Source organism: Phocoena phocoena, chromosome 3 (genome assembly GCF_963924675.1).
Source record: "Phocoena phocoena chromosome 3, mPhoPho1.1, whole genome shotgun sequence".
Lineage (NCBI taxonomy): Eukaryota > Metazoa > Chordata > Mammalia > Artiodactyla > Phocoenidae > Phocoena > Phocoena phocoena.
Window position 1 is genome coordinate 158,502,402 of NC_089221.1, and position 144,179 is coordinate 158,646,580.

Genomic DNA, 144,179 nt, shown 5'->3' on the forward strand with positions numbered 1-144,179 from the left:
TCTGCTCCAGGCCCCCCAGCTTCGGGTGGCCCCGCACAAGCATCTTCTGGGGTTCATCATCCACAAATTCCAAGTTGGGCAACCTTGCCAGCACACAGCTGGGTTTTGGGAGCACAGCTGCTGTCCTAGATGTGAGCTGCATGTTTGCAGCCCTCAGCATTACAGAAGGAACGAGGGGACCCCCGAGCACCACAGACAGCAATGGCTGCAGCGTGGGACTGAACTCCTGGGGCCCTCCTCACCAGAGCCACCCCGTGGTGACCACGGGACCCAACACTACGAAGAAGCCTGGGTTTTGAGGCACTACTGCCCCCATCTTAAGTCACATCCCTGGGGACCCTGATTGGCAGCAGCGAGGAACCACCGCCTGTGGCAGCTCTCCCCAGCATAGGAAACGGAAAGCTCCAGCCTTTGCCTCTGCTCCAGGCACCCCAGCTTCGGGCGGCCCCGCACAAGCGTCTTCTGGCGGTTCATCATCCACAAATTCCACCGTGGGCATCCATGCCAGCACACAGCTGGGTTTTGGGAGCAGAGCGGCTGCCCTAGATCTGAGCTGCATGTTTGCAGCTCTCAGCATTACAGCAAGAACGAGGGGGGCCCCGAGCCCCACACACAGCAATGGGGGCAGCGTGGGCCAGAACTCCTGGGGCCCTCCTCACCAGAGCCACTCCATGGTGACCACGGGACCCAGCACTAAGAAGAAGCCTGGGTTTGGAGGCACTACTGCCTCCATCTTAGGTCACATCCCCGTGGGCGCACCCAGGCAGGGCCCCCCTACTTCCAGCGGAGGGCGCAGCCCATGCCCAGCCAAGGCTGACTTTAGGGGTGTGTCGGTTCCGGTCTCTACTCCTATCAGCCTCAGCTCCGCAGTGGGCACAGCAAGGTACAGCCTTGCTCTTAGGGCCCCCTCATCACCTGCCCAGGGCTTGGCTGGACAAAAGACCACTGGGCCATCGACCAAGTCATTCTCCTCCAGGTCGCGATTCATTACCTTGGGGTTTAAGAGGAGGAAGTTGGCCTGAGCCAATAATTTTGGGGTGAGGCCATCAGTGTCCACCTCCTCCCACGCTGGGCCTCGTGTGGACCCTGTTTCCATGTGAAACTTATAATAAAGCTTTGTTCTTGTTCTTTTGCATAATCCTCACGTGTCTGTGATCTGTAGATCAAGTGTGGAAAAGCACTGGCTTGTATGAGTGGTAACATGGAAAGCCAGACCCGTTTACAGTTTCCTGTGACCCTGCTCATGGGTTGTGAAGAGTAGCACAACAAGATGGCTACAAGGTTCCTGTATTAAAAGTGTGTTTTGAGTTTAAAAGATGCAGCCCGGAATTAAATGGGCCCAGAGGGAGGGGTAAACAGGGAGGGTCATCCTTGTCTGTTGTAATTGCTGCTTCCCACCCACCTCTCTGGCCTGGAGGGGGCTGGGTCATCCCGAGCACACACCAGCCGCCCATACTCTACACGTTTAGTATTTTCTAATGTAGCAGTTTCTTTGACTTTTTTTGTTTTGCTTTAATAAGTCTTAGGCAAATCATATACATGCACATCTCACTCAGAGTATATGTCCATACAACCTAAATCAGTCTACAGATCCAGTGCAATCCCTATCAAAATTCCAATGACATTTTTTACATAAATAGGAAAAACAATCCTAAAATTCGTATGGAACTGCAATAGACTTCAAAAGCCACAGCAATCCTGAGAAAGAAGAACAAAGCTGGAGGCAACACTTTTCCTGATTTCAAATTATACTACAAGGCTAGAGTAATCAAAATAGTATGGTACTGGCATGAAAACAGACACATACACCAATGCAACAGAATGAAGAGCTGAGAAATAAATCCACACACATACAGGCAACTAATTGACAGAGATCCAAGAATACTCAACAGGGAAAAGATAGTCTCTTCAGTAAATGGTGTTGGGAAAACTGGATACCCACATGCAAAACAAAGAAAGTGGACCTCTATCTTACACCATTTGTAAAAATTAACTTGAAATGGATTAAAGACTTAAATGTAAGACCTGAAACTGTAAAACTCCTAGAAGAGAACATAAAGAGAAAGCTCCTTAACATTGGTCTTGGTGATGATTTTTTGGGTATGACAACAAAACCACAAGCAACAAAAACAAAAAGCAACCAATGGGACTACATCAAACTAAAAAGCTCCTGCAGAGCAAAAGAAACAATCAACAAAATGAAAAGGCAGCCTAGGAATGGGAAAAAGTATTTGCAAACCACATGTATGATAAGAGGTTAATATCCAAAATCTATAAGGAATTCAAACAACTCCATAGCAAAAAACAAACAAACAAAAACAAATAATCTGATTCTAAAATAGGCAAAGCAGGGGACTTCCCTGGTGGTCCAGTGGTTAAGACTCCACACTTCCACTGCAGGGGGCATGGGTTTGATCCCTGGTCAGGGAATTAAGGACCGCATGTCATGCAGTGTGTGTAAAAAAATAAAATAAATAAGGCAAAGCAAGACTAGGAAACAACTAAGTGTCCAACAGGTGAATGGATAAAGAAAATGTGACATATAGATATATATAGACAGATAGATAGACTTTTTGAATGCCATGTGTACGTGGGAAGGTTAGTTACTTAGCCCTTCTGTTTCTCAGTTCCCTGGCCAGGGATATGGAAATATTAGTAGGATCTGCTTATTCGTATTATGTTCTGAGGCTAAAAATTAGTAAATACAAAGCCTGAAGAAAAATGATGGGTACTTCATAAGTGCTACCTTCATAAATGTTCAAGTATTAAATGCCTGGAAGAATAAGTAGATTGTCTCCAGAAAGGCCACCTAGGAGGCTACAAATAGGAGGATAGAGCCTACTTTTTCACATTGATGACATGAGTAAGAAGTTTTAGAGCTCATGGAAAGAATATTATTTCTTGTGGTGCACTGTGGTGTGGGCAGAGTAGGGGCTGTGACCCATATTTTATGGTTCAGGGCACTGAAATTTAGACAGATTGAGTAACTTGTCCAGAATCACAACACTGATGAGTGATGGGTCTGAGGCAGGGGAGGGATAGAGATTCCTGAACACATGGACATGAGATCATGCCCTGGATACACAAACCAAGAGCTCTCCTCACTCCCTTTCCCACATCCGCCTGCCCCAAGGATGCTGCAGGGAGACAGCTGGTACTCGGAGGAGGTGCCTGCCCCAAGAGAATGGCTCAAATCTGGACCCACCTCCTGGCTCTACGTTTCAATCCCTGACCCCAAATACAATGTCTTTCCCCCAAATGCAGACCACCCGATGGACCGGGGTATCCAAATATGTGTGCACCTCCCCTCCCTTCCCCCTCAGCACTTGATTCTAGCAGCTGATTTGCAGTGAGACTTCCTGGTGGTCAGGTGACCACCCTGAATGGCCAGTAGTCTACTTGACTCCCTAACTGACTCAGAACCCAGGACATTCCAAACCAACTGCCCACACGACAGCTGCACAGAGAATTAGCATCATCTTCAGCTGATCAAACCCGGATGATGAGCAGTTAATATTCATTAGCTGGGAACAGGCTCTACTGGGCTGGTGTTTTGGTGGCTTAACAGATGAAGGTTACAGGCCCCCAGGGTCTCACAGACTAGAGACTGACCAATCGTCTGAGCAGCTTGGACTAAGGCCTGGCTAAGAGCGGGCAGTGGCTGCACGGGCTCTGAGTGGGCACCTTCCCTGCCCAATCCTCCCTCAGCCAGATCCAGGCTCTGCTGTACAAACTACAGCCATTGCTCCTGAATCTACTTGCTGGTATTATTTCCACAGTACCTTCAATGGAGTGGTTAGTGGCGGTGCTATTTGGGTCCCCACCCTGTTGTTTGGCCAGATGCTGATTGTGAGGTGCCTGAACCACCACTGCGGATGGCCAGCAGATTATCTTGATCGCAGATGATATTCTTGTGCATCCTGTGTTTGATTCCTTTATAATCTTCCTTTTCTTCTTGGTACCCGAGTCATGATCCTGGAAAACACAACAAAAACTGAGAGAACTATTGATATGTTGCTGGGAGAAGACCATGCAGAGGTGTCAATTCATTCCCAGGTCACACGTCTGTTCTCTTTGTTCACCAGCCTCCTAGGGGAGTCTAGGGGAGTCAAGTGAATCGAAGCTGGGCTGAGAAGAGGGTGCTGCAATATGGTGTGCACTTAAAATAGCCAGCAGGCTGACTGCACGGGGACATGACTTTATTTAGTGAGATAATATAGAAAGGGAGCACAGCACAGTGACCAACAGAGTGGGGGCTGGTGCCTGATGGTCTGGATTCAAATCATACCAGAAGCCACATGAGCCTGGGAAGGTTATGCAGACCCTCTGTCCTCAGTTCCTTGTTCTGTGATAGTGGAAATGTTAATAGGGCCCACTTATTAGTATTACATGATGAAGCTTAATACAGCAAATCAGGTAGACCCTGATGAAAAATGATGGTTACTTCGTAAGTGCTACCTAAGTGTTCAAACATTAAATGTCTGGAAGAATAAGCAAGAAATGTGGTAGTGCTGCCTCCAGAGAGGGGACCTGGATGCCACAGGGCAGGGGAGTGGGGAAGGTTATAGGTGTGATGCTTTAGAGCTTGTAAAGAATATCTGTCATCATCTCCTGTGATCCCCACATCAGCCCCGTGGGGAACTCATGGCAGGTGCTGTGAACCATATTTTATGGTACATGGCACTAAAATGTTGAGATTTTAAGTGACTTTCCCGGAATTGCAGAGCTGATGACAGATGGATGTGGGACAGGAATATAGTTGGTTCCCTGGGACAGAAATCCCTGAACCCCTGAATCCTCTAGATGGTGCTCTGGACTCCTGAGCCCAGGGCTCCCCTCCCTCCATCCCCCCAAGCCTCCTGCCTGCCCCATGGTTGCTCCAAGGACAGGAGGGGTCTGAGCCAACAGGAGGGCCCATGCCTGACCTGCTGCCTCCCTTACATGTTGATCCCTGACCCCACAGCTCTTAAATATCCCTGAAAGAAGGTCCCTTGAAGGATCAGGGGGTCCCATCTACGTCCCTCCTCCCTCAGCGTCTTCACACACTGGGTGAGCCTCCTGGTGGTCTGACCAGTGGTCGGCTTGTCTCCACGTGGCTCAGAGCCCTGGTCTCTCCAAGCCAGTTGCCCACACGGCACGTCTCTAACAAATTAGCTTGGTCTTCAACAACCAGCCCTGGATGCACAGTTAGTGCTGATTAATGAGGACAGTGGCCTGCTGGGCTGTGCTTGGTGGTTTAGTGGGTGAAGCTGGCGTGCCCCACGGGCGCCTGACTATTGATGTGAGCAACTGTCTGAGTAGCCTGGGCTACGGCCTGGCTGGGGAGGGGCCGTGGCTACACTGGCTCTGAGGGCGCACCTTCCCTGCTCATCCTTACTCATCAAAATCCAGCCCCTACAAACTCCTCATCCATCCCTAGACCCTGCAGTGGCACAGGAGAGAGGCCCATGCCCTTCTAGAGGGACCCCTCCATAGCCACAGCCTCGAGACCCCATCCCAGGACTGTCTCTGAGGATGACCCAGGCCCTCCTAATCTCTGTCACCAAATGTTCATTCCACTAACCCGATGGCATTGTCCCTTCTCTCCACGTTCCCAGGCAGCGCCCAAACACCCAGTGATCCTGTCCACATCAACCACTGGAAATACCGCCACGAAATCCGTTTCCTTCCTTTCTGAAACCTCTACATTTAGACTGCTAATATTTGCTTTTGGATTTTGACATCGACATTCAGAAGTGTTTAGCCTGTCATTTCTCCTGTCCTGTAATATCTGCTGCGGGTACCACATCAGTATTCTCCTGGTCCGATGAAAGCAGTGTGGGTGTGTTCCCTCTGTATCTGTTCTCTGGAAGAGTGTGTAGGAGACGGGCATCGTTTCTGTCTTAAATGTTTGGTAGAAATCAGAGGAAGCCACCTGGCCCTGAAGTTTGTTTTGTGGGGAAAATTTTTTGGCATCTCTTTCTAATTGAAGTTTACTTGGCGTATTGCACAGGGCACAGATCTTAAGCGTAGAGCTTTATGGTTTCTTGTAAATATAAACACATCTGTTACCAACACCCAGTTCAATATACAGGACGTCCCCAGCACCCTGGCCGCCCCCTGTAGAAGGGGAGAAGAATAAGTGCTAACTTATTCGGTTATAAGAATGAAATCAGTTACTCCACGTATATTCCAAGTGCAGTGATTTACACACAAATGACTCAAAATGAGTGTGGCAGCACAATCAGAAAGTAGTGGAGGGTGCTGGAGGGCTGGGAGAATCCAGTCCCTTTGGGATTTCCGCTGTGGAGGTCGGGCCAGAGTAAGGAAGCTGAGAGGAGCTTCTCAGAAGCATCTGGGCTTTCACAGAGGGAAAAACTACTGCTCCCCAGAGTGGAGCGCCCATTGTAATTCACTGAGCCCTCCCTTTGCGGAGGGTGCTTTTCTATACTTGTGTGTTATTTTACATAGAAGTGTTTAAAAAAAAACCAAGGAAGAGATTAATTTTGCTTGATGTAACAGCCTTTCAGTGTTAAAAGTAAGACATGTATCTAAAATTTATGCTAAATCTGTACAGCTCCGACAGGAAGTAACCAGCACTCACTAGCTGACTCAGGAGCTGAGGGGGAGCAGAGAGGCGGCCCTCCTTCCTTGGCCTCGTGTCTCATTTAAGCTGCCAGACGCTGCACAAGCTCCATCCCCTCTGAGTCTCAGGCTGAGGCCTCCAGGTCACAGTCTTCACAGGTGTCAGACCAAAACCTGCCACACAGAGGCAGAGACTGGAGTCAGTGGGGAGGTGGGCTCCCTGGGGTCAGTGTGTGGGACCCAGGGGGCTACTCAGACCCTGCAAGTGACTTTTGGGCCCTGACATCCCCAGGGCTCACATCTCCAGGGCACTGGGGCCTGTTGGCTGCTCTTTGCCAAGTGTGTTCTGGTAGCAGAGAGACCTGTCCTACAGGGGCGATTTAACCTGGGCATTTGGCCGGGCGGCGTTCAAGTGACTGGTTCCCTGAACAGTGAAAGTGATGCAGAGGAAAGGGGAGGCTCTGGGGCTCCAGGGTGAAAAGTGTGGGTCCCTCCCACCTGGGCACTGTGAGGACTGGGAAGTCTGACGACACAGGTGGGAGTAGTGACCCTGTCCCTCCAGCCCACACGCAACACGGCCCATCATGAGACCAGCACAGTGGAAGTGGGCAGAGAACCGCAATGTTCCCTTTTCCCCTAATAATCATTTTTCTTTCTTTAACACCCCGGCCAAACTTGCCTGTGCTTTTGAATTTAAAAATATCCTGATGCTGTGGTAATAGAATCATAAATTCTATAGCTTTGCTGTATCCCAACATGAAAAGTTTGTAGAAGACACTGCTTTTCAGCGTGTAATAAAACCAGATGTATTTGTTATCTAATTTTAAGGTCATAATTAATTTGGAATCCTGGCCCTTTAAGTCATCCTAAATTAGCATTGCTTTGAATTGCCTTCATTTTGTGTGTGTGTTGTATTCAATTTTTACACATCTATGAAAAATCTATAGGACCTCAGGTTGAGAAATGGTGCCATGAGGTGACCCAGGCCCTTCAGTGGGGCTCCACAGAGGCTGAGGGGTCCCCAGGGCTTCGGCAAATCCCAGCCAGGTGTGGATCCTGCATTGTCCCCTACTGGATGCCAGGGCTACCGCGTGCCCACAGGGATGCAGCAGCGCTGGGCCAGGTGAGCTGTCTGCTTGCCTGAGAAGAAGCCCCGGTGCCTCTGTCCTCCTCATCCTTTCCCCAGGACGCCTGAACTGGGGGGGTACCAGGGCCACTCCAGATATCTCACCACACCAGGTGATTTACTGGGTATGTTGCCTGCTGACCTTGGCAGGTTGGGAGGGCAAGGCTGGGTCCTGCAGAGGGAGATGTTGAACCTCACCAGGGACACTCTTTACAAAGAACACAATGTGAACAACACCTCCAGGAGTGATGTTTGTGGTGACCCCACAGACGCATTCGGCCCCCCATCTAAACATAAGAGCCTGGCATCTTCAGGGCTTCTATGGAACGGGGACCGTTCCCTGGCGAGATGCACTCAGGTCATCCTCCAGTTCCCTGCGCAGATTACCACCATTCTCTTCTCTCCACCTTTTTCTTCACATGCAGTGGTGACCACCTCCGTGCTCTTCTCTGGCTTTTGGGTTTTCCTGAAGCGCCAAAAAAAAAAAAAAAGTCAGGGATGGCAAGGGAAGCACATACACTTATTTGCCTTCTGCTCTTCCTCCTACCCTCTCCACACTCACATTTCCTCTTCTTGTTCTTCCTCATCCTTTTACTTCATCCCTTCTCTTGAATCCAGGACAAGAGAACCTCTTTTTTTTTTTTTAATTGGATGAGTCAGTATTCTTTTATTATTTATTTATTTTTAACGTCCTTATTGGAGTACAATTGCTTTACAGTGGCGTGTTAGTTTCTGCTTTATAACAAAGTGAATCACCTATACATATACATACATCCCCGTAACACCTCCCTCTTTCGTCTCCCTCCCACCCTCCCTATCCCACCCATCCAGGTGGTCACAAAGCACCGAGCTGATCTCCCTGTGCTAAGCGGCTGCTTCCCACTAACTATCTATTTTACGTTTGGTAGTGTATATATGACCATGCCACTCTCTCACTTTGTCACAGCTTAACCTTCTCCCTCCCCATATCCTCAACCCCATACCGTTTTTATGCTAAGTTATATGCTACTTGTAGCTAGAAAAATGTTAAAAAATTTTTTAAAGTACTGCACATCTATTTTTGAAGCTGATTTGGCTGTTCAAGGCTTGCTAGCACTTTATCCCTCTCAGTACTATTTCACTTAGTAAACAAATGCAGGTGCCGTAATTGCTGCTTATGTGTTTGTTTTCCCTTCTAGGTTATATGTTTTTGAAGTTAGAAACTATATTTATATCACAGCCCCTATGTATAGAACAATATCCATTGCTAATTCAGATTGTGCTTTAAGATATGAGACAAAATTTAAGACTTTTATTTTAGTCATAAACATCTAGCAAACCAACCAGAAAATAAAAACTAATTTTCAATTGGTTGGCCGAGAACAAAAAAGAGGAATAACTAGTGCAAAATCATATCTCTAATAACTACTGTTGGATTTAGAGCACACACATGCTAAACTTATTTTAAAATATCTTCTCATCAAAGATTTGAGGTTGGACCTGAAAAAATTATATCAGAAGTGAAAATAATTATGTGGTCTGACCAGCGTGGATCACACAAAGTAAGTGTATACGATGTATAAAGTAGATAAACTACGAGGTCCTTCTGTGTAGCACAGGCAACTATATTCAATACCTTGTAATAATCTATAAAGGAAACAGATCTGAAAAAGAAATATATATATCTGAATCTCTTGGCTGTACACCTGAAACACAACATTGTCAATCAACTATACTTCAAGTAAAACAAAACAAAACAAAACAAAGTAACTGTAAAGGGAAGTATAGTTTTATAAATCCACCTCTGATATCCAATGGACCAACTGAAAGACAACAAAGTACAACTTTCTAGGAGACAGGACATGGCCAGCAAACAAGGCCATTACCCTCGGTAACGGCCATACCTGCCAAAAAATATACAGACTAGCCTGCATTCATGAATACACAGGGATTCTTCATTTATCTGGCATTGTTAGGCAATGAGGTATTTATTGTATGTTAGGAGAAGTTTTTTTTAATGACAAATTGAAGAGGAGTTATTTTAACCTTCACTCGGTAATTTTTTCCTAAAATTAAGAAATGTATCCACTGGTGTATCTAATGTTTCCATGATAACTCGGGGTCATCAGTTCAATCAACGTTGGCATGAATAATGCAAATGGAAACAAGACAGGCATGCTTACTGAAACTGAAAATGACATGGCACTGGCTGGAATAACTGATGAGAGAGCAAGAAAAAAACACAAATGAAAACAAACCGTGATCAAGAAACAATCAGTCAAGTTCTGACTTTCTGTACTTAGTTTCAAAACGAGATACCACAAATCCCAGCGAGAGACTCCAGCATCACTAGCTGTCTTTCTCCTTTGTTTCCACCTTCCTTTCCTTTTCCTTCTACCCTAGATTGTTCTAGGAAGTGTTTATAGCTCCTTGCAAAACAAATTCTAATACTTGCTTTCTCTCACACAAACTTCACAGTATGTCCATGTGATATAGTGTGGAGGTAAAAGACAATTCATCACAGGCACATCTCCTATGAAAATAGAATTAGAAACTAGCTTAACATGCAGACAGAAGGGCATAGTGTCAGGCACTAATTCCCTTGGGAATTCCTCTTCATTTCTAATAGACGTTCTTCTTTACCAAGATCCCTTTTTATTGGTGTCCTATTCCAGACTGCTCCACTCCGCCCATCCTCATCCTATAAAATACATTCACACTCTTTTGTGACCCTACTTATTTGCCCATTAAATAATCAATCACAGAACTGTCGGAATTAAATACAGAGTGAAATTAAAATACTGGAGTCACTTGGAGGGTTTAAGCAGCTCCACCAGAAAATACTGGGCATGGATTTAAAAGAGGCTGCGTGGGACTTGCTCTTGTCCAAGTTCTTTCTCAAGAAGTATCTGAAATAAGCCTAAATTCAGAGTTAATCAGACTGGCCTGCTTTCTCAGGTGGACTGGAATTCATTGATCTTTACCCTCAACTCCCTGATGTCAGTGGCACTTTCCGGAGAGGAGGTGGACTTCTCTGCCAACTGCAGAAGCTCAGTTCCCCCCGGGCCCACTCCCTGTCTGAATCCCACACTTGAGGCCAGATGCCAGCCTTCCCAGAACATTCGTGGTCTCATTTCAGTTTTTGACCTGCTCAGATTGAGTCCCTGTAGACTCTTTCTCAGCTTGAAACCTGATCTTCAACCCCTTTCCCTGACTTCGATGGTTACCTGCCTACTTTAGGCGTCAGGTGCTTTAGCTATAAAATGATATATTTGTCCTTAATTCTAAAGTCTTCTTTCTAAGGCTCTACAATGTGGTGGCTCCTTGAAATGTTTCTCTTTGCTGGTTTTAATTTTGTAGAGAATTAAAACCCCTGCTACTCTAAAAGACAGTAAGCTGCATTGGATAAGGAAAGTGTCCTTTTGTAGTTACATTAACAGGGATGGAAGACGACTTAGTATGTTTTAAGATACTCATGATCCGTTCTTGTGAGAGTCGGGGGAAGAAGGGGAAGAGAGTTAATAAAATTCCAAACGTTTGTGACAAATTAAGTTCACCAAGATGTAGCTGATTAGTTACTACTTGAATAAGCCACAAATCCAATTCAAGTTTTCCTTTATTTTTCTAAGAAGGGATCCCAGTGAACTAAGTCCCATGTTCAGTAACTCCACGTTCAATGGCTTAGTCTTTAAAAACTGTTACGTTGCTGGAGGAACAAATATTGCCCACCAGTCCTAACTGATGTTTAGCTATCACGCACATTTGACATAAATTTATTACTTTGCCTGATCTCAGTGCAATACATTGCAAAGGGGCAAAGAGCACACGAAAAGTTATGGAGTCTCCATCTTCTACACTGAAGTGTGCGATAAATTACATATTACTTGGCCGTGAAATTCACAAGGCATAGAAACCACACCATTAGCAATGTGTACAGTGGTAAACAGCAGGTAATGAGAATGTTATAAAACCAAACAGACCGTGTATGTTGGCACTGCGGCCAATAAAGCAATCATTAAATGCATTCATATGCATCTACGCTAGGTAAGCTCTTTAGGGCAATTGCTATGAGTTCTACATACCTGTCAGGATACTATATATAGCCCAGTTTCTATGGCCTTTATTCAAAGACGCTGAGAAAGGGTTACTCTGGGTAAATTCAGACCTTTTCCCAATATAGAATTTGGTCAACATGCATTCTGAACAGCAAAATTTCACAGTGCTTTCAATTTTCCTACACTAATTGCCACCTCAACAAATGCAGGATTAAGTATAATGGATTATAAGAAGTTAGGAAAGATGGAAGAAAAGAAGGAACGTAGAAAAAAGGTGGGTATGGAGTACTTCAACATTTATGTAAAGAGTGGACCTAAAACTAACCTGAGGTTACCCTGAATTATTAGCATATGCTATAGAAACTTAAATGAAAAAATAAAAAAACCTAGCAAGGGAAACTCAAAGAGTCTTTGTTTTTTCACTTTACTGCATATACACGTCCATCTTAAACAATCTATACGCTTATATCCAATAAGAGCACTGTTTTGCAAGGCTATTTGGGTTCTATCAGCATGTAAAGGTCGGACAACTCAACTTTAGCAGAGTCAGCCTTCAGGTGAATAATTGCTTCTCTCAGGCTGTGAGCATTTGAATTCTCCCGAAATGTTTCCCAAAAAATGAAAACTCAAAGAGTCCTAGGACAGCATCCTTTAGAAGTTTTATAGTATCAAGGTTTTTGGAGGAAGAGTATCCTTGTCGATTATCAACACAATGATTCCAAGCAGGTCAATTTATGCTGAGAATATTATATAACAGAACCCACTTCACCTCCATTATACTGACAATGATCTTCCTTACTTCAACCTTGTGCTTCTTAGTAAAGATGAAAATACGAAGCCAATAACAGACAGTGACAATGCCAGAGACTCAGATGTACCTATAGGTGCCTTCAGACAACATCAGCCACCCAGGCTAAAGTCCTGGTTTAAAACATCCCAACATGAATGAATCTCAAAAACCATATGCTGAGCAAGTGAAGCCAGATCAAAAGGGCATCTACTGTATTATTCAACTTACATGAAATTGTAAACTCGGCAAAAGTCATCTCTAAAGATAAAAAAACAGATCCGTGGTTGCCTTGGGGTGGGAGATGGGGATACTTTTGCAAAAGCCTAGGAGGAGGGTTTTAGAATTGTTATCTATCTTTATGGGGGTGGTAGTTAAACAAATGTATACATTAATTAAAAGTCACTGAACCGCTGATTAAAAATGTCTGCATTTTATTGTATGTAAATGATACCTTAATAAGGTTGATTACAAAATGAACCAAAATCAAAACAAAGCAGAAGAGAAACCTCTCAAGACCTCAAAGGAAATAAATACACTGTTTTCTTCGAGGGTACCAGATTGGAAATGAGGCATTGGTCTGTTCTACCCTCAGCTTATCCCTAGGGTTATCTAGTCTATTTTAAAGCACTAGAGTCCCCTATCAAGAAAACTCACCCCATGTTTAATTACTTTGATTTCTTCTCTGCCTCTTCTCCCAACACATTGAAGTCATTCACGGAAGAAAAACCAGCTTTTTGCAACTTTGCATCATGACACATTCTTTCCAAAGCTATTATTTATACAATAAAATTTGGGTACACTTTGTAAAAATCTAGCTTTTTGAGCCTTACAAATCTTAAGAGTTAACCTATTGCCTCCACTGCAATTTGGAAAAAAATTATTTTTAAAATGAATAGCTGAGACTTGACATTTTTTTGTGTGTGATTTTCTCTTCCCGTAACAGAAAAGTGAGTAGGAATGAGAAACACATAAAGAAAAAAAATTATCTTGCTGCCTTTGCATGGTTATAATTTATAGGAGGCCCTTTTCAACAATAATCTATTATCAGAATCAATAAAATATCATCTCCATGAAGGCCAGGCCAGGATATTTGTCTCTTTTTCCGCAGATTGCAATATAAACCACATTCATGGATATGCTTCTTGATGATCTTTGTAATACTGTAACAGTTGCCCATTTCCTCATGCCTCTTCACCTTAGCTTCAACCTGGTTTTTTACTAATGACTTCACATTTCCTTCTCTAACACTTGGTTGTGGGCCTCTTTTCCAACTCCAACTCCAACTAGCATTTCACTCTGGAACCAAAGGAAGACTCACACGTTCCTGCTACAGTTGCAGATTATATAGACTAGAAAAAGGAAGGTTGCCAGATGGTGGTTTACATTATCTACAGACTGTCTCGGCTCAAGGTTAACTTCCCTGGGAGGAAACCCATAAGCCCAGAAGCATCAAAAATAACCTGCATGTGCAGAGGGGAGACAGCTTTGCTTGTCTCATTTTACATTCTTTCTGATTTCTGGGCCCTGGTGATTTATCTCCCATGGAATGGAACAAGGAGGGGAACAAGTAGGGACAGTCACTTCGAGCAGCATGCCTGGCATGTCCATAGCCTGCTCTCAAGGCTGACTGCTTCCCACACATATGTTGCCTTGTTTAAGCCTCAAGCCCTCGATCCTTTGTTGAAATACAATAATTTCATTCCTATGCTTTTCAATACCAAAAACTCAACCTCCAGGAGGGCTAAAGTCTAATTTGTACTCCAAACCAAGTAGCAGTGCACTTCGCTACTACTGAGGCTGAATCCATAAAGACTTCAAGACCACGTCCAGAAGACAAGTTATTATATATAATACCCTGGAAGGTGTGAAACATAATTATCATATACATAGCTGGTCCTTCAGAGCTTTTTACCTATAACATGTTTTTTGATGAAAGTTATTTAATGTACTGGAGATAACTGTGACTTACTGATCAAGTATTTGAATACTTATACTTACCTGGGATTTCATTTCTGCTGAAAGAAAAAGGAAGAACAGGACTCAAAAAAAAAGTTTAGAAATGAAAGTAAAAATCTTATCAAACACTATACTTTTGGAAGCAGCATAGAGGGGCAGTCAACGGTAAAACACTGGTGAAATAGGCCAAAAGTCTAGGCCAAAAACCCATTATTATCATCAGTGACAGTACCACAACTGTGCCCTTCAGAATTAATAATCACTCCTAAGAATCTTCATTTGGCACCAGATGATGCGTTTAAGAGAAACACTCTGGGAGGTTTCGAATGAGACTTGGTTTTTTCTTAGCAAAGTTACAGGAGAATTTTTAAAGTGGGGGGAAGGGAAGAAGGAAGCGGACCAGGAAAAGAATTTAAGCCATCATCTATAAACCAACAAAGCACTGATAGTTCCAAACATTATGTCAGAAACTAAAATGACTGATATAGGCTCAAGTGGTTTATAAAACCTATAAAAAGACTACACCAGCAAAGTCCCCATTTATCTGTAGAGTTCAGAAACTAAAACAAGGAATATTTTAGCTTAAACTCTTATCTCAAGAGAATCATATACACTTCACATGAATAAAAATACCTGAAACCAAACATTTTTAAAAGCTCCAATACCCAAAATATAAAGAAAAATATTAATCCAGAAGACTCAATCAATCCATGATAATCACAAAACGGCTGGGCAATCTCTATCTCTCTTCCACACTAACCATCCATCCCATGGAAGACCAAGGGAGATCAGACCTTCCAGACTTACCTTCCAGACACCTGGCTGCTGCAAAATTCTGTGGAGACTCCTTGTGGAACATCAGTTTCCCACCTCTTGTGTCTCTCCCTAATGTGATCATGTTCATGCAAGAAGCAAGTCTGGCTGTGCTATTTCTTATCATTGTCTGTCACCCATCTGTAACATGGTATTGTACAGATAAGGAGAAAGTAGTTCCTTTTCCCCCAGAAGGTTGAGGCTCAGGTACAGGGTAATTCTCCTGTGCACACAGTCATTATTTAGGCCGACTCAGTGACTTCAACAGGCTTAATCATGTGATCAGGTTTGTTGCCAGCTGCGTAATGCTCCCACATCTGTAGATAGAGCCGCTCTAGGTCCATTGTGTATTGTTTGGTGTTGAACAGAGGGCTAGATGTTCTCTGCTTCCAGACTTTGCCACGAATTTTCTTCAGGTATTCTAGATCAGTTCCCAGTTTCACAGCTATGTCTTCATATTCTTGTCTGTTTTTAGCAATAAGCTCAAGACAGCCTAAACAAGTGAGCTGGGAAGCTGCAACTCGGGAAGCAAGAGTCTCTCCTGGCATAGTCACCATGGGTGTCCCTGACCAAAGGACATCCATCCCTGTGGTGTGTCCATTACAGAGTGGAGTGTCCAAGCAGACATCAGCCAGCTGGCCTCTCCGAACATGTTCCTCTTTAGGAGCAACAGGTGAAAAAATGATACGGTTCTGGGGAAGGCCCATATTTTGTGCATACTGTTGAATATTAGGTTCTCCTACTGCTGGAAAACGCAACAGCCACAGTACACTATTGGGAACACGCTTCAGAATATTTGCCCACATCTGCAAAGTAGATGGGTCAATTTTATATAACTGATTGAAGTTACAGTACACGATGGCATCTTCCGGTAACCCGTACTGAGAACGTGTGGTTACAATAATGGTACGGGGAACCTCCTCTCCAGTGGCAGCCTTAATGTTGATCTGGGTAGTTGCCAGTCCATTGCTAAGACTGAATCCATTAATTGTTATCTGAATTTGTCCTCTGTTAATCATTTCAATAACTGCCTCTGCAATAGTATTCATAGGAATGACAGGCATATTAAGAGCTGTATTGCTGCTGTCTGCGGAGTCTCCTCCCTCAGGACATTTCATCTTGACAATCTGCACATCTGGGAGACTATCAAGAAATGCTTTGAGGTCGATGCCATTCAGCACAATCCGATTGTCATAAATGTGCCCATTGGACTTCAAATCGATGACTGCTTTCTTCTTCAGGTGAGGGAACATATTAGCATGATCACCAATAAAGAAAGTATGGGGCATATAAGCCAGTTTCTCAGAATACTGCTCAGCAACTTCAGCAGGTGACGTTTCCTGATCAGTGATGATATAATCCATGAAAAGCACGCCACTGGTCCCAGGGTAGCCCAGCCACATTGCCTGAATAGGAGCTGGCCTGAGAGCAAAGAGTTCATTTCGAGCACCCCTGGTATAACCATTCAGATTTACAAGGATGTGTATACCATCTTGATGGATGCGATCAGCTGCTTTCCCATTGCATGGAATCTGAGAAAGATCAATGAAATGATGGGCTTCTGCCATCACCTTCGCTCGGAAGTTTGTGCCGTCATCTGGGCTCAGGGCATAACAGAAGACCTCAAATTTATCAGGATTGTGCATGCCTGGAATAGACTGCATAAGATGAGAAGTAGGATGATTCCCAAAGTCAGAACTCACGTATCCTACACGCAGTCGACCATCACTGAGCTTCAAGTCTTTTGGATGTTCGTACAGTGGTTTATGAAGGACACTGATCTCGTCCAAGCAGAGGTTCCCATGGCTCTCAGCAATAGCCTTCCTGAAGCCATGAGAAAGAGGATAGAGCATACTATGATGAGGCTGCACAGAAGGCAACCTATTCTTCTCCAGCTGGTCGGCCACAATGCTGACCAACTTCTTCATTCGCTCATCATAGTCTGTCCAATCACAGACAATCTGCAGGCAATGAGCCAAATCACAATAAGCGTCAGGAGAGTCAGGTTCAAGCTTCAGAGCAGTGCGATAAGAAGCAATTGCTTCTGGAATATTCCCTGAATCCTTGTGAATGGAAGCCAGATTGCTGTGGGCATCCGCAAGTGCAGGGTTAATCTGAATGGCACGAGTATAACACTGCAAGGCTCCCTGAACATCCTGCATCTCCTTTAGAGTGTTTCCCATGTTACAGTAGGCGTCAGCAGAGGTAGGACTGATTCGAACAGCTTCCTTATAATGCATCAGAGCTTCCTGCAGTTTTCCCTGCTGCTGCAATACACTTGCTAAATTTGAATGGGCAACAGCAAACTCTGGGAAGACTTCTAATGCTTTATGATACAAGCGAACTGCCTCTTCAACGTTTCCCTGGTCTCCTTTGATATTGGCTAGGTTATTCAGAGAGTCTGCATGGGTGGAGCACAGCCGCAGAGCTGTGTTATAACAATCTTCTGCTTCGGCAACACGGCCCTTCTCTTCCAGAGCGTTGGCTAGGTTGCTGTAAGCATCAGGGAAATGTGGTTGCAATTCAATAGCTCGCCTGTAGGTGTCTATTGCCAGATCCATCAGGCCTTGCTCATAGTATACACCAGCCAGGTTGGCACACACCACGGCATGATTTGGGCTCAAGCTTAGGGCGCAAAGGTAAGCTGCCACAGCTCTGTCAAAAATCCGTGCCTCTTTCAAGACATTTCCTAAATTGATATAAGCATCCAGAAAATTGGGGTCAAGGGTGACAGCCTTTTCAAAGTGATGAATTGCAAGCCAAATCTCCCCTTGTGCGTTGAAAACACAGCCAAGATTACTCCAAGCTACTGCAAAGTTCGGTTGCGTCTCCACTGCTTTCAAATAACATGCCTTGGCTCCTTCCAAGCGACCCAGGGCTTTGAGCAGGTTCCCCAGGTCACTGCGAACACAGTACAAATCAGGATTGCACTGAAGAGCAGAGACGTAAGCTTGTACTGCCCCTTGCATGTCGCCTGCTGCTACCAAAGCGGCTGCCAGGTTAATATGACCATCGATGAAATCTGGTTTGAGATGCAATGCATGCCGGTAATGCTCCATTGCTTCCTGCAACTGCCCTCTTTCCTTGTACACATTCCCCAAATTCGAATAGGCTTCTGCCAGAAGAGGGTTCTGTTTAATTGCCAGAGTACTAAAGTGGGCAGATCTGTCCAGCCTTCGACACTGGAAGTGTAGAGATGAAAGTAATAAAAGTACTCCAGTATTGTCTGGCTCTTGTCTCCACAGCTGCATGCAGTGTCTCTCAGCTGCCTCAAAATCTCCTGCCTGATATTCTCGATGTGCCAACTCAGCTAACCCTTGGAAGGAAAGCATACGTTTCGTTGGTTCTGTGCTGTCGGCCACGTTGCCCACAGAAGACGCCTTCTGGAGCTTCTGGAGAGAGCGAGAAAAGGGGGTAATTGAGTCCCGCTGCCGCCACTACTGGCAAGAATGTTTCTAGAGGTAGCAAATACGAGGGCAGCAGCCGTACCACTGCTTTGGCAGGCTTAAGCGGCGGCAACAGTTACAGGCACCGAACCTTAGGAACTCTGGTTGGCCACCTACCTCTCACGCTCTTGAAATCTTAATTCTTAACCCTGCCCTCTTCCACCATTTTTCTCCTAATCAGGGAATAAAAATTACCTATACACTTGCCTTAGAAGAAATCAAAAGTCAGCAGTCCAAACACTTTTTAAATTTTTGTTTTCTGTCCAGTTGGAAAGGAAATACATGATTGACTTTACTTCATCATTCGTATAGTCAATGTGGAAAACATTAGGGCCGTGAATTTCAATACAGTAAGATCAGAAAATTTTAAATTGGCCTTCCCAAACCACTAATAAGTAACCAATGTTGTATATAATGCTAAAATCTTGGAGACTGAGTTTGATATTTTAAAAGTTCTGAAAGGATTAGCTAATTTCTCCTCATCATATTTCTCATGCCTCAAACCTGAGTATTACTTTTTAAAAAATAAATCTATTTATCTTTATTTATTTTTATTTTGGCTGCGTTGGGTCTTCAATGCTGCGTGCAGACTTTCTCTAGTTGCAGCGAGCGGGGGCTACTCTTTGTTGCGGTGCCCGGGCTTCTCATCACAGCAGCTTCTATTGTTGTTCCACAACTCTATGGGTTCCTTTTTGGGTCCTATGAAGAACCCTAGAAATTAGTTCATGGAATTATAAGTTTATGCAAAATTGTCGAAAGTGAGATATTTTAACTTCCTTCAGGTAAGACCAGCGTCTCTTTCTTTGCCAATTTTCCTTCTATCGTATTCCGCTATGTTGGATCATATTGGAATGGCCACAGGCTTTTTTGAAATCTGGCTAAGGAGATTTTCTTTTTTCTGTGGTACGCGGGCCTCTCACTGTTGTGGCCTCTCCCGTTGTCGAGCACAGGCTCTGGACGCACAGGCTAGGCGGACATGGCTCACGGGCCTAGCCGCTCCGTGGCATGTGGGATCATCCCGGATTGGGACACGAACCCGTGTCCCCTGCGTCGGCAGGTGGACTCTCAACCACTGAGCCACCAGGGAAGCCCTAAGGAGATGTTTTACGTCAGGCTATTATGTGATTTTCAGACACCGCCGTATGTGATTGACTATATACTATCCCATTACAGGAATAACTTCCAGTACTCATACTGACTCTCTACTGACTTAAACTAGCACAAGACACAGAAGCATAAGGACAAAAACCACCTTACAATATAGCCATGTCTTGCACTTCACAGCTCTCAAAGCATGTGCGTTTGAAGAAGAAAAAAAGAACTGAAAAGTACAAAACCAGAAGCTATTCTGTGGAAAATTATTTCAATCATCAGGCATGTGGAAGATAAGTCAAAGATTCAGTTCTCATCAATGCTTAGTCAAAACGGAAATTTTCTTCTGTCAAGAATATACTCCAGGGGCTTCCCTGATGGCGCAGTGGTTAAGAAGCCACCTGCCAATGCAGGGGACAAGGGTTCGAGCCTTGGTCCGGGAAGATCCCACATGCCACGCAGCAACTAAGCCAGTGCGCCACAACTACAGAACCTGCGCTCTAGAGCCCGTGAGCCACGACTATTGAGCCTGCGAGCCACAACTACTGAAGCCTCCGTGCCTAGCGCCCGTGCTCTGCAACAAGAGAAGCCACCGCAATGAGAAGCCTGTGCACCACAACGAAGAGTGGCCCCCAGTCCCTGCAAGTAGAGAAAGCCTGCGCACAGCAACGAAGACCCAACACAGCCAAAAATAAAGAAAGAAAGAAAGAAAGAAAGAAAGAAAGAAATGAATATACTCCATCAACAATGTGTGTAACGGAATGGTGTGAATGAGTATTTTATCAGAATCCCTGTAATGCACAAACCTATAGCAGTACTGAAATCAGTAATGCATTTATAATAGTAAATACTTATGAGGAGGTAATCCATAGAGGTTTTCTCAAAGTTAACAATAAAAATTAATATGACATTATCAATAATAAATTGTGAAGCTGAAATAAACTTTTCTAAACTATTAATAACTAGAAGCAAATTCTAATCAACCATGTTACAAGAAATCTATGTCTAAAAACTACAACGTTTATTTCTTAAAATTTTATTTCGAAAATACATCAACTGTCGTATGAGGAGGCAGTTAAAGAATATATAGCTAGAAGAGTGGGGGAAAAGTTTTATAGAGACACATCTGGCAGCAGTTAATTTTTAAATGTCATTTTTCTAGATTTTGTGACACCTATAGTATTGATATTTGAAAGCATTTAAAAAATTGTAATTTGAAGATTTGCTACTTCCACGTAGAATAAAATATTTTGAAGCAAAACAATGTTTCCACTGAGAAAAACAAAAAAAGCCAAATAAAATAGCCAGCATTCAATCAAAAAGTTCTAGACAAACCAAGAGATAGAATCATATGGCTAAATTCTAAGAAAACAACAGATAATACAAAAATATTTATATAAGATATTGTGTATCTTTATCAGGAAAAGTCTTTATCAAGAAAAGACTTGAAAATCATCAGAATTCATATTATATTTTATTTATTTGTATATTATATTTATACATAGATATTTATATATTTATATAAAGAACTTCAAGATAAAGCCCTAGTTAAGGCAGTGACAATAGCAGTAGCAGTGGGAGTGAAAAGAAATGGTTATATTCAAGCATATTTTGTCAGGAAAAGTCCAAGATCAAATGTCTGACTGCATACATGGGATGGATAGACGGAGTGGGAAAAATCAAAGTTAACTACAGAGGTTCTAGTGAAGATGGGGTTGCCATCACCCAACCCAAGGGGCTGCGATCATCCCCAACGTCTAGGAGACTCAAAGGGAAGGTCATGGTCAGAGGCAAAGTTAATTGGTGGGAAAATGAGACTCCCAGTCTCTCCATCTCCTTACACCAGTTTTTTTTTTAACATCTTTATTGGAGTATAATTGCTTTACAACGGTGTGTTAGTTTCTGCTTTATAACAAAGTAAATCAGTTATACATATGTCCCCATAGCTCCTCCCTCTTGCATCTCCCTCCCTCCCACCCTCCCTATCCCACCCCTCTAAGTGGTCACAAAGCACCGAGCGCATCTCCCTGTGCTATGCGGCTGCTTCCCACTAGCTATCTATTCCTTATACCAGTTTTCTTTTTCTGCTCATATACATAGCAGCATTTCATTCAAGGGGAAAGTCATTGATCTGACTGGTCAAATTAAACAACATAGTTCAAGGCACATTTACAGTGGTTAGTTCCTCCACAATTTAGAAAGTCACATTCACAATTTCCCTCTTCCTACGCCGCGGAACACATCGGCCATTCCTCCAAAGTTTCCACTCCACAGAGTGGACCAGAGATGACGTTAGTCCAGAACTGAGAGCTTGGCATGAGATGGTGTCAGCCCCACGTAGAGCTCTGGCATAAGTTATAACCCAACCCAGGTCTACAGAGAGCTCTGCATGGAATCCTGGGAGTAAACTCAGCCATAATAATGTGATTCTGTTTTTCATTTGCTTTTCTTCCTTGCTTAACTTTCCCTGGCCACTCTGACAAACAAACTTTCAGGCATTCCTGGGCCACTCACTAACTTTATTCCATTTAATGGCATCCAGATTCCCAAGAAAATTACTAACTATAAGGAGGGAAATTTGGAACATGGTGAGTTTTAGATGCCTGAAATATACAGGTCATCGAATCCAGTTAAGTAGCAAATTATCTGGATCTCAAACATGCCAGTAGAATAGCAGACTAAGCTCAATTTAATGTACTCTTACTGGAGACACATGTAAATTCTGGGTCAATTTTGAAAAAGTTAAAAGCACATAGCTGAGATTAAAAGAAAGAAAGGAACACCTGCATGTTTCAGAAAGTAACAGAGAAATTAAATCCAGAGAAAGAAGAGCGGACCGATGTCTGTGGGTTCCGTTCCTTAGTATAGGTCTTATGTAAATAGGGGCTGGAGCTAGAAATCTAACATTACCTTGAGGCCAGGAATTTAGACTCAGGATGGAACAATATTGAGAAGTTGGTACAGATATCCTACAGAAATTTCATGAGGAATTGCTTAGTCCACTAAGAGGGCCAAGGGAGTGGTGAGGAAGATTGATATCTCTTGAAAACCTTCAGGTACAGAAAACATCAACACCTCTGAAAAGTAGGCCTGTCCTTCCCAGCGTTGTGATGGCCAGGTTGTCACTAACGTGTAAGGCCCTGTATGAATCACAAACTGCAAGGAGAGTAATTCAAAGAAAAACAGATGCAGGATGGGTGTGGCAATAAATCCTAGGACCCTATCAGAAACAAAATTAAAACCACTCTAAAGGGAAATTTTAACAAACCAGAGCAGATAGTATCCTAACCAGAATAGAATAATAATTCTGAGGAAGTTACTTTAGTTATTTAAGTAATATTCAATGCATTTCCATGGCCAGGCCCTTCTGAAGAATTCTAAAACATATACAAACAATTCATTTACATCTTATATATCCCACCATCCAGAGCAAAATTCACTTAAGTACTGTACTGGTGGAAATTGGGCAGCACTATGGAGACAATAAAAAGGTGTTTACCATCAAAAAACGTCAAGGTAAGAAAGAGAATGTCTAATTTTTAATTATCCTGTGGTTTATTGAAATCTTTTGGAAACCCAAAATAGAGAAAACCTAGGAGGCAATGAAGACTTAAATCTTTAGAGATTTATCAACTCATCTATAAAAGCTTTATTAATCTCTTCTTTTAATATCATTCCTGAGAGGTATAAATGTGTCCAGTGATAGGGTTGAAGAAGCCTGAGAGAATTTCAATTGTTTACTATTCTTGGTCAGCTATTAGGACCTTTCAGGAGCATCTTGATTTTCATGGCATCATCCAACAGAAAGCAGGATATTTTACAGAAAGTCCTGGTCCACTTTTTGGCTTGCTTTTGTGTTTATGTTTTTGGTTTTCTCACATTGGGCGGTACATTAGGCTACCTATTGCACACTCCCTCATTCATGCATGCATTCATTCAAACAATATTTACTGAGTTGAGATATTTAATTAACACCCAATAAATGATGTTTAGATGAATGAATGTGCTTTTTATCAAAGTAAGTGTAAGTACTGAGAAAAAGTACAGAATGTATGATCCCAGCCCCACAAAAGCGTATAATTGTGTTGAGGATATAACATATGCTGGTGAAATAACTAATATATCATATTGGACAGTTTCTAAGTTCAAAAATGAGTTTTTATAAATAATCAGAGCCTAAGGAGGACAAAGAAGGGACAGTGCATTATGGGTTGAATCTATCAATAAATGTACATTTCAGATGAGATTTGAGATTGACCTTAAAGAAAGAAGAGGACTTAGATATATGAACAGAGAACAAAAAAGCCATGGTGATAGCATGTGCATAGATAGTGTGGCCAATATTTATGTTCTTCATTAAAGACAGTCAGAGATAACCCAAATGTAACGGTTTCCATGGGTCCATTCTCAGTATCCAAACAAAACGGCAAATCCTATCTTAGTTAAAACTAATGAAAAACACAGTCTTTAACAAAGACATTGTGAAGGAAAGGGGGAGAGAAAGGCTTGCATCCCACACCACACAACAAAACTTATTTAATTATTTGTTTCATTTTCTCCCTCTGAAAATTTCCTCTCCCTCTCTCTGTACGTCTCTCTTCTCCCACATCTGGCCACACTCTACCAGCCACCTTTCCAGATCTTTCCAGAACTCTCCATCCTACTTTCATTATGCCACAAGTTGAACATCTCACAGGTCTCCAGGATGCATCCTCATCACTTACTCCACAAAGACAAACAAAGGACACTTCTCAGGAACACGTTACTTGGAAGGAAGAGGTCACCAGGAGTGATTATAAATAATATAAGGTGGAGAGCAGTGACTTAAAATGCCATTTTTTCCTCTTAGAATGTGAATACAGGGAACTTTGGGAAACTAGAAAATCTAGAAAGGATTCATTGATAATTATTTATTTTCAATGAATAAAATAAAATGTAATAATACGGCTAAACTCTGACAGATTAACTTTTTCAAAAGTTGCTTTCACACACCTTCACTATTGGGATGTTTGATAAACACATCTTTCTTCTTTCTTTGCAGATACTGGCACCAAACTTTCAAACAATAAGAACCTTCCCGTAAGTCCCTTGCCAGGCAAGATTAACGTATAACAATCCAAACAGATTTTTGAAGAAGATAACTGGTTGAAACCACAGGAAAAGAGCTGGGTTTCTCTTTTTCAACAGTCACATAATGAGTAATGTGGGAATTGGTTTACAAAGTCTCTCTCCATGAGGGGCTAAGGTTAAGATTAGAACTTCTGAGGTCAGAAGAGCAAAATAGCTACAACAACCAACATATTTTCAAGAGCCACCCTTTGGATGTGAGGGATTGATTTTTCCCACGCTTTTTTCAGCAACCCAACTGGTGTCTTTTGTAAATGACATAAGAGAATACAGTGTGGCCAAGAAGGCTTAGATTTCCTTAGCCCCAAGTCAGATATTCTCAAGTGACTGTCCACTCAAATTAAAAAGAGAGATTTACAAGAGGAAACTGGATACCACTGAGCGTACTTTTATTTCAACCCTTTACCTGAATGTTTTGTTTTGTTTTCAGTTCTCCACTGAAGTTGCCTACATTAATATATTTTTAAGAACATTTCCTTAAGTTGAAGTATTCATTCAGTATATTCATTTACTCTAATTGACAAAAGCCAAATGACTTAGGCAAATTCATTTCTATATTGCCACAGCAGTGTATTATGAACTAAATGACACCTGGCAGTTCTTTACTCAGATACTAACTCAATTAGAAGGCAGAACAAGGATATCTACCCATTCAGGGAAGGAAAGGTCACTTAGCCTCTGTAGCTGTCTTAGGTCTCTTATCATCACAGTAACAAACTGAAGACTAAAAACCATACGATCACCTCAATAGATGCAGAAAAAGCTTTTGAAAACATTCAATATCCATTCATGGTAAAAACTCTCCAGAAAGTGGGCATAGAGGGAACATACCTCAACATAATAAAGGCCATATATGACGAGCCCATAGCTAACATACTCAATGGTGAAAAGCTGAAAGCATTTCCCCTAAGATCAGGAACAAGACAAGGATGCCCACTCTCACCACTTTTATTGAACAGAGTTTTGGAAGTCCTAGCCACAGCAATCAGACAAGAAAAAATAAATAAGTAAAAGGACACCAAAATGGAAAGGAAAAAGTAAAACTGTCACTGTTTGCAGATGGCATGATACATAGAAAATCTGAAGGACACCATCAAAAACCTATTCGAGCTCAAACATGAACTTGGTAAATTTGTAGGATACAATAGATTTCTATATATAAATTTTGTATTTCTATACACTCACAGTGAACTATCAGAAAGAGAAATTAAGGAAACAATCCCATTTACAATCGCACAAAAATGAATAAAATACATAAGAATAAACCTGCCTAAGGAGGTAAAAGACCTGTACCCAGGAAACTATATGACACTCATAAAAGAAATGAAAGATGACACAAACAGCTGGAAAGATATACCATGGTCATGGATTGGAAGAATTAATATTGTTAAAATGACCATCATACCCAAGGAAATCTACGGATTCAATGCAGTCTGTATCAACATATCAAGGGCATTTTCCACAGACCTAGGACAAATAATTTTAAAGTTTGTATGGAAACACAAAAGATCCTGAATAGCTAAAACAGTCTTGAGAAAGAAGAACACAACTGGAGGAATCATGCTCCCTGGCTTCAGACTGTGCTACAAACCTACAGTAATCAAAACAGTATGGTACCGGCACAAAAACATCCCTCACTGGAACAGAATAGAGAGCCCAGAAAGAAACCCATGCACTTATGGTCAATGAATCTATGACAAAGGAGGCAAGAATATGCAATGGAGAAAAGTCTGGGCTTCCTTAGGGACGGTTTCATCAATGAATTTGTTTTCTTAAATGGACCATACTTTTCCATGTCTTTGTATACCTTGTGAGTTTTTTGGTTGAACATTTGGCTTTCAAATGTTATAATGTGGTGTCTATGGAAATCAGATTCTCCCACTTTCCCAGGGTTTTCTGGGCTTTTGATTGTTGAAGGCTGTAGTAGTCTGTTTGTTTAGGGACCTTTCCAAACTAGCCTTGCAATGACTGTAATGACTTTGACTTTCCAAACTAGCTTTGCAATGACTCCTTATCGTATGTAGGCACTGAAGTCTCTGTTCCTTTAGTTCATGTTTAGCTAATGTTTTGACAGAGATGTCCTTGAATTCCTGCACCTAAGACAAACAAAAACAAATATACACAAGCACATCTACATGCACACTCAAAACCACACACCTCTCCCCATTGTGCAGATTGCTGGATCACTCCTTCAAAATTTAGCTGACCTGCACTGAGTTCAGGGCTCAGCCCATGGTAAAAGCTTAGAGACTCCTCTGGTGTTTTCAGAACATGCATCTTATCTTGAGTATGCATGTGGCTTTCTTAATTTCTCTGGACACATGTGTACTTTTTGTATGTTCTAAGTTCCCAAAGAATCTCCCCCAACTTTTGCTCCTGCATCTTATGTGGTCTATTGTATTTCAATGCACAGTCTTCTGCCCCAGCCATCTGTGCTTTGTTAGTTCACCTTGCACTTTTTTTGAGCAATGACCGCTGCTTTTCCAGACTGTGTTCCAGGTTAGCTAAGACAGAGATAAGCATCTTGTGTCAGTCCTTCAGATAGCTCCCAGACAGGTTAGAACAGATACACATAATAATCTGAGCGTACGGTCTCTTCTGCTCCCTCCTGAAGCCGGATTGAGGGTCCCATACTACGAATGGTCTGCTGCTACTTTAAGACTATCACTGCATTAAGACTCCACCATTTTAAGACCATCTCTACACTAACAGTGGATGGGGCAAGGGCAAGTAAAAATGCCACAAAGCTTTCCTGCCATTTTCAAATTGCCTCTTCCCTGGTTCAGTATGTGTGTGGTTGCTGTAAATCTTTGGCTGATTTCAGGACTAAGAGAAACTCAAGGAACCCCACAACAAGAAACAGTATAATCAAACTCTCAGATGCCAAAAGACAGAGAAAGAATCTTTTCTCCCAAAGGAGAAAGAAAAAACAAATTTGTCACAAAGCAGGGATCCTCAAAAAGATTCATAGCTAATTTTCTATCTGAAACCACGGAAGCAAGAGGCCAGACATATTTAAAGTGCTGAAGGAAAGAAACTGTCCACCAAGAATTCTATATTTGGCCAAAATGGTTTGAAAACTTAGGGAGAAATTAACACATTCCCAGATGAACAAAGGCTGAGGGCGTTTGTTTTACAACTTCCTAACACTGCCCTATGACAAATGCTAAATTGAACCTTCAGGTTGAAATGAAAGGACACTAGACAGCAACTCGAAGCTGTATAAAGAAATAGAAATCTCCAGTAAAGATAAATACATGGGCAGATACTAAAGCCAGTATTGTGCTACTGGCTTGTAACCCTACTTTTTATTTCTTACATGATTGAAAAAATAAATGCATAAAATAATTATAAGTCCATGTTATTGGGCTCACAAAGTATAAAGGTGTAATTTGTGACAACAATAATGTAAAGAGGAGGAATGGAACTGTAGAGGAACAGAGTTTCTGTGTGCTATTGAAGTTGGTTTCAATTCAAATGATATTGGTTGAACTTTAGAAGGGTAAATGTAATCTTCTTGATAACCACAAAGAAAATATCAATAGACTATATGCAAAAATAAGTGAAAAAGGGATCAAGAGTTCACTACAAGAAAATCGGCGAACCATAGAAGAAGTCAGTAATGGAGTAAATAAGCGGCAAAAAATGCATAAGACATACAGAAAACAACCAGGAAACAGACAGAATTAAGTTCTTCCTCATCAGTAATTTTTGAAAAAGTAAGTGGATTAAGCTCTCCAATAAAAAGATAAATATTGGCAGAATGGACTTTAAAAACATCCATAATCCAAGTATATGCTGTCCGCAAAAAACTCACTTGATTTCAAGAGACACAAGTTGGTTGAAAGTTAAAGCACAGAATAAAATATCCCATGCAAATAGTAACAAAAAGAAAGAAAGAGAGAGAGAGAAAAAGAAAGGAAGGAAGGAAGGAAGGAAGGAAGGAGGGAAGATACATCTGGGATGGCTACGTTAATATCACACAAAATCAACTTTAAATCAAAAACTATCACAAGAGGAAAAGGAGGCCACTATATGCTGATAACAAGTTCAATCTATCAAGAAGATAGAACAACATATATGTACCAAACATCCCCCAAATATGTGAAGCAGACATTGACAGAATTGAAGGAAGAAACAGATAGTTCTAAAATAATAGTTGGAGATCAATACCTTGCTTTCAATAATGGATAACACATCTAGACAGAAGATCAGTACAGAGATAGGGGGACTGAATAACACATTTAACCAACTAAACCTAACAGCCATATATAGATCACTCCACTCAACAACAGCAGAATACACATTTTTCTCAAGTACACATGGAACATTCTCCAGGAGAGACCATATGTTACGCCACAATACAAGTACCAATACATTTTCAAGAAACTGAAATCATACAAAGTATCTTCTTTAGCCACAGTGAAATAAAGGTAGAAATCAATAACAGAACCCTTGGTAGCCATTTCCCATCATGCCTGCCACACATGATATAAAGCAATGAAGGGAAAAACAGAATTGACCATTTAGAAAAGTGGGAAAGAGGACATATCATTGACACAGAGTGTGTGCTGTTTCCCGTTGTCAGGGATAGAAATAAATTAGCATCGTTTATTCATTAGTGTGTTAATTTCTTGGTCAATCATTGGGCAGCCAGTGTTTCTGCCTGATGGGAAGATTTCCTATACTCAGTGTTGAGTGGAGACAACCTTGAAAGGGACATTTAAAAGGATTATACTGTGATGGGCTTAGCAGTACCCTTCCTCCTATGCCAGTATTTAGGCTGGGGTATTTCCATGCAGTGTGTACAATCGTAGGCCCCAGGTCACCAGAATTTAGTTGGATTCGTTTTGTTAATACATTCCCTCAGTACTTTGTCTTTTATTTGACTGTTGCATTTACTTCATTCTTTATTATCACTGCGAAACAACTTTGTTTCCTGTTCAGATGCCAAAAAGTGGATATCAATACCTCCTGAGTTTTACACATCACAGATCTGTTTTACATATCAGAGACAGAGACAGCAACTATTTCCAGTGACTTTGAGACATACTTTGAACATGTGATTAACATGTTGAGTGTTGAAATGTGTGTCGAGCTCATTATACTTGCTCTAAAAGGTTTCAAACTGCAAAGATTTAAACATCTTTATGTTTGAATAGTTTTCCTGTGCTGTCCCTTTGTGTCAGACTGTTAATGTGCAGTCTGGCACCTTCAAATAATGTGGCTTTGTAACCAATTATTTACATGTTGTTTTATCCACAGAGAATCTTTTTTTTAAAAATAAATTTATTTATTATTTATTTTTGGCTGTGTTGGGTCTTTGTTGCTGCGCATGGGCTTTCTCCAGTTGGGGCGAGTGGGGGCTACTCTACATTGTGGTATGCGGGCTCCTCATTGCTGTGGCTTCTCTCGTTGCAGAGCACGGGCTCTAGGCGCTGGGCTTTCAGTAGTTGTGGCACGTGGGCTTCAGTAATTGTGGCTCATTGGCCCTAGAGCACAGGCTCAGTAGTTGTGACGCACGGGCTTAGTTGCTCCGCGGCATGTGGGATCTTCCCAGACCAGGGCTCGAACCCATGTCCCCTGCACTGGCAGGAGGATTCCCAACCACTGTGCCACCGGGGAAGTCCCCACACAGAGAATCTTAAGGTCAAAACATACAACTCGATTAACTACACGTCCTCCTGTTCACATTTCCTTAATCTTTTCTTCATCTTCTGTCTGTGTTTCCTTGGCCCTGTTTATATTAAGTGCTTTTGCCGTTATATTTGATTTTCTGTATTCCGCTGAGATACCACAATGCTTTATGAGACACGGTAGGATATAAATGCATTTAAGTTATATATATATATATATATATATATATGTAGTTTGCTTGAGAGCAGTGTTTTTTGTTTTCTGTACTGAATTCATTAGCATGGGTTGGTATAAAATTCAGCATAGGTCAATATGTAATTTGTAAACTAATAAGGTCTTAAAAGTGAGGAATTAAGTCTTTTAAATTTAATTATTTATTGTAAAGAGCAGAATAGCATACATAAACAGGTACCTAAGGAAAACTTGTATTCTAATATGGAACGCTCATGAACACCGTTTTTTTTTTCTTCTAATGGTATGATAGTAGGCCATTTGATTATTTCTATTTTTATGGCTTTAACTTTAGAACAATGAAATATTCGTAAATTTTAAAAAGTATTTTTCTTTATTTGATGCAGGTGGGATACTGAAGAAATGAAAGGTCAAACACCTATTGAGGAATCCATGCTTGTCTATATATTGTGTACTTTTATTTCAATAACTGATTTAAAATTCCTAAAAGGATGCTATAATAAGTTATTATGCCATTTTACAGACTGAATTAAGTGAATTTCAGGAAGGTATGAAACTTGCCTAAGGCTATCCAGCTGCCAAGTGGTAGAAGTGAGAATTAAATCCAGGTATACCTATCGCCGAAGTTTCTGCTCATCTCTTTACATCATCCACTTTTAATAGCCAATGCTTTCCTGCTTACAAATATGACTGAGGTTTCCAGACAGTCAACAGTCCTTTTTAATCAGATAGAAAAATTACTGTTGATCCTCTAAAGACATATTCCTTTTCCATTAAGTGACTTTAGTTGTTCAAATAATACTTCCAGACAGTAGTAATCATACAGTTGGAGACTAAGAACAGAACTCAGGGATGTGTCTAGCAGTCAGTAAAGACCAACTGGGCTCACTGATGATATTTGCGGTCATTTCTTCTAGACTAACATAATCTTATTAATAAGACCCTAATAATTCAGAGTACTGCCCTTGCCTGATTGTTTGTTCTTCTCCCTCTATCACTCTCTCTTTCCCCATATTATTATTAGTTTTGGCAATTTTTGGTGAATTAAATTCAGGGATTAGTATTCAGGAGTACTCGTCACAAAAGCAGAGAATCTTAGCTCACACCAAAGGAAAAAAATAGAGAAAAAGTATAAATTATATGAATACACACACATACACACATGTGCCAACTATATGTTGCACTTCTCCAAAATCTATTCAGTATCTGCACATTTACTGTATATTAGCAGTAAGACCAGAAATGAGCGTAACGCTCTGTTTACAAGGCACAGAAAACAGACCCAAATATGGAAATTACTAGCAATGAGAATGGGGAAGAAAGACTACAACAAGGAATGTAGATGATATGTTTGTTTCCTAGCTATGATGCCAAATATTGAACTTTCAACTTGAGACAAGGAGGCCATAAAAAGTTGTATTACTTTCCTAGAGCTGCCATGACAAAGTACCAGGGACTGAGGAGGTTAAACAACAGAAATTTACTCACTCACAGGTCTAGAGGCTAGAAATCTGAGATAAGGTGTCAGCAGGATTGATTTCTTCTCAAGTATCTCTTCTTGGTTTGTAGATGCCATGTTTTCCTTTTGTCTTCACATGGTCTTCTCTCTGTGCATGTCTGTGTCCTAATATTTTCTTTTTATAAGGACACCAGTCATATTGGATTAGAGCCCACCCATTTGACCTCATTTGACCTCAATTACCTATGTAAGGGCCTTATCTCCAAATACAGTCATATTACGAGGTATTGGGGGTTAAGACTTCCACATATTAACTTGAGCAGGACACAATTCAGCTGATAATAGAAGATAAGAGTAATTTAAGCAAGTAAGTAACTGTTGTTTACAGTGAGTTGCTTAAGGATATGAATTTACTCAAGAAAAACAAGAAGAAATTATATAACACTGTATGTTATACAAAGGTATTAAATTAATCATCATAACATCCTGTGAGATGGGCATTAAATTAGACTAAGCAAGATGAAGCAACTTATCCAGAATTGTAGAGTTGGTACTTTCCAGAATTTAAACCAGGTATTTTCCCAGTTCCATTCTACATTATATATTCATTTCATTATTTGAAATGAATTTTGAGTCTTCATTTTGCTTAGTTTCTGAAGTTACATGGGGATAGAACGGAGTTGGATCTTTTCAGTGACATTCACACATGGGGAAGGAAATTGAGTCCAGAAGCTTCAGCAATGTTTCCATGGAGAGCACTAACAACAGAACCAGAAACACCGTTATCCTTTGGGTTCAGTGATCTTTCCTGAAGCGCTACAAGAATCAATTTTAAGAAGCCCAGTGTTTTCCAAACTTTCACCAATGGGCTCTGTAGGGCCCTCTAACAGTATCTAACTAGTTTCTCATCCCAAGCCACTTAAGACAAGGAGTTCTGATTGTTCTCTGTGAGGAAATCAAGTGACAATCATAGCCGGTGATTCAGGATAATTTCTTCAGGGCCCAGACAAAACCTAATACACAGTAATAATCATTGTTAACTGCATCTTTGACAAGGATTAATCAGGTATCAAAGAGGTCTATAAATTGGGAGAAATTATGATCAAAGAGAAACATAGACCACAGATATTTAATTAATGCTCAATTATTTATGAGTTTAACTTTGGTTAACCTAATTTTCCTTCTTCTAGACAATTTCCAATTCGTCTCCACAAAGAGACCAGAATAAGCACCTTCCAATACAAGATTTATTGTGTTGCTTTAATTTAAAGCATACAGTGACTTCGACATTCACTCCACCAAGTTTTGCCAGGAGAGAAAAGGAGACGTTATATTTTGTCTTGAATTAGATATGCCACCATACTTGACTTAGCTCATCCCACTGGAAGCACTTTGAGGGCAGATTCTACAGTCTTGTCTTACATCCTCTACGGAATCAAGCCAAGGGAATCACACACAGTTACAGCTGGAAAAACATTTGTTCTGGGTTAATACTTTTAGCCTTTACCACCAAGACTTTATCACCAAGACCTATCTTTACAGTCTCTAAACAGGAGACCTTCTTGCCTTCCCTTTTCATATTGACTAGGAAGGTAAAGGGAAGAACTGAGAAGTACCCAAAGTCAGCTAGCAGCCAGCACAGATAAATCATCTGTGGAGATATTGTTTCTTTCAAAAGATATAAACGTAAGAGGAAGTCCTGGTGTTTGAAACAACCGTGCAGAATAAAATTCCATGAAAACCTAGAAATCCAGATGCAGATCAGTAACATATTGGTTAAATAAGCTGTTATGTTCATGCAATGGACAAGTGTACATACATTAAGAAGAACGAGATACTCTTTTCTATGAGATTCTCTTTTCACTGAACTCATCAGTGCTGCCAAAACAATGTTACATAATACTTTTTCTTTAACATTATATCAGGCATCCTCATCTTGTCCTGCATTTATTGCCAGTGTTACTAAAGTCTACCACTTACCTCTTTCTCTTTTAGACATATAATTTCTTCTTATTTTGGAAGCATTCATCAATCCCTATTTTACTCTTTCTTTTCAATTACAAATGAATACTGAATTTTATAAAATATCTTTTGGGGGATATTTCAAGTGATTGTATAGTTTTGCTCTCCTTTGACCTTGTTATATGGTAAATTATATTTTGTTATTTTATATTATTTATTATATATTGTATTCTGTTTACTAATGACATTTATTATATTATAATTACATTATTTTTAAGGTAGCATTTTGTTTTAGATAGACAAAACAACCAGTGGAATAGGAAGCATCTTAAAATTAGATGCAAGAGCATAAGGGAATTGAGATTAAAATAAAATTCACGTTTTGGATCAGCAAAAATTATTCAACAGAAGTGGGAAAATATAGCTATCACAGAATTACTAAATTCTAGATAGAGCAACGAGTTAAAAGTTAAAAAATAATGAAAGTGTAAAAGTATCAGAAACCTGGGAGACTTGAAATAAATTATTCATGAGGAATACCTTTCTAAGATACAAAGAAAAAAGGATACATTTAATTATATAAGAATTAAAATTTTCCTCATGGCAAAATGCACTACAAAGGTCAGAAAACAAGCAAAACAAATTGGGAAATATATTTAGAAATGGATATGCCTTCTTTACAACTTTTGAGAGAAGCACATGTTTCTTTTTCCTTTGACCTGTTATGTGGGTATTAATCTATAATGTAAGTGCATGGTTCCTTTCCTTTCACCTGTAATGTGAGATTTAATCTATATGGTAAGTGCATGGTTCCTTTCCTTTCATCTGTAATGTGAGTGTCAACATGGGGCACTGTTTCCAAGCACAGACTTTGGATGTTCCTGTACTGGTCCCGTCACTGACCATCCACAAAAACTTACAAATGTTGCTTTACTTTCCTGGGGGTTAGAGTCTTAGCTAAGAAATGGAAGCAAAATAGAACTTTCCCCCAGGGATGATAGAAGGTTTAAAGGAGTAAATATGTAAGTGACTTGGCACAGTGCCTACTACAAGAGAGATCAGTATAAGTACTTACCAATTTTTTAAAGAGACAGATGAAAGAAATAAAATGTGGTGATTTCAATCTATTGATATATATTCTTGACATTAAACTACCTTTTCATTCATTGGATGACCTAACTTGCTCATGCTTTTTCTTACTCTAGTGAACTTGGGTAGCTAATATCATAGTTTAAAATTTTTCCTTTTATAGTTACAAGTAAATTGGACCTGTAAATTTCTTTTTCCTTACAGTCCTAATCTGTTTTCAGTATTAGGATTATATAGACTTCATAAGATGAATAAAGGAGCATTCTTCCTTTGCTACTCTCTAGAAGTTTGTCTTTGTTAATATTGATGTCATCTGTTTAACAGAAGTTTGATAGAATTCACCTCCCAAATGATCTGGCCGGGTCTGGTATTTTCTTGGTGAAAGATTGTAAACTATTGACTTAATTCCTTTACTGGTGCAAGAACTCCAGCTACAAATTTCCTCTTGTTTCAGTTTTGGTAAACTTTAGGAGCTAGGAAATTGTCCACTTTACAGAAATGTTCAAATTTACTGGCATTTCATATATTCTCTGTTTGTACTCTCTGCTATAACATTGTCCTGATTCTTTCTGTATATTATTTACTTACGTTTTTGTTTTGCTTAATCAAAGTTTGTTTTTTTTAATCTTTTCAAAGAATATTCTTTTGACTTACTAAATCACCTCAATTTTATACTTTTTTCTGTTTTACTAAGTTCTGCTCATATCTTTATTGTCTATTTTTCTATGTTCTCAGGGTTTATTGTTTTACTCTTCTGATGTCAATTAAAACACTTGGTTATTCATTTTAATAAATCTTTTTACTTATAAATAGTTGAACTTTTCGAAGGTTCCAGCTTAGTTGTACGTATCTAAGGGTCAGCTCCTCCTCATAGTTGCTGGCCTAAGGCTTAGTTCACCCTATAGCAATGTATATATTGACATTTTTTCCCCTCGACTTTCTGTGTTTTGCTACTTCTCACTTCTCTTTGCAGAGAAGCCCTTTGAAATACCCTTAACTTATTTTACAGCCAATAAGTCTTTAAAATACTGTGTATTTTTTAAGATAAATCAACTTATATAATTAGGCAGGAAATCTGATCTGCCATATTTTTAAAAACAGCATAATTTCACTCTTCTCCACGATTAATCTGCTGTATTACACGACCTTCGAGTTTTTAGCTTTATCAATGACATGTACTTTAAAAATGTTTGAAAGATCCTACCCAGTCTTTTAAAACATCCTTGCTCCTTGTTTCAGTTCTAGTTTTATGTATATTTTCTGCCTGGCACCTGATTATTCCAACATCTGATGGCTGGCCTTGGGAATTTAATTCTGGTATTGATTGCTTTTGCTGATTCTCTCCACTTGTAGCTCATTTCTTCATTATTGTGTAAATTTAGATCATGAGCTCACGTTTAGCTAAACTTTATCTGTGGGAACGCTATAGGCCTGTGTTGAGGGTCTACCTCTCCAGAAAGGGTTTAGTTTTGTGTTTGGAATACCACCGATTTGGGAGCACTTTAAGTTAATTTCTTGGCTTCTGTTTGCAAGACCGCAAATAAATTTGCAACCCAAACACTGTGAACACAGATCGGCGCTTCAGAATTCTCAAGATTTCCTACCTGTTTCCTACCCAGAGCAGAGGCCAAGAGAATTTGGTCTTAGTCTCCCTTTGCCAGCAGATACTCTTTTCTCCTGGCACACCCTTTCATTAAAGGTGAAGCTAGGCATAGATAGGTTTAGTTCTAACTTCCCATCTAGTAGGGATGGAGTCTTACCTCCTGCCTCCCACGTGGTCATGGCCATTTAAAAACAAGTCTCTATACCAGGTGTGTCATTCAACTACGGCCTGTATTCCAAATCCAGACAGCTGCCTATTTTTTATGGCCTATGAGCTATGAATAATTTTCACGTTTTAACTGGTAACATCTTAAATGGTTACCTAAGTACCTAAATAATATCCTCAATTTTGCCTCTTTGGTCTACAAAGACTAAAAGATTTGCCATTTGGCTCCATACAAACAGGATTTCCAGCTTCTGTTCTAAGCTGTCAAGATCCTCAATCCACTCTTCATAGAGCTATAACTCTCACACATGCACCACCCTTCCTTCATGGGTCCTGGAAATTTCGACTGCACACTTCCAAAGTCAACCACGCACTTAAAAATAAGCTGTGTACATTTAACCTAGCATACCTAACCCATTTCTTTTAGGAGAGGTTTTCAAGTAATCTTGCCCACCGTATTCTTCAGAACTTCATTAATAATGGCCAAAAACTGGGCTTACCTGGTGGTGCAGTGGTTGAGAGTCTGCCTGCCGATGCAGGGGACACGGGTTCCTGCCCCGGTCCGGGAAGATCCCACATGCCGCGGAGCGGCTGGGCCCGTGAGCCATGGCCGCTGAGCCTGTGCGTCTGGAGCCTGTGCTCCGCAACGGGAGAGGCCGCAACAGTGAGAGGCCCACGTACCAAAAAAGAAACAAACAAAAAACAAAAAAAGGCAAAAAATTAAAACAACTTAACATTCAACAAAAATGGGAAATGTTCATAACAATTATAGAAGCACATACAGTAGAAAACTATAAACTGTTATTGAAACAGTGAAACATAACTTTTTATTCTTAGAGAACTATGTTTATTTAGGTCCCTTTTGTTTAAATAAGTATATTTCTGTGTATGTATGTATACAGTCATGTATTTATATACACATACATTATTTGTATGATATATTTATATAAACATATGAAATACATACCTATACACATACCTTTGATTTATATTTGTATACATACACAGGAATATAATTATATATTTATATACATTGAACTGAAAACTGGTAGTATACATATATATCGTGTATAAATGTGTGTCTACGTGCATGTGTAGAAAAGCCGGTTGAGAGATACTGAAGCATGAGTTAGACAGGGTTCAAGATTTTAAAAGTAGTTACGTGTAGGTGGTGAGGTTAAGGCCCATTTGATTGAAAATATTGCATATTTTTACATCAATTGTTATGATGACCAGATTCCTATGTAAATAAAATTATAAATAGCTATGCAGACTCGTATGTGTAATGTATAACTAAAAGATATATAGTTTTATATATGTATTATATTTATACTATATAATACAATTATACTAATACATTCTATATTGTTATATAGAATATATTAACTATAGTGTATTATATCAGATAATAATATATATTTATATATTATGATATAATTGTTTTATAATCAATATTACAGGATATATCATATTAATATTATGAACATATTAACCATAGAAATACACTTCATTACTCATATATTTTGTATATAATATATGCTAGGCAAAAAATATATATTAATATAATACATAATTGTTATACACTAATATAAATATTAGTATATTACATTTATACACCAATATAATATTTAATATTGGTATATTTATATTATTTTTAATATATACATAGCTAATGCTCTTTAAAGCCATCTGCTACAAGTAGAATAAGACCAGGAGTATGGCCAAAGCAAATTGTAAAAATATTAGATTACTTATATTCATTTATATGTCATTTTCCTGGAATCTGCATCCGGCTACTAGAGAGGACACACAGCAAAATCAACAAAAAGTGCCCAGGACATAGGATCCTTTATTCATTGGAACCTCAAAGGAAACACAGTGCTATTCAGTCCCCCTTCAAAGAGCCAAGAGCAAACCTTGAAGCACCCAGTAAAAGCCAATTCAAACAAAAAAGCTTTTCCACTTAAACTGGAAAAAGTTAAATCCCCAAGAGACCCCCTACATCAACCACTGAAGCTCATTTGGCAGTAAAAACAATAATGTTCACCGAACAACAAGAAACGCAACACAATAGGTGTTTTACCAAAAACACAAAAAAGCAGCTAATTAGTGTCTTTCCTGTTTGAAAGAAGGGCGTGGGAAGTGGGCAGAAGACCTGATAGGAAAGATAAAAAGAAAAGGAAAAGGAAAATAACAGTTTCCAGTTTGACACTCAAGCTGTCTTCTGCATCCATTTCGTCAAGACCACCAAGTCAATGTGGAGGCTTTTTCCTCCTTCCCTTTTCTTTTCATGAGACCGATCACAACCAGCACTGCAGATTCCACCCAATTAAGGAATGCTGTTGCCTACATGTGTGAATGAGCTGTGAGTAAAGTACTGAAGTAGAGGACACCTAAAGTGAAACGTCTTCATGATTGTCCACGTGGCTGAGCAGCAAGTTAACCTTTCACAGATGTGCTAAAGAAGAAGAGTTGGGTTTTATTTTATTTACTTTTCCCTGGACTGTGTTGAATGCCTATCATCGACAAGTTCAGGCTACTTTTTGCTGAGGATTAATGCACTGGGAGAGCTGAGAGAACACCGAACAGTAGAGCTGTCTTTTTCTTGACCAGTTCACCTTAGTTTCCCAAACTCTAAGTCTTTCCCTACTTCTTTCTCCTTTTTATTGTAGTCAAATGAACATAACACAACATTCACCATTTTGATCATTTTACAATTCACTGTTCCATTCCGTGGAATTTACTACTGTCGCAATGTTGTGCAACTATCACCACTGTCCAACTACAAAACATTTTCATCACCCCAAGAGGAAACATACACCCATTTTGAGGAGTCATTCCCTATTTCCCTCTCTTCCAAACCCCTGGAAACCACTCATGTATAATATTTTCCATGTGTATGGATTTGCCACTGCTGGACATTTCATAAATATGGAACCATACAATATAGAGCCTTTCGTGCCTGACTTCTTTCACTTAGTTGCATCCATGATGTAGCATGTATCAGTAATCCATTCACTTTTATGGCTGAATTCCCTGATCCTGTTTTCTTCATACTGTTTGAATACAAAATTTAAAATAAGTTGAGAGTGAAGCTCTGTTTTAAGGGCACATCTACGAGGCCAATTCTTTTCAAAAGGGTGAAAATGGAGATATTGTTGTGAAATGATAATCGTTGAGAAGCCTCAGCCAATTTGATAATGAAAAGTTTGGGAAATGTTGCAAAAAATTATCTGCTTTATATTAAAAGCCTTTTAAGCAAGGATTCAGGAGATTGTCTTTTTCTTGCAGGTAACTTAAATGAGTCAGAAGGAAATAACTGCCCTTTAAAACAGATTTTGAAAGGATTCTATTTATTCTTAATAGACCAATGGGAGTACAGGGAGTTCACATCCAATATGGACTCCCTGTCCAAACACTGTTTATCGTTTTAGCCACCACTATCGAATTATATTTCTTGACAGTAAGGCAGCTCAATTCCTGCATATTACTTTTTTTTTTCCTGCATATTACTTTTTAAAATTCATCTATCAAATTATCAAATTCATCAATCCATTAATACAGTATAAACAAGAGATGTTCATGTTTCAGTGCAGTTCAAATAACAGGTATAAAGAACCACCAGCAAGAAAAAGAATCCTATATCTCTTGCCAGAATGTGGTCAGCTCTGGGGTGCTTTGCTAGCTGAAACACACTTTCATTGTTAAGAGGATAGAGGCTGTTTAAGAGGGATGAGAGCCAAAAAATGTTAACTACGTGTATGTGTTAAGAACAGTGCTAGGTTATCTCATATTCTGTATCAGCCAAGGCTCACCATTTTACATATGTGAAAAGCGAAGTTAAAAGTGTTTTAGTAGGGCTTCCCAAGTGGCGCAGTGGTTAAGAATCTGCCCGCCAGTGCAGGGGACGCGGGTTTAAGCCCTGGTCCGGGAAGCTCCCACATGCCACGGAGCAACTAAGAGCATGTGCCACAACTACTGAGCCTGCGATCTAGAGCCCGTGAACCACAACTACTGAAGCCCACACACCTAGACCCCGCGCTCAGCAACAAAGAGAAGCCACCACAATGAGAAGCCCGCACACCGTAACAAAGAGTAGCCCCCGCTCACCGCAACTAGAGAAAGCCCGCGCATAGCAAGGAAGAGCCAACGCAGCCAAAAATAAATCTATTTAAAAAAAAAAAAAGTGTTTTAGTAACTTACTAAAAGGCACGCAATCAGTAAATTTGAGCAAGAATTCAATCCCAAATCTGTCACACTGAAGTTTAAGCTAATACATGAGATTAATAAAAACAGCACTAAATTAAAAGTTCAGAGATATTTTTAATTTCATACTCTTTCACTAACGCTCTTTGGAGAGAAATCATTTCTTTTATATGGGCCTTAGTTTTCACGACTATAATAGTTGGAAGCTTGACTAGATGATCTGTATGTAGTCTTCCAATTCTAAAATGTTCCACTCATTTCGATTCCTACAATAATTGCCCTTGCAATACATGCATGCTGCCACCAAGTAGCCGTACAGACTATTAGTTCCTTTTATATCCCTAGTGGGGAGTGCATTTTGACATCAGACTTACCGGTCAATAGTACAACCTGTTACTATAACTATAAAACAACAAAATAATCTGGTATTATTTCCTGTGAAGCAGAAGCTTTACATTGTCTGTGAATCATAGCAGAATCACCTGTAGGTTTGTTTTGTTGTGTTTTAACATATTTATTGGAGTATAATTGCTTTACAATGGTGTGTTAGTTTCTGCTTTATAACACCTGTAGGTTTTTAAACATAGAGGAAATCCATAACCCACTGAATGAGAATCTTCAGAGACAGGACATGGGCATCTGGATTTCTGGGCTCCCATCATCCGTATATTTTATTTTATTTTTTGCCTATGTACAATACTTGTCACATCCTCTTGAATCTTTAAATGTTTCTTTTTGTTTTAAAATTTTAGAATATTCCATAATCTTCACCTACTTTTCATAAGGTGTTATCTGTTGTGTTTATTCGATCTTGTGCTTCTCCTGGTTAAGTCTTCTTTTTTTCCTTTTTTTTTGGGGGGGGGGGGCCCTGCCTCATGGCTTGCAGGATCTTAGTTCCCTGACCGGGAATTGGACCCCAGGGCCCCAGCAGTGAAAGCACCAAGTTCTAACCACTGGACCACCAGGGAAGTCCCAAGACTTCTGTTTTAAATGACTTTTTTTCCCACTCTAATTCATTCCTGGGATCAGTTTCATGTTTGAACATTAAACCAGCCTTGCATTACTAGAATAAAGCTACTTTGATTGTGATATATGATTGTTTTACATACCATGGATACAGTTTGTGCTTCTGTTTACACATTTTGCATGCATGTTCAAAAGAGAAATTGGCCTGTGATTCTATTCTTGTAATATTCTTTTTAGTTTTGATCTGAAGCTTATGTTGGCCTTATAAATATTTTGAGCAATATATACTTTTCTGTTTCCTGGAAGATTTTTATGTAAGATTACCAATATTTCTTCCCTAAATATTTGGAAGAATTTACTTGGAAAGCCATTTATCCCTGGAAATCATTTTCTGTAAAGGTACTTAATTATACAAGCAACTTTTGCAGTAGATATAGGGTTTTTAGATATTTTTTCTTTCTTGGGTTAGTCTTGTTAGCTTGCATTTCTAATGAATTTGTCATTTTCGATGAATTTTCAAATTTATAAATATAAAATTGTCATAATTTTAACAGCTTTATTGGGATGTAATTTACATACCATAATTTCAACACTTTAATGTATACAATTCAGTGGTTCTCAGTGTAACCACTAAAAGACTTGTGTAAGCATCACAACAATCCAAGTTTAGATTTCTGTCCCCCCACAAAAAACCCATTACACATTAACAAGCTTTCTTCAGTCTCATCAACCCTCTCAGCCCTAGGCAACCACTCACCTACTTCCTGTCTCTACAGATTTGCTATTCTGGGCATTTCATATAAATGGGACCGTACAATACGTGATCTTTTGTGAGTGGCTGCTTTTACTTTACATAATGCTTTCATGGTTCATCCATGTTGTAACATGGATCAATAGATCATTCCTTTCTATAGCTGAATGCTATTCTATTGTATGGATATTCCACATTTTGTTTATTCATTTATCCGGTTGTCATTCGAATTATTTCCACCTTTTGTTTTTAGAAATATGCTTCTATGAACATTCACGTAGAAGCTTTTGTGCAGACATACGTTTTTATTTCTCTTAGGTATATATTTAGTAGTGGAACTGCTGGGTCACAGGGTAACTCTATGTTTAACACTTGCAGGAACTCTCAAGCTGTTTTGTAAAATGGCCGCACCATTTTACATTCCCACCAGCAATGTATGTGGGTTTCAATCTCTTCTCTTACAGCCTAGCATGTCATCTATGCTGGAAAACGTTTCACATGTAGTTGAGCAGGATGAGTATTTTATTGTTTGGTTGAGTGTTCTGTAAACATTTATTAGGTCTTGTTAATTCATAGTCTCGTCCAAGTCTTCTATATCGTTGTTGATCTTCTGCCTAACTGTTCTATCCATTATTGACTGTGGAGTACCGAAGCCTCTACCTAATGTTGTGCAATTATCTATTTCTTCCTTCAATTCTTCATGGATTTTGGTATTTTCTTCTTCATGGATTTTGGTTTTACCTTATTCAGGGCAAATATGTTAAAGATTTTTGTATCTTCCCTTTCTTTATCATAAAATGTCCCTTTTCATAGCTAGTAACTTTTTTGTTTGTTTTAAAGTCTATTTTTTCTGGTATTAGTATAGCCACTTCAGCAATGCTTACGGTTGCTACTTGCATGATGTATATTTTTTCATCCTTTTACTTTGGACACATTAGACTTTTGAATCCAAGCAGTGTCTCCTATAGAAAACATTTTTTAATACCCAGTTTGACAATGTCTGCCTTTTGCTTGTATTGTTTAATTCATTTACATTTAGTTTTTATTATGGATATGGTAGGATTGATTTATGTCTGTCATTTTACCTTTGGTTTTCTACATGTCTCATGTTTTTGTTTTTTTGTTATTGTTGTTGTTCCTCCATTTTCCTTTTATAGTAAGTAGATATTTTCTACTGTAACATGTAATTCCTTTAATGATTTTGAACCACATTGTTTGAGTAATGGTTGCACTAGGGCTTATGTAATACATCTCAGAATCTCTTCAGATTTTTACTAGGTTCATTCCAGATAGAAACAGAAACTGTACTTTTATAGAGCTGTATCCCTTCCCCTCTTTTTTGTTTTCATTACATTTATGTATGTTACATACTTAACATATTCTAATAATTACTTCTCACAAGCTTATTTTTTCAAAGAGCTTAGAGAAGAAAGTTGAGCAAATAAATATTTTTGAGTTTGTCGGGTTCATCTATTTACCATTTCTGGTTCTCTTCCTTTCTTCCTGCGGATTCAGCTTATGATCTACTGTCATTTTTATTCTAACACAGCTTTGTTCTCACTGCCTTCGTTGTGCCATATCATCAAATATATGATATTTTTTTATGTTATATAGAGAACAATCCAAATATAGTCATATTGTTTAGGCACTTACTTTTTAAATTAGTTAAGAGAAGAAAGGAGAAGAAATTTGAAATTACAGTATCTTTTATAATTCCCTACACAACTGCTCTAGTCAGCATTCTTTGTTTTGTTTTTATGGCTTGAGTTACTGTCTGCTATCATTTGAAGAACTTCCACTAGTATTGTTTGTGAAGCCCGTCTGCTAACAATGAACTCACTCAGTTTCTTTTTCTGTTTCTGAGTTATGGTGAAGTATTGATGATAAGTTGTGGAGTGGTAGGAAAAACTAAAATGCGATGTGCTGTATGATGTACGTTTCACTGAAGTGTCTTGGTCAGATTCTAATGATTTATGATAGAAATCACATAAAGCAAGCATCACAATTCTCCAGGAATGTTCTGTAGAATGCTAATGTTAATGATGAATATGTGATCCCAAATCGTTCACTTGTATTGACCTTATCTCATTCATTCTTCTCCCAACAATGCCATAACTAGAGTTGAGTTCTAAAGTGTACCTTCCTCTTTTCCAATAGAAATGGTCCCACAATTTCAGAAAGTTCTCAAAGGTGAAAAAGTGCACACGGCGTTTATCATGTTTGCAAATGCCAATGAAAACGCTAAGGTAACACTGTCCAAAATGCAATATTCTTCTGTGAGGGTACCCAACTTTAAACAAATACACATATTCTAAATACAGCTTAGATCTCTGACGTGTTTTGGCCAATGAAGTGTGATGGCCTTCAATGAGCAGCAGAGGCCTTAAATGGGCTTGTGCAGTTGGGCTCACCTCCTATGTTTCAGTGAACTTTGTGAGAAGACAGGGCCTGGGAGCTGTGGCCTCACAGTTGGGCTCTAGAGGAAGATGTGTGTTACAGACCTCAAACTGACCCAAAACACGGAGCAAAACCAGCCATCTAGAGGTCTAAAAGAGAGCCACTGCAGCTAGCCAATAGGTTCAAGAAAAATAAATTCTTGTTTATGGAACTGAGTTTTGGGTCGATTTGTGCCAAAGCATTATCACAGCAAGAGCTGACTAACACAACATCCTCCAAATCATTGTTATGTAAATGGCTGCCACCAGGCCTACAAGTAAGGCAATTGTGTCCTCAAATTGTGAGAGTTCTTGAACTCTTGGTGCTTCTCCAACACAATGTACATGGCTAAATTTCCACAAATAAGTTCACTAATATACCACAAAGATCTCCCTAAGCTTTTATTAAATGTAATGCAAAGTTCTTTCTTTTCATTTCCTGCTTCTACATAGTTAAAATACTTTTTATCAATGTAAAATGGCTCTTACCTTTTGGCTTCTGTCGTGAGAGTCTTTTGAACTCTGAAACACTGTAGGATATCACCTATATATGGAATCTAAAACATACAACAATTGAATGGATATAACAAAAAAGAAGGAGAGTCACCGATAGAGAGAACAAACTAATGGCTGCCAGTGCGGAGGGGGAGGAGGGGGCAATACAGGGGTGGGGAAGTGAGAGATGTAAACTACTGGGTGTATTGTACAACACAGGGAATATAGCCAATATTTTGTAATAACTGTAAAGTAACCTTTAAAAAGTATATAAAATTTTTTTTAAAAGAAATCATACTTAAAATTCGAAACAATTTAAATGTCCATCAACAGGAAAATGCACATATAAATTATTGTATTTCCCTACATGGGAATCCTACGTAGCGAGGAAAGTACATGAACTAGACAGATCTTTACATGTCAGCATGGATGAACCTAGCAAAGATAACACTAAATAAAGCAAGTAACAAGAGAAAACAAAATAGAATACGATATGCAGTTTAAGAATACTTAAAAATGTAGCCTACATAGAAAGACATCCATGCCAGTGATGGAGACCAAGTTCAGAGGAGTGGTTACCCAGGGTCAGCTGGGGAGTGGCTGTGTTTGGGAAAGTGGTCACACCAGAGACTCTTCAACAGGAATGGTAATGTTTCACTTCACACGCTGGCTGGAGGACGGAGGAGTGTCTGCGATGTTATAATGTGAGCACGCTGCATGTAAAAGCCATTGCTGACCACATCTAGGGGAACTGATGCGTGGGAGCTGGTAGTGGGTGGAGGCATCCAGAAGGTGGTGGTAGAAGAGGAACGTTGTACACGTAACGCCTAAGGCCTGACCAGAGGACGACCACTGCTCTAGAAACTGGACACAAATCCAACTTCTACGGCCAATCTTAGAAGACAAACTGAGGCACATTTAAAATTTTAACACTTTATGTGCGCAAAAATAGATTCATTTCACGCACCACAAAGCGGAAGAGGTGAGGAGCACTCCAGCCACAGGAGCTGCAGAGATGTTTATTTCAAAAGGGCAGAAGCAAAGCAAGGAAACGAGTGATTTGCTATGGCTTTAACGCCTAGTTGGTGGTTTGTGACTGGGTGTCCTCAGCGCTGTTCGTCACCCTGAGGCGTTGACAGGCTTAGATTTTGGTTGGTTTAACTAGGCGGCCGCATCGCTAGAGCCACCGCAGCTTAACGGCCTCCTTGCAGGCTTAATTTACTAACACCAATTGTCTGAGTCCTTCCTCTTACTCAGTCACTTCACTTCCTACGCCTCAGTTTCTCTTCTGTAAAGTGGATATTCAGTAGTAAATTCTCTGTGGAGGTGTCAGTACAAAACAAAGTGATTATTAGTAACCACGATCATGTCCTGAATGCACGGAACACGTCACCGTTTGCCAACCACCGTGTCAAGTCAGCAGAAACGGCAGAAATTAAGAGCTCTCCGCAGAAATTCACACACCCGTGCACCAGGTAAGGGACCACAGGCAGACGTCCACTCAGCCTTTCCTGCGTCCCTCACGGAGCTCACACTCTCTCCTGGGCGGGGCGAGCACAGACACTTTGCGGGAGTTTAACTACTTTTAAAATGCGCTGATACAACCATGTCTCACTTTCGTTTGGATCAGTCAGCAAACGCTGTTTGGAAACCCCAAATTCTCCACACCTCCTACCTTTCGCGCTGCCTTAGTCTCGAAGCTGCCGACACCGCTACTCAGGCCGCGTCGTCACGGGAGGCGGGTCTGCGTGCTGCTCCTCAAGCCGCGTCGTCATGGGAGGCGGGTCTGCGTGCGGACGCACGGCGAGCTCGCAGAAGTCCTCGAGCCCCGCCCCAAGGGGCCGCCCGCCCGGAGGCTTAAACCGCACCCCCGCCGCTCGGGAAGGCGTTGATGCCTGCGCCAAACCGGGCCGCGCGTGGGCTCCGGAGCGCGGCATGGAGGGCCCGGCCTAGCTGGGGCCCGTGGCCCTATGTCATCTGGCTGCGACGCCGGTCTTGCGCACGATGCGGGGCCGCAGCCGCCGGGCGGTGGGCGCCCGAGGGGCCGGGAGGCAAGCCGGGACCCACAGGCGGGTGTGGGCATCCTGTCTGCAGCCAGCGTCCCCGAGGCCGCGCTCGGGCCGTGAACACTCGGTGAAGCTGCGCCCGGACAGCGCGGCCGACTCCTTCTCGCGCTCTGAGGACCTGTGCGCGCTGCAGGACTCGGTGCCTCTGCCCTCCGTGCAGGCTTCCCTGAGGGAGGGCCTGCTGGACTGAACGCCGACCGCCTCCGCGGGGTAGACTGGGCGCCGCTCCTGAGCACCCTCTGCCCCTGATCTGTATCCAGAGCTTCTTCCAGCCACGGCTTGTCGAGACAGGTTTGTACTTCCCGCTTCCAGGGGCCCTCGTGTGGGCGCTGAGAAGCGGGGTTTTAAATGGTTAAAGGCGGAGGGTGGGCACTAGAACCGGTGCCCAGTGCCCGGGTGTGCGTGCACTAGACGGGGCGTGCGGCCTAGGACTCCTGCCAGCTCGGTGACCCCGGCCGAGTGCCTTAAGGCTTCAAGGTCTCAGTGTTCTCATCTGTAGCATGGGCGTAACAGGACCCAGCCTCCGTGGCGGTTACAAGGATGCACTGTGTTAATGCTTCTAGACTCTACAAACTAGAACACTTAGCACAGTTTGGAGCATCGTTAATTGTTGCACAGATGTTACCTGGTCTGTTGAATGACTTTGCCTGGTACACACCAAAGCGATTAGGAAATGGATATATCCCAGCTTCATTTCCTTTCCATTCAAACAGGGCTCAGGAAAAAAAAATTTTTTTTCAATAGGTGTATCATATATAGTGGAAAGAGCACCGGTGTCAAGGCAGCTTAGGGTTTGAATTCCAGGGCTTATGCTCTCTGTGGCCTGGACAGGTTTCTTTTGCACTACAATCCCCACACTTGTAAAATGACATTAAAAACCACTCTTTCTGTGGGTTCTTAGAATTAATTAAGCAGGTTATGTGTGTAAAGCATCCTGGCACTTGAATGAGTTGTCAGAACCAAGGGCTGCTGGAGACGATGCTTCTGCCCTAGGTAATCTTCCCTTCTACTGGGCAGCAAGTAAACACAAGCACAGGAGTCAGTGCTCTGGAAGAAGTGACTTCTGCTACTACAGAGCACAGAATCTCTTTTTTCTTTAATTTAATTTTTATTCTATATTGGAGGATAGTTGATTTACAATATTGTGTTAGTTTCAGGTGTACAGTAAAGTGATTCAGTTATACATATATCCATTCCTTTTCAGATTCTTTTCCCGTACAGTTTGTTACAGGATATGGAGTAGAGGTCCCTGTGCTATGCAGTAGGTCCTTGTTGATTATTTTATATATAGTCGTGTGTATATGTTAATGCCAAACTCCTAATGTATCCCTCCCCGCCATCTTTCCCCTTTGCAGAGCACAGAAACTTGGAAGGGAAAGTTCAGGGTAGGATTCTTGGAGGAAGTGCCATCCTTTCTAAGGATATGTAGAAGCTACCTGGGGTGGCAGGAGAAAGCAGTGTGTGTTGAAGTTTGAGAAATGTAAGAAAATATGGCAAAACTAATGTACAGGACTGGAACTCAGGGTTTGGGAAAGAAATGAGAGTTGATACTGAAAACTTAGTGGGGCCCAACAGAAAGGCGCCTTGTTTGTCCTGTCAGAAGTTTGGATGTTTATCCTGAAGGCTGCGGGAAACACCAAAGAACAGTGAAATGGAATTCTGGTTTAGAGGCTCACTTGGACCTCCATGTGGAAAGCAGTTGATTGGGTGAAGGGTGAATTGTAATCTAAGGGTCCCGCTTAAGTTATAAAAGGTGGGACCGGGTTTGGCAGATCTGAGAGAGAATGGGTGAGGCCTGGTGACCAGTTAGAAAAGGGAGGGCAGCAAGCGTGGGTGACAGTTTACAGCTGCATCTTTTTGAGAGACACAGAGCACAGTAGAAAGGGATTGGGGGTGGCGAGAGGATCTTACTTCATCTTCAGTGCTTTAGAGGGGCCTGGTAGACAGGTCTGGGCCCAAGGTACAGATGTGGGCTTTTGGGAGGACAGGTGTTTGAAGGCATGGTAGAGACTTAGGTTATCCACAAGAATATCCAAAGAATCATAGGTCTGAGAGTTTTTTTAAGTGGGTATATTTGAGGATGTTTATAAGCTGCGAGAAAGTAGCCAACAGAGGAAGGGTGTAAGGATCTAGGAGAGGAAGTGATTGTTCATTTGTTTTTGAAAAGCTGAACACTTATCGTGTGCCTGGCCCGTTTCTAGGATCTGGGGTTCACACCATCTGTTATCTCTTCTGCAAGGACAGTTCAGTTCATCCCCTGGTGAACAGAAGTCAGATTATTCTTTGCATCCCATTCAGGTGTAAGAACTGTTTTGTACCTCTGAAGGGAAGCAAGCTCTATCCTTTGGTCACGTGCTGATGATAATAGCATTGGCTGAGACCTGACCGTTTACAACGAAGGCACTTCTGTAGCTAATAAGTTCCAGGAGGGCCCGAACTGAGTATGTCTGTTTCAGCATTTAGCATGGTTTAGCATCTGAGAGGCCGGTACATTATTGGCATATAGTAGACTTAAAAATGAATATCTGTGGATTGTCTGAATGAGTGGATGTGTGTGATTCACATCCTATTTGCGGGTCCTGTGCCCTGCAATGGATTTTCAGTGTCAGGTTGTGAAAGTATTTATGACGGGGATTGGCATTGTTCCCTATCTAATGGATAAAGATTACACATGAAAGGACTTTACACTGACATCCTAAAAGCCTCATAGGAATTACTTAACAAAAAAATAAAATTGGATTCTGTATAATTTCTAATTTGTAAGCTGGCCAGAACACTGGTATTTCAGCCAGTCCTCTGGTAGTTGCGATGACGTCCCCACGATCACCCAGGCATAATCAGAATGGCGTTAGGATTTGGGAGCCAAAATGTTCCTCAGTATTTACGGCTTTGCTAGTCCATTTAAGAAAATGGACTATTGAAAAAATAGCTTCAGACACAATATGGCATTTTATGATTTAGCATGAAATCTGAGAAATATAGAGGTTATCGGAAGCCTGCAATGGTAAAGTTCCCTCTGCTATTGAAGTTATTGTCTTTAAACAAAGATTCTACATCACTAATGCTATATATATATATTTTATGATATTCAGGTTAATTTCCAATTCTAAGGAAGTAATTGGTTGGTTGGTATGAGAGATGGTGTGGCTTCCAAAGGTGAAAAGTATTATTTTGTTGTAATTTCCGGCTACCTAAGGATGGGAGAGGCCCAGGACACTGCAGTCAGTATATTATGTGGAGCAGGTTATATTGTGGTTTATTTATGAACTTTTACATGTTTATTTTCTTCTTTGCGGTATGCGGGCCTCTCACTGTTGCGGCCTCTCCCGTTGAGGAACACAGGCTCCAGACACGCAGGCTCAGCGGCCATGGCTCACGGGCCTAGCCACTCCGCGACATGTGGCATATTCCCGGACTGGGGCACGAACCCGTGTCCCCTGCATCGGCAGGCAGACTCTCAACCACTGCGCCACAAGGGAAGCCCACATGTTTATTTTCTATGCAAGTTTGTGTGCTCCTTTTTGAGTTTTGGTAGATAAGTGTTTTGTAACTTTGGAATACTTGGAGTCTTATATATATATATATAAAACTTATATATATATATATAAAACTTATATATATATATAAAACTTTTATATATATATATATTTAATGTAGTAGTTAAAGCCGTGGAGAGTGTACTACTCTACCTAGGTTCAAATTCTGGCTTTACCCTATGACTTCCCTGTGGCTTCCTCTGCTCACCTATTAAAAAGGAGGATAATAAGACTGCTGTGGTGAGTTACATACTAAGTGCTATTTAAGCATTTGCTATAATGATCATGTACACTCGAAGGCAAGGAACTTGCCCCTTGATCGTCTCTGTATTCCTAGTGCTTAAGAATTCCTAGTGCTTTCCTAGTGCATTGTCTTAGGATAGAGATAGCTCAGTATAGTTCTTCTCACTATAAAGTATATAAAGTACTGTTACGTTCAAAGTCTTTGCTTGTGTACTAATAATCTATGACATATCTGCTGAGGACAAGGAAAGGAATAGTTTTAAAACTGCAATGGATAACAAAAGATTGTATGATGTAATGCCTTTATTATGTAAGTATAAAACTAACAAATGATCATGGTAGAAAATTTGAAAAACTCCTAGACAAAAGAGAGATCAACAACATTTGGAGTAACTTTCAGAGTGTAGAGTTGTCCATGAATATTAGTGCTTTCATATTTTCCAGGACTTTAAGTAGACTCTGCTTCTTAAGAGTCTATTCCTGATATTTTACTTTAATGATGTTTTCATCATGGGGACACACACACACAGAAATCTGTTTAAAAAAAAAAAAAGAAAGGCATGTAAATCCCTGATGTTTCAGATAGCCACATGAAATAAAGTGAGAAAGGTCAACAAGCTGAAAGAATGTGGAGTAGCATCTCCTTAATTGCTTACATAACTGATAATTACCTCTTTGTGGATAAAGTAATTAATGGGGAATCTAATTCAAGAAAAATGTATGAACTTCAAGCCTTCTCAAAGCCAAGTATTTCTTTCCACAAAAGGTTACTTTCCACGGCCATTCTTCCTTATTACCAGACAGGGAAAGAGTATTGTATGGCAAAGGATCTTCCTGAAGGAGGGTGCTTCCCACACTGATTGTCATAAATGACTTCGGAATTACTGTTGCTGTATTACCAAAGTCTTAAACTAGGATATTTTTGACAAATGCGGTCCTTAGTTAATTTTTAGAGCTACAAACTGTCAGATGGCTCTGAAATAACAATTGTCTGGCTGTTCTTCAGGGTGATCACAATATGGTAATGACCTTGAGGTATCATTAAAAAGCAGGAAGGTGTGAGTCTTCCTTTGGTGCCAGAGTGAAATGCGAGTTGGGGTTGGAGTTGGAAAAGAGGCCCACAACCAAGTGATAGAGAAGGAAATGTGAGGTCATTGGTGAAAAAGCAGGTTGAAGTTAAGGTGAAGAGGCATGAGGAAATGGGCAACTGTTACAGTATTACAAAGATCATCAAGAAGCATATCCATGAATGTAGTTTGTATTGCAATCTGCTGAAAAAGAGACAAATATCCTGGCCTGGCCTTCATGGAGATGATATTTTATTGATTCTGATAATAGATTATTGTTGAAAAGGGCCTCCTATAAATTATAACCATGCAAAGGCAGCAAGATAATTTTTTTTTCTTTATGTATGTGTTTCTCATTCCTACTCACTTCTCTCTTAGGGGAAGAGAAGATCACACACACACACAAAAAATGTCAAGTCTCAGCTATTCCTTTTCAAAATAATTTTTTTTGCAAATTCCAGTGGAGGCAATAGGTTAACTGTTAAGATTTGTAAGGCTCAAAAAGCTAGATTTTGGGCTTCCCTGGTGGCGCAGTGATTGAGAGTCCGCCTGCCGATGCAGGGGACACGGGTTCGTGCCCCGGTCCGGGAAGATCCCACATGCTGCGGAGCGGCTGGGCCCGTGAGCCATGGCCGCTGAGCCTGCGCGTCCGGAGCCTGTGCTCCGCAGCGGGAGGGGCCACGGCAGTGGGAGGCCCGCGTACCGCAAAAAAAAAAAAAAAAAAAAAAAAAAAAGCTAGATTTTTACAAAGTGTAGCCAAATTTCATTCCATAAATAATAGCTTTGGAAAGAATATGTGGTGATGCAAAGTTGGAAAAAGCTGGTTTCCCTCCGTGAATGGCTTCACTGTGTTGGGAGAAGAGGCAGAGAAGAAATCAAAGTAATTAAACATGGGGTGAGTTTTCTTGATAGGGGACTCTAGTGCTTTAAAATAGACTAGATAATCCTAGGGATAATCTGAGGGTAGAACAGACCAATGCCTCATTTCCAATCTGGTGCCCTGGAAGAAAACAGTGTATTTATTTCCTTTGAGGTCTTAGAGGTTTTTCTTCTGCTTTGTTTTGGTTTTGGTTCATTTTGTAATCAACCTTATTAAGGTATCATTTACATACAATACAATGCAGACATTTTTAGTCAACGGTTCAGTGACTTTTAATTAATGTATACATTTGTTTAACTACCACCCCCATAAAGATAGATAACAATTCTAAAACCCTAGAAAGTTTCCTCCTAGGCTTTTGCAAAAGTATCCCCATCTCCCACCCCAAGGCAACCACGGATCTGTTTTTTTATCTTTAGAGATGACTTTTGCCGAGTTTACAATTTCATGTAAGTTGAATAATACAGTAGGTGCCCTTTTGATCTGGCTTCACTTGCTCAGCATATGGTTTTTGAGATTCATTCATGTTGGGATGTTTTAAACCAGGACTTTAGCCTGGGTGGCTGATGTTGTCTGAAGGCACCTATAGGTACATCTGAGTCTCTGGCATTGTCACCGTCTGTTCTTGGCTCAGTATTTTCAACTTTACTAAGAAGCACAAGGTTGAAGTAAGGGAGATCATTGTCAGTATAATGGAGGTGAAGTGGGTTCTGTTATATAATATTCTCAGCAAAAATTGACCTGCTTGGAATCATTGTGTTGATAATCGACAAGGATTCTCTTCCTCCAAAAGCCTTGATACTATATAAAACTTCTAAAGGACGCTGTCCTAGGACCCTTCTTTTAGTTTTCATATTTTGGGAAACATCTCTGGAAAATTCAAATGCTCGCAACCTGAAAGAAGCAATTATTCACCTGAAGGCTAACTCTGCTAAAGTTGAGTTGTCCGACCTTTACATGCTGATAGAACCCAAATAGCCTTGCAAAACAATGCTCTCTTATTGGATATAAGCATATAGATTGTTTAAGATGGACGTGTACATGCAGCAAAGTGAAAAAGCAAAGAATCTTTGAGTTTCCCTTGCTGGTTTTTTTTTATTTTTTCATTTAAGTTTCTATAGCGTATGCTAGTAGCTCAGGGAAACCTCAGGTTGGTTTTAGGTCCACTCTTTACATAAATGTTGAAGTACTCCATACCCACCTTTTTTCTACCTTCCTTCTTTTCTTCCATCTTTCCTTTCTCACTTCTTATAATCCATTATACTTAATCCTGCATTTGCTGAGATGGCAATTAGTGTAGGAAAATACTGTGAAATTTTGCTGTTCAGAATGCATGTTGACCAAATTCTATATTGAGAAAAGGTCTGAATTTACCCAGAGTAACCCTTTCTCAGCGTCTTTGAATAAAGGCCATAGAAACTGGGCTATATATAGTATCCTGACAGGTATGTAGAATTCATAGCAATTGCCCTAAAGAGCTTACCTAGCGTAGATGCATATGAATGCATTTAATGATTGTTTTATTGGCAGCAGTGCCAACATACACAGTCTGTTTTGTTTTATATCATTCTCATTACCTGCTGTTTACCACTGTACACATTGCTAATGGTGTGGTTTCTATGGCTTGTGAATTTCACGGCCAAATAATATGTAATTTATTGCACGCTTCAGTGTAGAAGATGGAGACTCCATAACTTTTCGTGTGCTCTTTGCCCCTTTGGAATGTATTACACTGAGATCAGGCAAAGTAATAAATTTATTTCAAATGTGCGTGATAGCTAAACATCAATTAGGACTGATGGGCAATATTTCTGCTTCCAGCAACATAACAGTTTTTAAAGACTAAGCCATTGAACGTGGAGCTACTGAACATGGGACTCAGTTCACTGGGATCCTTCTTAGAAAAATAAAGGACAACTTGAATTGGATTTGTGTGGCTTATTCAAGTAGTAACTAATCAGCTACATCTTGGTGAATTTAATTTGTCACAATCGTTTGGTATTTTATTAACTCTCTTCCCCTTCTTCCCCCGACTCTCACGAGAACGGATCATGAGTATCTTAAAACATACTAAGTCGTCTTCCATCCCTGTTAATCTAACTACAAAAGCACACTTTCCTTATCCAATGTAACTTACTGTCTTTTAGAGTAGCAGGGGTTTTAATTCTCTACAAAATTAAAACCAGCAAAGAGAAACATTTTCAAGGAGCCGCCATATTGTAGCGCTTTAGAAAGAAGACTTTAGAATTAAGGGCAACTATATCACTTTATAGCTAACGCACCTGAGGCCTAAAGTAGTAAAGTAACCATCAAGGTCAGGGAAGGGGTGGAAGATCAGGTTTCAAGCTGAGGAAGAGTCTACAGGGACTCAATCTGAGCAGGTCAAAAACTGAAAGGAGGCCACGAATGTTCTGGGAAGGCTGGCATCTGGCCTCAAGTGTGGGATTCAGACGGGGAGTGGGCCCGGGGGGAACTGAGCTTCTGCAGTAGGCAGAGAAGTCCACCTCCTCTCCGGAAAGTGCCACTGACATCAGGGAGTTGAGGGGAAAGAGCAGTGAATTCCAGTCCACCTGAGAAAGCAGGCCAGTCTGATTAACTCTGAATTTAGGCTTATTTCAGATACTTCTTGAGAAAGAACTTGGACAAGAGCAAGTCCCACGCAGCCTCTTTTAAATCCATGCCCAGTATTTTCTGGTGGAGCTGCTTAAACCCTCCAAGTGACTCCAGTGTTTTAATTTCACTCTGTATTTAATTCTGACAGTTCTGTGATTGATTATTTAATGGGCAAATAAGTAGGGTCACAAAAGAGTGTGAATGTATTTTACAGGATGAGGATGGGCGGAGTGGAGCAGTCTGATATAGGACACCAATAAAAAGGGATCTTGGTAAAGAAGAACGTCTATCAGAAATGGAGAGGAATTCGCAAGGAAATTAGTGCCTGACACCACGCCCTTCTCTCTGTATGTTTAGAAGCTAGTTTCTAATTCTATTTTCATAGGAGATGTGCCTGTGATGAATTGTCTTTTACCTCCACACTATTTATCACATGGACATATTGTGAAGTTTGCGTGAGAGAAAGCAAGTATTAGAATTTGTCTTGCAAGGAGCTATAAACACTTCCTGGAACAATCTAGGGTAGAAGGAAAAGGAAAGGAAGGTGGAAACAAAGGAGAAAGACAGCTAATGATGCTGGAGTCTCTCCCTGGGATTTGTGGTATCTCATTTTGAAACTAAGTACAGAAAATCGGAACTTGACTGATTGTTTCTTGATCACGGTTTGTTTTCATATTTGTTTTTTTTCTTGCTCTCTCATCAGTTATTCCAGCCAGTACCATGTCATTTTCAGTTTCAGTAAGCATGCCAGTCTTGTTTCCATTTGCATTATTCATGCAAACGTTGATTGAACTGATGACCCCGAGTTATCACGGAAATAAGTGGATAAAACTAAATAAAATCTAACAGCACAAAAGAGTAATAATAAAATATATCAAAAATTAGAATGCATTAAAACAAATGGAAGAAGAAAAAGTAGTAAAAGAAATTTAAGATCTCAGCATTGCTTGAGAAGCAGTAAAAGAGCTAATAAGTCATGGTACATGTGTAACTGCTACTTGTGTAAAAGTAACAAGCTAATGTAAGGGAAAATGGAACTTGAAGAAATATCAAAGGAAGAAATAAGAGCAAAAGGAACATAACAAGGTGGGACAAAGAGTAAACAAGGAGTAAATAGTCTGTAAGAAAATACATTAACTGTAAATATTCAAATTAAAGGACAAGGATTATTGAAACAAACAAAAAACATAATTCTATGCCACCTACAAGAGACAAGAGTCAGATTGAAAATGAAAGGATTCAAAAGTTATGTCATAACAACAATAAGTAAAATTGAAGAAGATTTTTTAATGTTAACATAGATTTGAAAGCAAAAAGTATCACTGGCGATAAGGCAGGATAATAAAACCCACTGTTACTTTACAAGGAATATATTATAAATCTAAACTTCAATGCAATATATGAAGGGAAATTCCAAAAATCTACGTAGAAATAGAAAAATCTAAATTACCTAGATCAGTAACATAGAACCACAACAACAAATCAGCAGATTATAGAAGATCTGAATACCATCATTAAAAACTTTGGCCTAAATTTACATAAAACATTGCACCAACAATGATGGAACATATATATTATGCAGAAACTTTTAGGTGCACATGGCACAGTTATAAAAATGACTATATTCTGGTTATAAAACAAGACTCCGAATAAGCAAGAAATTTAAAACTATATAACCAATATTTTACCAAATAGTTGGATATTAAAAACATACTTCTGATCATTATGTAGGTCAACGATAAAGTTGCAATGGGAATTAGAATTTTATTAATTCAATGATAATGAAAATATGCCATAACAAAACCTGTGGGTTGCAAATAAAGCTGTGGTCACAGAGAAGTTTATGTATTCCAATTATACTCTCTAAGTGTAAAACGGAAAGGAATAAAGCAACTAGAAGAGAACCTATCACCCTGAGGTAGGCAGTTCCTGAACTGTACCTGGTGGGGAAGGCAGGGCAGAACTTCAGGAGGCCAGCTGAGAGCACGGTGAACACCATGTCAGGAGCAGTCTCCAAGAAAGAGAATTTAATGTACAAAGGGATGACTAAACTATATTTAAGGGCTAGCACCCTGACCCCTCTTAAGGATGACTTACGTTGCTGGGGAAAAAATAAGAAGTGCTCGATGTAGAAGGTGAATAGCTTTATAATTCCCAGGAGAATCTTGGTACCAGGACCACACAAGAAAGAACTTGGAGTCCCCGTGGCTAATCCAGCAGAGAGAAAAGGAGAAACAGAGATGCGAGAGAAAATAAAGGGAACTCTTGGTGCAATTTGGTGCTGCTGCAGGCCCAAGTCCAGGTATGTGCTCTCTATCTCCACATCTTAAGTAAAAGTCTTTCAGGTACTTAGAATTTCTCTTTAGAACCTGAAAATGGGGTCAGGTTTGCTCTCGGCATCGCTACAGTACAAAATAAAGGCAGGATGTTTGAAATAGTTCTCCATCTGGCAGAGGAGGCCTTGAAGCTGTGAGCCACTCGCTGCAAACCAGCAGGACATGAAGGATTCTTGAGAAGATCTGAAGCTACTGGGAGGCCTTTGAGGAGTTGAATCCCATAGTAAATGCTGTACCTTCAATGGCCCCTTCTCCCTCTCTGGCCAGCCTTCCTCCACTCCCGTGGGGGCCCAAAGGGGTTCAATGAGCACTCTTTGACTTGTACTTGGTGGTCCCAGAACTTGACGTGGGCTTGGAGACTTCCATGAAAAGTCTGCCTTCCATCTACTGGTTTAGGTTTCTTGGGCTCTCTGCTCCAGGCTAATCCCTTCAACCTGCTTTTTCCATTTCTGCCAATAATCCCCCTCTCCAGACCTTCCTAATGCTCTTCTGGGGCAGGGGGAGACTTATGAGGGCAATGTTTATTTCTAGAGGGAGAGGTGACCACATGACTTCACACTGGTCGTCCCCTTGATTATTCAGTTTCTGTCTAGATTAGTTGTGGGTGTTTGTGCACCCCAGCCTCACCCCCAGGAGGCTTTAGAACACTGTCCTTATCTCAGCACTGAGCCTCTGTCTAGCCTCCTTCCCTCTCTCTCCTTACCCATCTTTACCCACAGCCTTGCAGGCTTTCTCCACCTCTGAGGAAGATAAGCACTTCACAGAACCTCTGCTACAGAACCAAACATATTGAAATGACTCTTTACGAAGATACTGAAACAACAGAAAATGAATACATGACGATTGTTTCTCCTGAGGATTCAGTTACATAGGGGGCCTTTAGCAAACTTTGATTGATAAATCTAACCTTTCCTTCCCTGGCAATAGTCGATCACACTGTGAGGAAAACAAGTTAGAGAATGGAAAAATAATATTTGGATTTCAATGAAATAATAAAGATGCAGGGACTATCTTTGACTTTTGCAAGGTGAGAAGGCAGTTTACATTTTGATTATTTGATGGCAGGAATCCCTTTTAAAACAGGGCCAGTCTGCATGATGCATTTAAAACTCAACCTTTTCAAATATAGCCATAACCCCCACAAGATTTCTTGATTTCTCTGGGGTCAGATAAACCATCACATTTCACAGTGGTGCCCTGTATATGAAAGTGATAAACATAACCTGGAAGCGCGGCAGTGGCTAAAAATATGGAGCTAGAAGCCATTCGTTGAAATTACTTTTTGCTTTTAATTCATTGCATAAAATGCTAATGTCCAAATTCAGGCAGGTTGATCTTACCAACCATCAAGAGCTTCAACCCTGCTAACAGCTAAGTATGCACTTTTAAACCCTACTTTGACTGCTCCAGAAACTTACTGGGTTTCGTTAATGCCTCTGTTACTATTTCCTTTGTGTCATTTTGTTTTGTTTTAAAAACACAGCTGTGTGATCTTGGGGAAGTTACATTATTTCCTTGAGACTTGGTTGCCTTCTCTGTGCATATCTGGGTATAATTTTAGTATTGCTCAATAGAATTTTTGTTGATAATGAAAATATTCTATATCTGTACTATGTAAAGCAGTATTCAATAGCTACATGAAGCTAATAAACATGTTTGAAATATGGCAAATGCAAATGAGGAACTGAATTTTTAATCTTATTTTTAAATTCGTTTAAATATAAGTAATGCCACGTGGCTAGCATCTGTTGACAGTACAGATCTACATAATATTTTAAGGACACTCTCCATTCAAAAACTACCATTCATTAACTCAACCTAAATATTTTTGCCCTCTGACAAACAAAAAATAATTTATGCTTCCCTTGAAATTATCTGTCAAGACCTTTATCAGTTTGGGGACATTATACTCTTAAAATTGACTTTGCTTATTGAAACTTTAATAATGTTGGAATTTCCTGCCCTTGGTACCACCTTTGTGATGATGGGAAATATTGTAGATAATCAAGGACCATTTCAAGAGATCATGGAGAGAAACCTCCTTCTGGATTTAATTTCCTTATGAGGATGTCAGAATGCTAAATTACTTAAAATAAAACCCATACCGTTTTTATGCTAAGTTATATGCTACATGTAGCTGGAAAAATGTTAAAAAGATTTTTAAAGAACTGCGCATCTATTTTTGAAGCTGATTTGCCTGTTCAAGGCTCGCTAGCACTTTATCCATCTCAGTACTATTTCACTTAGTAAACAAATGCAGTTGCCATAATTGCTGCATATGTGTCTGTGTTCCCTTCTAGGTTATATGTTTTTGAAGTTAGAAACTATATTTGTATCACAGCCCCTATGTATAGCACAATACCCATTGCTAATTCAGATTGTGTTTTAAGATATGAGACAAAATTTAAGACTTTTATTATAGTCATAAACATCTAGCAAACCAACCAGAAAATAAAAACTAATTTTCAATTGGTTGGCCAAGAACAAAAAAGAGAGGAATACCTAGTGCAAAATCATCTCTCTAATATCTACTGTTGGATTTAGAGCACACACATGCTAAACTTATTTTAAAATATCTTCTCATCAAAGATTTGAGGTTGGACCGTAAAATATTATATCAGAAGTGAAAATAATTACGTGGTCTGACCAGCGTGGATCACACAAAGTAAGTGTATACAATATATACAGTAGATAAACTATGAGGTCCTACTGTAGAGCACAGGCAACTATATTCAAGACCTTGTAATAACCTGTACAGGAAAAGGATCTGAAAAAAGAAATATATATATCTGAATCACTTGGCTGTACACCTGAAACACAACATTGTCAATCAACTATACGTCAAGGGAAACAAAACAAAACAAAACAAAGTAAGTGTAAAGGGAACTACAGTTTTATAAGTTCACCTCTGATATCCAATGGCCCAACTTAAAGACAACAGAAAGTACAACTTTCTAGGAGACACGACATGGCCAGCAAACCAGGCCGTTACCCTCGGTAACGGTCATACCTGCCAAAAAATATACAGACTAGCCTGCATTCATGAATACATAGGAATTCTTCATTTATCTGGCATTATTAGGCAATGAGGTATTGTATGTTAGGTTAAGTGTTTTTTAAATGACAAATTGAAGAGGAGTTATTTTAACCTTCACTTGGTAGTTTTTTTCTAAAATTAAGAAATGTATCCACTGGTGTATCTAATGTTTCTGTGATAACTCGGGGTCATCAGTTCAATCAACGTTTGCATGAATAATGCAAATGGAAACAAGACAGGCATGCTTACTGAAACTGAAAATGACATGGCACTGGCTGGAGTAACTGATGAGAGAGCAAGAAAAAAAACAAAAATGAAAACAAACTGTGATCAAGAAACAATCAGTCAAGTTCCGATTTTCTGTACTTTGTTTCAAAACGAGATACCACAAATCCCAGTGAGAGACTCCAGCATCATTAGCTGTCTTTCTCCTTTGTTTCCACCTTCCTTTCCTTTTCCTTCTACCCTAGATTGTTCCAGGAAGTGTTTATAGCTCCTTGCAAGACAAATTCTAATACTTGCTTTCTCTCACGCAAACTTCACAATATGTCCATGTGATAAATAGTGTGGAGGTAAAAGACAATTCATCACAGGCACATCTCCTATGAAAATAGAATTAGAAACTAGCTTCTAAACATACAGATAGAAGGGCGTCGTCTCAGGCACTAATTTCCTTGCAAATTCCTCTCCATTTCTGATAGACGTTCTTCTTTACCAAGATCCCTTTTTATTGGTGTCCTATTCCAGACTGCTCCACTCCGCCCATCCTCATCCTGTAAAATACATTCACACTCTTTTGTGACCCTACTTATTTGCCCATTAAATAATCAATCATAGAACTGTCGGAATTAAATACACAGTGAAATTAAAACACTGGAGTCACTTGGAGGGTTTAAGCAGCTCCACCAGAAAATACTGGGCATGGATTTAAAAGAGGCTGCGTGGGACTTGCTCTTGTCCAAGTTCTTTCTCAAGAAGTATCTGAAATAAGCCTAAATTCAGAGTTAATCAGACTGGCCTGCTTTCTCAGGTGGACTGGAATTCATTGATCTTTCCCCTCCACTCCCTGATGTCAGTGGCACTTTCCGGAGAGGAGGTGGACTTCTCTGCCTACTGCAGAAGCTCAGTTCCCCCCGGGCCCACTCCCTGTCTGAATCCCACACTTGAGGCCAGATGCCAGCCTTCCCAGAACATTCGTGGCCTCCTTTCAGTTTTTGACCTGCTCAGATTGAGTCCCTGTAGACTCTTCCTCAGCTTGAAACCTGATCTTCCACCCCTTCCCTGACCTTGATGGTTACTTTACTACTTTAGGCCTCAGGTGCTTTAGCTATAAAGTGATATAGTTGCCCTTAATTCTAAAGTCTTCTTTCTAAAGCGCTACAATATGGCGGCTCCTTGAAAATGTTTCTCTTTGCTGGTTTTAATTTTGTAGAGAATTAAAACCCCTGCTACTCTAAAAGACAGTAAGTTACACTGGATAAGGAAAGTGTGCTTTTGTAGTTAGATTAACAGGGATGGAAGACGACTTAGTATGTTTTAAGATACTCATGATCCGTTCTCGTGAGAGTCGGGGGAAGAAGGGGAAGAGAGTTAATAAAATACCAAACGATTGTGACAAATTAAGTTCACCAAGATGTAGCTGATTAGTTACTACTTGAATAAGCCACACAAATCCAATTCAAGTTGTCCTTTATTTTTCTAAGAAGGATCGCAGTGAACTGAGTCCCATGTTCAGTAGCTCCACGTTCAATGGCTTAGTCTTTAAAAACTGTTATGTTGCTGGAAGCAGAAATATTGCCCATCAGTCCTAATTGATGTTTAGCTATCACGCACATTTGAAATAAATTTATTACTTTGCCTGATCTCAGTGTAATACATTCCAAAGGGGCAAAGAGCACACGAAAAGTTATGGAGTCTCCATCTTCTACACTGAAGCGTGCAATAAATTACATATTATTTGGCCGTGAAATTCACAAGCCATAGAAACCACGCCATTAGCAATGTGTACAGTGGTAAACAGCAGGTAATGAGAATGACAGAAAACAAAACAGACTGTGTATGTTGGCACTGCTGCCAATAAAGCAATCATTAAATGCATTCATATGCATCTATGCTAGGTAAGCTCATTAGGGCAATTGCTATGAGTTCTACATACCTGTCAGGATACTATATATAGCCCAGTTTCTATGGCCTTTATTCAAAGACGCTGAGAAAGGGTTACTCTGGGTAAATTCAGACCTTTTCTCAATATAGAATTTGGTCAACATGCATTCTGAACAGCAAAATTTCACAGTATTTTCCTACACTAATTGCCATCTCAGCAAATGCAGGATTAAGTATAATGGATTATAAGAAGTGAGAAAGGAAAGATGGAAGAAAAGAAGGAAGGTAGAAAAAAGGTGGGTATGGAGTACTTCAACATTTATGTAAAGAGTGGACCTAAAACTAACCTGAGGTTTCCCTGAGCTATTAGCATACGCTATAGAAACTTAAATGAAAAAAATTTAAAAAACCAGCAAGGGAAACTCAAAGATTCTTTGTTTTTTCACTTTGCTGCATATACACGTCCATCTTAAACAATCTATATGCTTATATCCAATAAGAGAGCATTGTTTTGCAAGGCTATTTGGGTTCTATCAGCATGTAAAGGTCGGACAACTCAACTTTAGCAGAGTTAGCCTTCAGGTGAATAATTGCTTCTTTCAGGCTGCGAGCATTTGAATTTTCCAGAAATGTTTCCCAAAATATGAAAATTAAAAGAAGGGTCCTAGGACAGCGTCCTTTAGAAGTTTTATATAGTATCAAGGCTTTTGGAGGAAGAGAATCCTTGTCGATTATCAACACAATGATTCCAAGCAGGTCAATTTTTGCTGAGAATATTATATAACAGAACCCACTTCACCTCCATTATACTGACAATGATCTTCCTTACTTCAACATTGTGCTTCTTAGTACAGTTGAAAATACGGAGCCAAGAACAGGCAGTGACAATGCCAGAGACTCAGGTGTACCTATAGGTGCCTTCAGACAACATCAGCCACCCAGGCTAAAGTCCTGGTTTAAAACATCCAACATGAATGAATCTCAAAAACCATATGCTGAGCAAGTGAAGCCAGATCAAAAGGGTACCTACTGTATTATTCAACTTACATGAAATTGTAAACTCAGCAAAAGTCATCTCTAAAGATAATAAAACAGATCCGTGGTTGCCTTGGGGTGGGAGATGGGGATACTTTTGCAAAAGCCTAGGAGGAAACTTTCTAGGGTTTTAGAATTGTTATCTATCTTTATGGGGGTGGTAGTTAAACAAATGTATACATTAATTAAAAGTCACTGAACCGTTGACTAAAAATGTCTGCATTTTATTGTATGTAAATGATACCTTAATAAGGTTGATTACAAAATGAACCAAAACCAAAACAAAGCAGAAGAAAAACCTCTAAGACCTCAAAGGAAATAAATACAGTTTTCTTCCAGGGCACCAGATTGGAAATGAGGCATTGGTCTGTTCTACCCTCAGATTATCCCTAGGATTATCTAGTCTATTTTAAGGCACTAGAGTCCCCTATCAAGAAAACTCACCCCATGTTTAATTACTTTGATTTCTTTTCTGCCTCTTCTCCCAACACAGTGAAGCCATTCACGGAAGGAAAACCAGCTTTTTCCAACTTTGCATCACCACATATTCTTTCCAAAGCTATTATTTATGGAATGAAATTTGGCTACACTTTGTAAAAATCTAGCTTTTTGAGCCTTACAAATCTTAACAGTTAACCTATTGCCTCCACTGGAATTTGGAAAAAAATTATTTTGAAAAGGAATAGCTGAGACTTGACATTTTTTTGTGTGTGTGATTTTCTCTTCCCCTAAGAGAGAAGTGAGTAGGAATGAGAAACACATACATAAAGAAAAAAAAATTATCTTGCTGCCTTTGCATGGTTATAATTTATAGGAGGCCCTTTTCAACAATAATCTATTATCAGAATCAATAAAATATCATCTCCATGAAGGCCAGGCCAGGATATTTGTCTCTTTTTCAGCAGATTGCAATACAAACCACATTCATGGATATGCTTCTTGATGATCTTTGTAATACTGTAACAGTTGCCCATTTCCTCATGCCTCTTCACCTTAACTTCAACCTGGTTTTTCACCAATGACCTCACATTTCCTTCTCTATCACTTGGTTGTGGGCCTCTTTTCCAACCCCAACCCCAACTCGCATTTCACTCTGGCACCAAAGGAAGACTCACACCTTCCTGCTTTTTAGTGATACCTCAAGGTCATTACCATATTGTGATCACCCTGAAGAACAGCCAGACAATTGTTATTTCAGAGCCATCTGACAGTTTGTAGCTCTAAAAATTAACTAAGGACCGCATTTGTCAAAAATATCCTAGTTTAAGATTTTGGTAATACAGCAACAGTAATTCCGAAGTCATTTATGACAATCAGTGTGGGAAGCACCCTCCTTCAGGAAGATCCTTTGCCATACAATACTCTTTCCCTGTCTGGTAATAAGGAAGAATGGCCGTGGAAAGTAACCTTTTGTGGAAAGAAATACTTGGCTTTGAGAAGGCTTGAAGTTCATACATTTTTCTTGAATTAGATTCCCCATTAATTACTTTATCCACAAAGAGGTAATTATCAGAGTTATGTAAGCAATTAAGGAGATGCTACTCCACATTCTTTCAGCTTGTTGACCTTTCTCACTTTATTTCATGTGGCTATCGGAAACATCAGTGATTTACATGCCTTTTTTTTTTTTTAAACAGATTTCTGTGTGTGTGTGTCCCCATGATGAAAACATCATTAAAGTAAAATATCAGGAATAGACTCTTAAGAAGCAGAGTCCTGGAAAATATGAAAGCACTAATATTCATGGACAACTCTACACTCTGAAAGTTACTCCAAATGTTGTTGATCTCTCTTTTGTCTAGGAGTTTTTCAAATTTTCTACCATGATCATTTGTTAGTTTTATACTTACATAATAAAGGCATTACATCATACAATCTTTTGTTATCCATTGCAGTTTTAAAACTATTCCTTTCCTTGTCCTCAGCAGATATGTCATAGATTATTAGTACACAAGCAAAGACTTTCAACGTAACAGTACTTTATAGTGAGAAGAACTATACTGAGCTATCTCTATCCTAAGACAATGCACTAGGAAAGCACTAGGAATTCTTAAGCACTAGGAATACAGAGACGATCAAGGGGCAAGTTCCTTGCCTTCGAGTGTACATGATCATTATAGCAAATGCTTAAATAGCACTTAGTATGTAACTCACCACAGCAGTCTTATTATCCTCCTTTTTAATAGGTGAGCAGAGGAAGCCACAGGGAAGTCATAGGGTAAAGCCAGAATTTGAACCTAGGTAGAGTAGTACACTCTCCACGGCTTTAACTACTACATTAAATATATATATATATAAAAGTTTTATATATATATATAAGTTTTATATATATATATAAGTTTTATATATATATATATATATATATATATATATATATATATATATATATATATAAGACTCCAAGTATTCCAAAGTTACAAAACACTTATCTACCAAAACTCAAAAAGGAGCACACAAACTTGCATAGAAAATAAACATGTGGGCTTCCCTTGTGGCGCAGTGGTTGAGAGTCTGCCTGCCGATGCAGGGGACACGGGTTCGTGCCCCAGTCCGGGAATATGCCACATGTCGCGGAGTGGCTAGGCCCGTGAGCCATGGCCGCTGAGCCTGCGTGTCCGGAGCCTGTGTTCCTCAACGGGAGAGGCCGCAACAGTGAGAGGCCCGCATACCGCAAAGAAGAAAATAAACATGTAAAAGTTCATAAATAAACCACAATATAACCTGCTCCACATAATATACTGACTGCAGTGTCCTGGGCCTCTCCCATCCTTAGGTAGCCGGAAATTACAACAAAATAATACTTTTCACCTTTGGAAGCCACACCATCTCTCATACCAACCAACCAATTACTTCCTTAGAATTGGAAATTAACCTGAATATCATAAAATATATATATATAGCATTAGTGATGTAGAATCTTTGTTTAAAGACAATAACTTCAATAGCAGAGGGAACTTTACCATTGCAGGCTTCCGATAACCTCTATATTTCTCAGATTTCATGCTAAATCATAAAATGCCATATTGTGTCTGAAGCTATTTTTTCAATAGTCCATTTTCTTAAATGGACTAGCAAAGCCGTAAATACTGAGGAACATTTTGGCTCCCAAATCCTAACGCCATTCTGATTATGCCTGGGTGATCGTGGGGACGTCATCGCAACTACCAGAGGACTGGCTGAAATACCAGTGTTCTGGCCAGCTTACAAATTAGAAATTATACAGAATCCAATTTTATTTTTTTGTTAAGTAATTCCTATGAGGCTTTTAGGATGTCAGTGTAAAGTCCTTTCATGTGTAATCTTTATCCATTAGATAGGGAACAATGCCAATCCCCGTCATAAATACTTTCACAACCTGACACTGAAAATCCATTGCAGGGCACAGGACCCGCAAATAGGATGTGAATCACACACATCCACTCATTCAGACAATCCACAGATATTCATTTTTAAGTCTACTATATGCCAATAATGTACCGGCCTCTCAGATGCTAAACCATGCTAAATGCTGAAACAGACATACTCAGTTCGGGCCCTCCTGGAACTTATTAGCTACAGAAGTGCCTTCGTTGTAAACGGTCAGGTCTCAGCCAATGCTATTATCATCAGCACGTGACCAAAGGATAGAGCTTGCTTCCCTTCAGAGGTACAAAACAGTTCTTACACCTGAATGGGATGCAAAGAATAATCTGACTTCTGTTCACCAGGGGATGAACTGAACTGTCCTTGCAGAAGAGATAACAGATGGTGTGAACCCCAGATCCTAGAAACGGGCCAGGCACACGATAAGTGTTCAGCTTTTCAAAAACAAATGAACAATCACTTCCTCTCCTAGATCCTTACACCCTTCCTCTGTTGGCTACTTCCTCGCAGCTTATAAACATCCTCAAATATACCCACTTAAAAAAACTCTCAGACCTATGATTCTTTGGATATTCTTGTGGATAACCTAAGTCTCTACCATGCCTTCAAACACCTGTCCTCCCAAAAGCCCACATCTGTACCTTGGGCCCAGACCTGTCTACCAGGCCCCTCTAAAGCACTGAAGATGAAGTAAGATCCTCTCGCCACCCCCAATCCCTTTCTACTGTGCTCTGTGTCTCTCAAAAAGATGCAGCTGTAAACTGTCACCCACGCTTGCTGCCCTCCCTTTTCTAACTGGTCACCAGGCCTCACCCATTCTCTCTCAGATCTGCCAAACCCGGTCCCACCTTTTATAACTTAAGCGGGACCCTTAGATTACAATTCACCCTTCACCCAATCAACTGCCTTCCACATGGAGGTCCAAGTGAGCCTCTAAACCAGAATTCCATTTCACTGTTCTTTGGTGTTTCCCGCAGCCTTCAGGATAAACATCCAAACTTCTGACAGGACAAACAAGATGCCTTTCTGTTGGGCCCCACTAAGTTTTCAGTATCAACTCTCATTTCTTTCCCAAACCCTGAGTTCCAGTCCTGTACATTAGTTTTGCCATATTTTCTTACATTTCTCAAACTTCAACACACACTGCTTTCTCCTGCCACCCCAGGTAGCTTCTACATATCCTTAGAAAGGATGGCACTTCCTCCAAGAATCCTACCCTGAACTTTCCCTTCCAAGTTTCTGTGCTCTGCAAAGGGGAAAGATGGCGGGGAGGGATACATTAGGAGTTTGGCATTAACATATACACACGACTATATATAAAATAATCAACAAGGACCTACTGCATAGCACAGGGACCTCTACTCCATATCCTGTAACAAACTGTACGGGAAAAGAATCTGAAAAGGAATGGATATATGTATAACTGAATCACTTTACTGTACACCTGAAACTAACACAATATTGTAAATCAACTATCCTCCAATATAGAATAAAAATTAAATTAAAGAAAAAAGAGATTCTGTGCTCTGTAGTAGCAGAAGTCACTTCTTCCAGAGCACTGACTCCTGTGCTTGTGTTTACTTGCTGCCCAGTAGAAGGGAAGATTACCTAGGGCAGAAGCATTGTCTCCAGCAGCCCTTGGTTCTGACAACTCATTCAAGTGCCAGGATGCTTTACACACATAACCTGCTTAATTAATTCTAAGAACCCACAGAAAGAGTGGTTTTTAATGTCATTTTACAAGTGTGGGGATTGTAGTGCAAAAGAAACCTGTCCAGGCCACAGAGAGCATAAGCCCTGGAATTCAAACCCTAAGCTGCCTTGACACCGGTGCTCTTTCCACTATATATGATACACCTATTGAAAAAAATTTTTTTTTTCCTGAGCCCTGTTTGAATGGAAAGGAAATGAAGCTGGGATATATCCATTTCCTAATCGCTTTGGTGTGTACCAGGCAAAGTCATTCAACAGACCAGGTAACATCTGTGCAACAATTAACGATGCTCCAAACTGTGCTGAGTGTTCTACTTTGTAGAGTCTAGAAGCATTAACACAGTGCATCCTTGTAACCGCCACGGAGGCTGGGTCCTGTTAAGCCCATGCTACAGATGAGAACACTGAGACCTTGAAGCCTTAAGGCACTCGGCCGGGGTCACCGAGCTGGCAGGAGTCCTAGGCCGCACGCCCCGTCTAGTGCACGCACACCCAGGCACTGGGCACCGGTTCTAGTGCCCACTCTCCGCCTTTAACCATTTAAAACCCCGCTTCTCAGCGCCCACACGAGGGCCCCTGGAAGCGGGAAGTACAAACCTGTCTCGACAAGCCGTGGCTGGAAGAAGCTCTGGATACAGATCAGGGGCAGAGGGTGCTCAGGAGCGGCGCCCAGTCTACCCCGCGGAGGCGGTCGGCGTTCAGTCCAGCAGGCCCTCCCTCAGGGAAGCCCGCACGGAGGGCAGAGGCACCGAGTCCTGCAGCGCGCACAGGTCCTCAGAGCGCGAGAAGGAGTCGGCCGCGCTGTCCGGGCGCAGCTTCACCGAGTGTTCACGGCCCGAGCGCGGCCTCGGGGACGCTGGCTGCAGACAGGATGCCCACACCCGCCTGTGGGTCCCGGCTCGCCTCCCGGCCCCTCGGGCGCCCACCGCCCGGAAGCTGCGGCCCCGCATCGTGCGCATCGTGCGCAGGACCGGCGTCGCAGCCAGAAGACATACGGCCACGGGCCCCAGCTGGGCCGGGCCCTCCATGCCGCGCTCCGGAGCCCACGCGCGGCCTGGTGTTGGCGCGGGCTTCAACGCCCTCCCGAGCCGCGCGTTGCGGTTTAAGCCTCCGGGCGGGCGGGCCCGTGGGGGCGGGGCTCGAGGACTTCTGCGCGCTCGCCGTGCGTCCGCACGCAGACCCGCCTCCCATGACGACGCGGCTTGAGGAGCAGCACGCAGACCCGCCTCTCATAACGACGCGGCCTGAGTAGCGGTGTCGGCAGCTTCGCGACTACAGCAGCGCGAAAGGTAGGAGGTGTGGAGAATTTGGGGTTTCCAAAAAGCGTTTGCTGACTGATCCAATCGAAAGTGAGACATGGTTGTATCAGTGCATTTTAAAAGTAGTCAAACGCCCGCAAAGTGTCTGTGCTCGCCCCGCCCAGGAGAGAGTGTGAGCTCCGTGAGGGACGCAGGAAAGGCTGAGTGGACGTCTGCCTGTGGTCCCTTACCTGGTGCACGGGTGTGTGAATTTCTGCGGAGAGCTCTTAATTTCTGCCGTTTCTGCTGACTTGACACGGTGGTTGGCAAACGGTGACGTGTTCCGTGCATTCAGGACATGATCGTGGTTACTAATAATCACTTTGTTTTGTACTGACACCTCCACAGAGAATTTACTACTGAATATCCACTTTACAGAAGAGAAACTGAGGCGTAGGAAGTGAAGTGACTGAGTAAGAGGAAGGACTCAGACAATTGGTGTTAGTAAATTAAGCCTGCAAGGAGGCCGTTAGCCTGCGGTGGCTCTAGTGATGCGGCCGCCTAGTTAAACCAACCAAAATCTAAGCCTGTCAACGCCTCAGGGTGACGAACAGCGCTGAGGACACGCAGTCACAAACCACCAACTAGGCGTTAAAGCCATAGCAAATCACTCGTTTCCTTGCTTTGCTTCTGCCCTTTTGAAATAAACATCTCTGCAGCTCCTGTGGCTGGAGTGCTCCTCACCTCTTCCGCTTTGTGGTGCGTGAATTGAATCTGTTTTTGCGCACATAAAGTGTTAAAATTTTAAATATGCCTCAAGGTTGTCTTCGAAGATTGGCCATAGAAGTTGGATTTGTGTCCAGTTTCTAGAGCAGTGGTCGTCCTCTGGTCAGGCCTTAGGCGTTACGTGTACAACGTTCCTCTTCTACCACCACCTTCTGGATGCCTCCACCCACTACCAGCTCCCACGCATCAGTTCCCCTAGATGTGGTCAGCAATGGCTTTTACATGCAGCGTGCTCACATTATAACATCGCAGACACTCCTCCGTCCTCCAGCCAGCGTGTGAAGTGAAACATTACCATTCCTGTTGAAGAGTCTCTGGTGTGACCACTTTCCCAAACACAGCCACTCCCCAGCTGACCCTGGGTAACCACTCCTCTGAACTTGGTCTCCATCACTGGCATGGATGTCTTTCTATGTAGGCTACATTTTTAAGTATTCTTAAACTGCATATCGTATTCTATTTTGTTTTCTCTTGTTACTTGCTTTATTTAGTGTTATCTTTGCTAGGTTCATCCATGCTGACATGTAAAGATCTGTCTAGTTCATGTACTTTCCTCGCTACGTAGGATTCCCATGTAGGGAAATACAATAATTTATATGTGCATTTTCCTGTTGATGGACATTTAAATTGTTTCGAATTTTAAGTATGATTTCTTTTAAAAAAAATTTTATATACTTTTTAAAGGTTACTTTACAGTTATTACAAAATATTGGCTATATTCCCTGTGTTGTACAATACACCCAGTAGTTTACATCTCTCACTTCCCCACCCCTGTATTGCCCCCTCCTCCCCCTCCGCACTGGCAGCCATTAGTTTGTTCTCTCTATCGGTGACTCTCCTTCTTTTTTGTTATATCCATTCAATTGTTGTATGTTTTAGATTCCATATATAGGTGATATCCTACAGTGTTTCAGAGTTCAAAAGACTCTCACGACAGAAGCCAAAAGGTAAGAGCCATTTTACATTGATAAAAAGTATTTTAACTATGTAGAAGCAGGAAATGAAAAGAAAGAACTTTGCATTACATTTAATAAAAGCTTAGGGAGATCTTTGTGGTATATTAGTGAACTTATTTGTGGAAATTTAGCCATGTACATTGTGTTGGAGAAGCACCAAGAGTTCAAGAACTCTCACAATTTGAGGACACAATTGCCTTACTTGTAGGCCTGGTGGCAGCCATTTACATAACAATGATTTGGAGGATGTTGTGTTAGTCAGCTCTTGCTGTGATAATGCTTTGGCACAAATCGACCCAAAACTCAGTTCCATAAACAAGAATTTATTTTTCTTGAACCTATTGGCTAGCTGCAGTGGCTCTCTTTTAGACCTCTAGATGGCTGGTTTTGCTCCGTGTTTTGGGTCAGTTTGAGGTCTGTAACACACATCTTCCTCTAGAGCCCAACTGTGAGGCCACAGCTCCCAGGCCCTGTCTTCTCACAAAGTTCACTGAAACATAGGAGGTGAGCCCAACTGCACAAGCCCATTTAAGGCCTCTGCTGCTCATTGAAGGCCATCACACTTCATTGGCCAAAACACGTCAGAGATCTAAGCTGTATTTAGAATATGTGTATTTGTTTAAAGTTGGGTACCCTCACAGAAGAATATTGCATTTTGGACAGTGTTACCTTAGCGTTTTCATTGGCATTTGCAAACATGATAAACGCCGTGTGCACTTTTTCACCTTTGAGAACTTTCTGAAATTGTGGGACCATTTCTATTGGAAAAGAGGAAGGTACACTTTAGAACTCAACTCTAGTTATGGCATTGTTGGGAGAAGAATGAATGAGATAAGGTCAATACAAGTGAACGATTTGGGATCACATATTCATCATTAACATTAGCATTCTACAGAACATTCCTGGAGAATTGTGATGCTTGCTTTATGTGATTTCTATCATAAATCATTAGAATCTGACCAAGACACTTCAGTGAAACGTACATCATACAGCACATCGCATTTTAGTTTTTCCTACCACTCCACAACTTATCATCAATACTTCACCATAACTCAGAAACAGAAAAAGAAACTGAGTGAGTTCATTGTTAGCAGACGGGCTTCACAAACAATACTAGTGGAAGTTCTTCAAATGATAGCAGACAGTAACTCAAGCCATAAAAACAAAACAAAGAATGCTGACTAGAGCAGTTGTGTAGGGAATTATAAAAGATACTGTAATTTCAAATTTCTTCTCCTTTCTTCTCTTAACTAATTTAAAAAGTAAGTGCCTAAACAATATGACTATATTTGGATTGTTCTCTATATAACATAAAAAAATATCATATATTTGATGATATGGCACAACGAAGGCAGTGAGAACAAAGCTGTGTTAGAATAAAAATGACAGTAGATCATAAGCTGAATCCGCAGGAAGAAAGGAAGAGAACCAGAAATGGTAAATAGATGAACCCGACAAACTCAAAAATATTTATTTGCTCAACTTTCTTCTCTAAGCTCTTTGAAAAAATAAGCTTGTGAGAAGTAATTATTAGAATATGTTAAGTATGTAACATACATAAATGTAATGAAAACAAAAAAGAGGGGAAGGGATACAGCTCTATAAAAGTACAGTTTCTGTTTCTATCTGGAATGAACCTAGTAAAAATCTGAAGAGATTCTGAGATGTATTACATAAGCCCTAGTGCAACCATTACTCAAACAATGTGGTTCAAAATCATTAAAGGAATTACATGTTACAGTAGAAAATATCTACTTACTATAAAAGGAAAATGGAGGAACAACAACAATAACAAAAAAACAAAAACATGAGACATGTAGAAAACCAAAGGTAAAATGACAGACATAAATCAATCCTACCATATCCATAATAAAAACTAAATGTAAATGAATTAAACAATACAAGCAAAAGGCAGACATTGTCAAACTGGGTATTAAAAAATGTTTTCTATAGGAGACACTGCTTGGATTCAAAAGTCTAATGTGTCCAAAGTAAAAGGATGAAAAAATATACATCATGCAAGTAGCAACCGTAAGCATTGCTGAAGTGGCTATACTAATACCAGAAAAAATAGACTTTAAAACAAACAAAAAAGTTACTAGCTATGAAAAGGGACATTTTATGATAAAGAAAGGGAAGATACAAAAATCTTTAACATATTTGCCCTGAATAAGGTAAAACCAAAATCCATGAAGAAGAAAATACCAAAATCCATGAAGAATTGAAGGAAGAAATAGATAATTGCACAACATTAGGTAGAGGCTTCGGTACTCCACAGTCAATAATGGATAGAACAGTTAGGCAGAAGATCAACAACGATATAGAAGACTTGGACGAGACTATGAATTAACAAGACCTAATAAATGTTTACAGAACACTCAACCAAACAATAAAATACTCATCCTGCTCAACTACATGTGAAACGTTTTCCAGCATAGATGACATGCTAGGCTGTAAGAGAAGAGATTGAAACCCACATACATTGCTGGTGGGAATGTAAAATGGTGCGGCCATTTTACAAAACAGCTTGAGAGTTCCTGCAAGTGTTAAACATAGAGTTACCCTGTGACCCAGCAGTTCCACTACTAAATATATACCTAAGAGAAATAAAAACGTATGTCTGCACAAAAGCTTCTACGTGAATGTTCATAGAAGCATATTTCTAAAAACAAAAGGTGGAAATAATTCGAATGACAACCGGATAAATGAATAAACAAAATGTGGAATATCCATACAATAGAATAGCATTCAGCTATAGAAAGGAATGATCTATTGATCCATGTTACAACATGGATGAACCATGAAAGCATTATGTAAAGTAAAAGCAGCCACTCACAAAAGATCACGTATTGTACGGTCCCATTTATATGAAATGCCCAGAATAGCAAATCTGTAGAGACAGGAAGTAGGTGAGTGGTTGCCTAGGGCTGAGAGGGTTGATGAGACTGAAGAAAGCTTGTTAATGTGTAATGGGTTTTTTGTGGGGGGACAGAAATCTAAACTTGGATTGTTGTGATGCTTACACAAGTCTTTTAGTGGTTACACTGAGAACCACTGAATTGTATACATTAAAGTGTTGAAATTATGGTATGTAAATTACATCCCAATAAAGCTGTTAAAATTATGACAATTTTATATTTATAAATTTGAAAATTCATCGAAAATGACAAATTCATTAGAAATGCAAGCTAACAAGACTAACCCAAGAAAGAAAAAATATCTAAAAACCCTATATCTACTGCAAAAGTTGCTTGTATAATTAAGTACCTTTACAGAAAATGATTTCCAGGGATAAATGGCTTTCCAAGTAAATTCTTCCAAATATTTAGGGAAGAAATATTGGTAATCTTACATAAAAATCTTCCAGGAAACAGAAAAGTATATATTGCTCAAAATATTTATAAGGCCAACATAAGCTTCAGATCAAAACTAAAAAGAATATTACAAGAATAGAATCACAGGCCAATTTCTCTTTTGAACATGCATGCAAAATGTGTAAACAGAAGCACAAACTGTATCCATGGTATGTAAAACAATCATATATCACAATCAAAGTAGCTTTATTCTAGTAATGCAAGGCTGGTTTAATGTTCAAACATGAAACTGATCCCAGGAATGAATTAGAGTGGGAAAAAAAGTCATTTAAAACAGAAGTCTTGGGACTTCCCTGGTGGTCCAGTGGTTAGAACTTGGTGCTTTCACTGCTGGGGCCCTGGGGTCCAATTCCCGGTCAGGGAACTAAGATCCTGCAAGCCATGAGGCAGGGCCCCCCCCCCCCAAAAAAAAAGGAAAAAAAGAAGACTTAACCAGGAGAAGCACAAGATCGAATAAACACAACAGATAACACCTTATGAAAAGTAGGTGAAGATTATGGAATATTCTAAAATTTTAAAACAAAAAGAAACATTTAAAGATTCAAGAGGATGTGACAAGTATTGTACATAGGCAAAAAATAAAATAAAATATACGGATGATGGGAGCCCAGAAATCCAGATGCCCATGTCCTGTCTCTGAAGATTCTCATTCAGTGGGTTATGGATTTCCTCTATGTTTAAAAACCTACAGGTGTTATAAAGCAGAAACTAACACACCATTGTAAAGCAATTATACTCCAATAAATATGTTAAAACACAACAAAACAAACCTACAGGTGATTCTGCTATGATTCACAGACAATGTAAAGCTTCTGCTTCACAGGAAATAATACCAGATTATTTTGTTGTTTTATAGTTATAGTAACAGGTTGTACTATTGACCGGTAAGTCTGATGTCAAAATGCACTCCCCACTAGGGATATAAAAGGAACTAATAGTCTGTACGGCTACTTGGTGGCAGCATGCATGTATTGCAAGGGCAATTATTGTAGGAATCGAAATGAGTGGAACATTTTAGAATTGGAAGACTACATACAGATCATCTAGTCAAGCTTCCAACTATTATAGTCGTGAAAACTAAGGCCCATATAAAAGAAATGATTTCTCTCCAAAGAGCGTTAGTGAAAGAGTATGAAATTAAAAATATCTCTGAACTTTTAATTTAGTGCTGTTTTTATTAATCTCATGTATTAGCTTAAACTTCAGTGTGACAGATTTGGGATTGAATTCTTGCTCAAATTTACTGATTGCGTGCCTTTTAGTAAGTTACTAAAACACTTTTTTTTTTTTTAAATAGATTTATTTTTGGCTGCGTTGGCTCTTCCTTGCTATGCGCGGGCTTTCTCTAGTTGCGGTGAGCGGGGGCTACTCTTTGTTACGGTGTGCGGGCTTCTCATTGTGGTGGCTTCTCTTTGTTGCTGAGCGCGGGGTCTAGGTGTGTGGGCTTCAGTAGTTGTGGTTCACGGGCTCTAGATCGCAGGCTCAGTAGTTGTGGCACATGCTCTTAGTTGCTCCGTGGCATGTGGGAGCTTCCCGGACCAGGGCTTAAACCCGCGTCCCCTGCACTGGCGGGCAGATTCTTAACCACTGCGCCACTTGGGAAGCCCTACTAAAACACTTTTAACTTCGCTTTTCACATATGTAAAATGGTGAGCCTTGGCTGATACAGAATATGAGATAACCTAGCACTGTTCTTAACACATACACGTAGTTAACATTTTTTGGCTCTCATCCCTCTTAAACAGCCTCTATCCTCTTAACAATGAAAGTGTGTTTCAGCTAGCAAAGCACCCCAGAGCTGACCACATTCTGGCAAGAGATATAGGATTCTTTTTCTTGCTGGTGGTTCTTTATACCTGTTATTTGAACTGCACTGAAACATGAACATCTCTTGTTTATACTGTATTAATGGATTGATGAATTTGATAATTTGATAGATGAATTTTAAAAAGTAATATGCAGGAAAAAAAAAAGTAATATGCAGGAATTGAGCTGCCTTACTGTCAAGAAATATAATTCGATAGTGGTGGCTAAAACGATAAACAGTGTTTGGACAGGGAGTCCATATTGGATGTGAACTCCCTGTACTCCCATTGGTCTATTAAGAATAAATAGAATCCTTTCAAAATCTGTTTTAAAGGGCAGTTATTTCCTTCTGACTCATTTAAGTTACCTGCAAGAAAAAGACAATCTCCTGAATCCTTGCTTAAAAGGCTTTTAATATAAAGCAGATAATTTTTTGCAACATTTCCCAAACTTTTCATTATCAAATTGGCTGAGGCTTCTCAACGATTATCATTTCACAACAATATCTCCATTTTCACCCTTTTGAAAAGAATTGGCCTCGTAGATGTGCCCTTAAAACAGAGCTTCACTCTCAACTTATTTTAAATTTTGTATTCAAACAGTATGAAGAAAACAGGATCAGGGAATTCAGCCATAAAAGTGAATGGATTACTGATACATGCTACATCATGGATGCAACTAAGTGAAAGAAGTCAGGCACGAAAGGCTCTATATTGTATGGTTCCATATTTATGAAATGTCCAGCAGTGGCAAATCCATACACATGGAAAATATTATACATGAGTGGTTTCCAGGGGTTTGGAAGAGAGGGAAATAGGGAATGACTCCTCAAAATGGGTGTATGTTTCCTCTTGGGGTGATGAAAATGTTTTGTAGTTGGACAGTGGTGATAGTTGCACAACATTGCGACAGTAGTAAATTCCACGGAATGGAACAGTGAATTGTAAAATGATCAAAATGGTGAATGTTGTGTTATGTTCATTTGACTACAATAAAAAGGAGAAAGAAGTAGGGAAAGACTTAGAGTTTGGGAAACTAAGGTGAACTGGTCAAGAAAAAGACAGCTCTACTGTTCGGTGTTCTCTCAGCTCTCCCAGTGCATTAATCCTCAGCAAAAAGTAGCCTGAACTTGTCGATGATAGGCATTCAACACAGTCCAGGGAAAAGTAAATAAAATAAAACCCAACTCTTCTTCTTTAGCACATCTGTGAAAGGTTAACTTGCTGCTCAGCCACGTGGACAATCATGAAGACGTTTCACTTTAGGTGTCCTCTACTTCAGTACTTTACTCACAGCTCATTCACACATGTAGGCAACAGCATTCCTTAATTGGGTGGAATCTGCAGTGCTGGTTGTGATCGGTCTCATGAAAAGAAAAGGGAAGGAGGAAAAAGCCTCCACATTGACTTGGTGGTCTTGACGAAATGGATGCAGAAGACAGCTTGAGTGTCAAACTGGAAACTGTTATTTTCCTTTTCCTTTTCTTTTTATCTTTCCTATCAGGTCTTCTGCCCACTTCCCACGCCCTTCTTTCAAACAGGAAAGACACTAATTAGCTGCTTTTTTGTGTTTTTGGTAAAACACCTATTGTGTTGCGTTTCTTGTTGTTCGGTGAACATTATTGTTTTTACTGCCAAATGAGCTTCAGTGGTTGATGTAGGGGGTCTCTTGGGGATTTAACTTTTTCCAGTTTAAGTGGAAAAGCTTTTTTGTTTGAATTGGCTTTTACTGGGTGCTTCAAGGTTTGCTCTTGGCTCTTTGAAGGGGGACTGAATAGCACTGTGTTTCCTTTGAGGTTCCAATGAATAAAGGATCCTATGTCCTGGGCACTTTTTGTTGATTTTGCTGTGTGTCCTCTCTAGTAGCCGGATGCAGATTCCAGGAAAATGACATATAAATGAATATAAGTAATCTAATATTTTTACAATTTGCTTTGGCCATACTCCTGGTCTTATTCTACTTGTAGCAGATGGCTTTAAAGAGCATTAGCTATGTATATATTAAAAATAATATAAATATACCAATATTAAATATTATATTGGTGTATAAATGTAATATACTAATATTTATATTAGTGTATAACAATTATGTATTATATTAATATATATTTTTTGCCTAGCATATATTATATACAAAATATATGAGTAATGAAGTGTATTTCTATGGTTAATATGTTCATAATATTAATATGATATATCCTGTAATATTGATTATAAAACAATTATATCATAATATATAAATATATATTATTATCTGATATAATACACTATAGTTAATATATTCTATATAACAATATAGAATGTATTAGTATAATTGTATTATATAGTATAAATATAATACATATATAAAACTATATATCTTTTAGTTATACATTACACATACGAGTCTGCATAGCTATTTATAATTTTATTTACATAGGAATCTGGTCATCATAACAATTGATGTAAAAATATGCAATATTTTCAATCAAATGGGCCTTAACCTCACCACCTACACGTAACTACTTTTAAAATCTTGAACCCTGTCTAACTCATGCTTCAGTATCTCTCAACCGGCTTTTCTACACATGCACGTAGACACACATTTATACACGATATATATGTATACTACCAGTTTTCAGTTCAATGTATATAAATATATAATTATATTCCTGTGTATGTATACAAATATAAATCAAAGGTATGTGTATAGGTATGTATTTCATATGTTTATATAAATATATCATACAAATAATGTATGTGTATATAAATACATGACTGTATACATACATACACAGAAATATACTTATTTAAACAAAAGGGACCTAAATAAACATAGTTCTCTAAGAATAAAAAGTTATGTTTCACTGTTTCAATAACAGTTTATAGTTTTCTACTGTATGTGCTTCTATAATTGTTATGAACATTTCCCATTTTTGTTGAATGTTAAGTTGTTTTAATTTTTTGCCTTTTTTTGTTTTTTGTTTGTTTCTTTTTTGGTACGTGGGCCTCTCACTGTTGCGGCCTCTCCCGTTGCGGAGCACAGGCTCCAGACGCACAGGCTCAGCGGCCATGGCTCACGGGCCCAGCCGCTCCGCGGCATGTGGGATCTTCCCGGACCGGGGCAGGAACCCGTGTCCCCTGCATCGGCAGGCAGACTCTCAACCACTGCGCCACCAGGTAAGCCCAGTTTTTGGCCATTATTAATGAAGTTCTGAAGAATACGGTGGGCAAGATTACTTGAAAACCTCTCCTAAAAGAAATGGGTTAGGTATGCTAGGTTAAATGTACACAGCTTATTTTTAAGTGCGTGGTTGACTTTGGAAGTGTGCAGTCGAAATTTCCAGGACCCATGAAGGAAGGGTGGTGCATGTGTGAGAGTTATAGCTCTATGAAGAGTGGATTGAGGATCTTGACAGCTTAGAACAGAAGCTGGAAATCCTGTTTGTATGGAGCCAAATGGCAAATCTTTTAGGCTTTGTAGACCAAAGAGGCAAAATTGAGGATATTATTTAGGTACTTAGGTAACCATTTAAGATGTTACCAGTTAAAACGTGAAAATTATTCATAGCTCATAGGCCATAAAAAATAGGCAGCTGTCTGGATTTGGAATACAGGCCGTAGTTGAATGACACACCTGGTATAGAGACTTGTTTTTAAATGGCCATGACCACGTGGGAGGCAGGAGGTAAGACTCCATCCCTACTAGATGGGAAGTTAGAACTAAACCTATCTATGCCTAGCTTCACCTTTAATGAAAGGGTGTGCCAGGAGAAAAGAGTATCTGCTGGCAAAGGGAGACTAAGACCAAATTCTCTTGGCCTCTGCTCTGGGTAGGAAACAGGTAGGAAATCTTGAGAATTCTGAAGCGCCGATCTGTGTTCACAGTGTTTGGGTTGCAAATTTATTTGCGGTCTTGCAAACAGAAGCCAAGAAATTAACTTAAAGTGCTCCCAAATCGGTGGTATTCCAAACACAAAACTAAACCCTTTCTGGAGAGGTAGACCCTCAACACAGGCCTATAGCGTTCCCACAGATAAAGTTTAGCTAAACGTGAGCTCATGATCTAAATTTACACAATAATGAAGAAATGAGCTACAAGTGGAGAGAATCAGCAAAAGCAATCAATACCAGAATTAAATTCCCAAGGCCAGCCATCAGATGTTGGAATAATCAGGTGCCAGGCAGAAAATATACATAAAACTAGAACTGAAACAAGGAGCAAGGATGTTTTAAAAGACTGGGTAGGATCTTTCAAACATTTTTAAAGTACATGTCATTGATAAAGCTAAAAACTCGAAGGTCGTGTAATACAGCAGATTAATCGTGGAGAAGAGTGAAATTATGCTGTTTTTAAAAATATGGCAGATCAGATTTCCTGCCTAATTATATAAGTTGATTTATCTTAAAAAATACACAGTATTTTAAAGACTTATTGGCTGTAAAATAAGTTAAGGGTATTTCAAAGGGCTTCTCTGCAAAGAGAAGTGAGAAGTAGCAAAACACAGAAAGTCGAGGGGAAAAAATGTCAATATATACATTGCTATAGGGTGAACTAAGCCTTAGGCCAGCAACTATGAGGAGGAGCTGACCCTTAGATACGTACAACTAAGCTGGAACCTTCGAAAAGTTCAACTATTTATAAGTAAAAAGATTTATTAAAATGAATAACCAAGTGTTTTAATTGACATCAGAAGAGTAAAACAATAAACCCTGAGAACATAGAAAAATAGACAATAAAGATATGAGCAGAACTTAGTAAAACAGAAAAAAGTATAAAATTGAGGTGATTTAGTAAGTCAAAAGAATATTCTTTGAAAAGATTAAAAAAAACAAACTTTGATTAAGCAAAACAAAAACGTAAGTAAATAATATACAGAAAGAATCAGGACAATGTTATAGCAGAGAGTACAAACAGAGAATATATGAAATGCCAGTAAATTTGAACATTTCTGTAAAGTGGACAATTTCCTAGCTCCTAAAGTTTACCAAAACTGAAACAAGAGGAAATTTGTAGCTGGAGTTCTTGCACCAGTAAAGGAATTAAGTCAATAGTTTACAATCTTTCACCAAGAAAATACCAGACCCGGCCAGATCATTTGGGAGGTGAATTCTATCAAACTTCTGTTAAACAGATGACATCAATATTAACAAAGACAAACTTCTAGAGAGTAGCAAAGGAAGAATGCTCCTTTATTCATCTTATGAAGTCTATATAATCCTAATACTGAAAACAGATTAGGACTGTAAGGAAAAAGAAATTTACAGGTCCAATTTACTTGTAACTATAAAAGGAAAAATTTTAAACTATGATATTAGCTACCCAAGTTCACTAGAGTAAGAAAAAGCATGAGCAAGTTAGGTCATCCAATGAATGAAAAGGTAGTTTAATGTCAAGAATATATATCAATAGATTGAAATCACCACATTTTATTTCTTTCATCTGTCTCTTTAAAAAATTGGTAAGTACTTATACTGATCTCTCTTGTAGTAGGCACTGTGCCAAGTCACTTACATATTTACTCCTTTAAACCTTCTATCATCCCTGGGGGAAAGTTCTATTTTGCTTCCATTTCTTAGCTAAGACTCTAACCCCCAGGAAAGTAAAGCAACATTTGTAAGTTTTTGTGGATGGTCAGTGACGGGACCAGTACAGGAACATCCAAAGTCTGTGCTTGGAAACAGTGCCCCATGTTGACACTCACATTACAGATGAAAGGAAAGGAACCATGCACTTACCATATAGATTAAATCTCACATTACAGGTGAAAGGAAAGGAACCATGCACTTACATTATAGATTAATACCCACATAACAGGTCAAAGGAAAAAGAAACATGTGCTTCTCTCAAAAGTTGTAAAGAAGGCATATCCATTTCTAAATATATTTCCCAATTTGTTTTGCTTGTTTTCTGACCTTTGTAGTGCATTTTGCCATGAGGAAAATTTTAATTCTTATATAATTAAATGTATCCTTTTTTCTTTGTATCTTAGAAAGGTATTCCTCATGAATAATTTATTTCAAGTCTCCCAGGTTTCTGATACTTTTACACTTTCATTATTTTTTAACTTTTAACTCGTTGCTCTATCTAGAATTTAGTAATTCTGTGATAGCTATATTTTCCCACTTCTGTTGAATAATTTTTGCTGATCCAAAACGTGAATTTTATTTTAATCTCAATTCCCTTATGCTCTTGCATCTAATTTTAAGATGCTTCCTATTCCACTGGTTGTTTTGTCTATCTAAAACAAAATGCTACCTTAAAAATAATGTAATTATAATATAATAAATGTCATTAGTAAACAGAATACAATATATAATAAATAATATAAAATAACAAAATATAATTTACCATATAACAAGGTCAAAGGAGAGCAAAACTATACAATCACTTGAAATATCCCCCAAAAGATATTTTATAAAATTCAGTATTCATTTGTAATTGAAAAGAAAGAGTAAAATAGGGATTGATGAATGCTTCCAAAATAAGAAGAAATTATATGTCTAAAAGAGAAAGAGGTAAGTGGTAGACTTTAGTAACACTGGCAATAAATGCAGGACAAGATGAGGATGCCTGATATAATGTTAAAGAAAAAGTATTATGTAACATTGTTTTGGCAGCACTGATGAGTTCAGTGAAAAGCGAATCTCATAGAAAAGAGTATCTCGTTCTTCTTAATGTATGTACACTTGTCCATTGCATGAACATAACAGCTTATTTAACCAATATGTTACTGATCTGCATCTGGATTTCTAGGTTTTCATGGAATTTTATTCTGCACGGTTGTTTCAAACACCAGGACTTCCTCTTACGTTTATATCTTTTGAAAGAAACAATATCTCCACAGATGATTTATCTGTGCTGGCTGCTAGCTGACTTTGGGTACTTCTCAGTTCTTCCCTTTACCTTCCTAGTCAATATGAAAAGGGAAGGCAAGAAGGTCTCCTGTTTAGAGACTGTAAAGATAGGTCTTGGTGATAAAGTCTTGGTGGTAAAGGCTAAAAGTATTAACCCAGAACAAATGTTTTTCCAGCTGTAACTGTGTGTGATTCCCTTGGCTTGATTCCGTAGAGGATGTAAGACAAGACTGTAGAATCTGCCCTCAAAGTGCTTCCAGTGGGATGAGCTAAGTCAAGTATGGTGGCATATCTAATTCAAGACAAAATATAACGTCTCCTTTTCTCTCCTGGCAAAACTTGGTGGAGTGAATGTCGAAGTCACTGTATGCTTTAAATTAAAGCAACACAATAAATCTTGTATTGGAAGGTGCTTATTCTGGTCTCTTTGTGGAGACGAATTGGAAATTGTCTAGAAGAAGGAAAATTAGGTTAACCAAAGTTAAACTCATAAATAATTGAGCATTAATTAAATATCTGTGGTCTATGTTTCTCTTTGATCATAATTTCTCCCAATTTATAGACCTCTTTGATACCTGATTAATCCTTGTCAAAGATGCAGTTAACAATGATTATTACTGTGTATTAGGTTTTGTCTGGGCCCTGAAGAAATTATCCTGAATCACCGGCTATGATTGTCACTTGATTTCCTCACAGAGAACAATCAGAACTCCTTGTCTTAAGTGGCTTGGGATGAGAAACTAGTTAGATACTGTTAGAGGGCCCTACAGAGCCCATTGGTGAAAGTTTGGAAAACACTGGGCTTCTTAAAATTGATTCTTGTAGCGCTTCAGGAAAGATCACTGAACCCAAAGGATAACGGTGTTTCTGGTTCTGTTGTTAGTGCTCTCCATGGAAACATTGCTGAAGCTTCTGGACTCAATTTCCTTCCCCATGTGTGAATGTCACTGAAAAGATCCAACTCCGTTCTATCCCCATGTAACTTCAGAAACTAAGCAAAATGAAGACTCAAAATTCATTTCAAATAATGAAATGAATATATAATGTAGAATGGAACTGGGAAAATACCTGGTTTAAATTCTGGAAAGTACCAACTCTACAATTCTGGATAAGTTGCTTCATCTTGCTTAGTCTAATTTAATGCCCATCTCACAGGATGTTATGATGATTAATTTAATACCTTTGTATAACATACAGTGTTATATAATTTCTTCTTGTTTTTCTTGAGTAAATTCATATCCTTAAGCAACTCACTGTAAACAACAGTTACTTACTTGCTTAAATTACTCTTATCTTCTATTATCAGCTGAATTGTGTCCTGCTCAAGTTAATATGTGGAAGTCTTAACCCCCAATACCTCGTAATATGACTGTATTTGGAGATAAGGCCCTTACATAGGTAATTGAGGTCAAATGAGGTCAAATGGGTGGGCTCTAATCCAATATGACTGGTGTCCTTATAAAAAGAAAATATTAGGACACAGACATGCACAGAGAGAAGACCATGTGAAGACAAAAGGAAAACATGGCATCTACAAACCAAGAAGAGATACTTGAGAAGAAATCAATCCTGCTGACACCTTATCTCAGATTTCTAGCCTCTAGACCTGTGAGTGAGTAAATTTCTGTTGTTTAACCTCCTCAGTCCCTGGTACTTTGTCATGGCAGCTCTAGGAAAGTAATACAACTTTTTATGGCCTCCTTGTCTCAAGTTGAAAGTTCAATATTTGGCATCATAGCTAGGAAACAAACATATCATCTACATTCCTTGTTGTAGTCTTTCTTCCCCATTCTCATTGCTAGTAATTTCCATATTTGGGTCTGTTTTCTGTGCCTTGTAAACAGAGCGTTACGCTCATTTCTGGTCTTACTGCTAATATACAGTAAATGTGCAGATACTGAATAGATTTTGGAGAAGTGCAACATATAGTTGGCACATGTGTGTATGTGTGTGTATTCATATAATTTATACTTTTTCTCTATTTTTTTCCTTTGGTGTGAGCTAAGATTCTCTGCTTTTGTGACGAGTACTCCTGAATACTAATCCCTGAATTTAATTCACCAAAAATTGCCAAAACTAATAATAATATGGGGAAAGAGAGAGTGATAGAGGGAGAAGAACAAACAATCAGGCAAGGGCAGTACTCTGAATTATTAGGGTCTTATTAATAAGATTATGTTAGTCTAGAAGAAATGACCGCAAATATCATCAGTGAGCCCAGTTGGTCTTTACTGACTGCTAGACACATCCCTGAGTTCTGTTCTTAGTCTCCAACTGTATGATTACTACTGTCTGGAAGTATTATTTGAACAACTAAAGTCACTTAATGGAAAAGGAATATGTCTTTAGAGGATCAACAGTAATTTTTCTATCTGATTAAAAAGGACTGTTGACTGTCTGGAAACCTCAGTCATATTTGTAAGCAGGAAAGCATTGGCTATTAAAAGTGGATGATGTAAAGAGATGAGCAGAAACTTCGGCGATAGGTATACCTGGATTTAATTCTCACTTCTACCACTTGGCAGCTGGATAGCCTTAGGCAAGTTTCATACCTTCCTGAAATTCACTTAATTCAGTCTGTAAAATGGCATAATAACTTATTATAGCATCCTTTTAGGAATTTTAAATCAGTTATTGAAATAAAAGTACACAATATATAGACAAGCATGGATTCCTCAATAGGTGTTTGACCTTTCATTTCTTCAGTATCCCACCTGCATCAAATAAAGAAAAATACTTTTTAAAATTTACGAATATTTCATTGTTCTAAAGTTAAAGCCATAAAAATAGAAATAATCAAATGGCCTACTATCATACCATTAGAAGAAAAAAAAAACGGTGTTCATGAGCGTTCCATATTAGAATACAAGTTTTCCTTAGGTACCTGTTTATGTATGCTATTCTGCTCTTTACAATAAATAATTAAATTTAAAAGACTTAATTCCTCACTTTTAAGACCTTATTAGTTTACAAATTACATATTGACCTATGCTGAATTTTATACCAACCCATGCTAATGAATTCAGTACAGAAAACAAAAAACACTGCTCTCAAGCAAACTACATATATATATATATATATATATATATAACTTAAATGCATTTATATCCTACCGTGTCTCATAAAGCATTGTGGTATCTCAGCGGAATACAGACAATCAAATATAACGGCAAAAGCACTTAATATAAACAGGGCCAAGGAAACACAGACAGAAGATGAAGAAAAGATTAAGGAAATGTGAACAGGAGGACGTGTAGTTAATCGAGTTGTATGTTTTGACCTTAAGATTCTCTGTGTGGGGACTTCCCCGGTGGCACAGTGGTTGGGAATCCTCCTGCCAGTGCAGGGGACATGGGTTCGAGCCCTGGTCTGGGAAGATCCCACATGCCGCGGAGCAACTAAGCCCGTGCGTCACAACTACTGAGCCTGTGCTCTAGGGCCAATGAGCCACAATTACTGAAGCCCACGTGCCACAACTACTGAAAGCCCAGCGCCTAGAGCCCGTGCTCTGCAACGAGAGAAGCCACAGCAATGAGGAGCCCGCATACCACAATGTAGAGTAGCCCCCACTCGCCCCAACTGGAGAAAGCCCATGCGCAGCAACAAAGACCCAACACAGCCAAAAATAAATAATAAATAAATTTATTTTTAAAAAAAAGATTCTCTGTGGATAAAACAACATGTAAATAATTGGTTACAAAGCCACATTATTTGAAGGTGCCAGACTGCACATTAACAGTCTGACACAAAGGGACAGCACAGGAAAACTATTCAAACATAAAGATGTTTAAATCTTTGCAGTTTGAAACCTTTTAGAGCAAGTATAATGAGCTCGACACACATTTCAACACTCAACATGTTAATCACATGTTCAAAGTATGTCTCAAAGTCACTGGAAATAGTTGCTGTCTCTGTCTCTGATATGTAAAACAGATCTGTGATGTGTAAAACTCAGGAGGTATTGATATCCACTTTTTGGCATCTGAACAGGAAACAAAGTTGTTTCGCAGTGATAATAAAGAATGAAGTAAATGCAACAGTCAAATAAAAGACAAAGTACTGAGGGAATGTATTAACAAAACGAATCCAACTAAATTCTGGTGACCTGGGGCCTACGATTGTACACACTGCATGGAAATACCCCAGCCTAAATACTGGCATAGGAGGAAGGGTACTGCTAAGCCCATCACAGTATAATCCTTTTAAATGTCCCTTTCAAGGTTGTCTCCACTCAACACTGAGTATAGGAAATCTTCCCATCAGGCAGAAACACTGGCTGCCCAATGATTGACCAAGAAATTAACACACTAATGAATAAACGATGCTAATTTATTTCTATCCCTGACAACGGGAAACAGCACACACTCTGTGTCAATGATATGTCCTCTTTCCCACTTTTCTAAATGGTCAATTCTGTTTTTCCCTTCATTGCTTTATATCATGTGTGGCAGGCATGATGGGAAATGGCTACCAAGGGTTCTGTTATTGATTTCTACCTTCATTTCACTGTGGCTAAAGAAGATACTTTGTATGATTTCAGTTTCTTGAAAATGTATTGGTACTTGTATTGTGGCGTAACATATGGTCTCTCCTGGAGAACGTTCCATGTGTACTTGAGAAAAATGTGTATTCTGCTGTTGTTGAGTGGAGTGATCTATATATGGCTGTTAGGTTTAGTTGGTTAAATGTGTTATTCAGTCCCCCTACCTCTCTACTGATCTTCTGTCTAGATGTGTTATCCATTATTGAAAGCAAGGTATTGATCTCCAATACCTATTTGCATGGGATATTTTATTCTGTGCTTTAACTCTCAACCAACTTGTGTCTCTTGAAATCAAGTGAGTTTTTTGCGGACAGCATATACTTGGATTATGGATGTTTTTAAAGTCCATTCTGCCAATATTTATCTTTTTATTGGAGAGCTTAATCCACTTACTTTTTCAAAAATTACTGATGAGGAAGAACTTAATTCTGTCTGTTTCCTGGTTGTTTTCTGTATGTCTTATGCATTTTTTGCCGCTTATTTACTCCATTACTGACGACTTCTGTGGTTCGCCGATTTTCTTGTAGTGAACTCTTGATCCCTTTTTCACTTATTTTTGCATATAGTCTATTGATATTTTCTTTGTGGTTATCAAGAAGATTACATTTACCCTTCTAAAGTTCAACCAATATCATTTGAATTGAAACCAACTTCAATAGCACACAGAAACTCTGTTCCTCTACAGTTCCATTCCTCCTCTTTACATTATTGTTGTCACAAATTACACCTTTATACTTTGTGAGCCCAATAATATGGACTTATAATTATTTTATGCATTTGTTTTTTCAATCATGTAAGAAATAAAAAGTAGGGTTACAAGCCAGTAGCACAATACTGGCTTTAGTATCTGCCCATGTATTTATGTTTACTGGAGATTTCTATTTCTTTATACAGCTTCGAGTTGCTGTCTAGTGTCCTTTCATTTCAACCTGAAGGTTCAATTTAGCATTTGTCATAGGGCAGTGTTAGGAAGTTGTAAAACAAACGCCCTCAGCCTTTGTTCATCTGGGAATGTGTTAATTTCTCCCTAAGTTTTGAAACCATTTTGGCCAAATATAGAATTCTTGGTGGACAGTTTCTTTCTTTCAGCACTTTAAATATGTCTGGCCTCTTGCTTCCGTGGTTTCAGATAGAAAATTAGCTATGAATCTTTTTGAGGATCCCTGCTTTGTGACAAATTTGTTTTTTCTTTCTCCTTTGGGAGAAAAGATTCTTTCTCTGTCTTTTGGCATCTGAGAGTCTGATTATACTGTTTCTTGTTGTGGGGTTCCTTGAGTTTCTCTTAGTCCTGAAATCAGCCAAAGATTTACCGCAACCACACACATACTGAACCAGGGAAGAGGCAATTTGAAAATGGCAGGAAAGCTTTGTGGCATTTTTACTTGCCCTTGCCCCATCCACTGTTAGTGTAGAGATGGTCTTAAAGTGGTGGAGTCTTAATGCAGTGATAGTCTTAAAGTAGCAGCAGACCATTCGTAGTATGGGACCCTCAAACCAGCTTCAGGAGGGAGCAGAAGACACCGTACTCTCAGATTATTATGTGTATCTGTTCTAACCTGTCTGGGAGCTACCTGAAGGACTGACACAAGATGCTTATCTCTGTCTTAGCTAACCTGGAACACAGTCTGGAAAAGCAGCGGTCATTGCTCAAAAAAAGTACAAGGTGAACTAACAAAGCACAGATGGCTGGGGCAGAAGACTGTGCATTGAAATACAATAGACCACATAAGATGCAGGAGCAAAAGTTGGGGGAGATTCTTTGGGAACTTAGAACATACAAAAAGTACACATGTGTCCAGAGAAATTAAGAAAGCCACATGCATACTCAAGATAAGATGCATGTTCTGAAAACACCAGAGGAGTCTCTAAGCTTTTACCATGGGCTGAGCCCTGAACTCAGTGCAGGTCAGCTAAATGTTGAAGGAGTGATCCAGCAATCTGCACAATGGGGAGAGGTGTGTGGTTTTGAGTGTGCATGTGGATGTGCTTGTGTATATTTGTTTTTGTTTGTCTTAGGTGCAGGAATTCAAGGACATCTCTGTCAAAACATTAGCTAAACATGAACTAAAGGAACAGAGACTTCAGTGCCTACATACGATAAGGAGTCATTGCAAAGCTAGTTTGGAAAGTCAAAGTCATTACAGTCATTGCAAAGCTAGTTTGGAAAGGTCTCTAAACAAACAGACTACTACAGCCTTCAACAATCAAAAGCCCAGAAAACCCTGGGAAAGTGGGAGAATCTGATTTCCATAGACACCACATTATAACATTTGAAAGCCAAATGTTCAACCAAAAAACTCACAAGGTATACAAAGACATGGAAAAGTATGGTCCATTTAAGAAAACAAATTCATTGATGAAACCATCCCTAAGGAAGCCCAGACTTTTCTCCATTGCATATTCTTGCCTCCTTTGTCATAGATTCATTGACCATAAGTGCATGGGTTTCTTTCTGGGCTCTCTATTCTGTTCCAGTGATGGATGTTTTTGTGCCGGTACCATACTGTTTTGATTACTGTAGGTTTGTAGCACAGTCTGAAGAGGGAAGAGGGAAATTGTGAATGTGACTTTCTAAATTGTGGAGGAACTAACCACTGTAAATGTGCCTTGAACTATGTTGTGTAATTTGACCAGTCAGATCAATGACTTTCCCCTTGAATGAAATGCTGCTACGTATATGAGCAGAAAAAGAAAACTGGTATAAGGAATAGATAGCTAGTGGGAAGCAGCCGCATAGCACAGGGAGATGCGCTCGGTGCTTTGTGACCACTTAGAGGGGTGGGATAGGGAGGGTGGGAGGGAGGGAGATGCAAGAGGGAGGAGCTATGGGGACATATGTATAACTGATTTACTTTGTTATAAAGCAGAAACTAACACACCGTTGTAAAGCAATTATACTCCAATAAAGATGTTAAAAAAAAAACTGGTGTAAGGAGATGGAGAGACTGGGAGTCTCATTTTCCCACCAATTAACTTTGCCTCTGACCATGACCTTCCCTTTGAGTCTCCTAGACGTTGGGGATGATCGCAGCCCCTTGGGTTGGGTGACGGCAACCCCATCTTCACTAGAACCTCTATAGTTAACTTTGATTCTTCCCACTCCGTCTATCCATCCCATGTATGCAGTCAGATATTTGATCTTGGACTTTTCCTGACAAAATATGCTTGAATATAACCATTTCTTTTCACTCCCACTGCTACTGCTATTGTCACTGCCTTAACTAGGGCTTTATCTTGAAGTTCTTTATATAAATATATAAATATCTATATATAAATATAATATACAAATAAATAAAATATAATATAAATTCTGATGATTTCAAGTCTTTTCTTGATAAAGACTTTTCCTGATAAAGATACACAATATCTTATATAAATATTTTTGTATTATCTGTTGTTTTCTTAGAATTTTAGCCATATGATTCTATCTCTTGGTTTGTCTGGAACTTTTTGATTGAATGCTGGCTATTTTATTTGGCTTTTTTTGTTTTTCTCAGTGGAAACGTTCTTTTGCTTCAAAATATTTTATTCTACGTGGAAGTAGCAAATCTTCAAATTACAATTTTTTAAATGCTTTCAAATATCAATACTATAGGTGTCACAAAATCTAGAAAAATGACATTTAAAAATTAACTGCTGCCAGATGTGTCTCTATAAAACTTTTCCCCCACTCTTCTAGGTATGTATTCTTTAACTGCCTCCTCATACGACAGTTTATGTATTTTCGAAATAAAATTTTAAGAAATAAACTTTGTAGTTTTTAGACATAGATTTCTTGTAACATGGTTGATTAGAATTTGCTTCTAGTTATTAATAGTTTAGAAAAGTTTATTTCAGCTTCACAATTTATTATTGATAATGTCATATTAATTTTTATTGTTAACTTTGAGAAAACCTCTATGGATTACTTCCTCATAAGTATTTACTATTATAAATGCATTACTGATTTCAGTACTGCTATAGGTTTGTACATTACAGGGATTCTGATAAAATACTCATTCACACCATTCCATTACACACATTGTTGATGGAGTATATTCATTTCTTTCTTTCTTTCTTTCTTTCTTTCTTTCTTTATTTTTGGCTGTGTTGGGTCTTCGTTGCTGTGCGCAGGCTTTCTCTACTTGCAGGGACTGGGGGCCACTCTTCGTTGCGGTGCACAGGCTTCTCATTGCGGTGGCTTCTCTTGTTGCAGAGCACGGGCGCTAGGCACGGAGGCTTCAGTAGTTGTGGCTCGCAGGCTCAATAGTCGTGGCTCACGGGCTCTAGAGCACAGGTTCCGTAGTTGTGGCACACCGGCTTAGTTGCTGCGTGGCAAGTGGGATCTTCCCGGACCAGGGCTTGAACCCTTGTCCCCTGCATTAGCAGGTGGCTTCTTAACCACTGCGCCATCAGGGAAGCCCCTGGAGTATATTCTTGACAGAAGAAAATTTCCGTTTTGACTAAGCATTGATGAGAACTGAAGCTTTGACTTATCTTTCACATGCCTGATGATTGAAATAATTTTCCACAGAATAGCTTCTGGTTTTGTACTTTTCAGTTCTTTTTTTCTTCTTCAAACGCACATGCTTTGAGAGCTGTGAAGTGCAAGACATGGCTATATTGTAAGGTGGTTTTTGTCCTTATGCTTCTGTGTCTTGTGCTAGGTTAAGTCAGTAGAGTAGTCAGTATGAGTACTGGAAGTTATTCCTGTAATGGGATAGTATATAGTCAATTACATACGGCGGTGTCTGAAAATCACATAATAGCCTGACGTAAAACATCTCCTTAGGGCTTCCCTGGTGGCTCAGTGGTTGAGAGTCCACCTGCCGACGCAGGGGACACGGGTTCGTGTCCCGGTCCGGGAAGATCCAACATGCCGCGGAGCGGCTAGGCCCGTGAGCCATGGCCGCTGAGCCTGTGCGTCGCGAAAGGCCACAACAGTGAGAGGCCCGCGTACCACAGAAAAAAGAAAATCTCCTTAGCCAGATTTCAAAAAAGCCTGTGGCCATTCCAATATGATCCAACATAGCGGAATATGATAGAAGGAAAATTGGCAAAGAAAGAGACGCTGGTCTTACCTGATGGAAGTTAAAATATCTCACTTTTGACAATTTTGCAAAAACTTATAATTCCATGAACTAATTTCTAGGGTTCTTCATAGGACCTAAAAAGGAACCCATAGAGTTGTGGAACAACAATAGAAGCTGCTGTGATGAGAAGCCCGGGCACCGCAACAAAGAGTAGCCCCCGCTCGCCGCAACTAGAGAAAGTCTGCACGCAGCATTGAAGACCCAACGCAGCCAAAATAAAAATAAATAAAGATAAATAGATTTATTTTTTAAAAAGTAATACTCAGGTTTGAGGCATGAGAAATATGATGAGGAGAAATTAGCTAATCCTTTCAGAACTTTTAAAATATCAAACTCAGTCTCCAAGATTTTAGCATTATATACAACGTTGATTACTTATTAGTGGTTTGGGAAGGCCAATTTAAAATTTTCTGATCTTACTGTATTGAAATTCACGGCCCTAATGTTTTCCACATTGACTATATGAACGATGAAGTAAAGTCAATCATGTATTTCCTTTCCAACTGGACAGAAAACAAAAATTTAAAAAGTGTTTGGACTGCTGACTTTTGATTTCTTCTAAGGCAAGTGTATAGGTAATTTTTATTCCCTGATTAGGAGAAAAATGGTGGAAGAGGGCAGGGTTAAGAATTAAGATTTCAAGAGCGTGAGAGGTAGGTGGCCAACCAGAGTTCCTAAGGTTCGGTGCCTGTAACTGTTGCCGCCGCTTAAGCCTGCCAAAGCAGTGGTACGGCTGCTGCCCTCGTATTTGCTACCTCTAGAAACATTCTTGCCAGTAGTGGCGGCAGCGGGACTCAATTACCCCCTTTTCTCGCTCTCTCCAGAAGCTCCAGAAGGCGTCTTCTGTGGGCAACGTGGCCGACAGCACAGAACCAACGAAACGTATGCTTTCCTTCCAAGGGTTAGCTGAGTTGGCACATCGAGAATATCAGGCAGGAGATTTTGAGGCAGCTGAGAGACACTGCATGCAGCTGTGGAGACAAGAGCCAGACAATACTGGAGTACTTTTATTACTTTCATCTCTACACTTCCAGTGTCGAAGGCTGGACAGATCTGCCCATTTTAGTACTCTGGCAATTAAACAGAACCCTCTTCTGGCAGAAGCCTATTCGAATTTGGGGAATGTGTACAAGGAAAGAGGGCAGTTGCAGGAAGCAATGGAGCATTACCGGCACGCATTGCATCTCAAACCAGATTTCATCGATGGTCATATTAACCTGGCAGCCGCTTTGGTAGCAGCAGGCGACATGCAAGGGGCAGTACAAGCTTACGTCTCTGCTCTTCAGTGCAATCCCGATTTGTACTGTGTTCGCAGTGACCTGGGGAACCTGCTCAAAGCCCTGGGTCGTTTGGAAGGAGCCAAGGCATGTTATTTGAAAGCAGTGGAGACGCAACCGAACTTTGCAGTAGCTTGGAGTAATCTTGGCTGTGTTTTCAATGCACAAGGGGAGATTTGGCTTGCAATTCATCACTTTGAAAAGGCGGTCACCCTTGACCCCAATTTTCTGGATGCTTATATCAATTTAGGAAATGTCTTGAAAGAGGCACGGATTTTTGACAGAGCTGTGGCAGCTTACCTTTGCGCCCTAAGCTTGAGCCCAAATCATGCCGTGGTGTGTGCCAACCTGGCTGGTGTATACTATGAGCAAGGCCTGATGGATCTGGCAATAGACACCTACAGGCGAGCTATTGAATTGCAACCACATTTCCCTGATGCTTACAGCAACCTAGCCAACGCTCTGGAAGAGAAGGGCCATGTTGCCGAAGCAGAAGATTGTTATAACACAGCTCTGCGGCTGTGCCCCACCCATGCAGACTCTCTGAATAACCTAGCCAATATCAAAGGAGACCAGGGAAACATTGAAGAGGCAGTTCGCTTGTATCGTAAAGCATTAGAAGTCTTCCCAGAGTTTGCTGTTGCCCATTCAAATTTAGCAAGTGTATTGCAGCAGCAGGGAAAACTGCAGGAAGCTCTGATGCATTATAAGGAGGCTGTTCGAATCAGTCCTACCTCTGCTGACGCCTACTGTAACATGGGAAACACTCTAAAGGAGATGCAGGATGTTCAGGGAGCCTTGCAGTGTTATACTCGTGCCATTCAGATTAACCCTGCACTTGCGGATGCCCACAGCAATCTGGCTTCCATTCACAAGGATTCAGGGAATATTCCAGAAGCAATTGCTTCTTATCGCACTGCTCTGAAGCTTGAACCTGACTCTCCTGACGCTTATTGTGATTTGGCTCATTGCCTGCAGATTGTCTGTGATTGGACAGACTATGATGAGCGAATGAAGAAGTTGGTCAGCATTGTGGCCGACCAGCTGGAGAAGAATAGGTTGCCTTCTGTGCAACCTCATCATAGTATGCTCTATCCTCTTTCTCATGGCTTCAGGAAGGCTATTGCTGAGAGCCACGGGAACCTCTGCTTGGACGAGATTGGTGTCCTTTATAAACCACCGTACGAACATCCAAAAGACTTGAAGCTCAGTGATGGTCGACTGCGTGTAGGATACGTGAGTTCTGACTTTGGGAATCATCCTACTTCTCATCTTATGCAGTCTATTCCAGGCATGCACAATCCTGATAAATTTGAGGTCTTCTGTTATGCCCTGAGCCCAGATGACGGCACAAACTTCCGAGCGAAGGTGATGGCAGAAGCCCATCATTTCATTGATCTTTCTCAGATTCCATGCAATGGGAAAGCAGCTGATCGCATCCATCAAGATGGTATACACATCCTTGTAAATCTGAATGGTTATACCAGGGGTGCTCGAAATGAACTCTTTGCTCTCAGGCCAGCTCCTATTCAGGCAATGTGGCTGGGCTACCCTGGGACCAGTGGCGTGCTTTTCATGGATTATATCATCACTGATCAGGAAACGTCACCTGCTGAAGTTGCTGAGCAGTATTCTGAGAAACTGGCTTATATGCCCCATACTTTCTTTATTGGTGATCATGCCAATATGTTCCCTCACCTGAAGAAGAAAGCAGTCATCGATTTGAAGTCCAATGGGCACATTTATGACAATCGGATTGTGCTGAATGGCATCGACCTCAAAGCATTTCTTGATAGTCTCCCAGATGTGCAGATTGTCAAGATGAAATGTCCTGATGGAGGAGACAGTGCAGACAGCAGTAATACAGCTCCTAATATGCCTGTCATTCCTATGAATACTATTGCAGAGGCAGTTATTGAAATGATTAACAGAGGACAAATTCAGATAACAATTAATGGATTCAGTCTTAGCAATGGACTGGCAACTACCCAGATCAACATTAAGGCTGCCACTGGAGAGGAGGTTCCCCGTACCATTATTGTAACCACACGTTCTCAGTACGGGTTACCGGAAGATGCCATCGTGTACTGTAACTTCAATCAGTTATATAAAATTGACCCATCTACTTTGCAGATGTGGGCAAATATTCTGAAGCGTGTTCCCAATAGTGTACTGTGGCTGTTGCGTTTTCCAGCAGTAGGAGAACCTAATATTCAACAGTACGCACAAAATATGGGCCTTCCCCAGAACCGTATCATTTTTTCACCTGTTGCTCCTAAAGAGGAACATGTTCGGAGAGGCCAGCTGGCTGATGTCTGCTTGGACACTCCACTCTGTAATGGACACACCACAGGGATGGATGTCCTTTGGTCAGGGACACCCATGGTGACTATGCCAGGAGAGACTCTTGCTTCCCGAGTTGCAGCTTCCCAGCTCACTTGTTTAGGCTGTCTTGAGCTTATTGCTAAAAACAGACAAGAATATGAAGACATAGCTGTGAAACTGGGAACTGATCTAGAATACCTGAAGAAAATTCGTGGCAAAGTCTGGAAGCAGAGAACATCTAGCCCTCTGTTCAACACCAAACAATACACAATGGACCTGGAGCGGCTCTATCTACAGATGTGGGAGCATTACGCAGCTGGCAACAAACCTGATCACATGATTAAGCCTGTTGAAGTCACTGAGTCGGCCTAAATAATGGCTGTGTGCACAGGAGAATTACCCTGTACCTGAGCCTCAACCTTCTGGGGGAAAGGGAACTACTTTCTCCTTATCTGTACAATACCATGTTGCAGATGGGTGACAGACAATGATAAGAAATAGCACAGCCAGACTTGCTTCCTGCATGATCATGATCACGATAGGGAGAGACACAAGAGGTGGGAAACTACTGTTCCACAAGGAGTCTCCACAGAATTTTGCAGCAGCCAGGTGTCTGGAAGGTAAGTCTGGAAGGTCTGATCTCCCTTGGTCTTCCATGGGATGGATGGTGAGTGTGGAAGGGAGATAGAGATTGCCCAGCCGTTTTGTGATTATGATGGATTGATTGAGTCTTCTGAATTAATATTTTTCTTTATATTTTGGGTATTGGAGCTTTTAAAAATGTTTGGTTTCAGGTATTTTTATTCATGTGAAGTGTATATGATTCTCTTGAGATAAGGTTTTAAGCTAAAATATTCCTTGTTTTAGTTTCTGAACTCTACAGATAAATGGGGACTTCGCTGGTGTAGTCTTTTTATAGGTTTTATAAACCACTATATCAGTCATTTTAGTGTCTGACATAATGTTTGGAACTATCAGTGCTTTGTTTGTTTATAGATGATGGCTTAAATTCTTTTCCTGGTCCGTTTCCTTCTTCCCTTCTCCCCACTTTAAAAATTCTCCTATAACTTGGCTAACAAAAAACCAAGTCTGATTCAAAACGTCCCAGAGTGTTTCTCTTAAACGCATCATCTGGTGCCAAATGAAGATTCTTAGGAGTGATTAGTAATTCTGAAGGGCACAGTTGTGGTGCTGTCACTGATGATAATAATAATGGATTTTGGCCCAGAGTTTTGACCTCTTTCACCAGTGTTTCACCATTGACTGCCCCTCTATGCTGCTTCCAAAAGTGATAGTGTGTGATAAGATTTCTACTTTACTTCTAAAGTGTTTTTTTTTTAGTGAGTCCTGTTCTTCCTTTTTCTTTCAGCAGAAATGAAATCCCAGGTAAGTATAAGTATTCAAATATTTGATCAGTAAGTCACAGTTATCTCCAGTACATTAAATAACTTTCATCAAAAAACATGTTATAGGTAAAAAGCGCTGAAGGACCAGCTATGTATATGATAATTATGTTTCACACCTTCCAGGGTATTATATATAATAACTTGTCTTCTGGACGTGGTCTTGAAGTCTTTATGGATTCAGCCTCAGTAGTAGTGAACACTGCTACTTGGTTTGGAGTACAAATTAGACTTGAGCCGTCCTGGAGGTTGAGTTTTTGGTATTGAAAACCACAGGAATGAAATTATTGTATTTCAACAAAGGATTGAGGGCTTGAGGCTTAAACAGGCAACATATGTGTGGGAAGCAGTCAGCCTTGAGAGCAGGTAAGGACATGCCAGGCATGCCGCCGCTGCTCGAAGTGACTGTCCCTACTTGTTCCCCTCCTTGTTCCATTCCATGGGAGATAAATCACCAGGGCCCAGAGATCAGAAAGAATGTAAAATGAGACAAGCAAAGCTGTCTCCCCCCTGCACATGCAGGTTATTTTTGATGCTTCTGGGTTTATGGGTTTCCTCCCAGGGAAGTTAACCTTGAGCCGAGACAGTCTGTAGATAATGTAAACCACCATCTGGCAGCCTTCCTTTTTCTAGTCTAGATAATCAGCAACTGTAGCGTAATAAAATTTGCCTTGCAACCATCAGTTGTCTTGGTCCTTCTGACCCCATCCGTCGGTGCTACCTTACCCCTTCCCTTCTGACCCAGGGCGGTGAGATCCTCTTTCTCCGGCTGGTCCGCGGCAAGTGGCACTGGAACAGGGACCTGAAGCGTGAAGGCAATTAAAAGAAAAAGAAAGTGCAGGTAAGAGAACCCTTAAGCAAAATATGTGTGGCCACCAGTAGAAGTGAAACTAATAGAGGCATAAGGCAATACTCAGAAGTAAAATAAGATGGGGAAAAAGGGCTCAAAGGAGTGTGAATTATTTGCTCAGGTTTTACTTTTGATGCTTAAAACTCGGGGTAATAAAGTTTCTACCTCACAGTTAACTGAATTTTTACAGCATATCCATGGTGTATCTCCCTGGTTTCCTGATGGCGGCTCTGTTGACATAGAAATCTGGCAGAAAGTTGGAGAAGATTTAAAAAATATTATGAGTCTTGAGGGCCTACTCATACTCCTGTTGTTACATATAGTTTCTGGAATCTGATAAAAATATGTTTAGATTCTTTTCATGATAGTGTTGATTTGAATGTAAAGTCAGAAACACGTAAGCCTCTGACAGAAGGAGAGACTGTATTATCAGCTACTGTGTCGCCACTTCCTAAACCAAAAGAGCTAATTAATTTAAATATTTTAGATGAAGAGGAACATTTTGACTTAACAGATGAGGCTTGTAAACATAAAAGAGAGAAATATCCTGATGATGATTTTCTAATGGCTATGACAGATAAGTCAGTGAAAAAGCTGCAGGTTAATAAGGACTGTCTTCCTCAAAAATCTACATCTGTAAAAATGCTCAGTCCCTTGCAGTGCGCGGTACAAGGAGCAATAAAACGAGGAGAAGATCCTATTTTCTGTTGTCCCGTCATAGAAAGACCTGATCCTAATAATCCTCAACAAGCTGCTAGGGAGCATCAGGCTCTCCCTTTTAAAGTTTTGAAAGATTGAAAATCTGCCTGTGTCAGTATGGGCCCACTGCTCCTTTTACTACTGCTATGGTTGGCAGGAGAAGCTCTTCCCCCGCCGATTGGAAGTCTATTGCACGAGCTTGTTTAAATGGTGGAGATTATTTAATATGGAAGTTTCATTTTTATGAACGGCCTGCTGAACAAGCAGAAAAGAATGCTGCCCATAATATTCCAGTTGATTCTCATATGCTGATTGGGGAAGGACAATATCTTTCTTCACAAGATCAATTAACTTATCCCTTTGTTGCTCATCCTCAAGTAAATCATTTGGCATTACAAGCCTGGAGGAAATGACCTTCTACACACAAAACTGAGGATCTTTCAACAATTAGACAGGGACCTGATGAACCATATGCTGATTCTGTAGATAGGTTGTCACAGGCGGTGGGGAGACTCATTGTGGATGGACTCACTGGTACAACTGTAGTAAAGCAGCTTGCTTTTGAGAATGCTAATCACGTCAGGCTGCGATTCGACCTTGGAGAAAACGGGGACCATTGGAGGACTATATTCGCCTTTGTGCAGACATTGGGCCTACTTATATACAGGGTGCTGCTGTGGCTGCAGCATTAACTAAAGTGGGGTCTAAAAACAATCAAAAGAAAACAAAGACTTGTTTTAAATGCGGAAAGGCAGGTCATACTGCTAGAGAATGTAGATCTTTTAATTCTAACCCTAGTCCTTCCTTCCCTACTCAGAAACCTCCAGATGGTCAGAAAATCCCTGGTTTATGCCCTAAATGCAATAGGGGAAAACATTGGGCACAAGATTGTTGCTCAGTGGCCCACAAGGATGGGCCACCACTGTCGGGGAACTCCTCCCGGGGCCTTCCCTGGCCCCAACAAATAACAAGGGCAATGGCTGTGTATCCTCCTCAAATTATCAATCAGACATTAACCAAAAACAAAAACATACAATATCCTCGCTCTCCAGAGCAACACCGGGAAGCGCAGGACTGGAGCTCAGTACCTCCGCCCGATACGTATTAACTCCTGAAATGGGTCCTCAGGCCCTCTCTACGGGCATCTGTGGACCTTTACCCAAGGGTTTGATGGGACTATTATTGGGAAGAAGTAGTGTCACTGTGAAAGGTTTAACTATTATGTCAGGAGTCACAGATTCTGACTACGAAGGAGAAATAAAAGTCATGGCACAAACTATTAAAAATGTAATAACTATTTCTCCTGGTGATAAAATTGCACAATTGCTACTTTTGCCCTTTGCACCTCATGGACAAATTTGACAACATCAAAAGAGAGAAACAAAGGCTTTTGGATCGTCTAATGCTGCCTACTGGATTCAGAAGATAGGGAAAGAACGTCCAGAAATGAAATGAACCATTAATGGAAAGGTTTTTTCAGGTTTGTTAGACACTGGAGCTGACGTCTCTGTTATGACGCAGATACACTGGCCTAAACGTTGGCCCATTAGTCCTACTATTACAGAACTTCACGGAATAGGACAAAGTTCTTCTCCTATGCAAAGTAGTCAGTTTTTATTATGGCAAGATAGTGAGGGCCATTCAGGATACTTCCAGCCTTATGTTTTGCCTGGGCTGCCTTTAAACCTCTGGGGCCGAGATATATTAAAAGAAATGGGAGTATTACTTTATAGTCCAAACTCTCAAGTCTCTAATATGATGTTGGATCAAGGATTTCTTCCCACAAAAGGGCTGGGAACAAATCAACAAGGAACTGTCTATCCTATTGATGTGAAAATAAAAAATGATAGACAAGGTTTGGGTTTTTCTTAGGGGCCTTGGATTCTCCTCCACTCACTGCTGATCCAATTATTTGGCTGACTGATGACCCTGTATAGGTGGACCAATGGCCCCTCACAAAGGAGAAATTAGAAGCTGCAGAACAATTAGTACTGGAACAATTAGGGCATTTAGAAATTTCCAGTAGTCCTTGGAATACTCCTGATTTTATTATCAAGAAAACATCTGGAAAATATAGGTTATTACAGGATCTAAGAGCTGTTCATAAAACTATGCTAATAATGGGAGCTCTTCAACCAGGCCTACCCTCTCCCAACAGCCATACCACACAATTATCATCTTTTAGTTATAGATTTAAAAGATTGTTTTTTCACTATTCCTTTGTTTCCTGAAGATAGAAAACATTTTGCTTTTAGCTTGCCTTCCTTAAATTTTAAGGAAGCCATGAGGAGATTTCAATGGAAAGTATTGCCTCAGGGCATGGCAAATAGTCCTACATTATGCCAAAAATACGTGGCTCAGGCCTTGACTCCTGTGAGAAAAAGGTTTCCATCGTTATATCTCATACATTATATGGATGATATACTTTTAGCCACTGATAATATTTCTTTATTAGAGACTGCTTTTCAATTTTTACAACAGTCCTTACAATCATTTGGCTTGGTCATTGCCTCAAAAAAAATTCAAAGACAATCTCCATTTTTATATTTGGGAAAATATATTGATAACACTACTATTAGGCCTCAAAAACTGCAAATTCGAGTTGATAATTTAAAAACATTAAATGATTTTCAAAAATTACTTGGAGATATTAATTGGCTAAGGCCTTCCTTAAAACTTACTACTGCTCCATTACAGCCTTTGTTTGATATTCTTAAAGGGGACTCAGATCCTTCTTCTTCACGCTCTGTGACTCCAGAAGGATTTCAAGCTTTACAAATAGTCAATAGATCTATCAGTTCTACACAATTAACTAGAACTCATACTCACCTTCCAATTTTCTTAATAATTTGTCCAACTCCTCATGTGCCTACTGCCGTCTTATGGCAAACTGTTGGAATTATTGAATAGATTCATATGAAAACTACACCCACTAAAGTTATTAACCCTTATTATGAACTTATTAGTAATTTAATAATGCAAGGTAGAACTAGATGCTTACAACCTATAAGTATAGAACCTTCTCAAATTATTATCCCTTATTCACTTAGTCAACAAAATTGGCTTTTTCAACACAGTAATGAATGGGGTCTTGCTCTTGCAGGATTTTCAGGTACCTTGGAATGCCATTACCCTGCTGATAAATTGATCCAATTCAGCAAACGTAACTCATATCTTTCCTTCTATAATTAGGCAACAGCCTGTTCGTCATGTACCTTTGGTTTTTACGGACGGTTCTTCTTCAGGAGTGGCTACTGTAATCATTGACGACGGAACAAACCTCATTAAAGAGACTTCCTTGACTTCAGCTCAACGTGTTGAACTGTATGCTGTCATTATGGCTTTTAAACATTTGCCTTGTATATCTTTTAATTTGTTTTCTGAGAGTAAATATCTCATTAGCTTATGATTTCTTCTGGAGACTGCGACCATAGGACATACTAATGACCCTGAATTATCATCCTCTTTTCGTTTGCTTCAACAGGTTATTCGTTCCTATGATGGTCCTGTTGCAGGTCTGTATATCAGCTTATTCGTTCCCATGATGGTCCTGTTGCAGGTCTGTATATCCGTGCTCATTCTAACTTGCCTGGTCCATTGACTAAACTTAATGCAACTGCAGATGTTTTAACTCGATCTAAACGTGATCTTTATCCTGTACATTTTCCTCCCAAGAATAGAGCTGAAGTTACTCCTCCTCCTCAATCTCTTTTCCCTAAAGCAGGACATGTCCCAATTTTCCGTACTCCTCCTTTCCGTTCGTCATGCTGTCAAGAATGGCTAATGTACTGCATTCATTATCTTCATACTGTTGATGTTCATGGTCCATGTCCTGGACACCCTCATATTATGGTAAGTTATGATCAAACTGCTTCACAAGCAGCACAGCCGTTGCACGCTTTACACCGTCGGTCGGCGGCTACATTACACACACAATTTTCCCTTACTCGTGAAGCGGCCCGACAAATTGTTAAGCAACGCCCACAATGCTTCCCTCACCTTCCTGTTCCACATTATGTTGTTAATCCTCGTGGATTATTACCTAGACATTTATGGCAAATGGATGTTACTCATATCCCGTCTGTTGGGAAATTACAGTTTGTTCATGTCACTATCGATACTTATTCTGGTTTCCTCTGTGCTACAGCACAGACCGGAGAAGCTACTAAACATGTTATCACTCATTTATTACACTGTTTTGCTTTCATGAACCTTCCCAAAATTATTAAAACAGATAATGGGCCCGCTTACTCTAGTGCTGCTTTTGCAACATTTTGTAATTCATTACAAAATTACCCATATTACAGGCATTCCATATAACCCTCAAGGACAAGGTATTATAGAACGTGCAAATAGATCTTTAAAGCTAACTATTGAAAAAATAAAAAGGGGGGAATTGTCTAGAACAACACCGCATAACCTTATAAATCATGCTCTGTTTATTTTAAATGTTCTCACTGTTGACAAATTTGGCTGCTCTGCAGGGGGAAGGTTGGTGTCTGAGCCAAGATTGGCCTCTCAATCTCCGGAGGTCCTCTGGAAAGATCCGTTAACCAGCACTTGGCGTGGTCCTGATCCTGTGTTGATTTGGGGACGTGGTCACGTGTGTATCTTTCCCAGATCAGCGCCTGGACCTTGCTGGCTTCCTGAGCGCTTAGTCAAGCAAATAGATGGCTCGCCACAGCTCACCTAGTTCAGATGAAGAAGCTCTGCACCTCTCCGGAAAATTTGACAGTGTTGATTCAGAAAAAGAAGAAGAAGAGGAGAGCACTTGCCAGGACGACTCAAAGGAGTGATGTTCCAACTTGGGGACAAATTAAACAACTGGTTTCACGAGCTCAAGAGTCAGTGAAACAACAGAATAATCCTGTTATACCTGTAACTTTATTTTTGGCTCTGTTGGCAACCATTTCATGTGTTCCCTCTGTTAATGCAGCAACTTACTGGGCCTATGTACCTGATCCTCCACTATTACAACCCATATCTTGGTCTGAAGCAGAGTTTCCTGTATTTTACAATGATAACTGTTTATGGGCCTCTTATTGGGAATATACAACAAATCAATATGTCTGTAAATTATACTAACTGGTTTAGTACCTATCCTGTCTGTCTTCGCCCATTGCATCTGGAAACTGGTTGTGTAAAGGCTATTAGTTATGAGCATACAGATGTTTATGAGGGAACGGATCAATCAATTAGTTTGTCAGGCTCTCCAGGCATCCTTCGTTTTACAGGAACCAACATTACTCTTACATGCCCGGCTACCAGCCAACGAGAGGATCTTAGGGATACCATCATTTGGTATAAAATGGGCAAGCTATTAATATTAGAGGTCGAATCTCATACGCCTCACCACTTAGGGATTCCGCTATTACTATAGCCAAGCTTACAGGTGAAGATTCAGGAAATTATTTCTGTATGAAGCGTTTACTTGGAGGACAAGGGATACTTATAGCTGGACATAAGGTCACTATGCTTAACAGAAAATCAAAAAATCAATTGCCTCCCCTTATGACCGTTAACTTTCCTGGATCCAGTTTTGAACATTGCAATGCATCTTGGAATAATAACCAAATATGGTGTACTATAGATTATACCAAGGTGTCAATTCTTTTCTCTTCTTTTCCCATCATAGATAGGTTTATCACGTTTCAAAAGAACAGGGATATATGGAAACTAGCTCTAACTTATTCCAATACACCTGTTATAACTTGTGCTGCTCCTCCATATACACTTTTGTTTGGTTCTATTAACATTGCTAATTCTTCCAAAGGAGGATATAATATTAGCTGTGTTAATTGTATTTTTAGCAGTTGTATTTTCCCTTCTGCAGGAACGCAATCTGTGCTTATACTAAAGCAACCCATTATGTTATGGTGCCTGTACATCTGAGAGAACCTTGGTATGAAGATAGTGGAGTACAGGCATGGGTGGAACTCTCTAAAGCCTTGCAGAGAAGGAGACGCTTTCTTGGGTGGCTAATAGTAAGTTTACTCGCCTCGGCTGCTCTGTCTGCTACCGCGGCTACTGCCGGTCTTGCTCTTTCACAGAGTATTCATCATGCTCACTTTGCTAATCAGTTCTCTCAACATACCAGTCTTGCTTTATCTTTACAAAGTCACATAGATTTACAGATTAATAACAAGTTAGATGAATTTAAAAAGGCAATTTTGGGGAATGGAGATCAGATGGCAGCATTAAAATTGAGGATGCGTTTAGCTTGTAATGCAAAGTATACATGGGTGTGTGTTACTCCTTAAAAGTACAGTGACTGTATTTGGGAATGGGAAAAAGTAAAAATGCATCTGCTGAGTGTTTGGTCAGATAAATATTAGTCTTGATCTTAAGAAATTAAATGCTGAAATTCAGGATATACAAAATGCACATCTTGATGATATTTCGCCAGAAGATGTAATGCAAACTTTACTGGATCATTTAAATCCTCAGTCTTGGATTACCGGAAGGTTGTCAGGATTTATTACCCTGGCCATAATTTGCCTATTATTGATATTAATCTTCTCATGTCTGTTTCGTATCCTCATGCAACAGTATACTACTCTCGGCACTAAACTTCATGGAATTATTTTGCAGCAAAAGTTAAAACATAAAAAAGGGGGACCAGTGGGAAGCAGTCAGCCTTGAGAGCAGGTAAGGACATGCCAGGCATGCGGCCACTGCTCGAAGGGACTGTCCCTACTTGTTCCCCTCCTTGTTCCATTCCATGGGAGATAAATCACCAGGGCCCAGAGATCAGAAAGAATGTAAAATGAGACAAGCAAAGCTGTCTCCCCCCTGCACATGCAGGTTATTTTTGATGCTTCTGGGTTTATGGGTTTCCTCCCAGGGAAGTTAACCTTGAGCTGAGACAGTCTGTAGATAATGTAAACCACCATCTGGCAACCTTCCTTTTTCTAGACTGTAGCATAATAAAATTTGCCTTGCAACCATCAGTTGTCTTGGTCCTTCTGACCCCATTCATCAGTGCTACTTCAGTTCCTTACCCCTTCCCTTCTGACCCAGGGCGGTGAAATCCTCTTTCTCCGGCTGGTCCGCGGTACACATGAATATATGTTTTTGTCTTGCTGTACTTCACCTGTGCTGTCTCGTAACAGATATTTTGTCTGCTAGTAGTGTTCTAGATTATGTCTTTCCAAAGCGCTGAGGCAGTGCACCTATTCTGTAGTTGCAGCTGATGCCTGAATGTATCCTAGCTGACAAATTATTGATTAATAAGAACTTGAATTTCTGAAAGATTTATACTGTTAACCAAAATCTGAGCAAGGAGTCTCAGATGTAATTCTGAGCCAGAATTACATGTTAATGAACCACTTAACAGTGTGAATCAAGGAACATCAGTGTAAGGATTTCTTTTAATTTATTTTTTACCTGCTTGAAATATCAGTTAAAGTTTGCCAGCTTGGTTGCAGATGAACGGACGTTTGAAGTTCACCAAACTACTTAATGTGGGATAGGATAATAGACTTCCAGCGCCCTCAAGGCTGTGACCTTGCAGCCATTTTACATAGCACATCCTCCTCCTATAGGGATGAACCTTCCCCTGGTCCGAAAAGTAGCAGCTCTGTTGAAGCTTTGCTTATTGTAACAGGCTTTTGTTTCCAGGTTACATGTCTGTGGAAGACTTAATTCTGAATAGAGATAAAGATATTACTGGAAACTAATTGTTTTTTCTATTATACTCTGATTTATCAAAAAACTAAAACATTTAAATTGTGCTACAGAAATTCAGAAGCTGTCTTGCAATCTTTAAACAATAAATGAATGAGTTGCCCTTAAAAAAAAAAATTAAGCAGTTAGGCTTTGTGGACCATATACAGTTTCTGTAACTTCTCCTACCCTTTTTTCTTCAACAACCTTTCTAAACGTGAGACATTATTAGCTCACAGTCCCACAGATCCAGGCTGAGAGCCTGATTGGATTTGTGGCCATTATTTGCCGATTCCTGCTCTGCGTCCTTACTGAGGAGGGGGACCATGTTTGAGTAATCACTTTTTTGAATCAACTGTTGGTCTTCTGGGGCTTGTCCTTACTCTCCTACAGTCTCGAGTCAACATGGCATCCAGAGAAATCTTGTTAAAACATAAGTGAGATCATGTCACTTAAGTCTCTTCAATGGCTCCTTCACAGGAAAAGCAAAGTCCTCAAAGTGCGTCCACAGCCCTAGAAATGTGGGCCTCTGTTTCCTGTCTGACTGTTTCCTTCTCCTCTCCACTTTGCTCCCTCTGTTTCCCACACACTGACATCCTCTCTGCTCCTTGGATACTCCAAACCCACTCTTGCCTCATTGCCTTTCCATCTGACTGTTCCCTCTGCTTGTACTATTCACTTCCCAGATATGCACCTTGCTCCCTCTCACAACCTTAAGTTCCCTCTTATATTTTATCTTCCCCAGAAAGCCCTCATCGATCACTTAGTTTCAGATCGCAGCCTCCTCCTACCAGCTAACAATCTCCATCTCCCTTCCCTGCTTGCTGTTTTTCTCCAGCACTTACCTGATATGCTATTCTATCCATTTATTTAATTTTATTTACATATTTATACTTTTTTTTTTTTTTTTTTTTGCGGTACGCAGGCCTCTCACTGTTGTGACCTCTCCCATTGTGGAGCACAGGCTCCAGACACAGAGGCTCAGCGGCCATGGCTCACAGGGCTAGCCACTCCGTGGCATGTCGGATATACCCAGACCGGGGCACGAACCCGTGTCCCCTGCATCGGCAGGGGGACTTTCAACCACTGCACCACCAGGGAAGCCCTATACTTATGATTTTATATTTGCTTATTTACTTTTGTCTCCCCCCTCAGCTCAAGAGAGACTATATTCATCTGTGTTAATCACTGCTGTGTTTCCTGAACATGCCTATAAATCATACTGAAGAATGGTGCCTGAAATTTGGTAAGGGATCAATCAATTTTCTTGGCTGGATGAAGAAATGTGTTCATAAATTAATGAACAGATCTTCGGGGCTTCTGACTTGAGGACTAATGGGAAGAGGATGGCAAATGGTTGGGACAGGGTACTGCAAGAAGTAATAGTTGGAGTCCTCTGATAGCTATCCTAACAGGTAAGATTGTGTTCATTTAAGTAGTTTTAATGAGAGAGCTGGGAACTAGGGACACACAGCATTAAGGTTTTTATAATGCATTCGGTAGAGTTCTTTTTAAGTCTGTACAAATATCATTGAAAATATATGCCTACATATACACCTCTGTTACTTAGTGCTTTACGAGAGCCCCTCAAGGAAGGGGTAGTAGCAACTATGAGTATCCTTCCTTTATGATGAGCTTAATTTATTCAAAGTTACATCATAATTTATTTGTAACTGTGAAACTAGACTTAGTTATTGAATAGACCCTCCCTAGAAACGTATGACATTAATAAAACCAACAAAAATTTGTTCAGTTTCCAATGATAGACACACTACAGACTCAATTATGGGCCATCCAGTTTAATGAAGGGAAGAAGTGATTGAACAAATATAGAGCAAACAGAATATGAAGTTTTATCCTCCATTAATATTAGTAACGGATAGTGTGGGCTCCAATGCCTTCAAGATAGCTTGAGAAAATCATCTCTGTGTCATGGGCAGGGGGATGTTCAGCCAGGATGTCTTTCAGTGTCACTGAGAAAAATTTCCATAATATATAGTGATACCTACTGAAACTGATATGGGGCATTTGGGTAATAAGGAATCCATTAGCATATTTTTCCGGAAGCCTTGACTACAAAATGAAGACAGTAGATTTGGACAGTTTCAGCCATGAAGCAGTTGTTTGGATATTCATCTTTATGCCTAATGAAATAAGCTTATTTCATCTCTGCAGCTTCCCATATACCATTTTCCCACCTCTGTTTTATGTTTGGAAAGACTTTTAGAAATTGAAAGTCAAGTTAAAAAGTGACCACTTAAATGATATATGGAATATTTTGCTGACTTACAAGAGCATGCAGAATTAAATATGACCCAGTTCAAATGTTTATTTTAATGTGTATGTTGAGGTGGAGTTTTCAAGGTGCCAGAAAACGAGAATTCACCTTCCAGTGTGTGTTACCAGTTCTGTTCATTGCACAGAATCATCTTCATAAAACATACTGTTTTCTATGTACCTGGTATATATCTCAATTAGTTTGAAGAATTTCTCAGATACCTCTTAATATGTAGTGCTCCAATTCCAATCTTGCCGTGTCCTGTACCAGTGACACAGCACACAGGAGTTTTATTTCTCTTTATTTCTCTGAGTTGTTCAGAACCCAATGAAAGAACAATGGAATGGGATCCAAGAGATCAGGGTTCGTGTCCCAGATTTACCATAAAATAATTGTGTCCTCTTGGGAAAATTATAGTCATTCTAGGTCCCTTTTCTTTACTTTGACAGAGCTGTACTAGATGACCCCAAATAATATAGCACTCTTTCAGTAGTAGCTTAGATGTCATTGGTATTCTGAAACAAATGAAGACAATGACACATGGAGCTGTGCAACATCTCTGTAACTCTGTTGTCTTAGCGTTGCCTCCATTTTACAGATGATAAGATGACTGTGCATAGAAGTAGATGTTTGGAACCAGCGGTTCCAAAGTAAGTGGAGGTAAACCGCAAATTTCCTCCCTTTCTGAAGCTCACTTAGCCAAAACATAGGCTTCTGAATATTAAGCTGTAAAGCATATTATCAGTACATTTTAAAAGAAGCTATTCTTCTAGGATTTCCAATTAATAGCAGGAGGTTTTGAAATTCTTAAAAGATCATCTAATTTTGTGAGATTTACAGCTCTATTTTCCTGTCAAGCAAGTTGTATTAGTGCCAGACAGTCAGCTGAGCTTCTGGATGCTTCTCTGAACCTCTTGAAGTTTTCTTCTTGCTATCTGAAATTCATGCCAGATAAGCCTTTTTCTAGAGCATATGTACAGACTTGTGTATTTTTATATAGGAAAGTGATGCAGTGAGTCAAGTCGGGGGTTCAGCCCTCATTCTCAGAGTGGTATTGAGCTCCTGGTGAAATATAATCATCATTTTGTCAGAATCGAAAAGCCGTTATCTCAGGTGTATAATCCCATTAACTAGTTATACATTTACGTATGATACGTGTATTCATTGTACCTACGAGGTGTGTTCTCTCTGGGAAGTACAAAGCTCTTAGAGACATAGGTTGTTCATTTTTTTGTTTTCCCACAAATACTGTGACCCTTTGAGCAGGAAGTCTATATTTTACTAACATCTAGAACCAGCAGTTAACACGGTGTCTAAGATGTAGTCAATAAATATGAAATAGATAAATGCACACATTTTTATGTAAGGGCCAGGACATGGACAAATAGAAATGTTTCGTTTTCAGTCACAAAGCAACAACAGACATAAAAATGATACAGACAACAAGTGCTACGGTCGTTCAAAGAAGGCATAGAATAGATAGAAGGATCTCCTCTGTGGCACAGGGAACTATACTCACTATTTTGTAATAACATCTGTGTGGGGCACCTGCTCCACACCAGGCCCTATGACAGGTGCTTACATACTTTCCCTCTCCCCCATCCTATGGGGAAAGTACCTCTGCTATAGATTTAACATTTGCCTCCCCCAAAATACATATGTTGAAATCCTAACCCCTCAAAGTGATGGTATCAGGAGGTGTGGCATTTGGGAGGTGATAAGGTCATGAGGGTAGAGCCCTCATGAACAAAATTAGTGCCCTCATAAAAGAGACCCCGCAGAGGTCCCTCGACCTTTCTGCCATGGGAGGTTACAGAGAAAACACACCAACTGTGACCCAGGAAGAGGATACTCACCGGACTGTGAATCTGCTCGCACCCTGATCTTAGACTTCCAACCTCCAGAACTACGAGAAATAAATTTCTGTTGTTCATAAGCTACCCAGACTCTGGTATTTTTTTATAGCAGCCCCAATGGATTACGATAACCTCTGTCCTTAGGTTTCAGACCCAGAAACTCATCTTTGTAGAGGTTACGAGAACCCTAAAGCCACTCAACCAGGCAGAGGCAGATTTGAAATTTAAGTCTCCAATTCCACATGTAAGTCTATCAGACCCTGTCTCCAGACATGATGTCATGAACAAGAGCTAATGCAACAAAGAGTTTACATGCAGCAAAATAATTAGCAAACAAAGTAAGAATATAGTAGACCGACTGTTTTGGTCACCCAATAGCCACTCACCACTCTTCCAGTTGAACAGAAGCCATGCCCCGTGGGCACATTCAGCCCTGCTGTTTTCACTTCCCAGATTTGAGGGGTAGGAAATTATTATCCCTCCTGGCCATCATCACCCTGACCTCTACCACCCGCCGGGCCAGCTTCAAGAACAGCTGGATCCACCTGTTCAAATGAAACAGGTCTGCTCTCTGTGGTGTTGGCTTCTAGTTCAAGCAGCTCTCCCCACATGATAGCAAAGCTGGCTCCCAGCGGTTGCAAGCATGAATCCTACCAGCTTAGCAGTCCCAACAGATACCTTTTACGTATTTTTTCCCCAAAGCTCCAGTTAAAAGTCCTAGGCTGATTCCAATTTGATCTGCTCTGGACAAACATTTTCTTTAGAACCTAGAAGGCTGCCAGACAAAATACAGGATGCCCGCCTCGTTAAAGCTGAACTTCAGATAAACAGTAATTTTTTTATAGAAGTATGTTGCATGCAATGTTGAAGACACCCTAAAAAGTCGTGGTTTTCACCTAAGGTTCAGCTTTAACTGAGCGCCCCGTGTGGGCTTTGCCGGCTGTGGTGGGCGCCGAGCGGGGTCGGCGGGGACGGGGGTGGGGGGAGCAGGGGGGTGGGGTGGGTGACTGTGGCCCGAGCCGGGTTGCACACCCAGCCCACAGCGTGCAGGGAGAGAGAGGCAGCCTCGTCTCCGCTGCAGGAGCTGAGACCGGGGAGAAGGGGAGCGTCCCAAAAGGAAACCAGCTGCCCCTCCCAGGAGAGAGGAGATGGCTGTTCAACAGCCAGAAACAGCAGAGGAGCCTGAGCACAGAAGCGGCGGCCTCTGAGGACGCGGCGCACATATTTCTCGTGGGCGAGGGGCACGCGGGCCGGTCCGTGGGAAAGAGGGGAGCCCGCGCCGGCCCCTCCGCCTCCCGAGCCTGTGCGTTTCCCTAAAAGAGCAGCAGCTGTGCAAACTGACGGTTCACAGTTGTGAAAAATCTCCTTAGGAAAGCACTTCGATTAAAGTCACATCTAACTAGAACGCAAGAAGTCACCCCGAACAAATCAATTGCGAGAGGGGCAGCTCTGGGCGCGCACCCACCCCGCTGCTGTTTTGCTTTCCCCGCAGGACGAGGGCCGCTCACTGGGTCGCAGGGACAGCGCGCTGTCTCAGCTGGGGAAGAGGCGCTTCCTCAGGACACATGCAAAACCCAAAGTGTGAAAGGAGGCCTTTATTCCATTCCTTTGCGGGATTTCTTAATGATGTAAAGCCCAACTTGGTTTCAGATGTGCCTGTCGTTTCCGTGACAGAACCTTCCTGGGGGATCCACCAGCAGCGGGGTGGCCAGGCGCCACAGGGCTGTGCTCTCCTTCCCAAGCCAGTTCATCTCCATCTGTAGCATTTTCAGAGACACTCTCGGATAGGTTTTCTCCAACAGGTTCTTTTTCCCTCACTTTATAAAGTCATTCTCCTGCACAAAATGAACGGCCTGAAGACATCACTGAGCCTCTTTTTCTCCCAGGGTCAGGGCCAGCACGGCCCCCAGACCACAGGGGCGCAGGACCTCACAATGGGCTTCAGGCCTTCCCCTCCCCTCCCGCCCCTCCCACCTTGGCCTACCCCTCCCCTCCTCCCCTGCAGAAATCACATCCCTTTCTCCAGACTCCCCACTTCAGCTTGACTTCCAGCAGATCTTTACCCTGCCAGTTAGTAATTCAGGACTAATTAGGTGATTGCTTTCATTTATGGTAGCAGTTGGGGCGGGGGGGGTGATGAAATGGCTTTGCCCCTAATCTTGTTGGAAAAATAAATCACACCCACTGTCACTTGAGATCTTATTTTTGCCCCCAATCAAGCAAATTAGCAGCGTGGTTCATTTTCCCAGCATTCACTCCTGAACAGACGGCAGTGCCCTGGAACGTGGCTTAGAGCTGTGTGGTCAGTGCAATTGTTTGGGGCTGTTTGTGCCGACAATGACAGGAGAGGCCTGTCTCCCAAAAGAAGAGTGGCCCTTGTCTTGCTTAGGCCAACGAGCTGCCCAGAGCGCTGCCCGCCTGGCTTCTGAGGAAGATGTACACCGCCACCTAGTGGAGACGGGGGCTCATTGCAGTGTACTCGTTCTCCCGCCTTTCCTTCTGGCCGGTAAGAACAAGCAATAATGCTTCTTGTAAATTCCTAAAAAGAGGGAGGTCTCATTATATCACCAGGAGTGAAATGTTTGCCTCAATGTCTGTAATGAAAGTGCAACCCTATGCCTGCACAACGTCTGTCTTGTCAGTAGCCCTCTTTCATCCCGATGTTTAGGTCCAAGACAGGATCGTCATTGTCTGAGCAATGGGTATCTCTGTGAAGCTGGGTAATTCTCCCCTGTCCCAAGTAGTGTGGGAGGAGACAGTCAGCACCTTCAGAGGCGCCTTCATCTCTGCAGCCTCGCCATCACTCCTCATCTCGCCCACAGCAAGCCCGATTCCAAAGTGCACAGGGTAGAGGCGTTCGAAAGTTGGCTTGTTCAACCAGGGGCATTGCCACTTCCCAGAGGGAGCCAGAAACACACCCACATCCTAAGACTCTTTTCACTCTTGGCGTTGAGAGGGTTCCCACTCTGTCCCCTGACTACACGCAAGTCAGTGTCTTTTTCCTTTCCGCTCATTCTACCTACATGAAGAGCACGTTGATCTCCCCAGTTTTAACACAGGAACCATGATTTTCTTGGGTTTTGTTTACTGGGGAGGGGGGGGAGAGATTGGGACAGAGAGCAGGTACATCCCAATATGGAAGGGCTTGGGGCCGTGGTTCTCAACCAGGGGCAATTTTGCACCCAGGAGACATTTGAAAGTGTCTTGGGACACTTTGGGTGGTCACAGCTTACGCGAGGCTAAAAGTCCTTCCATCACAGGACAGGCCCACAGAGAAGCAGCATCCAACCCCACCCAGCAGTCGTGCTGAGGCTGAGAAAGCCTGGTTTAGGCTCGCAGATATCGCCCTCCAGCAAGCCGGTGAGAACACTGATTGTCCTCAAATGGGCCACACTGCAGAGGCTGTGGATAGATAATGCATCCTCTCCCAAGTCAGTACTGACCACCGTTTTCCTTATTTTAGACTCTTCCATTTTAAACATAATTTAGCTGTCTCTTTTTTGTCCCTCTGCTCTGCTGGGAAGAGAAAGGATTGGAAAGTGGGAGGGGAAGGTGACAGAAAAGGAGGATTAGAGGCCTGACCTGTTTCTCCTGGAGAAGCTGGGCACATTCCTCTCTCACACGTGCTTTGTGACCCAGCAGGGTACAATTAAAAGCACAACAATTTGCTTGTTATTCAAGTCAGGCATTAGTCCGGGTAATGGCATGCTTGGTAGAGAGATGGATTTCCTTGTTCGGAGGTAAGCACAGGACTAGCTGAATTCTCCATGGAGAAATCTTGATTTGTTCAGGTCTTTCATGTTGTCTACAGAGAAGGGATTATGTCTTCCTAAAGAGGGGCCTTGCTTAAAAAGCTACAAAAGTATGAGAAAAGGATTTAGGGCAGAGGGACCTGTGGTTACGTAGCTGAGGGGTACAGGGAATTTCAGAGCCAAGGATTATTTAAAGCCATAAAGTTAAAAAAAAAATTGGTTTAGGGACTCCCCTGGTGGTGCAGTGGTTAAGAATCCACCTGCCAGTGCAGGGGATATGGGTTCGAGCCCTGGTCCGGGAAGATCCCACATGCCACGGAGCAACTAAGCCCGTGCACCACAACTACGGAGCCTGCATTCTAGAGCCCGCGAGCTACAACTACTGAGCCCAAGTGCCACAACTACTGAAGGCCCGTGCTCGGCAACAAGAGAAGCCACCCAATGAGAAGCCCGCGAACCGCAACGAAGAGTAGCCCCCGCTCACCGCAACTAGAGAAAGCCCGCGCGCAGCAACAAAGACCTAAGGCAGGCAAAAATAAAAATAAATAAAATTTTTTTAATTTATTAAAAAAATTAGTTTAGCACTACTGCATCCGTGCTGGCGAGTACGCTGTAAAGGCAATTAAGCATGAGCTAAAATTCATTTTACTTTGGCTAATTACTGCATGGATCCAGGAGAGGGAGGGGAAAGAAAACATGCCCCCTCCCTGGCAATCAGGGAGGACGTTGGTTTTGGTTTCTTTGCCTTATAGGCACGCTTATTAGTTGGGGTGCCCAGAATCCAGCCATCACAAGGGCCTTATTAGTTAAAACACAGGAAAATTGTTCTCTCAAGGCAGAACAGTGAATGCTCTACTGTCCCAGTGACCAAGCAGAAGTCACTACTAGTTTTAACTCCATCGATTATTGTTAGCCAGAGAGGACATGACATACACAGTCCTGACTTCACCCATGTGCCTGCTGAGCCTGGGTCAGGGGCTCTCAACCCAGAGCAACTCTGCCCCCCTCCGCCTGGCTCCCCGCCCCCCGGACAATTGACAAGTTCAGGAGGCATTTCTGCTGTCACAGCTGGGGAAGGACTGCTGGCGTCCGCTGGGCAGAGGCCAGGGATACTGTAGGAGTATCGCACAATGCCCAGGACAGCCCACAGCAAAGAATTATCGGACACAAAATGTTACCAGTGGCAAAAGTAAGAGGTCCTGGTGTAGACAGAGGCAATTTCCTCTCCTTGAGTAGGTGAAGGTCTTCAGAATCTCCACTTCCTCAAATACATAATGGACAAGTCATCAGATGACCATATTTCATGCTAACTAACACACTTTTCTTCCCCCTTTTCTACACTGGGTATTCATTCTCCCACTTCAGGAAATAGAGTGACGCTAAGAAAAACTTGCCCTGGAAGGATGGTCCGCGGGGGCGAACCGAGACCCAAGTCGGTGCCCGCCCTCTCCTTCCCCAATTCACACACAGGCACCCCGGAGAGAAGACATCGAGCTTCTCTGCAATCCCCTGGTTCGGAGTTTTGAGAAGTTTTATTCCCTTCTCTGAGATTACCCATTCTTCCCTGCATGAAGCATGTTCAGGGAAGTCATTTGTCCTGCAGCTTTACAGGAGTTCAGGTCCCGCAGCACTGAGATATACATTTCCTCCCTGGAGAATGAGGACTACCCCTGAGGGAGGTTAATGCTCAGGACAGGAGCATCCCCGGAGCTGGTGACAGCCAAGGGGCTGTGACTCAGGACTGTCCCAGGCAGGCCATCAACTCTCTGGGAGAGCCTCAAGGACGCACTTAGCCTCCATTTACAGGAGGTGAGGAGGGCAGAGTGCTGCAGACGGGGAGCGGGGCGGCCACACCCAAACTAAACTCTAGCTGGCACCCTGCAAGAGACCGAAAACCCCTCCCCTCAGGTCCCACCAGCCCTGCTCTCCCCTTCTGTGCACCCCTTTCAAATGCATTTTTCTGCTTTGCCCCCTCCCATTCAATCTGTTCTAGGTACGGCAGTCACGGTGATCCTGGTAAGTCCCCAATCAGATCGTGTTGCTTGGAGCTCAAAACCCTTCAGAGGCTCCCATCTGGATTCGAATAAAAGCAGTCTTCTCCCTCTCTCCCCCTCCCCATCCCCGCCCTCTGTCTCTGTCTCTGTCTCTCTCTCTCCCTCACACACACACACACACACACACACCGTCCCTCCCCTTCCCTCAAGCCCTTCCAGACACACTGGCATGCTGTCCCTGGCTGTTCCTAGCAGCTCCCTCCCCATAGCCTCCTGCACTTACTATTCTCTCTGCCTAGAATGTTCTTTCTCTCCATAACTACAAGGGCTGCTCTCTCCGGTCTGTCCACATGTCCCCTTCTAATTAGGGTAGCCCTCTTTCCCTTTGATGCTTTATTGTTCCCGTAACCTACATCATCTGGTAACATGCTAAAAACTTCCATGCTTTTATTTGCGGGTCCTTCCCTACCCCACCTCTCACTCCCAGATTGCAAGGATCTCTGTATAATTTTTTCACAGCCATGTATCTCGAGGACCAAGTACAGTGCCCGGCTCCAGCAAGCACTCAGATATTCGCTAAAGAAATTAGGAAATGGACCAGGCTACTTAGCTTCAGAAGCTCTTTCATGGAAGTTCCCTTCCCCTCCGTACCAGTTCTCAGCTAGCTGACTGAAGACTAGCACCCTGACAATGAGGCAGCTCTAAACTGTGAACGACAAAAATATTTACTGTGTCTCCGAGGGGCACTTTTGTTTGGTATTTTATTTTTTAAATAATTTTGTAAATTAATTTTAAATTTTATTTATTTATTTTTGGCTGCGTTGGGTCTTCGTTGCTGTGCGCGGGCTTTCTCTAGTTGCGGCGAGCGGGGGCTACTCCTCGTTGCGGTGTGCGGGCTTCTCACTGTGGTGGCTTCTCTTGTTGCGGAGCATGGGCTCTAGGTGCATGCACTTCAGTAGTTGTGGCACACGGGCTTCAGTAGCTGTGGCTCGCAGGCTCTAGAGTGCAGGCTCAGTAGCTGTGGTGCACGGGCTTAGTTGTTCCGCGGCATGTGGGATCTTCTCGGACCAGGGCTCGAACCCGTGTCCCCTGCATTGGCAGGCGGATTCTTAACCACTGCGCCACCAGGGAAGTCCATCTTTGTTTTTAATTGTAGTGAAATGCACATAAAATTGTATCATCGTATCACTTATGAGTGTAGAGTTTAGACACGTTCAGGAGATTCCCGTTGTGCGGCAGCCAATCTCCAGAACTCTTTTCTTCTGGAGAAACGGGGACTCTCTGCCCTCCAGCAAACGCTACCCCCAGCCCCTGGCACCCACCATTCGACTTTCTGTCTGTATGAACTTGACCACTCTAGGTGCCTCATACAAGTGGAATCGAGAGCATTTGTCTTTCTGTGACTGGTAGGTTAGCATCATGTCCTCAAGATTCATCCATGTTGTAGTCTGTGTCAGAACTTCGTCTTTAAGGCTGAATAATATTCTGTTGTGTACACACCCCGTTTTGCTCATCTATTCATCTGTCAGTGGGCAGTTGGGTTCCTTCCACATTTCAGTTATTGTGAACAATGCTGCTATGAACAGAGGTATACAAAGTATCTTGCAAAACCTGCTTTCAGTATGTTGGGTATATACCCAGAAGTGGAACTGGACCATATGGTAATCCTACTTTTAGTTTTGAGGAACCACCATGATATTTTGCACAATGGCTGTACCATTTTACATTCTCACCAGTAGTGCACAGGGTTCCAATTTCCTACATCCTCATCAACCTTGGTTATTTTTTGTTTTCACAGTAGCCACCCTAATGTGTGTAAGGTGGTATCTCACTGTAGTCTTCACTTGTATTTTCCTAATGATCAGTGATGCTGAGCATCTTTTGAGGTGTTTATGGGCCATTTATGTATCTTCTTAGCAGAAATGTCTAATCAAGTCCTTTGCCCATTTTTTATCCAAGTTGTTTGCGTTGTGGTTGAGTTTTAGGAGTTCTCTGTACACTCTAGATATTAATCCCTTATCAGATATGTGATTTCCAAACATCTCCTCTCATTCTGCCATTGCCCTTTTCCTCTGTTGATAGGGTCTGGATGCACAGAGTTTTAAAAATTTTCATGAAGTCCAATTTCTCTATTTTCCTTTTGTTGCCTGTGCCTTCGGTGTCATATTCAAGAAATCATTGCCAAAATCTAATGCCATTAAACTTTGGGGCACTTGTGCTTTTTAAAAGGACCTTTTAATGACAAGTTCCCCAGTTTGGGGAGTTCAGAGCCCTGAAACCTAACTATAAGTGTTCCCAATGCAGAAAGTACATAGAACCAGAGTGCTTAATCGACATTTCTGTTGGCAAGCGAGGTCCCAAGGAGCCTGTGGAAGCACAGCAGAAGTAACATGGAGGACTTTTAGGAATGTTCTCTGCCACCTTAGTTTCCTCCCTCTTTCTCCATATATCCCTCCCATTTTTCATTCCTTCCTTCCTTTCAGATAACATGTCTGGGGAAGGATATGGTGAGGAAAATGCTTTTACCTCACTCCCCTATAACAACACTGACCACTCCATGAGCCTTGGAGAAACAATTTGCCTAATTTGGAGAGAAAAACTCCATTCAAGCCCTGCTGGGATGCAAGTTCAAATCTGTGTGACCACAAAACCCACGTTCATGGACCCACTTGCCTCTATTGCTTTTTTAAGCTATAGGAATGCTGGATGAGGAATGTTGTCTGTTATTAACTAGCAAAACACGATCCCCCTTTGAGCCTTCATGTCATTATCTATAAGATGAAAATGGACAAGCACAGCACATTTCCAGTGTTACTTTTGAAATTTTCAGTGCTATCTTACATGAAAATAACATGAAGACACAGAAGCAAACCTGCCTTATTCCCCCTTATGCCTTGACTTCTTGGCCTGCAGAGAGGCCTCCAAGATCCTCCTTGGACGATCCAGGGTTCAGCCCAGCACTGAGTTAGACGACCATGGGCTCCCCTTCCGTGAGTGAGTCTTTGCATGACCGTTTTGGGTTTTTTTCCCTAGACTCCCATTTCTTAAACGTTTAAGAGGAGAGCCAGTCACAGATCTCCCTTTCACCCGAGGGCTGGCAGGTCACGAGGTCGCCAATATTTGTTTTATGTACTGCTAAGAGATTAAGGGGCAGTATAATTTCAGAGAAAAGTTAGGTTCTCTGGAAGTCAGGAACCCCAGCATCCTGCCCTTAAACACTCGAATGACCTTGAGCAATGAAAGGTCTCCAGACCTTCATTTCTCATCTTCAAATGAGAAGACAAATTGGACTACATCACTGTTTCCTAAAGTGTGGTGTGTACACTGCTGTGGAAAGTAAGCAATAGGTAGAAAAAAGTTAGGTGCTTTTATCTTATGTATATATCTATAAATACTTAAATAGCCTCTCAGCTCTACAGTATCTTAGCTATTATTGCTACAGCAAGGCTGAAGTCGGTGACACACACACAAGCAAGACCCAATGCTAGTACATCCGGGGAAGGTATCGCACCATCAGGAATTGTCCTTTCCACCCAAACTGTCCAGAAAGATTGACACTGATGAAATGGATCGCTATTGTGGATCCTCATATACCAAATTCCCATGAGCTTTGCTGAGAAGACCTCAGCAGTGCATCAAAGCATCCCTTTGATGCAATGTGAATAAGGTTTAAAAAAGTTATTCATGTGGGTAGTAACTGACTGCAGTTTGGGAAATCCTACACTTGATTTCTTGGTTTCTTCCACGTCTAGCTGTCTTTGACGTGTGACATGCTTAGACGAAAGTCAGTGTGCTCTCTTCAGGTCAGTCTTAATCTATAACCTGTGTTATACATGTGCCTCATTAAGGAAAAATTTCTAGTTCCAGATGGGGAATTTGGAGCAGGCTCTTTTTTCTCTAAATGAATGGGGCTCTACTCCAAGAACACAGACTTCACATATATGGGTATAAACACATACATACACCAAAGTCAAGTCACTTTCTATCCCTCTATTCACTGTTTAGGCCCTGAAGGTATTGTTTACAGCCGGACACTTGGCTTGCAGGGAAGAATCTCATCCACCTGAGATCTTAGGCACAGTGCCTCCAATCCCCTCCTCTCTTTCTGTTAAATTTCTGCAAAGGCAGGAAGTACCAGAGTGATGCAGAGGTTGGCTGGAAGGTTGAGAAGAGGCCCCAACGATGTATGGCTTAGGATGACCCTGAAGAAGAGATGGGGTTTGGGCAGTCGGCATGGAAGCTAGAGAAAATTCCAACTGGGCAAGGAAGGAGTGGGCACTATAAATGGGGGACAGGGAAAAGACTGGAACACAGGGTTTGGACTGGGAAGCAAAGAAGATGCTATAAGGCAGGTTCGAGGGGCGGGTTAGAGAGAGCGTGATGGCCCGCTAAATCTTTTAAGCTCCACTCTGTGCCACTCACGTGCTACAAAAGGATTTATTTCAGTGTGAGGTAAGATGTAAGTGCTACTTTAAGAATTTAACTGAACCAAAATGACCTGGGGACCAGGATGCTAGTCTACTGTTACAGGTACCGTTCTCCTGGGGAAAAAAACAACATACAATGGTGCATTAGTCTGTTTGGGCTGCCATAATAGAATACTAGAGACTGGAGGCTTAAACAACAGAAATTTCATTTCTCGCAGTTCTGGAATTCTGCAGTCTAAAATCAAGGTGCCAGCAGAGTTGCTTTCTTCTGAGGCCTCTCTTCCTGGCTTGCAGACAGCTGCCTTCTCACTGAGTCTCACGTGGTCTTACCTGTGTGTGTGCATGGACAGAGAGAGGCCACTGATGTCTCTATCTTCTTATAAGGACACGAGTCCAGTCTGATTAGGGCTTCACGATTATGACTTTATTTAACCTTAATTACCTCCTTAAAGACCCTATTTCCTAATACAGTCACATTAGAGGTGAGGGCTTTAACTCAGGAATTGGCAGGGGTGGGGCGTTTCTGCCCTACGTGAGAGGGCTGGGAATGGCACAGAGCACATCCCGCTGAAGGCTGTGCCTGTGCTGCCCTTCCCACCTTTTCCAGTGGTTAAGATATAGGCAGAGAGGGAAGAGCGTTCTAGAACAGGCTTCATGACTTGCTTCAGTTCAAACCTATTCAAACCCAAGGACAAGCATTCACTCTTGTGGACCAGCACAGCTTACCAGATTTTCAGGGGTTGGGAGAGAGTTTAAAGCCCAAATTAAGTGTTAATTTCTCGTTGGCGGGGGCCACAAGCCGCCCACACAGTGTGGGCAGGTAGCTCCCTCAGCATCCAAACTCCCTCTGTGGGGAAATGAAAGCCCCGGGGTCATTTGGAGGAAAGGTGCAGTTTCAATACACCCATACAAAGGGAGTAGAGTCATAAGATTTATTACTTTCAAAAATAGATAACTAATGAGAACCTACTGTATAGCACAGGGAACTCTACTCAATGCTCTGTGGTGACCTAAATGAGAAAGAAATCTAAAACGGAGGGGATATATGTATACGTGTAACTGATTCACTTTGCTGTACAGCAGAGACTAACACAACATTGTAAAGCGGCTATGCTCCAACAAAAATTAATTAAAAAAAAAAAAAGATTTATTACTTATATATCGCAGAAGCAAAGGGACACAGTGAGCCGGGGGAAGGGCAGTCTTCCACCCCAGGTCACAAGCCAGCAGGAGATAGAGCAGGGTAGCAAGCACCTAGTCCTTACAAGGTGATTGGGGCAGAGGCTACTAACTTTTCACAGGCTTAACTCTAAGTGGTTATTTTTTTTTTAACATCTTTATTGGAGTATAATTGCTTTACAATGGTGTGTTAGTTTCTGCTTTATAACAAAGTGAATCAGTTATACATATACATATGTTCCCATTTCTCTTCTCTCTTGTGTCTCCCTCCCACCCTCCCTATCCCACCCCTCTAGAGGGTCACAAAGCCCCAAGCTGATCTCCCTGTGCTATGCGGCTGCTTCCCACTAGCTATTTTACGTTTGGTAGTGTATATACGTCCATGCCACTCTCTCACTTTGTCACAGCTTACCCTTCCCCCTCCCCATATCCTCAAGTCCATTCTCTAGTAGGTTTGTGTCTTTATTCCTGTCTTACCCCTACGTTCTTCATGACCTTCTTTTTTTTTTCCCTTAGATTCCATATATATGTGTTAGCATGTGGTATTTGTTTTTCTCTTTCTGACTTACTTCACACTGTATGACAGACTCTAGGTCCATCCACCTCACTACAAATAACTCAATTTCGTTTCTTTTTATGGCTGAGTAATATTCCATTGTATATATGTGCCACATCTTCTTTATCCATTCATCTGTTGATGGACACTTAGGTTGCTTCCATGTCTTGGCTATTGTAAATAGAGCTGCAATGAACATTTTGGTACATGACTCTTTTTGAATTATGGTTTTCTCAGGGTATATGCCCAGTAGTGGGATTGCTGGGTCATATGGTAGTTCTATCTGTCGTTTTTTAAGGAACATCCATACTGTTCTCCACAGTGGCTGTATCAATTTACATTAAAAAAATTTATTTAAAACCGGCTTATCTCTAAATTTTTTTAAAATTTTATTTATTTATGTTTTTTGGCCACACAGTGTGGCATGCAGAACTTCCCTGACCAGGGGTCGAACCCATGCCCGCTGCAGTGGAAGCTCAGAGTCTTAACCACTGGACCACCAGGGAAGCCCACTCAGTGGTTATATTAAAAGGTTCCACCGGGGAAGGCAAAGCAGGAACCTATGGGGATACCCTAAACCTATCTAAAAGTCCAGACTCTGAACTTTTGGTGTTAGTAGGGTCACCATACTGTAAAATGCCTAGGCAGCCACTCAGAAAAACAAAATTGTTTTCCTCAAAGTTGTTTTTCTCATCACACCTTTCTAGTTTTGACCCTCTTGCATTACTATCCTAGCTAGGACAGGAGGTGACATGATGCAGCTGCAGGAAGGGCTTGGGGGAGAAAAGCTCAGTGAGGGCAGCCTGGAGTGGAGTAAGATAGATCCTGGGTGAAATCCCAGCTTCACCACTAGCTGTGTGACCTTGGGCAAGTGACCTCACCTCTCTGAGCTTCCATTAAAAAAAATTTCCATTATCAAAAATTTTAAACAGAAAAATAGAAAGAGAATACAATGAACACTTATACATCCACCCAGATTCAACAAGTCTAAACTCTGCCATGTTTGCTTCAACTAAGCCACTTTAAAGTAAATTACAAACGCTAAGGACCATCGTCCCTAAATACTTTAGCATTTGTGTCCAACAAAAGAGAACATTTTCCCCCATAACCACAAAACTATTACGCCTCAAGAAAACAGTTCCCTGGGACTGCTGGTCATTATGGATCTTAAATCACTGAGTTTCCATTCTGCTCATCTGTAAAATGGGAAAAGAATAATACATACCTCACAGGGTACCCAAATTAGACATAATACATGTTAAGGGGTTAGGCTAGTGCATCCAAAATGTACACTATTATTATTAGCTTCCTTACTGGACTTACTCTGCTCAAGGCAGCAGTGCATTGGGATGGAGTGTCTTGAGAGGTCAGTAGCATGGGCTAGAGATAATGAGGCAACAGGTCCCAGCATCCTCAGGGAGGTAGACCCACAAGCTGCATTTTGCCCAGCCCTGGCCTGGGCATGGAGGGAACCAGTCTCACCTTGACCACCTTCAGCACCCCCGATTCCTGGTCCAGCCCATGCTCCCCCTGGAAGCTCTGCTCCCTCAGGAACTGCTCCACAGTCTGCACAGTCTCCAATACCTCTTTTTTCCACTTCTGGCTGGGATGCAGGCAGTGAGCCACGAAGGAGTTCAGCCTGGAAGCTGGGGTGACCAAGAGCTTCGGGGGCACTGCCATCTCTGTCTTGAGAGTACCATCGGTGGCTAGATATATACCCACACACCTACCCAGCTCCTGGCACACACACTCTTCTTTAAGGGGACTCCTCCTCAGCTGACCTCCAGCACCCTGTGGAATAAAGGACCAGAGTGGAGAGGAAACAAGGGGTGTCTGGCTGACCAGGGGATCCTCTTCCTGGAGGCCATTCACTGCAGCTGGGGTACTGAGGGACACTGGGTGAAACCACCTTAACAGGCGGGGCTTTTAGTCACCCTTTCTGCTGTAGGTTTCTTTCCTCACCTCTTAGTTTCCCTTTTACAACTTGGAAACTGAAACTGGCTTGAGGATGGCCCTGGGAAAGGCAACTCCCCCAGGAGATGGGAGTTGGATGGTATCCACCAATCCCATCCCCACAACCTTGTCACCCAAAACAGGCTCAGTAAGAGCAGGCACTCGCTGGAGGTTGGGCTGAACAGTGGGAATTCTAGGGTTCCGCAGAACAAACTCTGGAATTCCAGTCTGCCCTTTGCCAGACTCTTAACCTCTCTGACCCTCACAGAAATAATCCTTAAAATGGGTTTAAGAATACTACCTACCCCATAGGTTGTGTGGATTAAGCAAGAGAACATTTAGCAGAGAAAACATTAAGTAAATGCAAGTATTGTTATTCGTTCACTGTACAGCTATTGAGTGCTGGCTGGGTGCCAGCCATTGTGCTAAGAAGACAATGGAAGACGTGGTTCCTGCCCCAGGGGCTCCCAGAGCAGTGGGGGAGACGGAGGAGACACAGAGGGTCCAGTGTCCTGTGTACTAGGAGAAAAGAGGGCACAGAAACTTGGTGGAAATTCAGGCAGAAGAGTTGCTTTGGGGTCACCTGTGGTGTCAGTGAACACCTGCTTGAGATGAGTCTTAAAAGACTGGGAATGCGGCCAGGAGACAGAGGGCACAAGACAGGATAAGACTGAGAAGTGTGAATCATCCTGGTATGTGCCAGGACTCGGCTGTCAGATCCACGTTGGCATGGAGGGCAGGGAGGGGAGAGGTGAGAGCTGTGCCTGGACAGGTGGGCAGGGATTGAAACTCGGAATGCCATTCATTCATTCAACAAACGTTTGTTGAGTGCCCGCTATGTGCCAGGCAGGTGTCCTGGGGATACAGCAGTGAATAGGCAAAATTCTCGGACTGCAGAGAGCTAACACTCTAATGGTGGAGACAGATAATAAACAGGATAAATAAGTAACATTATAATAATTAAGACGGTGATAAGTGCTAATCAGGAAAATAAAGCAAGGAAAGAGGTTAAAAGATACTGACTACGTGTGTGGGGGGGGGTGAGAAGTGGCAATGTTCAGGGGTTCAGTCTCAAGAAAGGTGGCTAGGGAAGGTCTGAAAAGGAGACATTTGAGCAAAGACATGAAGGAGGCGAACAGTGAGAGGTATGTATGTCAGAGGGAAGAATGAGAGAAAGTGGGACTTCCCTGGTGGTCCAGTGGGTAAGACTCCACTCTCCCAATGCAGGGGGCCCAGGTTCGATCCCCGATCGGGGAACTAAATTCCACATGCATGCCGCACCTAAGAGTCTGTATGCGGCAACTAAGAAGTCCACACGCCCCAACGAAAGATCCCGTGTGCCGCGACTGAGACCCGGCTCAGCCAAAAATTAAAAAATTTAAAAAAATTAAAGAAGAATGGGAGAAGGAACAGCAAGTGCAAAGGCCCTGTGGCAGCAGTATGCCTGGTGGGATTGAGGAATAGCAGTGTGACTGGAATGGAATGATCAAAGGGGGAGAGTGGGAGGGGATGAGGTTTGAGTACAAGTGTAGGGGGCAAATTGTGTAGGATCTTGAAGACTACTAAGACTTTGGCTTTTACTCTGATTGCAATGGGGAGCCACTGGGGAGTTCCAAGCAGAAGAGGGACATGGATGCACTTTCATTTTAACGGTATCACACTGGCTGTTCGTGGGAAGATTGGATTAAAAGCAGAGGGTGGGGAGTGGAGGTGAGAGCAGAAGCAGGAATTCAGTTAAGAAGCTACTACAACAGTCCAGGCAAGAGATGTGGTAGCAGTGAAACGTAGGGAGAAGTGGTATGATTCAATCTTCTTATTATGGAAAAATTCAAACATGAACAAAAGTAGAATAATACAATGAACCTCCATGTACCATCCCCCATCTTCAACAATTATCCACCTGTAGACAGTTTTTTAAATGTTTATTCAGGTCTTCTGCCCATTTTTATTTTTATAGGCCACCCGGCACGCGGGATCTTAGTTCCCCAACCAGGGATTGAACCCATGCCCCCTGCAGTAGAAGCACAGAGTCCTAACCATTGGACCACCAGGGAAGTCCCAACCTACAGACAATCTTGTTTCAATGATATCTCCATCCACATCTCCCCTCCCGTATTATTTGGAAGTGAATCCCAGACCTCATATCATTTCACTGGCTATATTTTGAGTATAAACAGGTCTTGCTAAAGGATAGAGTGTGATGTGAGAGAAAAATTAGAGTCAAGGACCATTCTAAGGCTTTTGGTCTTAGCACTGGAAGGATGGAATTGTCCTTAACTGAGAAGGGAAAGACTGGGCCAGGGCACAGTGTAGGCATGAAGGTCGGGAGCTCGGCTTTGGAAGCAAACTTGAGTGTCTAGTGAGATCCAAGTTGGCTAGGGAGTTGCATATTTGAGTCTGGATTTCAGGGTCGAAGTCTGGGGTTGAGATACAAATTACCAGCATAGATATATTTAAAGCCATGAGGCTGGATGGGTTCACCAAGGGAGTGAGTATAGAGCAAGGCAAGAAAAGGACCAGTGACTGGGCCCTGAAACACTTAATAGTATTAAGTGATTGGGGAGAGGCAAGCATCCGGCAAACAAGAATGCGAAGGAGTAGCCAGGGAGGTCGAAGAAAAATCAGGAGTGTGTTTTGATAGCCAAGTGGAAACATTGTTCTAGGAAAGAGAAAGTGATCCACTGGGTCACATATCAGGTGAATCTGCGCTGACTTTGTCCTGAGGGCAGTGGCAAATCAGAGGAGCGACCAGAGGTGAAATGACCATTCTGGAAAGATTGGTCTGGCTGCTTCTGTGGGGAGGATGGATGGCAGGGGCCAGGGGTAGATATGTAGGGAGACGTGTCAGGACACTGTACAGTGATCCAGGTGAGAGGGAAGGTGACCCGGACTTGGCTGGAGAAGGGATGGGATTCTAGGTCTACCTTGGGGGAAGGGTGAACAAGACTTGGTGACTACAGGTAGGAGGTGAGGGAAAAGACAGGATGGCTATCAGCTCTCGGGCTTGGGTACCTGGGTAATGGATGGAGGGTACTGTTAACAAAGGGAGGAAGATAAAAGGAGGAGTAGGAAGTGGGGAGGTCTACAAGGGTAGCTGTTTAAGCCAGAGAGCTTAAAAAAGTTGTCCACATTGCCTAATGCTTCCGATAAGTTCAGGAATATAGGTCTGAGAAGCATCTAAGAGGCTACTGGTGATCATTGTGGGTGAAATGTAAGGGAGAGCTGGGAGCAGAAGCCAGATTTTAGGTGCGGGGTTGAAAAGTAAGTTGGGTGAGGAGGATGGAGACCAGGAGTGTAGATAACACTTTCAAGAACTTTGTCGTGAAAGGGAGGAGAAAGACCAGGTGTTAGCTGGAAGAAGTGGTGGGGTGGAGGGTGTTTGTTGTCTTAAATACCATTTGGGGGGAAAAAAAAAAACCCTCAATCATGACATGTTTCAATTTAAACTTTCCAACTGGCTAACCCCAAACGGAAAGAATCACATTTTTAATTACATAAATTCTAAAAGTCTCCGTATTTTCAAAGTTTGGTAGTGCCTAGTCCTTAAACAGTCCTATATTATAACTTTTTAAAGAGCAGTGGCAATTTCGCAAACCATAGTCAACAATAAAGTGAGATTCCAAACATTTGTCCTATGTTTATAATGACAGATAATGAGCTTCAAGGCAATATAAAAGTTATTCAAACATTCAGACCTTACATCTTAGTTTAAAACTTTTTTTGAAGTATAATTGATTTACAACACTATATCGGTTTCAGGTGTACAACATAGTTATTCAATATTTTTACAGGTTATACTCCATTTGAAGTTATTATAGGCACTTCCCTGGTGACCCAGTGGTAAAGAATCTGCCTTCCAATTCAGGGGACACAGGTCTGATCCCTGGTCGGGGAGCTAAGATCCTACAGGCGGCAGGGCAACTAAGCCGCGTGCCACCCCTACTGAGCCCATGTGCCCTGGAGCATGCAGGCCACAACTAGAGAGAAACCTCCACACCACAACGAAGAGCCCACGTCCTGCAATGAAAGATCCCGCACGCCTCAGTGAAGATCCTGCGTCTCGCAACTAAGACCCAATGCAGCCAAAAATAAATTAAATAAATAATAAACCTTTGAAAAACTAAAGTTATTATAATATATTGGCTCTATTCCCTGTGCTGTACAATATGTCCTTGTAGCTTATCTATTTTATACACAGTAGTTTGTACCTCTTAATCCCGTCCTCCTATTTTGCCTCTCCCCACTGGTAGCCACCACTGTGCTCGATAGACTTTACATATTAGTTTTGATTCATTTCATTATTCATTTTCATGAGATATCTGGGAGTTCAGCAGCTTTCAAGATTTCGAAAGGGGGAATTCCCTGGCAGTCCAGCGGTTGGGACTCTGGGCTTTCACTGCCAGGGACCAGGGTTCAATCCCTGGTCTGGTATTTAGGAACCTGCAGGCCTCGCAGAGTGGCCAAAAAAAGGGAAAAAAACGATTTAAAAAGGGAACATAAGGCTTCCCTGGTGGCGCAGTGTTTAGGAGTCCGCCTGCCGATGCAGGGGACATGGGTTCGTGCCCCGGTCTGGGAAGATCCTACACGGCGCTGAGCGGCTAGGCCCGTGAGCCATGGCCGCTGAGACTGCGCGTCCGGAGCCTATGCTCTGCAACAGGAGAGGCCACAACAGTGAGAGGCCCGCGTACCGCAAAAAAAAAAAAAAAAAGGGAACATGCAGTCGATTGTGTATTGGCTTTATGGTTTGTAGAAATGCCACACAGTTGGGCACATTTCTATGGCGGTGGGGGAAGAGCTAGTAGTTAGGAAGGGTGTGGGCTGGGTTTTAGGAAGAGGAAGATACATAAAGATGGGTTTTCTCTTAGCTTGTGTTCCTCCAAATGCAGAGCCTGAGACAAGGAGTTGCATGAGACTTGTTTTGGGAAATGATCCCAAGGGACAGGTGTGGGGGATTGAGAAGGAGGAAAAAACAGTCCAAGAAATAGGAAATTGATCACTACTCTGGGCAGCTGAGCTTTGATCCCACTGGGGATCCTCTAAGGAGCAATGCAGAACGTGCCTCAAAATTATCCCCCTGAGAGGTGGAGGAGGGGAGTGTGCACTTGCTGCACTCGCTGGTTCCTGTCTTTCAATGCGCCAAGGCTTACCCCCTGGGGTGTTAACTCCCTGGAACTTCCATATTTGCTCAGAATTACTTGGAAGGCTTGTTAAGACACAGATTGCTGAGTCCTACTACCAGAGAACCTAACTCAGGTAATTCTGAGCTAGTTGCTGAGAATTTTTATTTCAAAGAGGTTCCCAGATGATGTTGATTCTGCTGGTCTGGGGTCCTTACTTTTGAGAATCAATAACTTAGAGGTTTGAGCTTTGAAAGGTGACAACATGGGGGAGAAGGAAAGTTGACTGAAAGTCATGGAGTTGTGAGCCAGCATTCAGTGTTCTGGAATTGCAAGTGTTTGGCCACGTCTGGTATGTTTTGAGAGTGACGAGGAGAGACTGAGAGGTCAGCAAGAGCTAAATGGTCAAGAACCCTGAATGCCAAGCAAAGGAACTTGAACTTGATTCTGTAGGTAATAGGAGCCATTGAAGAATTTTAAGCAGGGGAGGATTCTGTTTCTATTTATGCTTCAGAAAGAGCACAGTGGTCTGGGTAGAAAGGGGTGAGCTGGGGGACATGACCATAGAAGTCTACAAAATGAACAGCCTGATCTTGGCACTCGTGGGGATGTGGGGCCTCTCTTAACGAGCATGATGGTGTCACAATCCTTGATGTGCAGTCTGAGAAGCTATTGATTCCACAGTTTCTGGCCCTGGAACCTGAGTATCTGATCCTCCATGTAAGGTCCTCCAGCCTCTTCAATCTTCTCTTTCAAGTCGTGGATGGAGTCATCAGGGTCAATGGTGTAATGCTTGCCCTGGCCACTGGAGTCCTTCATGAAGACCTGGATCTCAGGGGAGAAGGTCTCCAGCACCTGGAGGCTCCTGAAAGGAGAGACAGTGGTGTCCACTGGGGCCACATGTCCTCTTGTTTTCATAGTTTTGCCTTTCCCAGAATGTCATATGGTTGAATCATCCAGTGTGTAGTCTTTTCACACTGGTTTCTTTCAACTAGCTATATGCATTTAAGCTTCCATGGCTTTTCATACATCACCACTCACAGTAACAAATTATTTTTTTCTTGTGATGAGAGCTTTTAAGATCTACTCTCTTAGCAACTTTCAAATACACAACAATATTGTTAGCTATAGTCACTACACTATACATGACATCCCCAGGACTTATCTTATAACTTGAAGTTTGTACCTTTGGACCACTTTCAGCTCTTTCACCCACCTCCCACCCTCTGGCAACCAGTCTATTCTATGTATCTGTGAGTTGTTTCTTCTTTTTTTTTTTTTAAAGGTTTCACATATAAGTGATCTCATACAGTATTTATGTTTCGCCCTCTGACTTAATGCACTTAGCATAATGCCCTCAAGGTCTATCTGTGTTGTCACAAATGGCAGATTTCCTTCTTTTCATGTGGCTGAATAAAATTCCATTATCTATCTATCTATCTATCTACCTATCTATCTATATCTATCTATATCTATCTATCTATCTATCTATATATGTCACATTTTCTTTATCCATTCACCTGTTGGACACTTAGTTGTTTCCTAGTCTTCCTTTGCCTATTTTATTTTATTTTATTTTTTTACACACACTGCATGACATGTGGGCCTTAATTCCCTGACCAGGGATCAAACCCATGCCCCCTGCAGTGGAAGTGTGGAGTCTTAACCACAGGACCACCAGGGAAGTCCCCTGCTTTGCCTATTTTAGAATCAGATTATTTGTTTTTGTTTGTTTCTTTGTTTGTTTTTTGCTATGGAGTTGTTTGAATTCCTTATAGATTTTGGATATTAACCTCTTATCACACATATGGCTTGTAAATATTTTATCCCATTTCTAGGTTTCCTTTTCATTTTGTTGATTGTTTCTTTTGCTCTCCAGGAGCTTTTTAGTTTGATGTAGTCCTATTGGTTGCTTTTTGTTTTTGTTGCTTGTGGTTTTGTTGTCATACCCAAAAAATCATCACCAAGACCAATGTTAAGGAGCTTTCTCTTTATGTTCTCTTCTAGGAGTTTTACAGTTTCAGGTCTTACATTTAAGTCTTTAATCCATTTCAAGTTAGTTTTTACAAATGGTGTAAGATTGTTTACAAAGTTTTTACAAAGTTTTACAAAGTTTTTACAAATGGTGTAAGATTGTTTACAAAGAAAACAATTTCTTTGTTTTGCATGTGGGTATCCAGTTTTCCCAACACCATTAACTGAAGAGACTATCTTTTCCCTGTTGAGTATTCTTGGATCCCTGTCAATTAGTGGCCTGTATGTGTGTGGATTTATTTCTTGGCTCTTGATTCTGCTGCATTGGTCTATGTGTCTGTTTTCATTCCAGTACCATACTATTTTGATTACTCTAGCTTTGTAGTATAATTTGAAATCAGGAAAAGTGTTGCCTCCAGCTTTGTTCTTCTTTCTCAGGATTGCTGTGGCTTTTGAAGTCTATTGCAGTTCCATACGAATTTTAGGATTGTTTTTCCTATTTATGTAAAAAATGTCATTGGAATTTTGATAGGGATTGCACTGGATCTGTAGATTGCCTTAGGTTGTATGGACATATACTCTCTGAGTGAGATGTGCATGTATATGATTTGCCTAAGACTTATTAAAGCAAAACAAAAAAAGTCAAAGAAACTGCTACATTAGAAAATACTAAACGTGTAGAGTATGGGCGGCTGGTGTGTGCTCAGGATGACCCAGCCCCCTCCAGGCCAGAGAGGTGGGTTGGAAGCAGCAATTACAACAGACAAGGATGTCCCTCCCTGTTTACCCCTCCCTCTGGGCCCATTTTATTCCGGGCTGCATCGTTTAAACTCAAAACACACTTTTAATACAGGAACCTTGTAGCCATCTTGTTGTGCTACTCTTCACAACCCATGAGCAGGGTCACAGGAAACTGTAAACGGGTCTGGCTTTCCATGTTACCACTCATACAAGCCAGTGCTTTTCCACACTTGATCTACAGATCACAGACACGTGAGGATTATGCAAAAGAACAAGAACAAAGCTTTATTATAAGTTTCACATCGAAACAGGGTCCACATGAGGCCCAGCCTGGGAGGAGGTGGACACTGATGGCCTCGCCCCAAAATTATTGGCTCAGGCCAACTTCCTCCTCTTAAACCCCAAGGTAATGAATCGCGACCTGGAGAAGAATGACTTGGTCGATGGCCCAGTGGTTTTTTGTCCAGCCAAGCCCTGGGCAGGTGATGAGGGGGCCCTAACAGCAAGGCTGTACCTTGCTGTGCCCACTGTGGAGCCGAGGCTGATAGTAGAGACCGGAACCGACACACCCCTAAAGTCAGCCTTGGCTGGGCATGGGCTGCGCCCTCCGCTGGAAGTAGGGGGGCCCTGCCTGGGTGCGCCCACGGGGATGTGACCTAAGATGGAGGCAGTAGTGCCTCCAAACCCAGGCTTCTTCTTAGGGCTGGGTCCCGTGGTCACCATGGAGTGGCTCTGGTGAGGAGGGCCCCAGGAGTTCAGGCCCACGCTGCCCCCTTTGCTCTGTGTGGTGCTCGGGGGTCACCTCGTTCCTCTTGTAAGGCTGAGAGCTGCAAACATGCAGCTCAGATCTCGGGCAGCCGCTCTGCTCCCAAAACCCAGCTGTGTGCTGGCATGGGTGCCCACGGTGGAATTTGTGGGTGAACACCCAGAAGATGCTTGTGCAGGGCCGCCCGAAGCTGGGGTGCCTGGAGCAGAGGCAAAGGCTGGAGATTTCCCTTTCCTCTGCTGGGGAGAGCTGCTCAGGTCCCCGATGACATAGGTCTCACCGCGCAGCGCACTGTTGATGCGCCGGAACGCTGCTTCCTTCTCCGAGTCTAGGTCTTCAGCGGTGACCCGGAAACCCGGCTCAGGGGCTGGGGGCAGCTTCAGAGGCTGCTCTCGCCTGTGCGGCAGCAGAGGAATCCTGCGTTTTCGGGGCCTGGGACTGTCAGATGTGTGGGAGCCATTCCTCCAGGGCCTTTTCTGCCCTCTTGTTGCCTCTGCATCTTTGTCAGGCTGGCTTTTCCTCTGGGAAACCACCGGAGCTGCAGAGGGTGACGGAGGGCCCTCCTTGCTCCCTTTCTTTGCAGACTTCTGGGGCAGCCCTTGCGGTATGGCGGGACCCCTCCTTCTCTTCACTGGCGGGAAACCTCGGGTGGAGCTATATGAGCTCGTGATGGCGTTTCTTTGGGGGCAGGAGCTCAAACAAGAGGTCTGCTGTTTCCTGGTGGATCTGTCCTCTGCCCACTTGGTGTGGAGGTCTCTCTGCAGAGGTCCAGGCCTGGGCACGAAGAAAGAGCCCCCCAGGGGCCTAAATGCAGATCGTGCGCCCCCGGTGTCATTGGGGCCGCTTCTCTGGTCATCGTTCCTCCCTGTGACCATGGGGACTTCCTCCTGCTTGGCCACCCCTTGCCCGCTCTCTCCCAGGGCCCTCAACACCGTCTTCTCTGTGCTGTAGTTCGGGACACAGCTGGGTGTCGTGGCCGGCACTGGCTGTCCCCGCGCCACACTGATGGTGACTGTGTCCACTGCGGACACTGAGCTGCGGGACGTCGTGGAGGTGCGAGCACCCATCACTGCTTTCTTCCGATGGTCTCGCCTGAAGATGGAGATACGGATCCCCATAAGGAGTGCAGCGTCTGCGGGATGGTAGAATGGGGTCTCAGAGACTCTGTGGCAAAGCGCAGATGCAGAGTCACTGGACACTTGTGGGCTGGCCTGCGAGTGGATAGCTGGCTATAGACAGCTGGGTGAGCCGGGCCGGCCACGGGAAGTCGGTGGGCGCGGGGAGCGGGCTGGGGGCAGCCGAGCCCTCCTGGCAGGTGCTGGTCCCCCAGTGCCCGGGGCGAGGGTGAGGGGCAGGGCCTACCTAAGTAACTGCTCCTAGAGAACTTGGGTGAGGTCGGTCCGTGGAGAGACAGCTGGGCTCCGAGCACTCTCCTTCAGCTGCCAAATCGGCCAAAAGCGGAGTGCGCTCTCCTTTGGCCTGTTGCCTTTTTATACTCTGAAACCTGTGAGCGAACAATGGGCGTGCGTTGGTGGGGCGCAACAGTTTAGGGAGGGGTGGCGCATGCGCAGAGTACACGTCAGGCCCTGGGGCGCACAGGTGAGGATGCGCGCCCCTGGACCGTCTAGCGCTTCTGAATCTCCCGGGGGTCTGAGGGCTGGAGGTGTTTGCCTTGAGGTTTATGAGCTTCTTGGCAGGACAGCTGGCCCTTCTCCCCTGGCCGCGCCCCAGTGCTGTCGGGGTAACTAACTGTACTGGACGGGATCCCCGCCCAGCAACGCGGAGCAAGGTTGCTGGCTGTGCAGCTCCCACAAGAGGCGGCAGCTTTGGCAGCAGCGCCTCTGCGTCCTCCTGCCCTTTCCCCTGGCGCCACTGGAGGGGAGAGCCGCTAAGAACGGAAGTGCCCACACCATCCAGATCCTGCTGGGGTGACACCTGAAGTGGTGGCCAGGGCTGGCTGAGAGGGCCATACTTACCATATGACCCAAAAACCCACTCCTAGGCAATTAACCAAGAGAAAAACTTTTCACAAAACACATATGTGAATGTTTTAGCTATCTTGTCCACAATTCCTAAATATAGGACTATTGAGGTTATCCAATTTTCTTGAGTTTGCCATTTTTTAATTGTTCTTGGAATAACACTATGTATACATATTGTTTCACAGTCTAGAGTTAATACTTTACCAATTAAATAAAATTCAGAAGGCTTACATCCATATAGATTCTTTTACCTTCCACTCTTTGTTATAGCTGTCATATGTGTCACCTTTATATGACTTCAACGCCACCCTCTGAGACTGTGGTATCCTTTTTTCATACATATACAGGGAATTCCCTGGCGGTCCAGTGGTTAGGACTCAGCACTTTCACTGCTGGGGCCCCGGGTTCAGTCCCTGGTAGGGAAACTAAGTTCCCGCAGGCCACGCAGGCGTGGCCAAAAAAAAAAAAAAGTCATACATATATAAAATAATGTAAGACGATAACTTTTCCAGATACTTGCCATTTTTGTTGCCCCTCCTTTGTTCCTGAAGTTGCAAGCTTACTTCTTTCTTGTGTCATTTCACTTCAGCCTGAAGAAGTTCCTTTCATGTAATATTTTTATAGCAAATTGTCTGGTGATGAATTCTCTTAGTTTTCTCTCATCTCTATCAGACTTCAGTTTGGCTTTTGTTTGGCTTTCAGTCTTTAAGGATATCCTTGCTTTAAGGATATCATATCCTGGTTTGGTCTTTTCCTTTAATACTTTAAAGATGTTATTCCATTCTTTTCTGGTCTCTGTTTTCTGATGAGAAATCACAGTCCTTCAAGTTGACATTCTGTGATGTATAACAGGTCGGTTTCCTTGACTGCTTTCAAGATTATTCTTCACCTTGGCTTTTTTATCAGATTGTGTGTCAGGGTGAGGCTTTCTGAGCTTAGGTCTGTGTCTCGAAATCAGTGACGTTTTCAACTATTCTTTTCCTCATATATTTTCTTCTGCACCTTTCCTTCAGACCCTCCAACGGCACAAAAGGTAGAACTTGCAATATTGTTTCACATGTCTCTGAGACTTAATTTTTGTTCAGTCATGTATCCTCTTTGTTTTTCTGATTGTGCCATTTCTATTGATCCATAAGTTTTCTGAATCTTTCCTGTTTTCTCTGTTCTGTTATTCAGCCCATCCAGTGAATGTTTGCTTTTGGATATTGCATGTTAAGTTCTAAACTTTCCATTTGCTTCTTTTTCATAGTTTGTACTTCTCAGTGAAGAACTTCTTTCCATTAATTTCAAGAGGATTTACCTTTAACTCATTGAGCATGGTTGTAATGGATGCTTTGTCTGCTAATTCCTCCATGTGGGGCATTTCAGGGCTGGGTCTGTTGATCGCATTTTTCTCTTGAGAATTTGTCTCATTTTCCTAGTTCTTTGTATGCTCCGTTGTGTGATTTTGGGTGGTGTCCTGGAAAGTTTGCTTATTATGTTTCGAGACTCTGGTTCCTATTAAAATCCTCCGGAGATTGATACTTTTTCTTTTTCTGTGGTTTTTATTAAGCAATTCATGAACCTATGGTCAAACAGGTATCGTGCCTTGTCTTCTGAGTTGTTCCAGTCTTGGTGCAGTTTTCAGGACACTGCTGTGCTGTTTGTGTCCACATGGTGCACGTACCACTCAGGGGTTAATCTCGGAATTGAGTGGCAGTTTATACTGTAGTTCACTTCTGCAAGCCTCTACTCTGCCTCGTTGGCTCTGTCTGTGCATGAGGCTCAGGGGGATCCCAGGCCTTATGTGGGCTCATACACAGACCTAAATAGTCTCCTCCTATAGCTCTCTCCTCTTTGGAATTCTACCCACATTCTTAGGCTTCAGGGGCCCCTCCTACATGTTCCTTAAAGTGTTTAAGCCGCCATGCTGTCATGCAGTTCCCTATGACCAGGTTGACCTTTCAGGTGAAATAGCAAGAGAAAAGAAAGGAAAATAACGGGCATGCCCCCACACTCTTCAGACAATAGGAGCCTCTTAACCTGTTCCTTTGTCCAGAGACACAGGCCATTTCTCAGTGAAGGCCTCTGCCATCACTGAGGTTGCAGGGGAGATGTGGTAACTGGGGAGAAAAAGACCAATGGGGATGACCCCCTCACTCCTCAACATCCAAGCCCCCCACTTTCTCACTTGTCTGGCTAGAAATAAAAGGTTGATCCCATGGTTTTAACTTTCAGCTGTTGCTGGACTTTGCGTGCCTTGCGTAAGCTGGGAGACAGAGGCAGGAAAAAAACCCACCATAATCATCACCCTGTTACGGGCTGTTATTCAACTTTGGACTTCCAGGCCCCATCTGCCTGTTAGCGTTCACTTCTTAGAGTTTCAAGTGCATGCTCTTTGTCCTCTATCTTGCTCCATGCGGCTCTCAAGCCCTCGTAATATGACCACATTTCTCGTGCCACATGTAAAAATTCGAACACTTTGCAGACACTGAATTAAAAATCTATTATTTACATTGACTCCACCATTTTTATTTTCCTGCTGTGTTCATTAGAAAATTCAAAATTACATATGTGCCTGGCATTATGTATTTTTTGGTGAGCAGTGATCCAGAGGATGGAAATGTATGCCTCCTTTGACTCCTGCAACTTAACCCCACTCTGGGGCAATGTCCCAGCCAGGCAGAAACTGCAGGTGGAGCTGGAGACCTTGAAGAGTTTGGCTATACTTCCAGCTCAGCCCAAAGCCCAAGGATGATTCTGGACTTTCATTCTGACTCGTGCATTTGAGATCTTTCTGGGTTTGGACCTGGTATATATTCCCTCCCAGCCCGCCCTGCCTGCCCCTTCAGTTGTCACCCCAGCAGGATCTGGTTGGCTTGGGCACTTCTGGGTTTTTTTGTGTGTGTTTTTTTTGCACTTCTGTTCTTAGCGGCTCTCTCCTCCAATGTTACCAGGTGGGAGGGCAGGCGGACGCACAGGCGCTGATGCCAAATCTGCCACCTCGGGCGGCGGCTGCTGAGCCAGGTACCCTGCTCTCCAGCTTTCCTGCTCTGGTGGCCGGGGACCCATCCTGTACAGTTAGAGCCGGCCGGGGGAGAAGGGGCAGCTGCCCTGCCAAGAAGCTCATCACCCTCAAGGCAAACACCTCCAGCCCTCAGACCCCCGGGAGATTCAGAAGCGCTAGACGGTCCAGGGGCGCGCATCCTCACCTGTACGCCCCAGGGCCTGACGTGTACTCTGCGCATGCGCCACTCCTCCCTAAACTTTTGCGCCCCGCCAACGCACGCCCATTGTTCGCTCACAGGTTCCAGAGCTGCATCCCAGCAACAGGCCAAAGAGAGCGCACTCCGCTTTTGGCCGATTTGGCAGCTGAAGTAGAGTGCTCGGAGCCCAGCTCTCTCCACGGACCGACCTCACCCAAGTTCTCTAGGGACAGTTATTTAGGTAGGCCCTGCCCCTCACCCTCGCCCCGGGCACTGGGGGACCAGCACCTGCCAGGAGGGCTCGGCTGCCCCCAGCCCGCTCCCCGTGCCCACCGACTTCCCGTGGCCGGCCCGGCTCACCCAGCTGTCTATGGCCAGCTATCCACTCGCAGGCCAGCCCACAAGTGTCCAGTGACTCTGCATCTGCGCTTTGCCACAGAGTCTCTGAGATTTCATTCTACCGTCCCGCAGACCCTGATCTCCTTTCTGGGGGTCCTTATCTCCATCTTCAGGCGAGGCCATCGGAAGAAGGCAGTGATGGGTGCTCGCACCTCCACGACGTCCCGCAGCTCAGTGTCCGCAGTGGACACAGTCACTGTCAGTGTGGCGCGGGGACAGCCAGTGCCGGCCACGACACCCAGCTGTGTCCCAAACTACAGCACAGAGAAGACGGTGTTGAGGGCCTTGGGAGGGAGCGGGCAAGGGATGGCCAAGCAGGAGGAAGTCCCCACGGTCACAGGGAGGAACGATGACCAGAGAAGCGGCCCCAATGACACCGGGGACGCACGATCTGCATTTAGGCCCCTGGGGGGCTCTTTCTTCGTGCCCAGGCCTGGACCTCTGCAGAGAGACCTCCACACCAAGTGGACAGAGGACAGATCCACCAGGAAACAGCAGACCTCTTGTATGAGCTCCTGCCCCCAAAGAAACGCCATCACGAGCTCATATAGCTCCACCCGAGGTTTCCTGCCAGTGGAAAGAAGGAGGGGTCCCGCCATACCGCAAGGGCTGCCCCAGAAGTCTGCAAAGACAGGGGGCGAGGAGGGCCCTCCATCGCCCTCTGCAGCTCCGGTGGTTTACCGGAGGAAAAGCCAGCCTGACAAAAATGCAGAGGCAGCAAGAGGGCAGAAAGGGCCCTGGAGGAAGGACTCCCACACATCTGACAGTCCCAGGCTCCAAAAACGCAGGATTCCTCTGCTGCCGCACAGGCGAGGGGAGCCTCTGAGGCTGTCCCCAGCCCCTGAGCTAGGTTTCCGGGTCACCGCCGAAGACCTAGACTCGGAGAAGCAAGCAGCCTTCCGGCGCATCAACAGTGCGCTGCGGGGTGAGACCTATGCCATCGGGGGCCTGGGCGCCACGCAGCCTTCCTGTCCTTTCCGCCTGCCTGCTGCAGAGGCTGCTTCTCTGCCAGCTGTCCCTGCAGACCCCAGCAGGGTTCCACAGCTGGAGAGATGCGGTAGGAAGCAGGACTCCCCAGCCCCAGTGGACATCCGGGCGTCTGCTAGAGGGGCCTCCTCTGTGCATCCTTTGTCTGAGAGACAGCATAGCTCACCGGGCAGCCTCTTCTCCCTGCCGCAGCCTCTTCCAGGCACCTCTTCACACTCACGGCCCTCAGCCCCTCTCACCTTGCTGACCCCCACTTCCTCCTCAGTATCAGGCAAGGCTGGCCTGTCTGCTAGGCCCCCAGACACCTCCGCCCCTACTACCTCCCCCGTGCCAGGCATGGCCGGTGCGATCAGAAGCCTGGCTCCTGACTGGCCCGCTCCTGCTGCTGATGCGGCTTCCCTTCCCTGCTTCAAGTTGAAGCCCATCTCGGGGCCTCCGATGAATGGGGCAGGAGGAGGCCCTTTACAGCCCAAGGCATCAGTCACAGCTGCCGTGGATGCCAGACCTGCCTTCCCTGCAGCTCCCAGCACCTGCGAAATGGAGTGCCGCACACCCATGTGTGTGGACTCTCCTGTCTTCACCCCACAGAACCTCCCTCCTGTCACCAGCCCTACTGCCCTCCCCCCCAAGCCTGCCCATTATGTGTACTGTCAGTTCCAGACCCTCACCCGGCACATCTGTGGGCCTGGCACCCCAGGCCACTTCTGACCCTGAGGTCAACCCCATGGACAACACTCCACGCTCCCACCCTCTCCTCTTGGGGTCCGCCCTGGCTCCAGTGGGAGCCTCTTCTCTTCGACCCAGGCCCGGCAGACGCCCCCCAGTGACAGCACATCCTCATTCACAGTCACGACCAGCTGGCCTGCACTCAGGTTTTGAACTCAAACACTGAGATTTCCTCTTCAGCCTGGAGCCACTACCCAGCCCATCTCTGGGGGCCCTGATTGGCAGCATCGAGGAACCACCGCCTGTGGCAGCTCTCCCCAGCATAGGACACGGAAAGCTCCAGCCTCTGCCTCTGCTCCAGGCCCCCGAGCTTCGGGCAGCCCTGCACAAGCATCTTCTGGGGGTTCATCATCCACAAATTCCACCATGGGCACCCATGCCAGCACACAGCTTGGGTTTTGGGAGCACAGTTGCTGTCCTAGATGTGAGCTGCATGTTTGCAGCCCTCAGCATTACAGAAGGAACGAGGGGACCCCCGAGCACCACACACGGCAATGGGGGAAGCGTGGGCCTGAACTCCTTGGGCCCTCCTCACCAGAGCCACCCCATGGTGACCATGGGACCCAGCACTAAGAAGAAGCATCGGTTTGGAGGCACTACTGCCCCCATCTTAACTCACATCCCTGGGGGCCCTGATTGGCAGCAAGGAGGAACCACCGCCTGTGGCAGCTCTCCCCAGCATAGGAAATGGAAAGCTCCAGCCTTTGCCTCTGCTCCTGGCCAACCAGCTTCGGGCAGCCCCGCACAAGCACCTTCTGAGGGTTCATCATCCACAAATTCCACCATGGGCACCCATGCCAGCACACAGCTGGGTTTTGGGAGCACAGCTGCTGTCCTAGATCTGAGCTACATGTTTGCAGCCCTCAGCATTACAGAAGGAACGAGGGGACCCCCGAGCACCACACACAGCAATGGGGGCAGCGTGGGCCTGAACTCCTGGGACCCTCCTCACCAGGGCCACCCCATGGTGACCACGGGACCCAGCACTAAGAAGCCTGGGTTCGGAGGCACAACGTCCCCATCTTAAGTACATCCCTGGGGGACCTGATTGGCAGCATCGAGGAACCACCGCCTGTGGCAGCTCTCCCCAGCATACGAAAGGGAAAGCTCCAGCCTTTGCCTCTGCTACAGGACCCCAGATTCGGGCGGCCCCGCACAAGCATCTTCTGGGGGTTCATCATCCACAAATTCCACTGTGGGCACCCATGACAGAACACAGCTGGGTTTTGGGAGCAGAGCGGCTGCCCTAGATTTCAGCTGCATTTTTGCAGCCTTCAGCATTACAGAAGGAACGAGGGGACCCCCAAGCACCACACCCAGCAATGGGGGCAGCGTGGGCCTGAACTCCTGGGGCCCTCCTCACCAGAGCCACCCCATGGTGACCACGGGACACAGCACTAAGAAGAAGCCTGGGTTTGGAGGCACTACTGCCCCCATCTAAAGTCACATCCTTGGGGGCCCTGATTGGCAGCAGCGAGGAACCACCGCCTGTGGCAGCTCTCCCCAGCATAAGAAACAGAAAGCTCCAGCCTTTGCCTCTGCTCTAGGCCCCCCAGCTTCGGGCGGCCCCGCAGAAG

At 42.0% G+C, this 144,179-nt stretch overlaps 1 protein-coding gene and 2 pseudogenes across 1 annotated transcript; 1 reads left to right on the forward strand and 2 right to left on the reverse strand.

Moving 5' to 3' along the window:
• Nucleotides 1-15,525: 15,525 nt before the first annotated feature.
• On the reverse strand, nt 15,526-47,845 carry LOC136120353 (UDP-N-acetylglucosamine--peptide N-acetylglucosaminyltransferase 110 kDa subunit pseudogene; annotated as a pseudogene).
• A 22,753-nt stretch (nt 47,846-70,598) lies between these two features.
• LOC136120354 (neuropeptide B-like) lies at nt 70,599-70,928 on the reverse strand. Its single transcript, XM_065873772.1, has one exon. The coding sequence runs from the start codon at nt 70,926-70,928 to the stop codon at nt 70,599-70,601; it is 330 nt and encodes a 109-aa protein (XP_065729844.1).
• Nucleotides 70,929-94,973: 24,045 nt separating this feature from the next.
• On the forward strand, nt 94,974-98,485 carry LOC136120355 (UDP-N-acetylglucosamine--peptide N-acetylglucosaminyltransferase 110 kDa subunit pseudogene; annotated as a pseudogene).
• The last annotated feature ends 45,694 nt before the right edge of the window (nt 98,486-144,179 follow it).

Bases quoted from the DNA above. Each gene is read 5' to 3' on its own strand.
- LOC136120354 (XM_065873772.1), bottom strand. From the start codon at position 70,928: ATGGAGGGCCCGGCCCAGCTGGGGCCCGTGGCCGTATGTCTTCTGGCT.